Below are 144,179 nucleotides of genomic sequence, written 5' to 3' on the forward strand. Positions count from 1 at the left end.
TGCCAAACTGAGCCTGGAGCACTTGTCTGAGTTGACGATACCTGTAAATGGTGGTTCGGGGCAGTTCATATTTCCTCTGCAAGTCATCAAATGAAGCCAAAATATTGGTATCATAGATGTCATCCAGAGAAACCATCCCCTAATTGATTTGCATTTTAATGAGTGAAATAAGTCTAGCACTGACCCCCGAAGGAAGGGCTGATTTTATGGGCTTACCGTTTACCTTCTCCACCTCGTTGTTCTTGTCTAGGGGTTCCCGAGGTTGATGGCCCAATAACTGCAGAGACGAAAACTTAAATCGCTTTTGAGGAATTGTTTATTTGCATAAAACGTTGAACAAAACACAGTCTCTCAGTTGGGAATAGAGGGTATGGGTAGGAAAACTCAGGTACTTGTTTGGAAACTGCTGACACTTGAAATGTCTTTCAGCCGGTCCGGCGATACCATAAGAATGCGGATTTACTTGGTGTCCTTACAGCTCAGAAAGAAATCCGCCTTCCAGTTACTGCGCCTCGGACTAGCCAGCCCGAGACTCGGAAAATGGATGGATCCGCACCCCAGGCCATGAGGGCCACTGGGGCTGGTCAGGAGGACCAGGACCACAGAGTCAGAACAAACCTCTGGACCGGAACCCAGAACCACGTGACTTCAGCACCTTAAGTACCCTCTCCCGGAATACACAATGAGACAACGCACCCACTGATTAGTTCCGAGAGAGAGATTGGTACCCAATGTGTCCAATCAGACTGCGTTCAAATGCCTGTCATGATACATGCCCCTATATGACCAGGCAGAACATAGTACAGTCCAGCCAAACTGATGCCAGAATCACAATTTAGTGAAATTAACCCCAAGACCAAACTATAGTCTGGGGGAAAAAAATAAATTTACAAACATAGCGCATACTCTTCAAGAGTAGCGGCGCTACATAAGTATTTGACCCCTTTGCAAAACATGACTTGGTACTTGATGGCAAAACCCTCGAAGTTGGCTACCAGGTTTGCACACATCTCAGGGGGGGGATTTTGTCCCACTCCTCTTTTCAGATCCTCTCCAAGCCATTAAAGTGGATGTAAACCAGATTCATGACATTTGAGCTGGGCCCATATATCTGCAGTGTTTGTTATCTCTCATCAATTCACTATGACCCGTAGCTTTGTCCTGCTCCGTTTGCCATCAACCTGATAACTTTTGACAAGCTCTCGGAGAAGGGAAATAGAAGTGTGTGTCGGGGGAGGTTGCTATAAATAGATTAGCACAAAGCTAAACTAGTCACAAGAAACCTCTGTATGTGCAGAGAGGGGGTGTGTGCCTTTCCTCCAATCAGTCTTAGAGTGTCTAGCAATAATCCACTCCTACAGGGGAATGAGGAAGTGAAAGTTCTAACAGGACATGCACTTTCTAAACAGTATATAAAGCTAAAGACAGCAGATATACATGTAAAACTTGTGAGATTTGTTCCATTTCTGTGTATCATCTGAGGCTATTAACTTCACTGGGTATATGTGAGGGTTTACATCCACTTTAAGGTTTCGAGGCTGACGTTTGGCAATTTGAACCGCTCCCTCCACATATTTTCTATGGGATTAATGTCTGGAAACTGGCTAGGCCACTCCAGGACCTTAATGTGCTTCTTATCGAGCCCCTCCTTTGTTGGCTCGGCCGTGTGTTTTGGGTCATTGTCATGCTGGAATACCCATCCACGACCCATTTTCAATGTCCTGGCTGAGGACAGGAGGTTCTCATCCAAGATTTGCCGGTACATGGCCCCCGTCCATCATCCCTTTGATGCAGTGAAGTTGTCCTGTCCCCTTAGCAGAAAAACACCCCTAAAGCATAATGTTTCCACCTTAATGTTTGAGTGGGGATGGTGTTCTTGGGGTCATAGGCAGCATTTCTCCTCCAAACATGACGAGTTGTGTTTATGCCAAAGAGCTCAATTTTGGTCTCATCTGACCACAACACTTTCACCAAGGGTCTCCTCTGAATCATTCAGATGTTCATTAGCAAACTTCAGATGTGCCTGTACATGTGCATTCTTGAGCAGAGGGACCTTGCGGGCGCTGCAAGATTTCAGTTCTTCATGGCGTAGTGCGTTACCAATTGTTTTCTTGGTGACTATGGTCCCAGCTGCCTTGAGATCATTGACAGGATTCTCCCATGTAGTCCTCGGCTGATTCCTCACTATTCTCAGGATCATTGAAACTCCACGATGTGAGATCTTGCATGGAGCCCCAGACCGAGGGAGATTAAGTTGTTTTATGTTTCTTCCATTTGCGAATAATCGCACCAACCGTTGTCACCCTCTCACCAAGCTGCTTGGCGATGATCTTGTAGCCCATTCCAGCCTTGTGTAGATCTACAATGTTGTCCCTGACATCCTTGGATAGCTCTTTGGTCTTGGCCATGGTGGAGAGATTGGAATCCAATTGATTGATTGTTCTGTGGACAGTTGTCTTTTATACAGGTAATAAGCTGTGATTAGGAGCACTCCCTTTAAGAGAGTGCTCCTAATCTCAGCATGTTACCTGCATAGAAGACACCTGGGAGCCAGAAATCATGCTAATTGGTAGGGGATCAAATACTTATTTCACTCATAAAAATGCATTATAACTTTTAAAAATGTGTTTCTCTCACTGTTAAAATAAACCTACCATTAAAATTATACATTGACCATTTCTTTGTCAGTGGGCAAACGTACAAAATCAGCAGGGGTTCAAATACTTTTTTTCCTCACTGTATGACTAACACCTATACTAACTACCCTGTAGAAGAAAGTTGCTTATACTTAACTTTTCTCAGGGAATTTAAGTCCGTTCCCGTGATTTTCTCCCAGCGGTCGGCTTCGGGGGAGAGGAGGAAAAGCCAACAATGAATGCCTCATAATAAGCCAATGGGCGACCTCACCACCCAGGCATTCTGTTGTCCATGTTCACTCATCTGCATACAGGCAATGGATAATGGATTTTTATTGCAGGAAAGACATTGTGTGCAAACAAAACCCCTTGTTTTTAATGTGAACTGTTAGATATAGGTATATTCGATTTGTTGCAGGATGGCTGGTAAGTGAGCTGGGATTTTTTTTGTTTGTTTTTTGACATGTGTTGCCCTTCAATGTTCTTTTTGCTGCAAATGCCAGTTATAGGTTGGGGTGGTTGCCATTTTGTTTGGATGTTCTCTCATCTCCCCTGAAACTGGGAAGATCACATGACCGGACCGGAGGTGCTCTGAGAATAATCAAGTATAAGCATCTTTCTTTTACAGCAGGGGTCTCAAACTGGCAGTCCTCCGGCTGTTGCGAAACTACAAGTCCTATGAGGCATTGCTAGGCTAACAGTTACAAGCATGACTCCCCCAGGCAGAGGCATGATGGGACTTGTAGCTTTGCAACAGCTGGAAGGCCGCCAATTTGAGACCCCTGCTTTACAGGATAGTTAGTACAGGAGTCAGAAGATTAGTTAGTTCTAGGCCAGACTTTAAATTTAGATCTTGTGTATTTTTACATAGTATCTTAGCCTGGAGTTGTACTTTAAAAAAAAAGTGAAACAAAAGCCCACAGTTTTAAGCTATTTTATTAAGAAAAGGTTAATATTCCTTGTACACAAAATAAACTGTAACACACAGAAAACACCAGAAACATCCATGCATGCAGCCACACAATTGACCATACATTCACCCAAATGCTCACACACATCACAGGGGTCTCTTGTCACAAGCCGGAGGTCTCTGTTGTGGGGGGAGGGGAGGGTTGAGGGGTTTTGCTTTCTCCAGCAGTTGGAAGAGACACCACTATATATTTCTGCATTCCGCTGCTGCCACCAGTCGCTGAGCCCCCTACACCGCTGCTTTGCCCACCAGACACAAGTTTCACAATGGGTTGGACCCCAGGGGGACACGGTGTGGATGGGGAAGGGCCGCTTGAAGAGGTGAGAACCTGTAAGGAGGGGCACAGCAAAATCAAAGGTGCTCAGATACAAGATTGGTGTAGAGGATAGAGCAGAAATGTACAGACACAAAAAGGTATGGAATAAATGCAAAATCAGGGGAAGCTGGGAGGAATCAGCAGAGAAAAAGCAGTAGCAGAGGATGGGGGAGAATATTGGGAAATGTAAAATAAAGGAAGCGGTAGAGGTTAAAGCACTTGAAAAAGTGTATATTGTTAAATATAGGAATATCTGGCGATACAGACTGAGGAGCGAATTAACAGCTCTACTGAAGAGAGAGGAAGCACAGAGTAAAGAATCACAAAAGGACAGAAGGGAGAAGGGAGGGCAGTGAAGAGTGAGGGAAGAAAACACAGCACAAAGGAAAGGAGAAAGGGTGGGGTTGTGAGAAGGAAAGGAGAAGGGGAGAGGCACGAGTGAATGAAGGGTGCAACAAGAGCAAAGGCACAAGAGGGGAAAAGGAAGCACAGCAGGAGGGAAGGGAGAGGTAGGCACAGTCCAAGGAAAAGGAGAGCTGGTGCAGTGGGAGAAATGGGAGAAGGAGGGGCAGCATCCAAGAAAAAAAAAAAAAAAGGAAAGTGGATCCAAAGAAAAAAAAAAAAAGGGGGGAGAGGGGGACGCTGCGCGAGGGAAGGGAGTGGATGGGAGAGGGGGAGGAAGGGACAAAGCATGAGGGCAGGGAGAGGGGGGGCACAGCGCCAGGAAAAGGAGGGGGGGCGGCGCCAGGGAAGGGAGAGGGGGGGAAGGCGGCGCCAGGGAAGGGAGAGGGGGGGAAGGCAGCGCCAGGGAAGGGAGAGGGGGGGAAGGCAGCGCCAGGGAAGGGAGAGGGGGGGAAGGCAGCGCCAGGGAAGGGAGAGGGGGGGAAGGCAGCGCCAGGGAAGGGAGAGGGGGGGAAGGCAGCGCCAGGGAAGGGAGAGGGGGGAAGGCAGCGCCAGGGAAGGGAGAGGGGGGAAGGCAGCGCCAGGGAAGGGAGAGGGGGAAGGCCACTTATGGGTTTTGGCAGTGGCCAGTTTTTGGGGAGACAGCGCGAGGGAAGGGACAGGGGCACGCGGTGCGAGGGAAGGAAGTGAACATGAAGGAAAGGGGGTGAACACGAGGGAAAGGGAGGGTACAGAGTAGAAGGGAAGGGAGAGAGTGTACAACGTAAGAGAAGGGACAGGAAGCACAATGCAAGATCTAACATCTAAAAACCTATGGGTGCAACAATTCCAGCACTCAGAAGGGCTCGTCATTTGCATCTAGTTAATACCTACATGGCCCAATCATGATAAGGAATGCTGATTAATTGATTTAATCCTGAGAGGAGAAATTATACAAAAGGTTGAAAAGAGGTGTTATAAAAAACATAGGCAGACTGCTAGCAGAATAGCGAGACAAGGCTCAGCATGAGAGAACACGGTTAGAAGAACACAAAACAGGCAGAGATCTGGAGGAAGAGGATGAGGCGTTAGTGATGAGATAGAGAAATGGCACAGAACAGGCACACAGGACACAATGAGAAGTTACCTGGGTCCCGCTGCTCCCTGCTGAAGACACCACAATGAACTTGGTGGGTGGTGGTGAAGGCTGAGTAGGGGTGGCCGGCCGGGTACTCACTAAGGTCTGTACGGGCAAAGTCAAGGACCCAGGCACCTTAATTATCCCAGGTGGGCGAGGGGATGGCGTGATGGAGCCGGAGTTCGGCTGAGAGAGGGTGAGTGTAGGGCGAGGCTGAGAGAGAGGAGTTACGGAGAAAAAGGACGATGGTAAAGAGAGAAAGAGGTGGGATTAGGAAAGAGACATAAAAATAAGTCATTAGGGGCAAGACACTATATCATGGCTTCCACACAGTAGTCCGGGTCACGTGACTACCGGGGGAGATTATTAGACATCTGATAAATTCTAAAAAATTATGCAAAGTTAGGATATCATGCAGAAGGTTACCTGTGTGACTGTCAGAGTGGTCCGGTTGACCTGGGGCCCCTGCAAAGCGCTCTGGGCCCTAGCCTTCATCACATGAGAGCACAGAGTGGGACCCAGGAAGCCATAATCTGTACGGTATGCATCTGGGACATCTGGAGGGGCGCGCAATTTCACCAGGACTGGAGCTGTGTGTTTCTGAGACACAACATAAAAAAGAAAAACATTGAAACAATAGCATTTCAGTGATATCACAGCTTGTGGGTCTGTATACCATAGGCATTCAGGAACTGAAGCTGTGCCTAAAAACAGCAAGTGGAAGTCAAAAGTCTAGTCCCCGGTATTGCCTGTGGTCTAACTGCAGCTGATCCATTACACATTACTGTCTTTCCACGCCTGTATCTATATGTGGAGGTAGCCATCTTGGTGGAGGCAGGGCTTTGCTTCCTCAAGTCAGAGCCTCCAGCAAGGAAAACAGTGAGCAGTACATTGAGGACATCACTAAATCTCCTGAGACTTATCAGTCACAGGCAACAGTGTCTTAGATCTCGTGCTGCATACATACAGCTATAACACTGTAGACACAGGAATGCCTAGGCACACTCGCATACTAGGGAGTATTTCCAGGGGGAAGTCCAGCTAGATTTTTCAGGGTGCAGCCCAGGCACAACAATATTTCTGTTCTAAATGCTTCTTAGAACATAAAAAAATCTTCACCTGATTTCAGGCCCTCTTTAACCACTTTCAGACCGGACCATTTTGCTGGTAAATGACCAGAGGTCTTTTTACACTTTGGCACTGCGCTGCTTTAACTGGTAATTGCGCGGTCATGCAATGTTGTACCCAAACAAAATTTGCGTCCTTTTCTTCCCACAAATAGAGCTTTCTTTTGATGGTATTTGATTGCCTCTGCGATTTTTATTTTTTGCGATATAAACGTAAAAAGACCGCAAATTTTGAAAAAAAATGATATTTTCTACTTTTTGTTATTAGAAAAATCCAATAAACTCAATTTTAGTCATACATTTAGGCCAAAATGTATTCAGCCACATGTCTTTGGTAAAAAAAAAGTCAATAATTGTATATTTATTGGTTTGCGCAAAAGTTGTCACATCTACAAACTAAGGTACGTTTTCTGGAATTTACGCAGCTTTTAGTTTACGACTGCCTATCTCATTTCTTGAGGTGCTAAAATGGCAGGGCAGTACAAAACCCCCCCAAATGACCCCATTTTGGAAAGTAGACCCCCTAAGGAAATTGATAAGAGGCATGTTGAGCCCATTGAATATTTTATTTTTTTGCCTCAAGCGATTGAATAATGACAAAAAAAAAATTTTTTTTTTTTTTTTTACACAAAGTTGTCACTAAATGATATATTGCTCACACATGCTATGGGCGTATGTGAAATGACACCCCAAAATAAATTCTGCTGCTTCTCCTGAGTATGGGGATACCACATATGTGGGACTTTTTGGGAGCCTAGCCGCGTACGGGGCCCCGAAAACCAAGCACCGCCTTCAGGCTTTCTAAGGGCGTAAATTTTTGAGTTCACTTCTCACTACCTATTACAGTTTTGAAGGCCATAAAATGCCAAGATGGCACAAAACCCCCACAAATGACCCCATTTTAGAAAGTAGACACCCCAAGCTATTTGCTGAGAGGCATGTTGAGTTCATGGAATATTTTATATTTTGCCACAAGTTGCGGGAAAATTACAAACTTTTTTTTTTTTAACAAAGTTGTCACTAAATGATATATTGCTCATGCATGCCATGGGCATATGTGAAATGACACCCCAAAATAAATTCTGCTGCTTCTCCTGAGTACGGGGATACCACATATGTGGGACTTCTTGGGAGCCTAGCCGCGTACGGGGCCCCGAAAACCAAGCACCGCCTTCAGGCTTTCTAAGGGCGTAAATTTTTGAGTTCACTTCTCACTACCTATTACAGTTTTGAAGGCCATAAAATGCCAAGATGGCACAAAACCCCCACAAATGACCCCATTTTAGAAAGTAGACACCCCAAGCTATTTGCTGAGAGGCATGTTGAGTCCATGGAATATTTTATATTTTGCCACAAGTTGCGGGAAAATTACAAACTTTTTTTTTTTTTTTTTTTTTTCACAAAGTTGTCACTAAATGACATATTGCTCACGCATGCCATGGGCATATGTGAAATGACACCCCAAAATAAATTCTGCTGCTTCTCCTGAGTATGGGGATACCACATATGTGGGACTTTTTGGGAGCCTAGCCGCGTACGGGGCCCCGAAAACCAAGCACCGCCTTCAGGCTTTCTAAGGGCGTTACAGTTTTGAAGGCCATAAAATGCCAAGATGGCACAAACCCCCCCCAAATGACCCCATTTTGGAAAGTAGACACCCCTAAATTTAGGGGTACACTAGTGAGACTAGGTAATAAATGGCGGGTGCCCTGAAACTATAAAAAAATAACTAACCAACCAGCGTCACCTGTAACAGTTATATGGTGATCACTGGTGAAAGGGTTAACTAGGGGGCAATTAGGGGGCTTTATGCGGTAGTATATGGGGGTCCCTGGCGCTATAAAAAGCTGCAGCGAACCTAAATACCTACCTGCCTAACTAGCGTCACCTGTGACACTAATACAGCGATCAGAAAAACGATCGCTTATTAGGCTGGGTTCACACTGGAGCGATGCGGGAACGCCACGAATGCGCGGCGGGTTCCCGCATCGCATGCCTCCCGGCGGCAGTTCACACTGCCCTATGCGAACTGCTGGGAGTGTCAGTGAAATGTTACTGACACCCCCAGATCAGTTCGCATATCGCAGTGCGATCTGCAAACTCGGATCGCATGGTGTGAACACCCATGCGATCCGATTCTGCTGCGGGCCAAAAAAAGGGTCCCGTGCGAATTTGCGGCGGGTGCGGCGAATGGCTGAACTCGAATCGCACAGAGATCGGATGTGATTTGCACTGCAGTGCGGTGCGAATCACATCCGTTCTCATAAACCGCTGCAATGTGAACCCAGCCTTAGTGACACTGGCGACGGGGGGTGATCACGGGGTTAAACCTTTATTGGGGGGGTTAGGGGGGTACCTTAGAACTAAAGGGGGCTAACCCTAACTGCCCTAACAGTTATTAGTCACAAATGACACCCGCCGGGTGATCAGGGGGTTAAACCTTTATTAGGTAATAAATGGCGGGTGCCCTGAAACTATAAAAAAATAACTAACCAACCAGCGTCACCTGTAACAGTTATATGGTGATCACTGGTGAAAGGGTTAACTAGGGGGCAATCAGGGGGCTTTATGCGGTAGTATATGGGGGTCCCTGGCGCTATAAAAAGCTGCGGCGAACCTAAATACCTACCTGCCTAACTAGCGTCACCTGTGACACTAATACGGCGATCAGAAAAATGATCGCTTATTAGGCTGGGTTCACACTGGAGCGATGCGGAAACGCCGCGAATCCGCGGCGGGTTCCCGCATCGCATGCCTCCCGGCGGCAGTTCACACTGCCCTATGCGAACTGCTGGGAGTGTCAGTGAAATGTTACTGACACCCCCAGATCAGTTCGCATATCGCAGTGCGATCTGCAAACTCGGATCGCATGGTGTGAACACCCATGCGATCCGATTCTGCTGCGGACCAAAAAAAGGGTCCCGTGCGAATTTGCGGCGGGTGCGGCGAATGGCTGAACTCGAATCGCACAGAGATCGGATGTGATTTGCACTGCAGTGCGGTGCGAATCACATTCGTTCTCATAAACCGCTGCAATGTGAACCCAGCCTTAGTGACACTGGCGACGGGGGGTGATCACGGGGTTAAACCTTTATTGGGGGGGTTAGGGGGGTACATTAGAACTAAAGGGGGCTAACTCTAACTGCCCTAACAGTTATTACAGTCACAAATGACACCAATGCAAAAAAAAAAAATAAAAAAAAAAAAATGACATTGGTGTCACTGTGACTGGGGGGCAGGGGTAATTGGGGGGGTGATCGGGGGGTAAAGGGGGGGTGTGAGTGTGCCTGGCATATTCTACTGTGTGTGTAGAGTGTTGGTGCAATTTACTGATCCGCTCTCCTCCGTGTCGGAACGAAAAATACCGACACGGAGGAGAGAATACATCACTTCCTCTCCTGTGTTTACATTACAGGAGAGGAAGTGATGTCACCGGGGATTTCTATTCGTCGGGAGCGATCGCGAGGGGGTGGCCATGAATGAATGGCCGTCCCCTCGTCCGGGATCGCTCCCGAACGAATACCGACCGCCGCAGGCACCGGGCGGGGGCCCGATCGGGCCCCCGACCCGCGGGAGGCAAGGGACGTACATGTATGTCCTTATGCCTGCCCGTGCCATTGTACCGACGTACATCGGCGTGCGGCGGTCGGCAACTGGTTAAAAAGCAAAAAACTACCCATTAAAAAGTAAAATTCCATCCATTAAAAGTAAACAATTGTTTGCGTTTTTAAATATCATCCAATTTCTGCAGTAAATATTCAGCCACGTAAAAAAAGCAGATGCAAGCACAAATCACCAAAAATCTCATAGAAGCGCATCAGTGTTCATTTAAAAAGGTTCTGAACGCCCAGGAAAAACTGGATTTTTAAACTGCTTACCTGTAAATTCCTTTTCTTTGATGTACATCAGGGGACACAGATCCATAGTACTTACTAAGTGGGTTATAGGGCAACTGATAGGTGATGGACACTGCCACGCCCTAAAGCAAGAAGTGTACGCCCTATATAACCCCTCCCACTACTGGGAGTCCTCAGTTTTGTAGCCAAGCAATACAAGTGTATACCAAGAATGGAGGGACCTCTGTGTCCCCTGATGTACATCAAAGAAAGGGATTTTACAGGTAAGCGGTTTTAAAAATCCTGTCTTTTCTTACATAGCCATAGTACTTACTATGTGGGATGTCCCATAGCAATGGAAACTGAAGGGAGGGAGACACAACAAAAACAGGAGGCCAGAGGACTCATACTGCAGCCTGCAGTACACTGCGCCCAAAGGCAATATCCTCATGACCTTTAATATTGATTTGATAAAATCTGATAAACGTATGAACCAAAGACCAAGTCGCGGCCTTACAGATCTGAGCCTTAGAGGCCCGATGGTGCACCACCCTGGTAAGGAAGAATTTTCTTCTTTAAGCTGAAGCTTGAACAATCACTTGACGAATACATTCGGAAAACAGTCGATTTTGACGCTGCCTGTCCACATTTTGGACCCTCTGGCAGTACAAACAAAACCTGTGTTTTGCGAACCTGAGTGGTCGCCTTTAAATAGACTCTGATCGCTCTTACTACATCAGGAGAATGTAGTGCTTTCTCTTCCCTAGATTGAGGCTCTGGGGAGAAAGAAGGAAGAATAATATCTTGGTTTAAATGAAAACCTGTTACCACTTTTGGTTGGAATTCAGGATGAGAACATAAAACCATCTCATCCTTATGAATGATCAAATATGGCTCTTTACAAGACAGAGCTGCTAGTTCCGATACTCTTCTAGCAGAAGAAATGGCAACCAGAAATCATCTTTCTTGTCAAAAGGACAAAGGGAATTTCTCAAAGGCTCAAATGGCTGATTCAGCAAAGCTGATAAGACCAAATTCAAATCCCAAAGATTTAGAGGTGCCTTGATAGGGGGATTAATTTGTGTTACCCCCTGAATAAGCTATGCACCAAGATTGGGAAGCAAGAGGCCATTGAAAAGAAACACTGACAAGGCCTGGATCTGGCCCTTGATGAAAGTCGAGGCCAACTTAATTTCAGATCCGATTTGCAGGAAATCATGGATTCTGCTTATGACATACTTCCTGGGGTGCCAACCCCTGGATCCACACCAAGAAACATATGCCTTCCAGACTCTATAGTAAATGATTCTGGAAGCCGGCTTCCTGGCATTAATCAAAGCAGACACTACCTGAAGGAGATCACCCACAATCCTTTATAAAGTGGGATTCAACAGTTAAACCTGTTAAATTTTTCGTCCATAAGGTAGGATGAAATACCAGACCTTGTGCGAGAAGATCTGGCTATAATGGCAGAGTCCAAAGGACTCCTACGGCTATCTTTATGATCTCAGTAAATCCAGATCTTCTGGGGCCCGCTGGGGCCACCACAATCACCTCCTTTCATTCCTGCTTTATTCCACGGAGAAGGCGTGGAAGTAGCAGAACTGGAGGAAATGCATAGATCAGTGAAAACTGATTCCATGAGAAGACTAATGTGTCTGTTCCGCCTGCTAGCGGATCCCTTGCTCCCGACACAAAGTTGTCGACTTTGTTGTTGAATCTGGACGTGAATAGGTCCATGTCCGGTACACCCCATCTCTGACATATCGCTAGGAAGATGTCAGAGCGTAGAGACCATTCTACTGGAAATAATTGTTGGCGGCTCAAGTAGTCCGTCTGCCAACTCTCCATTCCTGGAATGAAAGTTGCTGATAGGCAAGGAATGTTGTGTTCTGCCCACGCTAAAACATTTTTCACCTCTTTTAGGGCTGCACTACTTTTCATGCCCCCTTGGAGATTGATGTAAGCCACAGCCGTGGCCTTGTCGGACTGAATGCTGATAGGACAGTCCCGTAGTCTGACCGTCCCTGATTCTAGGGACGGACGTACGGCTCAAATTTTCCAAAATGTTGATAGGCAAAGTTTTCTAACCTGGACAGAATCTTCTTCCCGGGCTGCTCCCCAGCCTAGAAGGCTGGCATCTGTTGTTAACACTTTCCAGGATACAGGCAGAAAAAGATTTTCCCTTTCTTCTGGATAACAACCACCAATTTAGGCTGTGATTTATGTCAGGAGCCAAGCGTATTTGGAAAAAACCAAGGCCTGAATCCTTTTATTCCAGACCGATAGGATGGTGTTTTGAAGCAGTTTTGAGTGAAAACTGTGCGTGAGGCATGGCCTCGGAGGCGGCCACCATTTCCCCCCCAACAATCTCCTGCCAAGCCGAATGGAAGGATTTTTTCTTTGTTTTGATGAGTTGAATTAGTCCTACAATGGAACCGATTCTCATCTGGGGTAAGAATACCTTCTTCTGTACTGTATCCAGAACCAGCCCCAAGTACTGTAATCTCCTTGATGGTTTTAAGGAGGATTTTTCTAGGTTGAGTATCCAACCCAGAGATTCTGCGATCAGACTCTGGTTCAGACCTGAGACTGAATGATCCATTAAAGGTAGATCGTCTAAATAGGCCTTGAGCCCTTAATCTGGCTAAAGGAGGTGCCAGAATCTTTCAGAACACCCGTGGTACTGTGGCTAAACCGAATGGCAAGGCCACAACTGAAGTGATGATTTTATATTTCAAAGAGCAGAAATTTCTGGCGAGTGGGAAAATTTGGCACATGGAGATATGCATCTTTGATATCGATTAAAGCCAAAAACTCCCCTCCTTGCAGGATGGACACAACGGATCGGCTTGTGCAAAAGGATCGGATGTTTAAGTGCTGATTGAGATCTTTGCGATCTAGAATGGGTCTTACCTATCCGTTTGGTTCTGGAACCGTGAAAGGTTTGAATCAAACCCTGTGCCCTGTTCCACTAAGGGAACCTCTGATATCACCGACTGGGATAATAGATGAGCCAGAAAGAGAGACTTCTTTATCTCTGGATCCTTGGGAACATTTTCCCTTAGAAAAAACGAGGAGACTGAAACGCTTGGAACTCTAGTCGTAACCTAGAGAAAAACGGCAGAAGCCACCCGTCTGTCTTGACATTGTTCCTGCCAGATCTTGAGAATTGCAGGAGCCTACCCGCACCCCAGCGAGCGGGGGCGCTCCTTCATGAGGAGGCTTTAGCATTCTGCTTTGTGGGCTTTCTGCCCCAAGAGCTCTTCTGACCCTGGTGCTTCCCTTGGGGACTTCCCCTTGAACCTTATGGTGAGGCCGTCGAGACTGCCTAGAGCAGTGATGGCGAACCTTGGCACCCCATATTTTTTGGAACTACATTTCCCATGATGCTTCACTACACTGAAGAGTGCATGAGCATCATGGGAAATGTAGTTCCAAAACATCTGGGGTGCCAAGGTTCGCCATCACTGGCCTAGAGGCTGATGCCCCCTGGCACAGGAGAGGCAGCACGATTAAAGGAGAAATATTTGAACTCCTTCTTTACCGGTAAAAGAGAGCTTTTCCCATTAGAGATCCTTTGGATGTATTTATCCAGATCGTCTCTAAATAGCCATTCACCATGAAAGGGAAAACTACCTAAGAGCTTTTTAAACGGTGTTTCAGCTGACTAATTTTTCAGCCACAGAAATCTGCAAGAATGCACTAGTCCAAGCATAAGCCATGAGGCTCAAATGATAGAATCTTTCATAGCATCTACTGTGAAACATAGTGTGTCTGATACACCAGCCCATTGCTGGGCCTGCTGATCAGGCAGAATTTTAATTCTCTCCACAAACTGTTCCTTAATGGACTGAGATACCAATTGCAGCAAGAACCGTCTGCGCTACTGAATTTGCTAGAGACATATTGCTTTTAGAAAGAAGTTCCAACTTTTTATCTGCTGGATCCTTTAACATCAGTGCATTATCCACCGGACATGTGAGATTCTTGCTCACTGAGGCGATTGCAGCATCAGTTGCTGGAACCCCCCCCCCCATTTTCTTTCATAGAAATACTCTTCCATAGGATAAAATGTGGAGAATTTCTTAGGAGGATAGTATTGTTTATCCGGATGTTCCCATTCAGAATACATAAGCTTTTTTACTCGTGACCAACACCTTAGACACTGGTGAAAAAACTGAGGACTCCCAGTAGTGGGAGGGGTTATATAGGGAGTATACTTCTTGCCTTAGTGCGTGCCAGTGTCCATCACCTATCAGTGGCCCTATAACCCACATAGCAAGTACTATGGCTCTGTGTCCCCTGATGTAAGAAAATAAACCATTGTGATTGGTTGTCAGAGTGGTCACACAACTGGGAGCTGGTCCTGCCAGCTATTGTTAGTGGGGACCAAATGCTATCTTTGACAGCATATCATTCACCCAGTGACACATGGATGTTAAAGCGGAACTAAACCCATCAATTTAAGAGTCAAAAAAAAAAGGGGGAGTTACATTCCTAGCGTGAATGCCAACTAGGGATACACCAATACCATTTATTTTTTTACTGACAAGTATCGATACTTGTGCTCAGGTACTCACTGATACTTTTGCAGTGCAATTTGAGCCCATACAAAAAGAAAAGGTGTAAATCGCACTGCAAAGATTTGCATGTGAATTGAACAGGAATGTAGTCCGATCTCTGTCCGAACACATGCAGTTTCCCGCACTGCAAAAGAGGAGGAGGAGGGCGAGAGGCACCAAGCTGACAATATTGTAGCAATGTTTATTAAAAGGGTTAAAATGAAATAGTATTGCACTCGCAGACATTGCTGGTGACAGGCATAATACAAGCTCAGTGTGGAGCCCCCAAGTCCAAAGTTAAAGTGATTCTAAGGGCTGAAGATTGCAGGGGGACTTACCCCCTGCAGCTCCAATTACCGGGACTTCTTTTAAACTTCAGCTGTCAATGGGGGAACCCCACTGACAGCTGAATGAGTCATCGGTTGTTAGGTATGTGGCGACCCCGCTTCCTAAATTGCTGGCTTTTTTTTACCCCCTTTACATTTCAGCTGTCGGGGGGGTTGGTCTGGGTCTTGGTCTGGTGTTGGTCTGTTGCTCCTTTCTGTATTTTTATGGTTTGAGCTGCTGTCAGGCGCCATTGAGGAAAGTTTTGCTGTGTTGGGCGCTGCCTCCCTGGATCTATTGATGTTTTTTTTACTTTTTCCTTCAACCAACTCCACGCCACACGCAAGTCCAAAAAATCCCAGCTCCTCAGAGTGTTTTCCTGGAGTCCTACCATAAAAACTGTCACAGTACATTTTGTAATCAGTGTTTTTGGTACTTTTCTAAACAGCTGGTTGGACTTACTGGGATCTATGGTTCCCCAATGGCTGAAGAGGCTTATGTTGGAATACAATATGTACCATTAAGCATATACACAAAAAACACACACTGGAATGCACGCTATTACCAGCATGAGGCTTTGAACATGGTCAGCTCCAATTTTGTCGATGTTGGAAAGAACCTGACCCTCCAGGACGGTGCGTAGTCGCTCTCCTTCCAGCAACAAACGAGGGACAATCAGAGTTTTGATCACCTTATGGAAAGGATAAAGAAAATCAGCCACATTTTAAGACGATAGGTGGCCCAGCTCCTTCTACTGCATAACACTTGCTGTTAGGCTGGCCATACATTATACATTTTTCTTTTACAACTTTGCTTTAGATGCATCAAAACCATATAGTATGAGGTCAAACCTAAACACTTTCAATTTGTATGCAATCTGGCAAGCCCTTGCACTACATAGTTGAAAGTAAATCTAAAGCAAATTTAATAAGAAAATTGTATGGTGTATGGCCAGCTTTACTTACATCGGGTCCCAGTTCTGCAAGACCGGCAATGGAGCCGTATCGGGTCGTCCAGGGAGTGCGTTCGTCAACCAAACTCTGCGATAACGAGAAGAAGAAAAAATTCATCAAGAATACAGGAGGCAAATAAAACCTGGCTGGGGAAATTTACAATGATGGTGTAATCTGACTTCAATTTATTTATAGAGACTAGAAATATTTTCCCTGAGAACAAATCTGCAACATTTTGCCATTAACTTTCTTTAAAGTGGATCAAACAGGTGCAAACAGGATGCATTAAGGTGAAAAAACACAAACCTTTACAGCCCCTTTACAAAAAAGTGCACAATAAAAATAATAAGCACAATTTTTTGCAGGTAAATAGTATGTAAAGCATTGCACCCACGATCACCAGATCATGGGTGTAATGCCACGGTCCTGCAGACTGCCTGTGTAGCTGTCTGCCCGTACCTCTGATATGAGCAGGCAGTTACTGAATGACAAGAAGCTCAATGAACTCCCTAGAGAGCTCGACAGTGCCCAGGTAGTTCATTGAGTACTACAAGCCGACAGCCGCAAAACGATCTGTGAATAAGTTACGCAGCTGTGTGGGTGGAGCCACACACAACCGTGCATTCTTTGAATTTTGACAGAGTGTAGGGGTCAGATGCTTAACATGTTACACCCTAAATATGGATGTAACATGTTCAGAAAGGTGAAAACCTTAATAATGATTGTAGTTGAGCAAGGGGGTCAGTCATTTTTATATATATATATATATATATAAAAAACATGCAATACTTTCCCACCCTGTGCAGTGGATTATCACAGAGCAGCCCTGATCCTCCTCTTCTCAGGTCCCTCTTCTGTGCTCCTGGCACCTCCCTTCTGTTAAGTGCCCCCACAGCAAGTAGCTTGCTATTGGGGAACCCAAGCAGTCACAGCTCCCTGTGTCCATTCAGACATGGAGCTGTCGTTTGGCCCTGCTACTGCAATAGCGCTGCTACTGTGTCTCCGCCAATCAGGAGGAGAGTCCCAGATGGCTGAGACACTCGTGGACATCGCTGGACAGATGTGGGGCTCAGGTAAGTATTAGAGGGGTGCTGGAGAGGCTGCTGCACACAGAAAGCTTTATCATCATGCATAGAATGCATGAAGATAACAAAAAACCTTCTGACTTTACATCAATATGTAAGCTTTTTGGATTTGAGCACAGACACTTGTACATTTCTGGCTTCTGAGGGACACTGAGGAAGCTTTCCTAATCAGATAAAAACAAGCATTTCTGTGTCTGACATAGGACTTGTATTTTGAAAAATATAAACCCACTGACAGGCTCAACTCAAAAAGCAAGAGAAAAGTAGGTGAGAAAGGACCTGAGGGTTAATGTTGTCATATTCTTCTTTGTACCTTGGTAAATGTCTTGGTTATCCTGGATTGGATGTTGTTGGTGGTGGTGCTGAAGTTCTTGCAGATTTGTGCAATGAGACGAGCGGCAAAGTCTCTCAATGCCCAGTGATTGTCCACATCCGGACGCAGACAAAGCTGCCGGCTGACGATACACGTCATCACAGCTGGAATGAGTTCATGGAGCTGGAAGAGATGAGGTCAAGGTTTTAAGCAATAGAGTGGCTAAACAGTTATCCCTGTGCGGCGCTGGACCCAGGGTTCAACATTCAAATAGAGTTTGTGTGATTTTCCTATAATTAGTTAGTGCCCACACTCAAACGGACAAACATTTAGGGCCCAATCGCACCAGAAACTGCGAGTAACTGCACGATTTTTCCTTGTACCCAATGCATGCATTTGACATGCATTTTACATGCAGTTGACATGCGGTTTGCCATTTGCATTTGTCCTGCGAGGTCACTTCCTCCGCCTTTCCTTCCTTGGGCTTCTATGTGCACTGTGATGCGTTGCACTGCATTTGCATGCATTTTTGCGGTGCAGAAAAATGCAGCATGTACTGTACTTTTCTGCACCGTGCCTTACTGCATTGGTGTGAACTACGCCCATAAGATGGGCTGGATTTTGGATGGTCTATGCAGTTGTAGTGCAGTCCAAAATGCATCCAACTGCATCTGGTGTGAAAGGGCCCTTATTCAGATGTGGCCTAAAATTGGCAGTTGTGGTTGCTGTATGACTGCGATAGGGACATCAGATTGCAAGCTTCTTGAATATTTTCCCGTGTTTTGACAGCTGTAGCTCTGCTGTTTGTTTCAATCAAGACCTAGAGGTCTTCACAGTCTTGGCTGTAACTGCGCAGTACAGCCCTATAGACTTCCATGGGGCTGTCTCTGATCGCCTCCGTCCTCCGGACAATGCCCCAGGGAAGTCTATGGGGCTGTAGTAAGCAATGTGTAAGACTTGCACTGGCTGTAGTGAGCAATGTGTAAGACTTGCACTGCGAAACAGCAGTCCTGCAGATGTCAGATCCAGGTAAGCATGCATCTGTACAGAAGGGTGGGTTAGGTTAGGTGAAGGGGGCAAAATGGTTAAATGCACTTTATTTTAAACTGTACTTATCCTTTAAGACAAGTGTAAATCTGTGGCTTGTACCTTCCTTTGACAACCACTCCCCAAGTTTCCTTTACAGGCATCAAGACAGAAAGTGTGAACACGCTTGGGAGATTTTCCCTCAGACATAAAAAAGTTTTAACTCTTCCCGCACAAAACTGTCTAGCCTTCACGTTTCTGATCTTGCGTGTCAGCCAGATTAGGGTTGAACTTTCTCAGCCATAATAAGCAGCAAAGTGAATCTAGTTTGTCTTTTCAGTGTCTTCACACTTACATATTTCTCTAGATACAGAGTGGTGTTGTCCATCAGAGCTTTTACCATTCGCATGAGATAAATAAGCAGTGCCAGGTTATTCTGTACAACATTCACACGCACCTATAAGAAAAAGAAAAAAAGATAGAGGTAATTTTTACTAATCAAAAATGGGCACAGAGCTTTGAAAGTGAAAAATCAGTAACACGAGGGGCTATAATGCCTTATTATAAAGGCTCAAGCTGGACATTATGTAACACTGGACCAAGGGCTAAGACAAGTATACAGTTCAGCCTGTCTTGTGATTCATGCAAAAAAAAAAAAAAAAAAAAAAAAAAAAAAATGCACTTGCCGCCTGTCACAAATCCAGACTGCTGCGACCATTACATTCGACTACTAAACATTTTTTTTGCGAAAAAATGGTGCGCTGTCCAATCAAAAACTATAACCAATATTATATTGTTTCTTTAAAGTGCAAGTTAAACTTTACAGAAAAGGACCCCGCAGCGTGGCGATCTCCCATTCTGAGCCCCGGTATAGCCGTCTCATGGCTCCGGGGCTTAGAAATCCCCTCGGCTTTCTCTCTTCTTCCCTATTGAGAGGACGGGCTATGCGGGTTTTGATTGGCCAGCGCCGGCCATGTGACGCCGCTGACCAATTAGAATGCTCCTACACCTCCCTGCTGAAGGGGTATGTTTAGGAGGTTAAATGGGTTGTAAACCTTCATATTTTTTCACCTTAAAGCGGTTCTCCACCCTAAAGGGGAAGTTCCGCTCATGTGATCCCTCCCCCCCTCCGGTGCCACAATCGGCACCTTTCAGGGGGGAGGGGGGTGCAGTAACCTGGATAATCCAGGTATCTGCACCCACTTCCGGGACAGACCCCGCAGACCCCCCCGCAGATGACCCCCCCCCCCCCCCGTTGTGTTCTGGGAAACACAGTTCCCAGGACACAGCGGGGACCAGAAGAGATGCGCAGCGCGACTCGCACATGCGCAGTAGGGAACCGGGCAGTGAAGCCACAACGCTTCACTTCCCGATTCCCTGACAGAGGATGGCAGCGGGGGCAGCAGAGAGACGAGCGATAGCTCGTCATCTGCCGCCGACAACGCTGGACCCTGGGACAGGTAAGTGTCAATTTATTAAAAGTCAGCAGATGCAATATTAGTAGCTGCTGGCTTTTAATTTTTTTTTTTTTTTTTTAGGTGCAGAACCACTTTAATGCATCCTATGCACTAAGGTGAAAAACACCTGTCAGTCACCGGTCCCCCAGCCCCCCATTTTACTTACCTGAACCCTCAAACTTGACCTGGCGGAGACGCGTTGCCTCACTGCCCGGGGTTCTTGGCTCTTGATTGGATAGATTGATAGCTGCGCAGCCATTGGCTCCCCCTGCTGTCAATCAAATCCAATTTGGGAAGGGGGTCCTGTGTGGTCCTGTGTTCACTTTACAGAATTTTCTGTAAAGGTGAACTTACCCTTTAAGGCTCCGTTCGCATATTTGCAGTTGCCGGTTTCAGCGCAGGTGTCAGGTGCAGAAAAATTTATACTTAAAATCGCACTGGACCGGACCGCAAAAATACACAGGGCTCTTTTTAAAGCCACACCTCGGCCGCCCCACACGTGCGAACCGAAGGCTGCCGGTTCCCATGTTATGCGAAGCTGATGTGCTTCAAAACGCATCAGATTCACATATATGTGAACGGAGCCTAAAAAGTGCTTTGTGCTGTGAAACATATAGTGCTATTCTCTAAACAAAGGGCCGATATAATGTAGCACATCAAAGGCAATAAATAATAATATATGATGTTGTGTTCTCTCTTCAAATAGTACAATGTGTGCTATGAAACAACATCCACCAATGTGTTTTGTGCAGTAATCCATTCAATAAAGTGCAGAATACAGTAATTATCCTAGCCAATGGATGGATGGAGTTTTATATATGAACTATATGGATTTATATTTGAACTGCATGGATAATTTACTGTATAAACTCTGGAATTTATTGAATTGCTTACTGCATGAGAATAGGATCTAGCTACTCTTCACTAAAATCAAGGCACTCTAAACAGAACACATTCTAAACTGCCAACAGAAATAAATCGTGTTAAATTCTTAAAGTATAACTAAAGGCAAACCTTTCCTTTTAGTTATGGATAGAGTGGAGAGGGATTAGAACACCTATTAGGTTTTTTTTATTGCTGTCTGTGTCCCCATTGGGGAGATTCCCCCTCTCTATGTGTCCTGTTTACCATTATCACTGAAAGTGACCGTAAAGAAAATTTGAGTTTTCCCCAAAAAAGTAAGAGGCAAAATCTTCCAATAAGGGCCACTAGTTCTGGCGACCTGGGGGTCCCAAGGGATTCCCTTAATTTGTAGGAATTTCTTCTCACTTCTTGTTTGGGTAAGAGACAGGAAGTGAAGGCCAAATCTCCCCAATGGGACACAGAAGGCAACAAAAATCTGACAGAGGTTATAACCCTCCCTAAATCTATCCAAAAGGTGGGGGAAAAAAAAAGTTTTGCTTTTAGTTCTACTCCAAAGACATATGGTCTATGTGATCAATTATTGTAGGTGAATGCCAGCATCAGTAATATCATGCTTATGGCATTTAACATAGTCAGCCACGGTCTTGGCATAGTGGAACTACTGCATGAATCCGGTGGAATGCGGTACCTGTCAAAGAGAACATGGCCCTTGTGGTAGAGCATTTCCCTGCCAGGCTCCAGGAGGAGGATGTGACCCAGAATTCTCAACCAGACAGGTTGAGGGGCTCCAGGGAGCATGTATCATCAAGGGGAAACACGCCTTTCCGTTTCCTCAGTGTTTTCTGAAGTCCACTTTGGGACCTGGAGCTCAGGAATTTCTAAGAGATCTGGGTGGGATGAAATCCTAGTACTGGGTCCTGTTTTTGAGAACAGCCAGCAAACAATGAATGGTCAGGTGTGTGCTGGGCATTTAGTATTATTTTTATATTTTTTATTTTAGGTACTTATATAGCGCTGTCAATTTACGCAGTGCTTTACATATACGTTGCACATTTTCATCAGTCCCTACCCTCAAGGAGCTTACAATCTAGGCTCCCCAATACACATTCATACATACTAAGGACAATTTAGACAGAAGCCAATTAACCTACCAGCATGTCTTTTTGGAGTGTGGGAGGAAACCGGAGTACCCGGAGGAAACCCACGCAGGTACAGGGAGAACAGGCAAACTCCAGATAGTGTCGTGGTTGGGATTAGAACCAGCAACCCTTCTCGCCAGGTGAGTGCTATCCACTACACCACTGTGCTGCCCATTTAGTAGTAACCTGACCATGGTTCTGGGCTCCACCCCGGCAGATAGGAAGCCTGACTACCAGGAGTCAGGGGGGCTCCACGGGGGAGCCAGTGCAGCAAGAGGCTGCTAGCTGTGTGCACCAAGGTGGTCGGTGAAACAGTCTGTAGGAGACAGACAAGTGCCTGGAGGGCAAGGCCAGAGCTACAGTGCTGCAAGTGAGAGCCAACTAGGCTGAGTGTCGTTTTGTTAATAAAAAGGAATGCTGAAAACCCCTGTGAGGGAATCCTATGTTTGTGTGTTGGACTTTCTTTTAACAAAAATGGGCAAACAAAGCCCTTAAAAAGAAGAACCAGCGAGTGGCGGTGTCCTTAAAGCTCTACATTTGATGCTAGTCCTTTACACCCTATTACAAAGCTTCCAGTCCCTTATCAGCGGTGTTCTTAAAGTGGACCTTCAGTCATTTTGTCAACTTTCCATCTATTAAACCTTCTGCCCTTGTTGTTCTAACTTTGGATAGTAAAACATTTTTTTTCTGCCAGTAAATACCTTATACAGCCCACTTTTTGTTTCTTGTCTGGTCATTAGCCTAGGCTTATGACATCATACACAGCTCTCTCTCTCCTGTGAGTTTGCCAGGAAGGGAAGGGGGATGAGTCATAACAGGGCCAATGAGAGCTGCAGGTGTGCCTCTGTGTAAATCCAGCAAGTGAACAGGTAGCAGCTTCAGCTGCCCACAGATAAAATGGATGAAGCCAAATTCAGTGGAGCATATTTGGCAAGTACAGAATCACAGTATATAGAAAATAATATGCAAAGTGGTTGGCGGGAAGCTTCAGAATGACAAAGGTGTTTTTATTACAAATGATGTGAGCATACCAGACTGCAGTTCCTCTTTAAGAATCAAAATGACGGTTTTCTTATATGATGCAGCTGGACTGCTAAAATAAAAAAGGAGTTACTTGATGCACAATACTCACCCCTTCTGATATGAAAGTGCTGAACCGAGGAAGCATCTGATACAGGCCAGGGTCAGTGGCAATACTCTGTAGTGCTTCCTGCAGAAAATAAAATGGACAGAATACAAGAGTTACAACCCTAAGAGAGCACCAAAGTCTTTGTGCCCTTTTCAACTCTCACATTGAGTGCTAAAATTATATTCCACTGGCAAGACTCCCACCTATATAATTAATCATCAATTATGCAAGAAAGATTTTCTATCCCTCCCATTACTTAAAAGTAAACTTAGCCTTTAAAAGCGGACCGTCAGTCATTTTTTCAACTTCCCATCTATTAAATCTTCTGTCCTTGTTGTTTTAACTTTGGATAATAAAACATTTTTTTTTCTGCCAGTAAATACCTGCAGGAAATACCACTTTCCTGTTTCTTGTCTGATCAGTAGCCTAGGCTTATAACATCATGCACAGCTCTCTCTCGTGAGAGTTTGCCAAGAAGGGAGGGGGGATGAGTCATAAGAGGGCCAATGAGAGCTGCAGAGCTGGAGTTGTGCCTCTGTGTGAATCCAGGAAGTGAACAGGCAGCAGCCTCAGCTGCCCACAGTTAAAATGGATGCAGCTGGACTCAGAGGAGCATATTTGGCAAGCACAGAATCACAGTATATATATAAAATATGCAAAGTGGTTGGAGGGAAGCTTCAGAATGGTAAAGATGTTTTTATTACAAATTATGTGAGCGGACTGCAGTTCCTCTTTAACAGCTTGCTGACCACCGCACACAGATGTACGTCGGCAGAATGGCACAGGCAGGCAAATGGGCGTACCTGTACATCCTTTTGAATTTGCCGCCTATTGGACGCTTGTGTGCCCATGAGTCCCCGGAACTCGATGTTTGCCCGCGGGCCGCGATTGTGGTGAGGAGAGACAGAACTGGGAAATGCAAACAAGGTTCTGCCTAGCAACATGACAGAGGTCCACTGCTCCCTGTCATTGGGAGCAGTGATCTCTGTCATGTTGTAGTGAGCCCACCCCCCCCCCCCCCCCACAGTTAAAACAACTGCCCAGGACACACTTAAACTCTTTATCACCCCCTAGTGTTTAACTGCTTTGCTGCCAGTGTCATTTATACAGTAATCGGTGGCTATTTGTGGCTCTGATCACTGTATAAATGACAATGGTCCCAAAATAGTGTCAAAAGCATCCGATGTATCTGCCATAATGTCGCAGTCCCAATAAAAAAATAAAAAATAAATAAATCGCAGATCGCCGCCATTACTAGTAAAAAAAATAATAATAATAAATAAAAATGGCATAAATCTATCCCCTATTTTGTAGACGCTTACCAAAAATATATGGAAAAAATACATATCGGCCTAAACTGAGAAAGAAATTCGTTTTTTTTTATATATTTTTGGGGGGATATTTATTATAGCAAAAAGTAAAAAAATATTGCTTTTTTTTCCCCAATTGATGGCCTTTTTAGTTTATAGTGCAAAAAATAAAAAACGCAGAGGTGATCAAATACCACCAAAAGAAAGCTCTAATTTGTGAGAAAAAAAAGGACATCAATTTTTCTTTGGGTGCAACGTTGCACAACCGAGCAATGGTCAGCTACAGCGACGCAGTGCCGAATCGCAAAAAAAATGCTCTGGTCAGAAAGGGGGTAAAATCTTCCGGGGCTGAAGTGGTTATACAGTCCCACAACTTTAAATTTCCTATGCCTCCTTCTTTCTCCTACAATCTTTTGTCACCATGTAACCAAACCCCCCGCCCCCCCCCCCCCCAATCACCCACAACATCTCATCTATTTTGCCTATTGTATATTTAGAGTCCTCTTCGCTTTTTTTTTTATTTATTACATCTTTGTATAGGCTTTTATCTAAAGACTTTCCTTTTATACTCTTGCTAATGAGTAGTGCTGTGCAATAATTTGTAGCTTTATTTTTGGTATTTAGGGTAATGTATCTGGAAAGCAGTCAGGTATCTGTCATGCACAGTATTTTGCACAATAAAGGTAGACAAAACAGATGAACAACAATACAATTCAGTTTGGAGTATTACAGGACCTTCCTGTGGGGTTTACAATCTAAAAATGCTCATGTGTCTACATACCGCTCTCTTGGCTTCACAAGAACCAACACACGCCTCTGTAATCTCCTTGTAATACAACTGCTGTTCTACGGACAACTCGTGAATGCTGCGTGGCTTTAGCTTCAGAGGGGCACCTTCTATAATGGTGTTCTTCTTCTCCTTACCTGGGTGGAAGGAGAAAAAAAAAAAAAAAACAGGTAAGTGACCAGCTGATAGACTGAAGGTCCCATACACACAGAGATGACCTTTACCCTCAACAGCATTCGCCCCCTGTCCTTTCCGTCCAGCCTCCTCTTGTCCTGGCTTGGCAGCCTTCAAGGGCTCAGTGGCCTCCATCTTCTGCTGCTCCTTCGGGACTGCAGGGAGGAAAAAAAAAAAAGGAAGGACATAAGTGAATCATCCTGGGATACAAAATATGTAGAGGTAAAAGCAGAAGAGGAGCAATCCAAGGAAGAAAAAAGGAAGAACCACATTATTGAAAAGAGAAAAATTTAATAGAGAGACAGACAAAAGAGAAAGGAAGAGGAAAAGGAGAGTAGGAAGAGAGGGGAAAAGCGAAGGATTAACAAAAGAAAAGGGGTGAAAGAAAAAAGGATGGATAAGGTAAAGAAGAAAAGGAATAGGAAAAAAGGGGAAAGGATGGAAGGAGAAGGACAGAAGGCAGGAAGGATAAGAATACAAGTAGGAGAAGCCCAGAAGAGAAGGAGAATACTGAATAGAGAAATAAAGGAGGACTAAAGTCACCTGGAGGGGGGTTCTCTGGGATGGCGGGCTGAACTCCTTCAATACTTAACCAGTGAGCTGAAAAAAAAAAAAAAAAAAAAAAAAAAAAAGCACATAAATAGAAGATCAGTAATAAAAGGAAAAAAAATAATACCTGTGATGACAGCTGACTTTTTTTTTTTTTTTTAAGAGTAAATACATGTACATACACTATTGATGTGCCAGAAGTATTAGCCCTTGTACACACGGTTGGAGAATCCATCGGAATGTGTCCTATCGGACCGTGTTGTCGGATAATCCGACTGTGTGTGGTATGCATCGGACTGATTCAGTCGGAATCTCCGTCGGACCCAATTTTCCAACTTGTTGGAAATATTTTCCGACCAACTGGTTCGATTGGACATACTCCGATCATGTGTAGAGAATTTTGATCGGACCAAGTGCCACGCATGCTCAGATCAAATTCCTACATCAAAGCTATTGGCTACTAGCCTGAACGTAGTCCCATCGTAAAGAAATTACGTCATCACGTTCTGAATGTAGGGATTTTTCGACAACTTAGTCCGGCCGTGTGTATGCAACAGTTTCGGACAAGATCCGACGGGCAAAATCCGACGGACAAGATCCGACGGATTTGGTTGTCGAAATCTCCGACCGTGTGTACAGGGGCTTATAGTGTGCTCCTACCTTTCCCTTTGGCATGACAACACATGGGGGTTGATTTACTAAAACTGAAGAGAGCTAAATCAATCTGGTGCAGCTCTGCATAAAAACCAATCATCTTCCAGGTGTTTTTTTTTTTTTTGTCAAAAGCTTAAAAGAGGAGTTCTACCCTGCTCAGAGCGGCACAGTGGTGTAGTGGTTAGCACTCTCACCTAGCAGCAATAGGGTCGTTGGTTCTAATCCCAACCATGACACCATCTGCCTGGAGTTTGCATGTTCTCCCTGTGCCTGCGTGGGTATCCTCCAGGTACTCCTGTTTCCTCCCACACTCCAAAGACATGCTGGTAGGTTAATTAGACCCTGTTGAAAAATTGGCCAAATATGTGCACGTTGTATATGTATGTATTTGTAAGTGTGTTGGGACACCATGGGGTAAAGGACCGCGCTATACCGCAGATGGACACCGGTGGTCAAAAGCCCCCTGAGGAGATTCAGTTCGCATAGGTAGTGCTATACAAGTCCTTCATTCATTCATACCCAAAAGTGGAAGCTCCGCTTATCTGACTCTGTGACCCCCCCCCCCCCCACCAGCCCGATGCCACATCTGGCACCTTTTGGAGGGGAGGGGGGGGGGAGCGGGTACCCGTTTTTGACAGATACCTGTCCCCACTTCTGTCGGACCTCACTGCGAGGTATGTCAGAAGTTCAGCCCCCCTCCTCCTCTTTCCTCCGCCGCCGGGCCAGTAAGAGAGAAAAGCAGGCTTCGCGCATGCGCAGTAGTGAATTGGCTGTAAAGCCGCAAGGCTTCACTGTCAGTTTCCCTTACAGTCTATGGCACCAGTGGTGGGAGCTTCCGCGAGCCAAAGAAAACATCGGCTGGGGTACCGACATCTCTGGATTCCAGGACAGGCAAGTCTCCTATTACTAAAAGTCACCAGCTTCAATATGTGTAGCTGCTGACTTAACTTTTTTTGTGCGATGGTGGAACACCGCTTTAATTGAACAAGCTAAAGTTAGAAGCCGATTGGCTACCATTTGCAGCTGTACCAGATTTTGCACTCTCCAGTTTTACTAAATCAGCCCTGTCTACTCTATTTCTGAGGCATTACAAAGAATTCATTCACTTCACCAAATTCTTTTGAAATCACTCCAGGTAGTGGAGCACTCGTATTGCGGTGTTTAAGACCCCTTCCACACTGGGGCTGCCTGTGCGTTTGTAGTACAGTGCCACTCATTTTAGCTGCACTTTATTGCTGTTTAAGCAGCGATTTTCGGCCCATTAGACCCCAAAAAAGTAGTTAAAAACTCCTGTGTTGCGGCATTTCCAAAGCGTTTGGAAGCGGTTCCCATTCATTGCAATGGGCAGCGGCATTTTGAAAGCACTGTATACAGCGATCCCAAATCACCCCAAAGATGCTGCTTGCAGGACGGTTTCTAACAACCCGCAAGTGCACTGCCCGGGTGTGAAAGCACCCAGTGAAATGAATAGGAGGCAGTTTTCAGGCCTTCAGAAAATAATAAATGCTGCACAGAGGGGCGTGGGATGCAGATTAGCTTCTCTAAAGGAAATGTATAAGTCCCGTTGTGTCAACAGGGCAGGCAAAATAATGAGTGACCCGTCCCAGCATGGAAACTATTTTTTTGAACTACTGTCATCTGGCAAAAGGTTCAGAAATATAAAAAGGTGATGGCAAAAAGATTCAAGGAAAGTTTTTTTCCAAGAGCTATCAAGGCCCCAAATAGTAATTTGTAAAAATAGTATTTTACTATAAAGAAAAGGAAATATAAAGTCCCAAATTGTTCTATGAGGCGGTGACCCGGTAAAGTCCAGTCATTTAGACATCCCTGTCTAAATGAGAATGAGGAAAGGGGCGGTGGGACTTTAAAAGAAGTACATAGGTATACAAAATGTATTTATGATAATAATCTGGTACAGAATAGTAATCATGATGCATATTGGAATCAATACAGTATATATATATATATATATATATATATATATATATATATATATACACATACATACACACACACACACAAGTTTACATGTAATAAAAACAAATCATCACATAAAAAAATAGGATAATTGATATTGCATAATGGACATATGAAATGTATAGTAAATAGAGACATGGCATTAAACAGCTCTGCGCGTTTCATGGATGGATCCAAACTTCAGGAGCACGCACGTGACTTGGAATATGTAATAACAAGTCACGTGCGTGCTCCTGAAGATTAGATCAATCCATGAAACGCGTAGAGCTGTTTAATGCAGTGTCTCTACTTTTATGCAATATCAACGATCCAATTTTTTATGTAATGATTTGTTTTTATTACATGTAAACAGGTGTGTGTGTGTATTATATATATATATATATATATATATAAAAAATGTATTGATTCCAATATGCATCATGATTACTATTGTGTACCAGATTATTATCCTAAATAAATAATTTTTGTATACCTATGTGCTTCATTCAAAGTCCCACCACCCATTTCCCCATTCTCAGTATTTTACTATAGATGACTTGGCTTGCTGCTGCAGCGGGGGTTTCTTTTAGATTTTTTATAGGTGGGGGGGGGGGAAGGATTGTCTGCATCAGTGGTCATCAACCCTGTCCTCAGGACCCACTAACAGGCCAGGTTTGCAAGATAACTGAAATACATGACAGGTGCTATCATTTGCTGTTCAGTGATTGCAGTTTTCTAGTCTGCATCTCCCCCATGGTAATACATAAAACCTGGCCTGTTAGTGGGCCCTGAGGACAGGGTTGATGACCACTGGTCTACATGTGTGTATGTTGAGGATGTTACATGTTTACATATGTGTGGAGCTTATAATTTGCCTTGCAATGACAATAATATTTATCTTATCTTATTAAGGTAAAAATGCTTAGGCATCAGTCCCCCCTCACCCCCCCCCCCCCTTTACCTACCTGAACCCTCATTAGATCCAGTGCTGTGCTTGTCTGTAGCTCTTCTCTCCCTTTATTTCTGGGTCTCACTGGCTTTGCTGAGGCAGCGGGAGCCATTGGCTCCCACTGCTGTCAATCAAAGCCAGTGATGAAGGAGTGGGGGGTGGTTCCCACTGTCTGTTTCTATAGATGCAGACAGCGAAGCTTGGGAGCGAGCATGCATGAGTTCCCCTATAGAAAGCAGCTTTTATTTAGGTCAGGAACACAAGAGGGGGCCAGAGAAGAGGATGTTCATGGCCACTCAGAGCAGGTATGTATGAACCAGTTTATTATTTTAAAAAAAAGTCTTTACAATCGTTTTAATGAGTAGGTTGCAGTATTGTATTTCTATGGATCTGGGGTGAATTTGACAGGGTAGAGCGTGGAATAGGTTTTATTCAATGTTTTACAGTATATAAATGTCACGATCTCAAACTCATCCAAACGGAGGAGGCTTTGTGTTCAGAGGATACAAACCTGCCTATAAATGGCCAAGCAGCGCTCAGACCAGCTCAGTTTTATTCTGGGTGTGAGTTCCTATACCACCACCAGAAAACAGAGCTGTATACTAAATGTAAAATAGAGAAGAGACCAGGGCACTGAATCGGTAAGGCTACTTTCACACTGAGGCTCTTTACATGTGTTATAGCGCCTGCAAAGTGTCTCTCCTGTCACTCCAGTGTGAAAGCCACTGGAGCGGTGTGTTTGTGGAACATTAAAAAAAAAAAAGTCCTGCAAGCTGCATCTTTGAGGCGCTTTAAGAAAGGTGTATACACCACTCCTAAAGCGCTCCCTGCCCATTGAAATAAATGGGCAGTGCTACCGAAGCACCTGCAAATAGCTGCAGTGCTTTGCAGGCGAATTTAACCCTTTATTCGGCTGCTAGCGGCCAAAAAGCCCTGCTAAAACAACGGCAAAAGCGCCGCTTTACCGCCGACGTCCCCACGCCTCAATGTGAAAGTGCCCTAAATGTAATGATCATTTATTAAAACAAAACCTAGAGACTTACACTGTAGTCTATGGGTCATGTTTTCAGGCTTCCCATTGTTTTGCACAGGTGATTTGATCAGTTTCACTGCCTTAGCAATTACCACAGCCATTTCATCGGAGTTAAATCCTGAAAACATGACCTGTTGGGGCGCCTTGAGGACTGGAGCTGAGAAACACTGGTCTATGGAATACAGCTTTGGTGTAGTAGGTAGGTGATCTGAAGCATCATTCTGCAGGCTAGTGTAATGTCCCGTACACACGATAGGATTTTCCAACAACAAAATCCATGTTTTTTTTTTTTCCGATGGATGTTGGCGCAAACTTGTCTTGCATACACACAATCACACAAATCTTGACGGAAATTCCAAACGTCAAGAACGTAGTGACGTACAACGAGCCGAGAAAAATTAAGTTCAATAGCCAGTGCGGCTCTTCTGCTTGATTCCGAGCATGCCTTCAACTTTTGTGCGTCGGAATTGTTAACACGTGATCGGAATTTACGACAATGGATTTTGTTGTCGGAAAATTTGAGATCCAGATCTCAAATTTTGTGTGTTGGAAATTCCGATGTAAAATGTCCGATGGAGCCTACACACAGTCGGAATTTCCGACAACAAGCTCCCATCGAACATTTTCCGCCGGAAAATCCTATTGTGTATATGCGGCATAAGTCTCTACATTCGGTTTTAATACATGATCACTACATTTACCGATTCAGCAAACTGGACCCCCCCCCCCAGATCCATTTCACCAGAAGCTGTGGATCATCATCCCTGCTGGGTCCCCTGTGTTGGGATTTGTGTGGTCTGAGCCCAGTCGCTAATTTCGATTTGCGGATTTTTAACCACCTGTTCACTGCTACTTTAATGGATAGATTTCATGAATTAATTATCAATGTCAATGAATTATTATTGTCAATGTACACTGAATGGTAGCTGAGGCTACATGCAGTGCCCCCAGTGGGTGCATATGAAATTAGATTGTTTGGGCCAGCTTGGCCCAAACTAGCTAAAGGGATAGCAAAGTTGGGGATAAACATTAGGAAAGATTGAAAACTCTGCCCAAAAGCGATTAAAAAGGAGAAGTCCAGCCAAAGCTTGTTTGGCTGGACTTCTCCTACGGATCACAGGAATGCAGTTCGTTTTGCACTCCTGTGACCCATTTTCAGTAGAGAGCGGGTTGAAGTCCACTCTCTGCCCGATGTCACTGGAATCGGTCCAGGCTCTGTGTCATCAAGACAGTGGAAGTCGGGATCCGCCAGGTGCCTGGTCTGACACCCGACTCTGCCTCTCAGCGAGCCGCTGAGAGGCTGAGCCGGCCGCCCCAGCCCCTCCACAGCTCAGTGCACCAATGAGCGAGGGGGGAAAAGAGCAGGGAGCTGGGACTGACAGTCTTTACAGCTCTTTGCTCAGGGAGCTCTGAAAACCAAGCGATCAGTGGTGTTCGATCGCTTGGTTCTCCATGCAGAGACACCGGGGGACTGATGCTGAATCCACCGAGGTAAGTATGATTCCAAAAAAAAAAAAAAAAAAAAACATTTACTTCTTTACTTTCTTTACAGTATTAAAGACAGATCCTTTCTTACCTTTCAAGGAGACATCGAGAGGCACTCGAGGAAGCGGGGTGCTGATTATATCGCACAGATCAACCTCTTTCTCTTCATAGAAGTGCAGCTCCCGCCCTCCCCCACTGGCGTAACGGAACGGCAGAAATTCCTTTGCATGGAAACCGTATATAGGCTGCAAGAGAGGAAAACATCACTGAAGCAAAATACTGTATATAGACAAAAGTAATCCAAGTTTTTTCTAGAGCTAAAGCAAACATTTTTTCTTTATTTTTTGATCACAGTTGGATGAAGTGAAAAAGAAACCTTTGTGTATACTTTTATATGGTGTTTGTCCCCATAAGGGAGATCTTATCGCACTTCCTGTTGTGTTAACTGGTGCCAGCAGGGACAAAGGAAATTATCCGCATTAGAGGCACAGTTAAAGCTGAACTGTATTCTGAGCACCAAACTGAAAACGACATTTCTATAAAGTAAAAGTTAGAAAAACATTGGCCCACAGATCATTTTTGACCATTGTTTGATCAGCAGTTGCCATGGTGCTGCACACGTGTAATCAGTTATGATACCAGCTATTTGATGGCTTGACAGCTCAGTTGAGAGCACAAGCAACTGCGACAGTTATCTCATGGCATGCCCACTGTTCCGTGAAACAGTTAAATTGATGTTTTTAGTTCCACTTTTAGGCCCACTGGGGCGTTTTTCGGGTGATACAGCGCTAAAAATAGCGCCTGAAAAAATCTGGCCCCTTTCACTCCAGCGTGAAAGCCGCTAGCAGGACGGTGAAAATAGTCCTGCTAGCCGCATCTTTGGAGCAGTGAAGGAGCGGTGTATACACTGCTCCTAAACCGCTCCTACCCATTCAAATCAATGGGGCAGCGCGGCTATACCGCTGGCAAATCGCCGCTGGCAAAACGCCGCTGCATGTGGCTTTAACGCTTTTTCAGCCGCTAGCAGGGGATAAAACCGCCCTGCTAGCGGCCGCACACCACCGCTGAAATGGTAAAGCGCCGCTAAAAATAGCAGCACTTTACTGCCGATGCCGTTCTCGCCCCAGTGTGAAAGGGGCGTTAGTGTGCATTTTTGACCCTTAACTTGATCCCGATGATAGTGAAAAGGCTGTCAAATAATCCTAACTTTTTAGGCCTGGTTCACACCTATACGGGTTGCAGTTTGCATATTCCAGGTGCATTTTGCATTTTTAAATACACGTTTTGTGATCCATTAAAGTCTATGGAACCAAAAACCCGAAAAAGGTCCCCAGTTCTTTCCATAAAATACACAGACGTGAACGTGACCCATAGGAGACCATGTTAATGGGCTGTAGTGTATTTCTGCAAAACTGAAAACACACAAAAAAAATAAAAATACATAGGTGTAAAGATACTAATTCTTTTCTCTTACAATTTTTCTGTCCCCGGATGCTAGGAGTACTTTCTAGAGGAAGATCTACATTTCCCATCATTCCGTGGGAATGCAGTGATGTGATGGGGTGCGTGCAGGCAGTACTTCCAGCATTGTTTTAACTAAAGAGCAGCTATTATTATATGCATGTACAGTATATAGAGCTGACAATTGACACAGCCCCTTACATACTGCACATTCACTTCAGTCCCTGCCTTCAAGGAGTTTACAATCTAAGGCCCTACCTTACATGCATACACATACAAGGGCCAATTTAGACAGGAGCCATTTTAACACTTGCTTACCGGGCACTTACACCCCCTTCCTGCCCAGGCCAATTTTCAGCTTTAAGCGCTGTCACACTTTGAATGACAAATGGGCGGTCATAAAACACTGTACCCATATGAACTTTTTATCATTTTCTTCACACAAATAGAGCTTTCTTTTGGCGGTATGTAATCACTACTGGGGTTTTTTTTTTTTGCTAAACAAAGAAAAAGACCGACATTTTTGAAAAACAAACATTTTCACAGTTTGTTATAAAATTTTGCAAACCGGTAAATTTTTCTTCTTCATTGATGTGTGCTGATAAGTTGGATGGATAGGCACTGATAAAAGGCAGCACTGATGGGCACTGATAGTGAGGCACTGAATGGTAGCACTGATAGGTGGTACAAGTAGGTGGTACTGCTTAGCAGTACCAATAGACACTGCTAGGTGGCACTGGTGGGCACTGCTTAGCAGTAGTGGCTGTCTGTGTGTGGGACCAATGTCCCTTTTACATGAGCCGATAATCAGCTTGTTTTTTTTCTTCGATTACCAGCCTCAGGTTACATCATGTGGTAAAGGGCCAGGATCGGCCCTTTCTCCTCCGATCTGTGATTATCCAAATCCCAAGCACTCAGTAAACACATATTGTACAGCAGTGGGGTGACGTCCATGTATGCCCTACCGGTAATTTAAGCCCGCGCTGTAGCCGTCTTTCGGACCTGCCATCAGCTCTTTGGAGTGTGGGAGGAAACCAGAGTAGCCGGAGGAAACCTAAGCAATCTCAGAAAGAACACGCAAAGGCCATGCAGGCAGTGTTGAGTTTGGGATTCAAATCACAAGGCAGGAGTGTTAACCACTAAGTGGCAGTGCTGCACCAGTTAGCACAGCTGCCAATCAATGTTTGTGGCCTGGTAGCAACCAGGTGCTGTGGAGATCACACCCACCCACATAAAGAATCATGATATAAGCACATCACCACTCTGCTTGAGGAAATGTGACAGGGAGCATAAAGGACATTTTGGGAAAGAAGAATTCGCAGAAAAATGGACTGTAAAATTAAAGGGTGTGTAATATGGCACAAGGTAAGCTAGTACCTTCCTGATGTGATTCTATTCCTTCTGGTTGATAATCAGCTTTATAGCCTAGGTTCACACTGGATGCGGAGTGATTTTCATGCAGTTTGGAATGGGAATTTGCAGGGTTATTTGTGCTTGACAGCTACGATTGTAATGCGTTTTTAAAATCGCACTGCACTAATCATGCACGGACCCTTTTTTTAAGCGCATCAGAACCTCATCACATAGATGTGAACGACCTCCATAGAAAACAATGCTATTTCACTTAACCATGTGAATCTGTGTGTTCTGGAACGCATCTGAACCAGATCTGTGTGAATCATGGCTTAACCACCTGGCACCAGCCGTACGCCTATATGTGGCCTCTCAGCGGGTGAGCATTGACACAGATCGGCCACATATATATGGCCCTGTGTTTACAACCTACTGTGCTGACAGCATGCTCCCTGCATGGTAGCCAGCGGGGATCGGGAGCTTACGATCATGTGACCGTTGTGACAGTTAATCATAGCAGTCACATGACCTAAATGCCTCCTGGCTTTTAGAACTCTTAAAGGGCCGGCAGGTGGTCCGTGGGAGGAGGTTAAGGAAGGGACTTTCCCTGAAACTTGCTTATAATAAAATTGCCCCAGTACAAATGGCATGCCTGCTCGTTATCCTTACTCGCAACATACATTATATTCACTATTTCTGCACTACAGGGGAATAAACAGTGAGGATTGTCCACAACAGTCAAAACTGTCTGAATCAATCCCACTAAAAACTATGAGTTCTGAACTTTTATGAAGGGGAGCCCCGAGGTGTTACTAAATAGACAGAATTATCTTCGCTGCCTCATTGGAAGTTTCAGTGGGATTGATTTACTAAAACAGGAGAGTGCAAAATCTGGTGCAGCTCTGCATAGGAACCAATCAGCTCCCAGCGTTTTTTTTTTTTTTTTTTGATCAAAGCTTTATTGAACAAGCTGAAGATAGAAGTCGATTGGCTACCATGCTCTGCTCCACCAGATTGTGCAGTCTCTTATATTAGTAAATCAACCCCAATCCTGCTAATCTGAGGAGGTTGTACTGTGTACATCTATAAAGTCTCTTCCTATTGTTTCATTCTGTTACCTCCACATTCTTCAGTTTTAGAGCAGCGTCAATGTCATTGGGGGTGAGTTTCTGCCTCTTACCAACGTGCATGAACTTCATAGCATCCTGCAGGGGGGAAAAGAGTCAGTCAGAAGTTTGATGGGTGAAGAATATCAAGACAGAATTTTAGGCTAAACATACAGATGAAACCGGTCCTGTCCCTCCTCCAGTCTGCGACTTGACAGTGAAAGGAAAAGCAGAAGACAGATTAGCTACTTTTTCTACCACTCTGCTTTCCCCACCTATCAGCATGTCTCCTGATAGCACATAACTACAGCACAAGTAACTGGCCCCTTATGCTGCATACAGGGGGCTGCAATAAGCTGATATCAGGTCACAATTAGGCACTTGCATTTTAAAGTAATACACTTAAATTTGTATTAATGAATACAGAGCTGTTAAAATGATGTCACTATTGGTCAGACCTCCTCCCCCTGTCCCTGCGTGGTGCTCAATGCAGTGTCTGCCGATCTCTGTCTGCGGTGGGCAGCAGAGAGATGACATAATCTCTCACTGCCCGCCTCGTATTACTCCCTTACAGCAGGGCCACGAAAGCCACTCTTGACAAAGCTACAGCCACGGGTGAGCAGAAAGATAGTTGCATCATCTTTCACCGCCCGTCCGCATGTGGAAGTTTACCCGCTCGGACGCCACTAGGGAGAGGCTGCCAGAAGTAATGCAATGAAATAAAGTACTAGTGACAAGTTGTATATGGGTGGCAGGTGACAGTAATGTACAGAATATCGGCACCTAATATCAGCTATCAGCCTGAAATGTGGCCAAAAAATTACTGTTGGTATGGGCTCCGAAAAAATGATATTGGTCGACCCCTATTATGGATATTCAATAACATTTCTGACCAGAGTTTAGCCTTAATGCCCCAAATTCTTGGATATAGTGCCTGCATTAGTTTTCTGGTTACATTGGTGCTCAGAAGAAAAGGGCACCATTACATTGGTGGTCAATGTGAAGAATATACCCTTACATTCATAGTATGAAAAATGCCCCTTACATTGATGATCAATTTGAAGACATGTGGCCTGCAACCTCTTGCTCTGGAATGGAAGGTCAGAAATCACAGATTGTAGGTTGCTGACCCATCATCCTAGAGCATCAGTGTGGACCCCTGGATGGAACTGGCACCAGAGGAGGCAAGCGGCTGTAGGAAGGGGAACCATTTCCCTTTGTCTGAGCAAGTTAGAGGACCCACAGAGTACAGCGGGCTGAGTCCACGTCCACTCTGCATAACCGGAGCAGACATGAAGCCATCATCTGCCTGTTTTGCTCTGCCCGGTCGGGGGGGGAATCAGCAGAGGGATCCCCACTGAGCAAGCAGATTCCGCACTGTGTAAAAGGGGCCTTATAGGGGACTTCAGAACAGTAAGGTCTTGTTTGCGTTTGCAGTTGGGCGGGGGGGGGCGGTAAAAACTCCATAGTTGAGACGTGTCTCCCCCCAAACACTGGTATAGTGTCAGGGGTTGTAATGATGATTCCACCCTATGCTCCAGGGATGAGGGGGAGAGAAGCGGGGCTTTGTACGCCCGCATCATTGGACAGTGGGACAATTGAAAGTCAGCAGGTAGACTTTTTGTAACTGCTGACTTAAAAAAAAAAAAAAAATCTGCAGAACTCTGCTTTATGTGGCTCTTCAACAGGTTGTGCACCCCATGCTCTAGAAGAACGCTGGTTAATAAATGCTAGGCTAGAGGTTCAGATTATCTTAGAAAGTCTATGCTTTCCCCATCTCTCTCCCAATGAGGTGACCTCTGACCTGAGTGACTTCCTTTATCCGGAAGCTGACTTCTTGTGTGAGCATCTGGCAGGTCTCCTCTGACATCTGGGACACCCCTATAGACTCTGCAATCACTTTCATGGACTCGCTGGGGAGGAGAGCATTCCCAATCTTCTTCCCCTCCGCCATGGCAAGGGGGCGTGTCTGGAGAGCCTGGAGGGCAAGGAGAAGCAAACAGCATGAACATGGGAGATATAATAGACAATGTGCTCGTTCTTCATCGACTAAATCACCCCACTAAAATACCAACTAAATACATAATATCTGTTGGTTTAACAAGGTATCATTTAGAGATTTTATTTAAAAAATGATTATAGCAAGCACAGAATCTTCTACAAAAATGAATGCACCATTGTATTCCTCTCCCTCATATATAAAAACCCACCTTTTATTTATTATATGTTTTTATTTACCTTTTTTTCTTCCCATTCAACCCACCCCATCTCGGTTCTCACCCGGGCGAGAACATTTCAGTCTCCTCCTGGAATACTGATGTCATATATGCAAACACACACGGCGCCAGGTCTCTCTGTGCATGTACGAGATCTGATGCAGCGTCACTGAGGGGCCGGCTTCAAAAACCAGGAAGAGACAACCGGCTCCCTATAAGGAAGATGGCACAGGAAGGGACCTGTAGTAGGAGAGCGGTGCAAGAGAGAGGGCAACACAGGACCCCCTAGACTTTAGTATATTAATGCAGCATTAAAATAGCACCAAAGGAAAGGGGAAAAGGAATGTAATTTTCTTTGGGAGGTGGAAGTTCCTCTTTAAAACAAATATGTTGCTTTCCCAAATAATCTAAAGAGTAGTTCCCAAAAACAAAAAACAGTAAATACTTAGCACTCCAGCTGGTGCCAAGGCTTGTAGTGAGTCCCCCTCATCACAAAGCCCCTCCATACACATTCTCCCCCAATCGCACAGTCCCCCAATCACACAGACCCCCCCCCCCAATCGCACAGTCCCCCATTACAGAGTCTTCCAAGTACACAGTGCCCCCTCCCCATCATAGAGTCCCATAGTCAAACAGTCCCTGTGATCACAGAGCCATCCAAACACACAGCCCGCCCCCCCCCCCCCCCCCCCGAAAAAAAAATTCCTTTCAACACAGAGTCACACAGTACCCCATCACGGAGCCCCCTAGTCACACAGTTCCCCCATTACAGAGCCCACCCACCACAGAGTCTTCCAATCACATGAGAGATATACAATTGGCTCCAGCAATTGCCATTGTAGGGGCACGCCAGCCAACAATGAATGATGTGCAATGGATGATGTAATGCATCTTCGTCCTAGAGTATCACTGATTGTTATGGTGCTGGAAGTTCCTCGTTAAAATCACTCACATACTTCCCCCAAATAATCTAAAGAGCCACCCCCCAATAACAGAAAACTGTAAATAATTAGCACTCCAGCTGGTGAATAGTATTAACGTCTCCATCTTCCAGTGCTGCAGCCTTTATCAAAGTGTATAATCCCGGTGTCCCCACTGCACTCAATCTTCCAACGGGCCCCTACTGAGTCCTGTAGTAATTCCCCTTCGGATCACAGAGCCCTCCAATCACATAGTTCCCCCATCACAGAGACCGCCAGTCAAACAGTCCTTCCATCATAGAAAATAAAAAAAATGGCCGCGCTAATCAAAATTAAATTGGAGTGAATAAAAAATGTGTATAAACAATAAGTGAAATATACTCTGCAGTAAAACATGTATACCACAATATTTCATGTGTAAAACTCGAAATTTACCAAAACATACAATTAAGTGCAAAAATACAATGAAAAACAATCTTATAGAAAATCCGGAAATATAAAATGTCTACAAAAATATTAAAGTGGAAAAGTGTAAAGTTCCAGTGTGGTGAACACCAAGTCCAATTCCCAGATGGAAAAAGGGAAGAGCGAAGGAGGAAAAAAAAAGGAAGGAACTTTGGAAAAATTCCCATCGGGGAACTGGACTTTGTGTTCACCACACTGGAACTATACACTTTCTATAAGATTGTTTTTCATTGTATTTTTGCACTTAATTGTGTTTGGTAAATTTCGAGTTTTACACATGAAATATTGTGGTATACGTGTTTAAGGTGATCAGATATATTTCATGTACACTTTTACTGCAGAGTATTTTTCACTTATTGTTTTTACACATTTTTTATTCACTCCAATTTAATTTTGATTAGCGCGGTGATTTTTTATATTTTTTTTTAGTTGTTGCATGAGTATAACGTTTCTTTTTGGTACCACAGCTTTCTCATCATATGAGTATTATATCACTACAGACCTATACCGCGATATATGCCCCCCACATTTAACTTCCATCATAGAACTGCACAGTGCCCCCCAATACAGAACCCAACAATCACACAGTCCATCATAAAAGGGCTCCCCAATAGAGAACCCAACAATCACACAATCCATCATAAAAAGGGTCCCCCAATACAGAACCCAAAAATCATACAGTCCATCATAAAAGGGCTCCCCAATACAGAACCCAACAATCACACAGTCCATCGTAAAAGGGCCCCCCCAATAAAGAACCCAACAATCACACAGTCCATCATAAAAGGGCCCCTCAATACAGAAGCAAAAAAATCACACAGTCCATCATAAAAAGGGCCCCCACTACAGAACCCACAAATCACACAGTCCATCATAAAAGGGCCCCCAATAAAGAACCCAACAATCACGCAGTCCATCATAAAAGGGCTCCCCAATAAAGAACCCAACAATCACACAGTCCATCGTAAAAGGGCCCCCCAATAAAGAACCCAACAATCACACAGTCCATCATAAAAGGGCTCCCCAATACAGAACCCAACAATCACACAGTCCATCGTAAAAGGGCCCCCCAATACAGAACCCAACAATCACACAGTGCATCGTAAAAGGGCCCCCCAATACAGATAACAACAATCACACAATCCATCATAAAAAGGGCCCCCCAATACAGAACCCAACAATCACACAGTGCATTGTAAAAGGGCCCCCCAATACAGAACACAACAATCACACAATCATAAAAAGGGCCCCCCAATACAGAACCCAACAATCACACAGTCCATCATAAAAGGGTCCCTCAATACAGAACCCAACAATCACACAGTCCATCGTAAAAGGGCCCCCCAATACAGAACCCAACAATCACACAGTCCATCGTAAAAGGGCCCCCCAATACAGAACCCAACAATCACACAATCCATCATAAAAGGGCTCCCCAATACAGAACCCAACAATCACACAGTCCATCATAAAAGGGCTCCCCAATACAGAACCCAACAATCACACAGTCCATCGTAAAAGTGCTCCCCAATACAGAACCAAACAATCACGCAGTACATCATAAAAGGGCTCCCCAATACAGAACCCAACAATAACACAGTCCATCGTAAAAGAGCCCCCCAATAAAGAACCCAACAATCACACAGTCCATCGTAAAAGGGCCCCCCAATACAGAACCCAAAAATCACACAGTCCATCATAAAAGGGCCCCCAATACAGAACCCAACAATCACACAGTCCATCGTAAAAGGGCTCCCCAATACAGAACCTAACAATCACACAGTCCATCGTAAAAGGGCCCCCCAATACAGAACCCAACAATCACACAATCCATCATAAAAAGGGCCCCCCAATACAAGACCCAACAATCACACAGTCTATCGTAAAAGGGCCCCCCAATAAAGAACACAACAATCACACAATCCATCATAAAAAGGTCCCCCAATACAGAACCCAACAATCACGCAGTCCATCATAAAAGGGCTCCCCAATACAGAACCCAACAATCACACAGTCCATCGTAAAAGGGCCCCCCAATACAGAACCCAACAATCACACAATCCATCATAAAAAGGGCCCCCCAATACAGAACCCAGCAATCACACAGTCCATCGTAAAAGGGCCCCCCAATAAAGAACCCAACAATCACGCAGTCCATTGTAAAAGGGCCCCCCAATAAAGAACCCAACAATCACACAGTCCATCGTAAAAGGGTCCCCCAATACAGAACCCAACAATCACACAGTCCATCATAAAAAGGGCCCCCACTACAGAACCCAAAAATCACACAGTCCACCATAAAAGGGCCCCCCAATACAGAATCGAACAATCACACAGTCCATCGTAAAAGGGCCCCCAATACAGAACCCAACAATCACACAATCCATCATAAAAGGGCCCCCAATACAGAACCCAAAAATCACACAGTCCACCATAAAAGGGCCCCCCAATACAGAACCCAACAATCACACAGTCCATCATAAAAAGGGCCCCCACTACAGAACCCAAAAATCACACAGTCCACCATAAAAGGGCCCCCCAATACAGAACCCAACAATCACACAGTCCATCATAAAAGTGCCCCCAATAAAGAACCCAACAATCACACAGTCCATCATAAAAGGGCACCCAATACAGAACCAAACAATCACGCAGTACATCATAAAAGGGCTCCCCAATACAGAACCCAACAATAACACAGTCCATCGTAAAAGGGCCCCCCAATAGGAAACCTAACAATCACACAGTCCATCATAAAAGGGCCCACAATACAGAACCCAACAATCACACAGTCCATCATAAAAAGTGCCCCCAATAAAGAACCCAACAATCACACAGTCCATCATAAAAGGGCCCCCAATACAGAACCAAACAATCACGCAGTACATCATAAAAGGGCTCCCCAATACAGAACCCAACAATAACACAGTCCATCGTAAAAGGGCCCCCCAATAAAGAACCTAACAATCACACAATCCATCATAAAAGGGCCCACAATACAGAACCCAACAATCACACAGACCACCATCACAGAGCCCCCCCCCCCCCCCCAGTTACATAATAACCCTATCTTTAAAGCGGTTCTGCACCTAAAAAAAAAAAAAAATATATTAAAAGCCAGCAGCTACTAATATTGCAGCTGCTGACTTTTAATAAAATCACACTTACCTGTCCCAGGGTCCAGCGATGTCGGTGGCAGATGACGAGCGATCGCTCATCTCTCTGCTGCCCCCGCCACCATCCTCTGTCAGGGAATCGGGAAGTGAAGCATGACAGCTTCACTGCCCGGTTCCCTACTGCGCATGCGCGGTCGTAACTGCACCCCCCTCCCCCCTGAAAGGTGCCGATTGTGGCACCGGAGGGGGGGAGGGATCAGATTAGCGGAACTTCCCCTTTAGGGTGAAGAACCACTTTAACTCCAGCAACATGGCAGAAGATGGGTGTGAAGACCCAGCATGCATCTCTCCTGGATTAGAGTCATGCATTGTCATCACCAAAGCACTGAACGATGCCAGGCATCCTAGCCCTGTAAGCGTCACTGGTTGTTGCCAGCCATCCCACACCATGATGCTGATCCAGAGCAAGCTGGGTCCTGTGCATGTAACACCCTGCTTGGAAAACACTGGTATTTGCTTTAAAGGCTAAAAAGAATAATGTATGGATAGGAGACATCACTGGAAAAAAAAAAAAAAAAGCTCTGGAACTGAATTGGATTTAGCAGTAAAAAGTCCAGAGGAGACTCAGGCCAGCCAATATTTGCAGAGTCCTACCTTTTGTCACTCTGAAGAAAAAGCTGTTTGTCTGCAGAGTGTGCATCTAATGGGGGGGGGGGGGGGGGGATTTTTATAATCATCAATCAGCTGATGCAACTGCAGGGCTCTAACGAGGAAAGCTGCTGGGTCTGCATTCCTTTAGACGTGATTTCCTATTGTATATACAAGAATAGTGCAGCGCTAATAAAACACAAATATGTTCTAACACATGAAATGTCCATAAGACAGATATAAACACAGATATCTGTGACAAATATAAACAATCCAAAAGTGTCTTCAGTGTTGGGCTAAAATAATTGATGCATGCAGGTGACTTCATGGAACAATCACACCTCCAACGATAGTATAGATGGCAGCTCACCTCACTGAGTGGACCCTTTAATTACAGGGGGTCTAAAGCACCTCCCCCCCCCACACCCGGGGTAACAAAAATGGTGATTCACATTAGAATCCAACGGAAATCCTTATGGGCAGGTAGATGGAACAAAGAACGCCACACATATCATAAAAACAAAAAGCAGCACATAGTGCTCTCTGCAATTTATTAAGAATAAAACTCACATGTATGGCACTAATGACCGAGCTGATGAAGTCCTGCCCAGAGGGACGTAATGCATACGGACGGATGTGACATCACCCGCAGCCATTTACTGTTTGTTTTATGTGCTGATATACCAGGCACTTGGTCATTAGTGCCATACTTGTGAGTTTTATTCTATTTTTATTCCAAATAAATTGCATGTACATGCAGAGAGCACTATATATTGCTTTTTGTTTTTATGATATGTGCGGCATTTTGAGTGGAGTTTGTTGTTCCATCTACCTGCCCATAAGGATTTCCATTGGATTCTATTATGGATCACCATTTTTGTTACCCCAGGGAGGGTAAGGTGCTTTAGACCCTCTGTGATTAAAGGGTCCACTCAGTGAGGTGAGCTGCCATCTATATGTAGCGCTCTGCTCCTAATGGGCAGACACTATTGTTTTTCAAATTTAGTTGTCTGAAGTTGCAGTTGGGCTCAGGCTAATTTTTCCAAAAAGTTCTGGCTTCTGTGCCAGTCCGGCTGGTTCCCACTTGACCGTAGGTGTCGCTGTCACCGCCGGTAAGTGTGGAAATGCAGCAGGCTGGATGTATTCAATACCACCTCTTGTTCTGAAGTAGCTCAGTGGGAGTGGCTTCCCTGCTGTACATTCTGGGAGAGGGTATTTAAGGTACCGACACCATTTTTGGTCTTTTTCCGGGGTGCGCTATCCCGACCTGATGGCCTGTGTCGCATGGTCCTGCGCCTCTGGGCCGTCTGATCCCAAGCCTCTGCAACTGAGAGGGTAGGCCCAGAAAAGTCTTGGAGCCTTCTGATCCAGGGGTGGTCCTGTGCTGTCTCACCTGCGGGGAGAGGCCAAGAAAACTGGAGGATCCAGGGGAAGAATTTTCTAGTAGAGGAGTGAGAGCAAGGCTGGTGTCCTATGGAGGAGCCTGGAAACTCAGTTAGAGGACCCAACCCGGATCAACATCATCATCCCTCTGTCCCCCGACGTCACCAATCACCAACCGGAACCTGCACCAACCTGGGCGCAGGTTCCTGAACAGAGGTGTGGTTATGGGGTATCTAGAGGGTCCCAGGGTGACACCTGGACCTTTCCTTTTATTATTATTATTCAGGATTTATATAGCGCCAGCAATTTACGCAGCGCTTTACAATATAAAAAGGGAGACAATACAGTTACAATACAAATAACTACAAGAGGATTAAGAGGACCCTGCTCAGAAGAGCTTACAATCTAAAAGGGTGGGGCAGGTGGTACAGAAGGTTATAACTGTTGGGAATGAGTTTATGGAAGTGGTAGGAGATTAGTTTGAGATGTGATAGGCTTCCCTGAATAGATGAGTTTTCAGGGATCGTCTGAAGGTAGCAAGAGTAGGGGATAGCCGGACCGGTGGAGGTAGCGAGTTCCAGAGGATTTGAGAGGCTCTGGAGAAATCCTGGAGACGAGTGTGGGAGGAGGAGACGAGAGAGCTTGAGAGTAGGAGGTCTTGAGAAGAACGGAGGGGACGGTTTGGGTGATATTTGGAGACAAGATTGGTGATGTAGCTCGGGGCAGAGTTGTGAATGGCTTTGTATGTGGTGGTTAGTATTTTGAATTTAATTCGCTGGGTGATTGGGAGCCAGTGTAGGGATTGGAGGAGAGGGTTGGCAGACACTGAGCGGTTGGTAAGGTGGATAAGTCTGGCAGCAGCATTCATGATAGACTGAAGAGGAGATAGCCTATGGAGAGGCAGGCCAATGAGAAGGGAGTTGCAATAGTCAAGGCGAGAGATAACAAGGGAGTAAATGAGGATCTTGGCAGTTTTAATTGTTAAAAAGGGGCGAATTTTAGAGATGTTACGGAGGTGAAATCTACAAACTTTTGACAACGATTGGACTTGGGGCTGAAATGACAAGTCAGAGTCTAGGGTTACACCTAGTACCCTGGCGTGAGGGGAGGGCCTGATGGTTGCATTGTTGATTTTGATGGAAAAGTCATGGAGTGCGGCACGGGTGGGGGGGGATTATTAATAGCTCAGTTTTAGAGAGGTTTAGTTTAAGGAAATGGTGCGACATCCATGCTGATATGTCAGTTAGCAGGTTAGTAATGCGAGAGGAGACTGAAGGAGTGAGGTGAGGAGTAGACAGATAGATTTGGGTGTCATCGGCGTATAAGTGGTATTGGAAGCCATGGGCGGTTATCAAGTGACCAAGGGAGGAGGTATAAATAGAGAAGAGGAGGGGTCCAAGAACAGAGCCTTGGGGGACCCCCACAGAAAGGGGCAATGGAGAGGAGGATACAGAGTTGTAGGTGACACTGAAGGAGCACTGTGATAGATAGGCAGAGAACCAGGAAAGCGCAGAATCTCGGAGGCCAAGGGAATGTAGTTTATTGAGGAGGAGTGGGTGGTCAACAGTATCAAAGGCAGCAGAGAGGTCAAGTAGTAGGAGTATGGAGTACTGGCTGTTGGTTTTAGCAGTTAGTAGATCGTTAGTGAGTTTTAGTAAGGTGTCTATTATATGACACCTGTGGGGACACTGATACTGAGGAAGAGGCCCAGCAGGCCCAGGACCCAACATAACAGCTTCCCCAGTTTGTGAATAGCTCTTCCCAGACCTGGTCCCTGATTTCTACAGTGTCCTATCTATGCAACCCCCTCCCTGCATGTTACACTCATATCACTGCATACCCACCCTACGCCGACATACATAGACATACCCTTCAGCAATAGACTGGTATTACGATATCAACATGATTATATCAGTACACAGCAGTCCACTACCCCGTACATCACTCACCGCAGCTCTCCTGTACCAACCCCCCGGGTCACTTCCGTTTCACAGGTAAACTTCCGGTTGTGCCTCCAAAGGTCCTGTACCTCCGCGACGAAATAATATTCCGGGCGTGCTGACCAAAAAAAAATATAACCTACACACTTCTCGTACAATTATAAAATATCATATATTTTTCTGTTGTTGTTTTTTTTCTCGTCAGCTCGTCCACATGTAATATTTGCGGGTGTATCATGTATCTTCTAAGACCTGGCGTGGAGCGCGTCTGTGGAACGCAGAGCGCAGAGCCGCGGCACGCATGCGTAAAAGGCGCCTAACCTGACGATGGGTTCCGTCACGGCTCAATTGTAGTGCGCATGCGCGCGCGAGTGCCCGGGGTTTTTTTTTTTTTCTGCAGGTCGGATTGCGACGTAAAAGTCATCAACTACTAACTACACCAACGCCTGCGCGGTCTTCGTCTAATGCACAACAATCGTCCCTGCGGATTCTCCCAACTGCTATGGTAGCAGTGCGCATGCGCAGGAATACTAACGCCCTTGTCAGAATCGGAATGGCGGGTTTTGTAAGGCTGCCCGTGTAGTGTCACAGTTTGATGCCTATCACAGGATGGTGCGGAAGTGACGTTGTTGCGTACTGCGCATGCGCGATGCGCTCCAAACGCTCGCGCCGTGCGTTCCAACATAGTTTCGGCAATACAGTTCAGCGAAACCATCACATAATGTTACGGAAGTGATGTTACACACAACACAAACACGGGGTACGTTGTTGCGTACTGCGCATGCGCGATGCGTTCCAAACACTTGCGCCGTGCGTTCCAACATAGTTTCGGCAATACAGTTCAGCGAAACCATCACATAATGTTACGGAAGTGAAGTTACACACAACACAAACACTGGGCCGTTCGTTACAACACTAATACTTCCCTTGTTACCTAGTAGGTTTTGCATTGCTGGGACTTGTAGTGCCTATCCTGAGCTACATGCTTCAATGTTCAGTGTCCTCATCCCTATCCCCATGCTTCAATGTTCAGTGTCCATCCTTATCCCCGTGCTTCAATGTTCAGTGTCCTCATCCTTATCCCCGAGCTTCAATGTTCAGTGTCCATCCTTATCCCCGTGCTTCAATGTTCAGTGTCCTCATCCCTATCCGCGAGCTTCAATGTTCAGTGTCCTCATCCTTATCCCTGTGCTTCAATGTTCAGTGTCCTCATCCCTATCCCCATGCTTCAATGTTCAGTGTCCTCATCCCTATCCGCGAGCTTCAATGTTCAGTGTCCTCATCCTTATCCCCGAGCTTCAATGTTCAGTGTCCATCCTTATCCCCGTGCTTCAATGTTCAGTGTCCTCATCCCTATCCGCGAGCTTCAATGTTCAGTGTCCTCATCCTTATCCCTGTGCTTCAATGTTCAGTGTCCTCATCCCTATCCCCATGCTTCAATGTTCAGTGTCCTCATCCCTATCCGCGAGCTTCAATGTTCAGTGTCCTCATCCTTATCCCCGAGCTTCAATGTTCAGTGTCCTCATCCCTATCCCCCTGCTTCAATGTTCAGTGTCCTCATCCTTATCCCCGAGCTTCAATGTTCAGTGTCCTCATCCCTATCCCCATGCTTCAATGTTCAGTGTCCTCATCCCTATCCCCGAGCTTCAATGTTCAGTGTCCTCATCCTTATCCCCGAGCTTCAATGTTCAGTGTCCTCATCCCTATCCCCCTGCTTCAATGTTCAGTGTCCTCATCCTTATCCCCGAGCTTCAATGTTCAGTGTCCTCATCCCTATCCCCCTGCTTCAATGTTCAGTGTCCTCATCCCTATCCCCGAGCTTCAATGTTCAGTGTCCATCCTTATCCCTGTGCTTCAATGTTCAGTGTCCTCATCCCTATCCGCAAGCTTCAATGTTCAGTGTCCTCATCCTTATCCCCATGCTTCGATGTTCAGTGTCCTCATCGAAGCAGGGGGATAAGGATGAGGACACTGAACATTGAAGCTCGCGGATAGGGATGAGGACACTGAACATTGAAGCAGGGGGATAGGGATGAGGACACTGAACATTGAAGCTCGGGGATAAGGATGAGGACCCTGAACATTGAAGCAGGGGGATAAGGATGAGGACACTGAACATTGAAGCTCGCGGATAGGGATGAGGACACTGAACATTGAAGCAGGGGGATAGGGATGAGGACACTGAACATTGAAGCTCAGGGATAAGGATGAGGACACTGAACATTGAAGCACAGGGATAAGGATGAGGACACTGAACATTTAAAGCTTGCGGATAGGGATGAGGACACTGAACATTGAAGCACAGGGATAAGGATGAGGACACTGAACATTGAAGCTTGCGGATCGGGATGAGGACACTGAACATTGAAGCATGGGGATAGGGATGAGGACACTGAACATTGAAGCTCAGGGATAAGGATGAGGACACTGAACATTGAAGCACAGGGATAAGGATGAGGACACTGAACATTTAAAGCTTGCGGATAGGGATGAGGACACTGAACATTGAAGCACAGGGATAAGGATGAGGACACTGAACATTGAAGCTTGCGGATCGGGATGAGGACACTGAACATTGAAGCATGGGGATAGGGATGAGGACACTGAACATTGAAGCACAGGGATAAGGATGAGGACACTGAACATTGAAGCTCGCGGATAGGGATGAGGACACTGAACATTGAAGCATGGGGATAGGGATGAGGACACTGAACATTGAAGCACAGGGATAAGGATGAGGACACTGAACATTTAAAGCTTGCGGATAGGGATGAGGACACTGAACATTGAAGCACAGGGATAAGGATGAGGACACTGAACATTGAAGCTTGCGGATCGGGATGAGGACACTGAACATTGAAGCATGGGGATAGGGATGAGGACACTGAACATTGAAGCACAGGGATAAGGATGAGGACACTGAACATTGAAGCACGGGGATAAGGATGGACACTGAACATTGAAGCTCGGGGATAAGGATGAGGACACTGAACATTGAAGCACGGGGATAAGGATGGACACTGAACATTGAAGCATGGGGATAGGGATGAGGACACTGAACATTGAAGCACAGGGATAAGGATGAGGACACTGAACATTGAAGCTTGCGGATCGGGATGAGGACACTGAACATTGAAGCATGGGGATAGGGATGAGGACACTGAACATTGAAGCACAGGGATAAGGATGAGGACACTGAACATTGAAGCTCGCGGATAGGGATGAGGACACTGAACATTGAAGCATGGGGATAGGGATGAGGACACTGAACATTGAAGCACAGGGATAAGGATGAGGACACTGAACATTTAAAGCTTGCGGATAGGGATGAGGACACTGAACATTGAAGCACAGGGATAAGGATGAGGACACTGAACATTGAAGCTTGCGGATCGGGATGAGGACACTGAACATTGAAGCATGGGGATAGGGATGAGGACACTGAACATTGAAGCACAGGGATAAGGATGAGGACACTGAACATTGAAGCACGGGGATAAGGATGGACACTGAACATTGAAGCTCGGGGATAAGGATGAGGACACTGAACATTGAAGCACGGGGATAAGGATGGACACTGAACATTGAAGCATGGGGATAGGGATGAGGACACTGAACATTGAAGCATGTAGCTCAGGATAGGCACTACAAGTCCCAGCAATGCAAAAGCTACTAGGTGACAAGGGAAGTATTAGTGTTGTAACGAACGGTGTAGTGTCACAGTTTGATGCCTATCACAGGATGGTGCGGAAGTGACGTTGTTGCGTACTGCGCATGCGCGATGCGCTCCAAACGCTCGCGCCGTGCGTTCCAACATAGTTTCGGCAATACAGTTCAGCGAAACCATCACATAATGTTACGGAAGTGATGTTACACACAACACAAACACGGGCCACGTTGTTGCGTACTGCGCATGCGCGATGCGCTCCAAACGCTCGCGCCGTGCGTTCCAACATAGTTTCGGCAATACAGTTCAGCGAAACCATCACATAATGTTACGGAAGTGAAGTTACACACAACACAAACACTGGGCCGTTCGTTACAACACTAATACTTCCCTTGTTACCTAGTAGGTTTTGCATTGCTGGGACTTGTAGTGCCTATCCTGAGCTACATGCTTCAATGTTCAGTGTCCTCATCCCTATCCCCATGCTTCAATGTTCAGTGTCCATCCTTATCCCCGTGCTTCAATGTTCAGTGTCCTCATCCTTATCCCCGAGCTTCAATGTTCAGTGTCCATCCTTATCCCCGTGCTTCAATGTTCAGTGTCCTCATCCCTATCCGCGAGCTTCAATGTTCAGTGTCCTCATCCTTATCCCTGTGCTTCAATGTTCAGTGTCCTCATCCCTATCCCCATGCTTCAATGTTCAGTGTCCTCATCCCTATCCGCGAGCTTCAATGTTCAGTGTCCTCATCCTTATCCCTGTGCTTCAATGTTCAGTGTCCTCATCCCTATCCCCATGCTTCAATGTTCAGTGTCCTCATCCCTATCCGCGAGCTTCAATGTTCAGTGTCCTCATCCTTATCCCTGTGCTTCAATGTTCAGTGTCCTCATCCCTATCCCCATGCTTCAATGTTCAGTGTCCTCATCCCGATCCGCAAGCTTCAATGTTCAGTGTCCTCATCCTTATCCCTGTGCTTCAATGTTCAGTGTCCTCATCCCTATCCGCAAGCTTTAAATGTTCAGTGTCCTCATCCTTATCCCTGTGCTTCAATGTTCAGTGTCCTCATCCTTATCCCTGAGCTTCAATGTTCAGTGTCCTCATCCCTATCCGCGAGCTTCAATGTTCAGTGTCCTCATCCTTATCCCCCTGCTTCAATGTTCAGGGTCCTCATCCTTATCCCCGAGCTTCAATGTTCAGTGTCCTCATCCCTATCCCCCTGCTTCAATGTTCAGTGTCCTCATCCCTATCCGCGAGCTTCAATGTTCAGTGTCCTCATCCTTATCCCCCTGCTTCAATGTTCAGGGTCCTCATCCTTATCCCCGAGCTTCAATGTTCAGTGTCCTCATCCCTATCCCCCTGCTTCAATGTTCAGTGTCCTCATCCCTATCCGCGAGCTTCAATGTTCAGTGTCCTCATCCTTATCCCCCTGCTTCAATGTTCAGGGTCCTCATCCTTATCCCCGAGCTTCAATGTTAAGTGTCCTCATCCCTATCCCCCTGCTTCAATGTTCAGTGTCCTCATCCCTATCCGCGAGCTTCAATGTTCAGTGTCCTCATCCTTATCCCCCTGCTTCGATGAGGACACTGAACATCGAAGCATGGGGATAAGGATGAGGACACTGAACATTGAAGCTTGCGGATAGGGATGAGGACACTGAACATTGAAGCACAGGGATAAGGATGGACACTGAACATTGAAGCTCGGGGATAGGGATGAGGACACTGAACATTGAAGCAGGGGGATAGGGATGAGGACACTGAACATTGAAGCTCGGGGATAAGGATGAGGACACTGAACATTGAAGCAGGGGGATAGGGATGAGGACACTGAACATTGAAGCTCGGGGATAAGGATGAGGACACTGAACATTGAAGCTCGGGGATAGGGATGAGGACACTGAACATTGAAGCTCGGGGATAGGGATGAGGACACTGAACATTGAAGCATGGGGATAGGGATGAGGACACTGAACATTGAAGCTCGGGGATAAGGATGAGGACACTGAACATTGAAGCAGGGGGATAGGGATGAGGACACTGAACATTGAAGCAGGGGGATAGGGATGAGGACACTGAACATTGAAGCTCGGGGATAAGGATGAGGACACTGAACATTGAAGCTCGGGGATAGGGATGAGGACACTGAACATTGAAGCTCGGGGATAGGGATGAGGACACTGAACATTGAAGCATGGGGATAGGGATGAGGACACTGAACATTGAAGCTCGGGGATAAGGATGAGGACACTGAACATTGAAGCAGGGGGATAGGGATGAGGACACTGAACATTGAAGCAGGGGGATAGGGATGAGGACACTGAACATTGAAGCTCGGGGATAAGGATGAGGACACTGAACATTGAAGCTCGCGGATAGGGATGAGGACACTGAACATTGAAGCAGGGGGATAGGGATGAGGACACTGAACATTGAAGCTCAGGGATAAGGATGAGGACACTGAACATTGAAGCACAGGGATAAGGATGAGGACACTGAACATTTAAAGCTTGCGGATAGGGATGAGGACACTGAACATTGAAGCACAGGGATAAGGATGAGGACACTGAACATTGAAGCTTGCGGATCGGGATGAGGACACTGAACATTGAAGCATGGGGATAGGGATGAGGACACTGAACATTGAAGCACAGGGATAAGGATGAGGACACTGAACATTGAAGCTCGCGGATAGGGATGAGGACACTGAACATTGAAGCATGGGGATAGGGATGAGGACACTGAACATTGAAGCACAGGGATAAGGATGAGGACACTGAACATTGAAGCTCGCGGATAGGGATGAGGACACTGAACATTGAAGCATGGGGATAGGGATGAGGACACTGAACATTGAAGCACAGGGATAAGGATGAGGACACTGAACATTGAAGCTCGCGGATAGGGATGAGGACACTGAACATTGAAGCACGGGGATAAGGATGGACACTGAACATTGAAGCTCGGGGATAAGGATGAGGACACTGAACATTGAAGCACGGGGATAAGGATGGACGCTGAACATTGAAGCATGGGGATAGGGATGAGGACACTGAACATTGAAGCATGTAGCTCAGGATAGGCACTACAAGTCCCAGCAATGCAAAACCTACTAGGTAACAAGGGAAGTATTAGTGTTGTAACGAACGGCCCAGTGTTTGTGTTGTGTGTAACTTCACTTCCGTAACATTATGTGATGGTTTCGCTGAACTGTATTGCCGAAACTATGTTGGAACGCACGGCGCAAGTGTTTGGAACGCATCGCGCATGCGCAGTACGCAACAACGTGGCCCGTGTTTGTGTTGTGTGTAACATCACTTCCGTAACATTATGTGATGGTTTCGCTGAACTGTATTGCCGAAACTATGTTGGAACGCACGGCGCGAGCGTTTGGAGCGCATCGCGCATGCGCAGTACGCAACAACGTCACTTCCGCACCATCCTGTGATAGGCATCAAACTGTGACACTACAACGGCCCAGTGTTTGTGTTGTGTGTAACTTCACTTCCGTAACATTATGTGATGGTTTCGCTGAACTGTATTGCCGAAACTATGTTGGAACGCACGGCGCAAGTGTTTGGAACGCATCGCGCATGCGCAGTACGCAACAACGTGGCCCGTGTTTGTGTTGTGTGTAACATCACTTCCGTAACATTATGTGATGGTTTCGCTGAACTGTATTGCCGAAACTATGTTGGAACGCACGGCGCGAGCGTTTGGAGCGCATCGCGCATGCGCAGTACGCAACAACGTCACTTCCGCACCATCCTGTGATAGGCATCAAACTGTGACACTACACCCGCAGCCCGTCTTCTGATTGGACAAGAGACTCGTTCTCTAGAAGGCGCGTCTAGGAATGAGTCTATTGGCCAATCAGAAGGCGGTTAGCTGCTGGAAGTTGGGTCACGTGGTGAGCTGTGAGTGTCCAGCCGCAGGATGGAGGTGAGATGATGAATGGATACAATGTAATTGGGAGATGTCACCACAAGGACATAACACCCTCCATTCACCGGGATGGATTTATTATTTGGTCACATGATCCATTTTCTCATTACCATCACATTGGTGGTGGAGCTGAGGAAGGGTTACAACCTCTGGCAATGCTGTCTGTGCCCCAGCGACAACCGACCTTCCTGTTTCTTGTGCGGGTGTCACGGAGACAGGAAGGGAGCAAAAATATTGGCAATGGGGTCGCAGACAAATACACGTTTTAATTTTAAAGCCGCTTTATAAATGACATCTTTTACCTTTTTTTTAAATGATTTTATTTTGTGTTCAAGTTCTCCAGCTGCTGCGACACCAGCCTGACGTGTTAGGAGCTCAGTGCCCCTTATTTCCTGTTTGCAAGATTGGTGGCCCCTGTTTCTGCTCCTTCCTGGGGGCCACTGGTCATCCAATTTCCCCTCCCCCCCCGTAATTCATATTGTACTTAATGATGTCATCGCTGGTGGGAGGACCCAGGCATCTCAGAATCCCAGTCTGTCCCACCCACCATGACATCATACTTTCACAAGCTGGGAGACCCCTGATCTGTCACTCCCACCATGACATCACTCCATGCCTGACAGGCCCAGAGACATTTGATCTGTCCCCCCTCACCATGACATCATACCTTGATTGAAAGGCCAGGAGACCCCTGATCTGTCCTGCCCACCATGACATCATACCTTGATTGAAAGGCCGGGAGACCCCTTATCTGTCCCGCCCACCATCACATCATATCTTGATTGAAAGGCCAGGAGACCCCTGATCTGTCCCTCCCACCATGACATCATATCTTGATTGAAAGGCCAGGAGACCCCTGATCTGTCTTGCCTACCATGACATCATACCTAGATTAAAAGGCCAGGAGACCCCTGATCTGTCCCTCCCACCATGACATCATATCTTGATTGAAAGGCCAGGAGACCCCCCCCTGATCTGTCCCGCCCACCATGACATCATATCTTGATTGAAAGGCCAGGAGACCCCCCTGATCTGTCCCGCCCACCATGATATCATATCTTGATTGAAAGGCCAGGAGACCCCTGATCCGTCCCGCCCACCATGACATCATATCTTGATTGAAAGGCCAAGGGACCCCTGATCTGTCCCTCCCACCATGACATCATATTTTAACAGGCTGGGAGACTCCCTATCTGTCCCGCCCACCATGACATCACACCATGCCTGACAGGCCAAGAGAACCCTGATCTGTCCTGCCCACCATGACATCATACCTTGACTGAAAGGCCGGAAGACCCCCTGATCTGTACCGCCCACCATGACATCATATCTTGACTGAAAGGCCAGGAGACCCCCTGATCCGTCCTGCCCACCATGACATCATACCGTGACTAAACACCCCCTGCAAATGTAGCCTTAAGGGGCTAGGGGAGAGGGATGTTTCCAAGGACAGGGGGTTATGATAGGAGGCCAGATGGATGTTTCATTCATCTTTTACCAAGCTGCTTAGTTGTTATGAGATCCAATGTCACAGGTCCACTCCGGCTGGCTCTTTAGATTTTGCCTGTGATCTGCATGGATCTGATGACAGTGCACATGCAGGACATACAAAAACATTTCTAAAGCATCCCCATAGAAGAACAGGTCCTGTGACCAGCTGTTTAACTACAATGGCCAGTCATGGGGGGGGTTATATAAGAGGTGTGCTGTGGTACACACTCAGGACCTGGGAGCAAACATATGTAACTAGCATGAGGCCATCTAGTCAACATGTCAGGTTCTCGTGGACCTTTCGGCTCCAGAGTTAGGCGCAGTAAGTAAATCCACATAAGCAGCCAATTATCAATATTTCCTAAAGCTGAACTGTTATAATAACTTTGGGCTGTCCTGACCTATGTTGTTTTTTTCTTTCTTTTATCTCCTCTTGCAGTATGTGACGTCACCTCTTTCCACCCATGACATTCCCGGCTCCCCCCATTCGGTCCATATCCTACTGGAAGGGTACTGCAGAGATGTTGGGTCCAATCGTTTCGAGGCTGATGGCTCGGTCACTCTCGTCAGTGGCCCACTGACCGTCCTGGTGGATACTGGTGGCCCATGGTCCCGTGATATTATCCTGGAGGCTCTCCAGGGCCACAGCGTGACTCCCAGTGATGTCACCCACGTAATCTGCACCCACGGACACTCAGATCATGCCGGCAACCTCAACCTCTTCCCAAAGGCAGAGATTCTGGTGTCGTACGACCTGTGGCGGGATGGCTCTTATGTCTATCACAACTTCCGTGGAGGGGAACCCTACTTGCTGCCCGGTGGGGAAGGGCTGAAGGTGGTGGCAACGCCAGGTCACACAGGCAGCGATATAACCCTCCTCGTTCCTGGCACCAGTCTCGGCTTGGTGGCTGTGGCCGGAGATGTCTTTGAGCGGGAGGGAGATGAGGACTCTTGGAGGGAACTTAGCGAAAACACAGAGGTTCAAGAGAAGAGCCGGAGGACTTTGTTGAATTTGGCAGATGTGATAGTTCCTGGACATGGACCTCCTTTCAGGGTCATTCGGGCTGGGCAGGACCCACAACCTCAATAAAGCCAATTGACTCATACTCACAAATGTTCCTCACTGTGCATTAAGAGCTCTGGTTCCACAAATCCAATCAGAGTGGTTCCCGATCATGTGATCACATGCAGGTGGAGCTCTTCATTTACAAAATTCAGAATGAGCCCTTTGCCTGTAAATGGTATTATGCCTCTGTTTAATACTGTAATTGTTAAAGACATCAGTGCAGGTAGCAGTATTTTGCAGTGTAAGCTTCCTGATCCTGTGATCACTATGTCAGCTATGACACATTGGGGTCTATTTACGAAAGGCATATCCACTTTACACTGAAAGTGCAGTGAAGTCGCTGTAGACCCGAGGGGGACGTGCAAGGAAAATAAAAAACAGCATTTTAGCTTGCAAATTGTTGGATGATAAAATCAGCAGAGCTTCCCCTCATTTCAGATCTACCTCTCAGATTTAAAGGGAACTGCACTTCCAAGTGCACTTATAATGCAAAGTGGATTTGCCTTTCGTAAATAACCCCCAGTGATCATATGCAGGGTGAAGCTTCATTAACAAATTAAGCCCTTTCGTCTGAAAATGTCATTGCCCCTCTTTTTAATACTGTAATTGTTAGACACATTGATGCAGGTAGCAGTCTCACGCAGTGTCGGCTTCCTGATTGTGTGATCACTATGTCAGCTATAACACAGTGATCATATGCAGGATTAAGGCTTCATTCACAAATTAAGCCTCTGAAATGATTTCCTCTGAAAATGTCATTGTCCAATTTTTTTTTTTATACTGTATTTGTTAGACACATCATTGCAGGTAGCCGCCTCGTGCAGTTTCAGCTTCCTGGTCATGTGATCACTATGTCGGCTATGACACAGGGTTAAGGTTTCATTCACAAGATAAACTTTTTCCTTTAAAAATGGCACTGCCCATATTTTTTTTTTAATACTGTAATTGTTAGGAACATCATGTGCAGTGTTGGCAACTAACTGTCAAAGGGGGAACATAAAGTAACAACAATATTCCTTCAACACAGGGCATTGTGCAGGGGAATATTTAGCCACAAATTTTTGAGTGGGAAGGATTATTGCTTTGCACTGCACACCGACTCGGGAACTGTTTATGCCAGCAGTAGAGAAGTGCCATCCACCATTGCCTATATTGTGGACATTTGTATTGCACCCTGGACTGCTACATATACAAGCAATAGAAGGACAGTCGTGGGTGGTGACTCTTAAGAGCTCCGTATGAGTTGGTTAAAAATGAATATTTTACATATCAATGTTCAGCAAAAGGACAACGTTGTTTGGGCCAATCTTTAAAACTAATAACACCCACTATTTTATTTTTTTCATTTTGGATAGAGCAAGGAAGGGTTATAACCCCTGTAGTGTTTATTTTTGCCATCTTTGTCCCATTAAGGAGCTTTCCCTTCACTTCCTGTCCCATAACCAAAGAGGAAGTGAAAGGAAATCCCTGCAAGTTAAGGGAATTCTTTGGGGACTTAAACGTCACCAGAACTAGTGTCCCCATTGGAAGATTTACCCTCTATTACTTTTCTGGGGACAACCCAAAATTTCTGATTTACTTTCACTTTCAATGATAATGGTAAACAGGACAAATCGAGAGGGGGAATCTCCTTAATGGGTGCACAGGCAGCAGTAGAACCTGACAGGGGGTCTAATCCCTCTCCACACTATCCAAAACTAATAAAAAAAAGTTTTGCTTTTAGTTACACTACCGTTCAAAAGTTTGGGGTCACATTGAAATGTCCTTATTTTTGAAGGAAAAGCACTGTACTTTTCAATGAAGCTAACTTTAAACTAGTCCTAACTTTAAACAAATATACTCTATACATTGCTAATGTGGTAAATGACTATTCTAACTGCAAATGTCTAGTTTTTGGTGCAATATCTACATAGGTGTATAGAGGCCCATTTCCAGCAACTATCACTCCAGTGGTCTAATGGTACAATGTGTTTGCTCATTGGCTCAGAAGGCTAATTGATGATTAGCAAACCCTTGTGCAATCATGTTCACACATCTAAAAACAGTCCAGCTCCTTCCAGAAGCTACAAAACTGACCTTCCTGTGAGCAGATTGAGTTTCTGGAGCATCACATTTGTGGGGTCAATTAAACGCTCAAAATGGCCAGAAAAAGAGAACTTTCATCTGAAACTCGACAGTCTATTCTTGTTCTTAGAAATGAAGGCTAACCAGAGTAGAAAAAGAAGTGGGAGGCCGCGTTGCACAACTAAGCAAGAAGATAAGCACATTAGAGTCTCTAGTTTGAGAAACAGACGCCTCACAGGCCCCAAACTGGCATCTTCATTAAATAGTACCCGCAAAACACCAGTGTCAACATCTACAGTGAAGAGGCGGCTGCGGGATTTTGGGCTTCAGGGCAGAGTGGCAAAGAAAAAGCCATATCTGAGACTGGCCAATAAAAGAAAAAGATTAAGATGGGCAAAAGAACACAGACATTGGACAGAGGAAGACTGGAAAAAAGTGTTGTGGACGGATGAATCCAAGTTTGAGGTGTTTGGATCACAAAGAAGAACGTTTGTGAGACGCAGAACAAATGAAAAGATGCTGGAAGAATGCCTGACGCCATCTGTTAAGCATGGTGGAAGTATTGTGATGGTCTGGGGTTGCTTTGGTGCTGGTAAGGTGGGAGCTTTGTACAGGGTAAAAGGGATTCTGAATAAGGAAGGCTATCACTCCATTTTGCAACGCCATGCCATACCCAGTGGACAGTGCTTGATTGGAGCCAATTTCATCCTACAACAGGACAATGACCCTAAACACACCTCCAAATTGTGCAAGAACTATTTACAGCAGAAGCAGGCAGCTGGTATTCTATCGGTAATGGAGTGGCCAGCACAGTCACCAGATCTGAACCCCATTGAGCTGTTGTGGGAGCAGCTTGACCGTATGGTACGCCAGAAGTGCCCATCCAACTTGTGGGAGCTGCTTCTAGAAGCGTGGGGTGCAATTTCTCCAGCTTACCTCAATAAATTAACAGCTAGAATGCCAAAGGTGTGCAATGCTGTAATTGCTGCAAAAGGAGGATTCTTTGACGAAAGCAAAGTTTGATGTAAAACCAATGTTATTTCAAATACAAATCATTATTTCTAACCTTGTCAATGTCTTTACTCTATTTTCTATTCATTTCACAACGTATGGTGGTGAATAAGTGTGACTTTTCATGGAAAACACAAAATTGTTTGGGTGACCCCAAACTTTTGAACGGTAGTGTATACTTCAATGAATACCTGTCAAGGGAGAAATACATATGTTGACTTCCCCTTCTAAAATACTAACTGCCTGGCTGTCATTGCCCTTTTGATTTATTACTGACTTACTGTGACTAAAGGCCCATACACACGATCTGACTTTTTGACAACAAACATGTAAATTAGCTGTTTTAAGGCAACATCCGCTCGCGTTTACGCTCCATCGGATAAACTTTATCGCTTTTCATCTGACTTTTGTTGGCTCTTTGAACGGACAAACTTTCCGGCAACAAAAGTCCGATGGAGCAAAGTCCGATCGTGTGTACAGAAAACCATAGGACTTTTGTACAAAGTACAAACACGCATGCTCAGAACCAATGCAAAAGATCAGACAACAATACAAAAGTTGACCAAAGGTGGCAGTAAAGAGCAGAAAAACCACGTAAATTGGTGAAAGTTGGCTGAAAAAGTCCTGCCGTGTGTATGCAATACAAGTTCACGGCCAACACCCTTTGTACAAAAATCCACAGGAAAGTTTGTACAAAGTCCTATCATGTGTATGGGGCTTTAGAACAAGTGCCCAGAGAGGGATTATTTTCCCTAACTTACCTTTTTCTGAGTCAGTGACTGAGAAAGTTTAGAAGCAGAACTCTAGGATTTCTCCTTACGTTTTTTTTTCCCCCACACGTTTTAAAAAATAATTTTAAAGGGGTTGTAAAGGTTCATTTTTTATTTTCTAACTAGGTTCCTTTAAGCTAGTGCATTGTTGGTTCACTTAATTTTCCTTCGATTTCCCTTCTAAATGTTTTTTTTTCTTTGTCTGAATTTCTCACTTCCTGTTCCTCCTCAGTAAGCTGTTCTGGCTGACTAAACACTGCTCGGATGATGGTGTGAAGTTTACTGAGGAGAAACAGGAAGTGAGAAATTCAGACAAAGGAAAAAAAAACAATTAGAAGGCAAATCGAAGGAAAAGGTAAGTGAACCAGCAATGCACTAGCTTAAAGGAACCTATTTAGAAAATAAAAAACAAAGCTTTACAACCCCTTTAAAGTGGTTGTAAACCCTTACAAATCACTTTGACCTACAAGTAAGCCTAGATTAAGGCTTACCTGTAGGTCCAAGAAATATCTCCTAATCCTATACTGTTTAGGAGATATTTGCCCGAAGACAGGCACTGCTGTCTACGGCGCATGCACACTGAGCGCGGCATCGTCGATGACGAAGATGCTGTGCGTCTCGGCTCCCGTGCGCATCCGCAGGAGTGACGTCGTCGCGGCTTCACCGAATGACAGCGGTGGAGCTGCGAGACCCACCGAGAAGATAGATGCGCCAGATTACAGGGGACAGCGGTGACTTCGCTGGCTCCTGTGTCAGGTAAGTGACACATAATGGGCTACTATGCAATGCATAGTAGTCCATTATGCTTTGCCTTTGCAGGGAATGAAAGAGGAAGTAAACCCATTAGGGTTTACTTCCTCTTTAAGCCTTGAGATTAGTTGAAACCCCCAAAAAATATATTTTCTGAAGGCAGACATCCTGGACAATAAAATAGTGGTGTTGTAGTTAATTTTTTTTATGTCAGACAATGTTATATGCTAAAGTTAATTTTATGGCACGTAAATGCAATATATTACATTTTTTGATAAAATATAAAAAATTAGGTTGCGCCGAGCAAATCAATACCAAACATATCGGGGGTTAATATTTCATGTGCCTAATGAAACAGCATAAGTAAATAAGTAAAGTCGCGCTACGGACTACCCACCCTATGAGTGCTAAAGCCCAACTAAAGTAAAACAAAGGTGGTGATAGATTTTCTGTTTCCGGGGTTGGAGCTGCATTTACCTGGAACCTCCACCTCCTAGTGTGGGAGGGGGAGTTTTAAATTAAAGCGGGAGTCCGCCGGGACTCCGCGTTTTTTTTTTTTTTTTTAAAAGCCAGCAGCTACAAATACTGCAGCTGCTGACTTTTAAAATAGTGAGACTTACCTGTCCAGCGCGCCCGCGATGTCGGCACCCGAAGCCGATCTCTAGATCGTCTCTCGGGTGCTGCCGCCGCCATCTTGGGTATGGGAATCAGGAAATGGAGCCTTTCGGCTTAATTTCCCGGTTCCCTACTGCGCATGCGCGAGTCGCGCTGTGCAATAAGGACGGTCCCCGCTGCCTCTGGGATCTGTGTGTTTCCCAGCAGGCAGCGGGGCACTTGCGGAAAGGGGCGTAATCTACGCCCCTTTCCGCAGAGAGCTAGCCCGGAAGTGGGTGCAGATACCTGTACTGTACAGGTATCTGCACCCCCCTCCCCCCTGAAAGGTGCCAATTGTGGCGCTGGAGGGGGGAAGGTTCCGATGAGCGGAAGGTCCACTTTAGGATGGACCTCCGCTTTAAGGGTAAGAGTGATAGGTTATGGCGCTAAACCCAAAATTATGTACTTAACGTATGTGTATAGGTATACTCTTAGTGACCTGTCTACAAACTCAGTAACAATATAAGTACTGGTTGAACCATATAAAATTGAAGTGAATTAAAGTGCAAATGCGTACTGACTTTGCTGCGTCAAGTTAATATAAGTGCCGTATGGTGATAACCTCAAAGCAAACAAAAGAAGAAACACAATCAAAAAATTCACATAAGTGCCATATAACAGTAAATTAAACTACTATCAAAAATCGATCAAAAATTCATACAAAAATAATAATAATTAATACAAAGTCCTTGTGCATAAAGAAAACTTTCAAAGCACCATAAGATCATTGATAATGTCCCTTCATGGTATCCTGGCTAGCCGTGACACAAAATAAAGTGACCAGTGCAAAAAGGTGCCAATCTTCAATGCAAAAAAAGTCACATGAAAACGCTACACATGTCCCATTTTGGTGTCATAGGTGGTAATGGTACCAGATAAAGTGACTAGTGCAAACAGTGCAGATCTTCAATGGAGAGAAAAACATTGGTCCCCGGTGCGCCACTCAGTGCTATGATAATGTGAATGCTCTCACCAGTTCTTGTACCCCTGTGGGGTTGGATGGGCTTTCACAGTGTGAGCCACTGTGCTGCTATCTGGATGCTGCTACTGGTGCGCTAAGGAGATGTTCACTATTCCGTTCACATAGACTCCGTTATTATATGCATATAAGGGAAAACACATCCATGGTGTAGTATGTTTTAAACAGACTTTTCGTTTATTTAAGTAAAAACCTACTCACATTTAGCTGTAAAAACAATACACATAAAAACTCTGCCGGCCGCCTCTAGCTATGGGAAGGGTGCGCGTAACGTAGCCACGCCCTACGAGTTTCGTCAGAGTGACGTCTTCTGGAGCTTTATTTTGTGTCACGGCTAGCCAGGATACCACGAAGGGACATTGTCAATGATCTTATGTGGCTTTGAAAGTTTTCTTTATGCACAAGGACTTGGTATTAATTATTATTATTTTTGTATGAATTTTTGATAGTAGTTTAATTTACTGTTATATGGCACTTATGTAAATTTTTTGATTGTGTTTCTTCTTTTTTTGCTTTGAGGTTATCACCATACGGCACTTATGTTAACTTGACGCAGCAGAGTCAGCACGCATTTGCACTTTAATTCACTTCAATTTTATATGGTTCAATCAGTACTTATATTGTTACTAAGTTTGTAGACAGGTCACTAAGAGTATATCTATACACATACGTTAAGTACATAATTTTGGGTTTAGCACCATAACCTATCACCCTTACCCTAATGAAACAGCGACAAACTTCAATACCTCATATTTTCTATAGATGATGCTTTAAAAGCCGCTACAGGTTATCAGTTTAGAGCTAACCATGAATAAGGGGCCTATAATTATTACTCTCACTCTGGGTTGTGCAGTGATATCTAACACGTGTATCGCAATCAACACTTTCATGCATAGGTACCCCTGATGCGTGTATTTATGTTCATGTGTTTTTTTGTTTTTTTATTATGAGACATCAGGGGTCTTCTAGACCCCTGATGTCTCACCTGTCCCCCAGTAAAGCTATTGGAGCACAGATGGCACTTTTATTAGCTTCTTTCCCCAGACATACTAGTTGGGTATATGTGGACACTAAAGGTTGACACCAGGACCCAGAAGTGACATTTTATACATCACTTGCGTGTCATTACCTGGAAGGGGAGATCGGTGAACGGATGTTCGCCAATCTCCCTCCAACATAACGCTGCACAACATAAGCCTTTATATACTTTTTTTTTCTGTTCTTTTTGCTGGTCATGTGTCATCCCCAACTCGTCTCCTTCTGCAGTGACGTGTGTGCTGCTCAGTCCTGGAGTGTGTGTTTGTGGGGGGGGGGGGCATATAAGTGGCAGACTGGGCTCACAGTTAATGGGCAGAATGAGTATCCTATCCTGAAAAGGACCACTGGAGGAGGAAGCTGGGGGCATTGCTGAAGCATAGAAAGGGTAAGGGAAGAATGGCACTATGGAGCAGCACCGTGACTTAGCACTTCTGCCTTGCAGCACTGGGGTCCTCAGTACAAATTTCAATCATGACACTACCTATGTGGAGTTTGCATGTTCTTCCTGCTCTTGTGTGGTTATTTTCCAGGTACACCACTTTCCTCCCCCACTCCAAAGACATGCAGGTAGCTTCATTGGCGCCTGTCTAAATTGGCCCTAATATGTGTATATTTAGGATAGGGACCTTAGATTGTAAGTTCTTTGAGGGCAGGGGCCAATGTGAACATAAAATCTGTAAAGTCCTGAGAAAATTGTTGATACTAATTAAAAAGCTGTAGTGATAATAATAATTAGGGGGACCTAATAAGAAAAATTAAATCCTTCAGTTCCACTTTAAAGCGAACGGGTCACCAAGACAACCGGGCAGCTTGCATTTTCAAAAGGAGGCAACTTAAAGTGGTTGTAAACCCTTACAAACCACTTTGCCCTACAGGTAAACCTAGATTAAGGCTTACCTGTAGGTCCAAGAAATATCTCCTAAACCTATATGGTTTAGGAGATATTTACAAAAAGACAGCCACCGCTGTCTACGGCGCATGTGTCGTAGACAGCGGCGCACTGGGCAGGCCGCAGATCGCGACGATATGCCGCGAATGTCGGCTCCCATGCGCATGCGCGGGAGTGACATCATCGCTGCTCCGGCGAATCACAGCGCCGGAGCAGCGAGACCCGGAAGTCACTCCGGGATCCATGGTAGCGGTGGACATGAAGATGGAGGTCCGCTTCGGGGGCTTCGTTCTCAGGTAAGTTATTCATAATGAGCTAGTATGCTATGCATACTAGCTCATTATGCCTTTGCCTTGCAGGTTGCTTGTATCTGTCACAGCCCCTTAGTTCTGTTAACCTCAACCACAATGGTGGGGGGGGGGGGCATCAGAGAAAGATTTTGGTGATAGGACACCAAAGCACAAGGGACCAAGCGTACACGCATTTGGAAAACATTTTCAAAGGCTTTTTTTTTTCTAGTGATATCAAGAATAATATTATTATGTTTTTTTTTATTTGTGCAAGTTACCACAACACCATTATCCTGTAGTTTTTAAGATCAAGGATACAACTAATGTTGGTGTCCCTTGTCAATTTTACATTGGGAGTGGGCAGTTATATTTAAAAAAAATACACACTGTCACTTTAAGTAAAACACGTAGCCAAGTATTATTCTCCACAATTTTTTTTATTGTGCATTAAAAAAAGAAAACAAATAACATTAGACATGCTATCTGCTAATAGAACTTAACCAAAAAGTGCATTCTATACATCCTAAAATATAGTAGAATGACACCAGTGATCTTTTTAGTTATTATCTGTAAAGGTGGAATTCTGACCACCACTGTATGGAAGGCAATCCTACCACTGACCACCAATGTGAAGAGCATTTCCCCAATGGACTAATCCTAGAAGGGGTTCCCTGAGACCTAAATAATAATTCAAGGGCCCCTCCTTGTAACTAACTGCCCTTCCACCTGACAGTGCTTGCATAGTTCCAGGGCCAACATCACTTGGCAGAGCCAGCAGAATGACAGCAATAATCTTTTTAGCTGTCTATAAGGTGACCACCACTGTAAGGAGCATTCTTCCCACTGACCACCAATGTGAGCGGTATTTTCCCAATGACCCCAGATGGACTAATCTTAGAAGGGGGTGCCCAAGACCTAAAAAGTATTTCAAGTGTTCCTTGATAAGTTGAGAAAGGATGGAATAGACTGTGATATACATATTTTGTAAACGCTGTTCTACTAGGTTCTGAATGCACACCTGCTGTAAATCCACTAGAGGACAACCTACACATTTTGTATATGAGTGCGAGCATGCAAAAATGTGTTGCATCCAAAATGACTTTGTTAGAATAATAACTGAAAATGTGTGCTGATGATACAAAAATCAACAATCTCTCCTTCAAAGTTTATAAGACAAGAATTCCAAAGTAAAGATTACAAAGTAGAGAAATTAGCACACCTGGAGATCTATAGACTGGCATTACCCAAGACCTGACCTTCTGGTCAACCTGGAGACCTTTAACCACTTTCAGACCAGCGCACAACGATGTACATCGGCAGAATGGCATGGGCAGGCAAATTGGCGTACAGGTACGTCCATTTTAAACTGCCGATGTGCCATAGTGTGCGCGCCGGTCGGGACCCCCGTGAGTCCGGTCGCCGGTCCCGCGGACTCTATCGCCGCGGGGATACCCGCGATCGTCTCACGGGGAGATGAAGAAGTAAACAGCATCTCCCCGTTCTGCCTAGCAACAAGTGACACTGAACTCTGCTCCCTGTGATTGGAGCAGCGATCGAGGTTCGCTAACACACAGCCACACCCCCCACAGTTAGTAACACGCCCCTAGGACACACTTAACCCCTACACTGCCACCCCCTGCTTAACCCCTACGCTACCAGTGTCATTTACACAGGAATCGGTGCATTTGTAAAGCACTGATTGCTGTATAAATGACAATGGTCCCAAAAATGTCCGATGTGTCTGCCATAATGTCGCAGTCACAATAAAAATCGCTAATTGCCGCCATTACTAGTAAAAAAAAAAACGCTATAAATTTTGCGCAAACTAATCGTTAATCGCTTATTGTGATTTTTTTTTTTACCAAAAATATGTAGAAGAATATGTATCGGCCTAAACTGAGGAAAAAAAATATTTTTTTATATATTTTTGGGCGATATTTATTATAGCAAAAAGTAAAAAAGAATGCATTTTTTTTCCAAATTGTTGCTCTTTTTTTGTTTATAGCGCAAAAAATTAAACCCGCAGGGGTGATCAAATACCACCAAAAGAAAGCTCTATTTGTGGGAAAAAAAGGACGTCAATTTTGTTTGGGAGCCACGTCGCACGACCACGCAATTGTTAGTTAAAGCATCGCTGTGCCGAATCGCAAAAAGTGCTCTGGTCTTTGGCCAGCAAAATGGTCCTGTCTGAAAGTGGTTAAGCACCAACCCTGAACAGTCTCCTAGTAGAACCTTCCCAAACATAAACATTTCATATATTTAAATCATTTACTGAAGGATTAGCACAAGCAACCTATTACAAAAGCTTTCATTTCTGCTATCTCAGCTCCTAGACTCCCAAATACCTTACTGTAACACAAAGGTGCTAACTTTTCCATAACAATGCATTCCAAGAAAAAGAAAAGGACAACAATTTGTTCCAATCACATTTTCCCCGAAAGTAAGGCAGGCCATAGATGATACGATCACTTGATTCCCCCTTCAATACAGTCAATGTTGATGTGGCAATCCCTCCTGCAGAGTTATTGTGTTCTCTGGGGGCGGGAGGCACGGGGAGCTGTCCCTCCCGGGGGAACACAGTGATTCTTGCTAGCAGCTAAAGCCTCTGGCAATAATCGCATTGTACAAATCCGACATGCTGGTTGTACCCAAGGCGATCAATGAATTGACTTGGGAACAATCTGCCTGCCCATAGATGGTTTGAATTTCGGCTGATTCCTGCTGCACCAGCCAAGATTCGAACCATCTATGGCAGGCTTAATTCTAGCAGCGAATCTATTCTTATATAAAGGACCTAACAGCACTTCGTAATGACATTTAACCATTGGTAAAATGCATGATAATTATTTTTCTTTATCACTGATGATAAAAACAGCCAACCGATGTACTCTAGTATGTCTGTATATGTTCAAAAGCAAAGCTGTGAACACCTGATAAAGGAACAATCATTGATCCCTGCCCCACGTATACAAGGATAATGGTGTTCCTATCACTCTTGTTATGCTGGAAAGGTGGAAATTGTCTTTCAGTAATAAACATGGTTGTAAATATTAGGGAAAACATTCTGTTTTGGCATACAAGGAAGTTTTGTGGTAGTGAACATGTGGTTGGGGTAACTAACATCAATATTTTTTCCATAGTGGAATCTGGTGGACTGTGCCACCGACTGACTCAGTCGGGCCCATTCCCCTCTGGCCTACCAGATTCCAAACAAAAAACACCCATTCTTTGTATCAAAAAAGCTTTATTGCTGTAAGTATATAGCACATTACTCCTACTATTCTCAAACGTAATAAAAACTAACTATATACAGCGAGTAAAATAAGTATTGAACGCATCACCATTTTTCTAGATAAATATATTTCTAAAGGTGCTATTGACATAAAGTGTTCACCACATGTCAATAACAACCCATGCAATTCATACATACAAATAAACCAAAACAAATAAATGTATGTGAAATAAAATGGAATAGCACAGGGAAAAAAGTGTTAAACACATGAAGAAAGGGAGATGCAAAAAGCCATAGAAAGCCAAGACACCAGCTGAAATCTATCAGTAATTAGAAAGCAATCCTGCCCCTTGTCAGTGCAAATTATTATCAGCTGGTTCAGTCTCAACTGGCCTATAAAAAGGTGTCTCATTACCAAGGTGTCACACAAGAACAATCTCATGATGGGTAAAAGCAAAGAGCTCCCTCAAGATCTTCATAACTTTTTTGTTGCAAAACATACTGATGGCATTGGTTACAGAAAGATTTCTAAACTTCTGAATGTTCCAGTGAGTACTGTTGGGGCCCTCATTCTGAAGTGGAAAGAACATAATTTCACCATAAACCGGCCACAACCAGGTACGCCTCACACGACTTATGACAGAGGAGTAAAAAGAATTATCAGAAGAATTGTCCAAGGACCACTTGTGGAGAGCTTCAGAAAGACCTGGAATTAGCAGGTACAATTATTTCAAAGAAAATAAGTAATGCACTCAACCGCCATGGCCTGTATGCACGCTCCCTACGCAAGACTCCATTTCAGAAGATAAATCATGTTGAAGCTCCTTTAAAGTTTGCTGCACAACATTTAGACAAGCCTGTGAAATACCTGGAGAATATAGTCTGGTCAGATGAGACCAAAATTTAACTCTTTAGATGCCATAATACACACCGTGTTTGGAGGTCAAATGGCACATCACCCCCAAAACACCCCCCATACCAACAGTGAAGTTTGGAGGTGGGAATATTATGGTGTGGGGCTGTTTTTCAGCATACGGTATGGGCACACTTTATACCATTGAAGGATGAATGAAAAAACGTACCAAGACATTCTTGATAAAAATCTGCTGCCATCTACCAGGATGATGAAGATGAAATGAGGGCGGACATTTCAACAAGACAATGATCCCAAACACAAAGCCAAGGAATCTCTCAGTTGGTTTCAAAGAAAGAAAATAAAGCTGCTAGAATGGCCCAGCCAATCACCTGACTTGAATCCAATAGAAAATCTATGGAAAGAACTAAAGATTTCAGAGTTCATAAAAGAAGCCCAGGGAACCTTTAAGATTTGAAGACTGTGTGGAAGAATGGGCCAAAATCACACCTGAGCAACACATGTGACTAGTTTCTCCATACAAGAAGCGTCTTGAAGCTGTCATTACCAACAAAGGATTTTGTACCAAGTACTAAATACATTTCAGTTAGCGTGTTCAATACTTTTTCCCTGTGTCATTCCATTTTATTACACATAACTTCATTTCTGAACTTATTTGTTTTGGTATCTTTGTATGTATGGATTGCATGGGTTGTTATCGACATGTGTCAATGGCACCTTCAGAAATAGATTTACCTAGAAAAATGGTGACGTGTTCAATACTTGTTTTACCCGCTATATATATTCAGTATCTCACAAATGTGAGTACACCCCTCACGTTTTTGTAAATATTTTATTATAACATATAACTTTTCATGTGACAAGACTGAAGAAATGACACTTTGCTACAATGTAAAGTAGTGAGTGTACAGCTTGTATAACAGTGTACATTTGCTGTCCCCTCAAAATAACTCAACACACAGCCATTAATGTCTAAACCACTAGCAACAAAAGTGAGTACACCCCTAAGTGAACATTTTCAAATTGGGCCCAATTAGCTATTTCCCCTCCCTGGCGTCATGTGACTCGTTAGTGTTAAGCCCCATACACACTATCAGTTTTTCTGCTGAGTTTTTCCTTCAGGTTTACCAAAACCATGTAGTGGAAGGGCCTGCCTGACTGCATACAAACTGAAACTCCTAAGGTTTGACCTCCTATTATATGGTTTTGGTAAATCTGAAGGAAAAACTCAGCAGAAAAACTGATAGTGTGTATGAGGCTTTACAAGATCTCAGGTATGAATGGGGAGCAGGTGTGTTAAATTTGGTATCGCTCTTACTCTCTTTTTTTCCTCGTTACTAGAAGTTCAACATGGCACCTCATGGCAAAGAACTCTGAGGATCTATAAAAAAGAATTGTTGCTCTACATAAATATGGCCTAGGCTATAAGAAGGTTTCCAAGACCCTAAAACTGAGCTGCAGCATTGTGGTCAAGACCATACAACGGTTTAACAGGACAGGTTCTACTCAGAACAGGTCTTACCATGGTTGACCAAAGAAGTTGAATACATGTGCTCAGCGTCATATCCAGAGGTTGTCTTTGGGAAATAGAAGTATGAGTGCTGCCAGCATTGCTGCAGAGGTTGAAGGGGTGGGGGTCAGCCTGTCAGTGCTCAGACCATACGCTGCGCACTGCATCAAATTGGTCTGCATGGCTGTCATCCCAGAATGAACAAGTTGGTGATATATTGCAACATCTATCTTTTTCCATTCTTCAAGAACAACCTCACTTAGAGCCTGGAAGCTGGATGGAGAGTGATGCTCAACTTGTCTCTTCAGAATTCCCCATAGGTGTTGGGTTCAGATCAGGAGACATACTTGGCCACTGAACCACTCTCATACTGTTCTTCTTTAGAAATGCCTTAATTGTGTGTTTTGTATTATGTTGGAAAAATGTACGATTACCAAGGGCACGGAGTGATGGTAGCATTTTATCTTTCAATGTAGAGCAGTACATCTGTGAATTCATGATACCATGAATGACACCAGCAGCACTCATGCAGCCCCACAGAAGGACACTGCCAGCAACATGTTTCACTGTAGGCAGCATGCATTTTTGTACTTCTCACCTTTACAACTCCATACAGTTTTGAAGCCATCAGTTCCAAAAATATTTATCTTATCACTCTAGGGTACAGAGTAGCAGTAGTCTTCTTTTTCAGCATGAGCCCTGGCACATTCTAGGCAAGCTTTTTTGTGCATGGGCTTTAGGAGAGGCCTCCTTCGCAGATTACATAATTGCATGCCATTCCTCTTCAGTGTACACCGTATTGTGTCAAGGTAAACGATCACCCCAGCTTGGCTTTCTGCATTTTTAGCTAACTGCAGTGAACTTGCATGGCGACTTTTTTCAACCCTTCTCATCAGAAGACGCTCCTGTCGAATTGTTTATGTCCGTGGACGGCCTGCACGTCTCTGTGAGATGGTTACAGTTCCATCTTTGTTTAATTTTTGTATCACTTTTGCTCCAGTATTGTGACTGATAAGTAAAGCTTCGCTGATCTTCTTGTGGCTTTCACCCTTCTTGTGTAAAGAAATTATTTTCTTTCTCGGGCCTTGTGACATTTGTCTTCTATATGGTGGGACAGCATGAAATGGAAAGGGGTTTTCTTTGTTAAAGTGGATGTAAACCTGATTCATGAGATTTGACCTAGGCACATATATCTGCGGTGTTTTCTTATCTCTCTCCAAAACCCTAATTCCCGTGTCTTTCTCCTGCTCTGTTCTTCTATTATCAGCATGATAACTTCTGATAAGGTCTCCGACAACCCAGATAAAACCAGCCAGAAATTTGTGTCGGGTGGGTGCTATAAATAGATTAGCAGAGAGCTAGTCTATTCAAAGCACATTCCTTCCTTCATCTGCCTACGTGGGGGGGTGCCTTGCCTCAAATCAGCTGTCACAGAGTGTACTACACTCCCACTGTTGAACAGGAAAAGAAAATTCTAACACAATTTGCACTTTCTAAAGAATATAGCAAGCTGAAGACCGCTAATATACATGTAAAACGAATGTAGGGAGATTTGTTTTATCTCGTGTATCATCTGAGGCTGTTCACTTCACCGGGTATATGAATTACATCCACTTTAAGTAATGCCCTTTTATAATCAGCTGTCTGCTAGAAACCTGTTTAATTAGACTCACCTGTACTTGAATTCTTGTTCAATAGGGTTTTGATGTGTAAAATTTAGCTTTGCTTCTAAAGCTAGCCATACACCTATATATTATCTGCAGATTTTCTATGGTTAGAGGGAAAAAGTGGGAGATTCCTCCATCCACACAGTTTAGTGAACATGGAGAAATCTGTTGCACTTTTTTCCAGATAATCTATAGGTGTATGGCCAGCTTTAAGCTGTCCAGCCCAAAGGATCTCTGCCTTCGCCTTGGTCAACATCACAGAGCATATCTCCTGCGTTCCTGTTTAAGACCTTCTTTGCTACATCCGTTCTGGCTCCAGATCCTGCTTGTTGTTTTACTACGCTCATCTCCGGCTCCCTGACGTTTGGCTTGTCTGTCCGTTCCGGTTCATGAACTCTGCCTATGTTTTGACTATGTTTGTTCTATTTACTTTTATTAACCACTTTCAGACCGGACCATTTTGCTGGCTTAAGACCAGACCACTTTTTGAGATTCGGAACAGCGTCCCTTTGCGCTGTTTTTGCGGTGTTTTTTTTCCCACAAATAGACCTTCCTTTGGTGGTATTTGATCACCCCTGCGGTTTTTATTTTTTGTGCTATAAACAAAAATAGAGCGACAATTTTGAAAAAAACGCATTATTTTTAACTTTTTGCAATAATAAATATCCCCCAAAAATATTTAAAAAAAACATTTTTTCCCTAATCGTCTTTCAGGACAGCCACTATGAGAGATAGACTCCTCCTCTTCCTCTGGAAACACTGCGCCAGCCCATAAATTCTTACTTCCCCTGCCGGACCTCAGTTATTAGTGTTTCCTCCGGCGGGGAGACACTGTGCAAGGAACCAGGCCGATCAGCTGGGGAGGCTGTGGCCGTTTTTTCGTTAATAGAACCCGGTTGAAAGAAGCAGGGGCTTCGTTTGGAAAAAGCTGGGTTCAAACCGTTCGAAACCAACGTACGCGTGTCGGACGGGTCGAACGGTTTACTTACCTCACCAGGTACTGCCACCCCTTCCGAGTCGAGCGCGGCTTCAGGTCGTGGGGGACTCCTATCGCGTCTACAGGGACGCAGCTGGCAAGCCGTTCGGAAGATTTCCCTGTACAGGGGTACAGTCCGCCCCTTTTTTTCTCTGAACCGAGCGGGCCGAACGACGGGCGACGTCGTATCCGGCGGAAACGAAGGCTTGACCTCGAAATACGACCGACTTCCGGTTCCGGGTCGTGAAGCTGATAGGAGGTCCGGGCACAAGCTGGAGATGAGTTCAGAACGTGCACAGGCAACGTGGAACTCTGTAGTAAGCAGCCACCTGCAGTCATGTCGGAAGCTGAGGCTCAAACGACAGACTCTATCTCCAGCATTCCTAAGGTAAGAGCGCCCTGGGGAGGGGTTCTCTCTATCTAGGATCCCCCCACCCCAATGTATGGTTCTATCATGGGTGGGGGGGCAGACCCCCTGGGTGGCCAGGGGGGAAGGGAGGCTCAGATCCCTTCGTTTTAAAAAAGGGTCTAGTGCACTCCCAGGGTTGTATCCCGAGCTTTTGTTTGACTTTGTCTTTTTCTGTTTTTTTCTTTTTTCCTTTTTTTTTGAAAGCTACGGAAAAAACTAGGTCTATGCATAGCTCTAAAAAGAAGTGTGCCTCCTGTAGGGACATTTTAGGGGAATCTTGGACCAAAGTGTTGTTCCCACGGGTCCATCTCCCCAGGATACAACCCCACCTCTAGCACAGAGTTCTGCTCCAGTCCAACCTGCTAGTACAGGGGGGACAGAGGTTGCAGGCCCTTCAGGGACAGGTAGGGAACTTCCAGATAGTTCCTCTTCCGATTCCCAGGAGGGCTCCGAGGGGGAGGACCAGGACGGGTCCAGGAAAGCCTCCAGATATAAGTTATCCCTTATGAGGTAGGGACCTCTTAAAGGCAATTTATACAACCCTCAGTATCCAGACGGATAAAAAGCCCCTAACCCTGCATGACCAAATGTATTCAGGTTTAGGGGAGCCAAAAAGAAGGGTGTTTCCAGTACACAAAGTTTTAATGGAAACAGTTTAAAAAGGGATCCGGGAAAACCCTTTTTATCTAGATCCCTCAAAAGAAGGTTCCCATTTTCAGAGGACCCGGCATGCCTTTGGAATAAAAGTCCCAAATTGGATGCCGCGTTCTCCCAGGTCTCCAGACACACAGATTTGGTGTTTGAAGACATGGGGGCCTTGGCAGATGTCATGGACAAAGGGATTGACTCTCTGCTTAAAAAGACGTGGGACTCGGCTATCGGCAATTTAAAGCCTGAAATGGCTGTTACAGTTGTGGCTCGCAGTTTAGAGCACTGGCTCTCACAGATCCAACAACATATTGAAACCATTCTGTCATCCTTCCCTGCTATGCTGCGAAGGATCACTTACATAGCTGATGCCTCTGCTGAGTCCGTCCGCATGTCGGGCAGAACGGCGGCTCTAGCCAATTCGGCCAGAAGGGCCCTCTGGTTAAAAACATGGCCAGGGGATAATGCCTCCAAGATAAAGCTATGTGGGATACCCCTGACGGGGGACCTCCTGTTTGGCCCAGGGCTAGAGACGGTTCTAGACCGGACAGCGGACAGGAAAAAGTCCTTTCCGCTCAAACGGAAAACCCCCGTACCAACAAAAAAGAGGTTTCCTCCGCAGGGGCGTAGGGAAACCTCTAAACCAGGGGGGGGAAAAAAAGAGAACCTGGCCCCAAAAAGGCAGGGGCAGAGGAGGGGCGATTTTTCGCCCTCCTATCCAGCCCCGTAAAACCCAGTGACTTTCCAGCTACAGGGGGAGGAAGACTGGGGGCTTTTTCTTCCACAGTGGGAGACAATATCCCCCAATCAATTTATTTTAGGGGTAGTAAGAAGGGGGTACCTCTTGGAATGCCTAAGACCACCCCCTCAAAGGCTCCTTGTCACGCATCTACCCAGGTGCATGAAGGCCGAGGCCTTGCTAGAAGCTCTGAGGGAATTGGAGAATCAGGATGTTATTCTCAGGGTCCCAAAAGCAGAGGGAAGGGGGTTTTTTTCTCACATCTTCATAGTGAAAAAACCCTCGGAAGTTCAGGTTGTTTCTGAACTTAAAGCCCCTGAACGCTTCAGTGACATACAAAAGATCCCGCATGGAATCGATCTTTTCAGTAAAGGCGCTTCTGCCCCACAACTGTTTCATGGTATCCCTGGACCTAAGGGACGCGTATTTACACATCCCTATAGCGGAAGCCTCGCAGAGGTTTCTACGCCTTGCCATAGATCTGGGCGGAGAAACAATACACTTTCAGTTTCAGGCCCTGCAATTTCGGGCTATCCTCTGCATCCCGCATATTTACCAAAGTCCTGGCAGAAGCCATGGCCTTTCTTCGGCTCCAGGGGATATGTATAATTGCCTACCTGGATGACCTGCTTTTATTTTGCAGCATCCCCAACACAGTTGGTCAGGGATCTCGATCTAACCAAAGGGGTCCTTACAGACCTAGGGTGGCTTCTGAACTTGGAAAGTCCAGCCTGATCCCCTCACAACAGATCTCCTATCTAGGTTTCCTGTTGGACTCAACACTGTTGAGAGTTTTTTCTACCAAGAGAAAAGGTACAAAAACTGGACAGTGCGGTGGCCTCTCTTCAGAGCAGCCAGCTGGTTTCCATAAGGGTTCTGATGTCAGTACTGGATCTCCTTACATCCACCCTTCCAGCAGTGCAGTGGGCAGGGCCACACTTTCGTCCCCTACAGTCCTTCATCCTAGGGGTGTGGGACCACAGTCAGGAGGCCCTAGACACCCTAGTTCATATTCCACACCAGGTAAGGAGATCCCCCCCATTGGTGGAGGAAAGTGACAAATCTGTCGCAAGGTCGTCTGTGGCTCATCCCGATTTCTCGGATAGTAACCACAGACGCAAATGGAAAAGGTTGGGGGGCACATTTGGGTTCCCTTCTAGCCCAGGGCACCGGGGGGGACGGCGAGTTGACTCGATCGTCCAACTAGAAAGAATTAAGGGCAGTGGGACTAGCCCTCAAATTCTTCAAAAAAGAGCTCCGGGGTCACCACATTCAGGTGCGGTCGGACAACTCTTCCGTAGTGGCCTATTTGAACAAACGGTGGCACGAGAAGCGGAACCCTGTTGTTTTTAGCGACAGAGATCCTGTCCTGGGCCGAAACCTACCCCCTTTCGCTCTCAGCAGTTTTTCTGAGGGGAGAGAAAAACGTGGTAGCAGACTTTTCTCAGCCGAAAAAGGCAGAGGGAGGACGATTGGGTTCTCAACCAGGAGGTCTTCAATCTCATAATAAGGAGATGGGGGTCTCCGGAGGTGGACCTGTTCGCGTCCAGAAACAATGCAAAAACCCCCTGTTTTTTCTCCCTAAAAAAGGGAGAAGGAGCCTTAGGGGTGGACGTTTTGAGCCAGAATTGGCACTTCAGAACTTGCTATGCCTTTCCACCTCCAGCGTTGTTGCCAGCAGTTCTGAGAAAGTTTCAGATGGAAAGCACATCTCTGATTCTGGTGGCTCCACATTGGCCCAAGAGAGCATGGTTCTCAATGCTAAAGCAGTTGGCGGTAGAACCTCCCTTACTCTTGCCCCCTCATGGACGATCTTCTCTCTCAGGGGCCAGTCCTCTGCCCACAGGTACGCCAGTGGAAGTTAGCGGCCTGGCTACTGAGGAGGGTTAATTAAAATCTAAGGGATTTTCACAGAAATTAGTTTCTACCCTCCTGGACAGTAGAAAAAAAAAAAAAAAAAAAAAAGGAAACTCGCCAGATCTATGAAAAGGTCTGCTTACGTTTCAACTAGTGGTGCGCAGAGAACTCTTTCCCAGTACGGAGCTCCTCCGCGGTGTGGGAATTTTTAGTGTGGGGCAGATAAGGGCTTATCCATTAGTACCCTTAGGGGTCAAGTATCAGCCCTCAGTGTTTATTTAGAGGATCATTTGGCTGCCAACCCATGGGTAGTCAGGTCCTTTAGGGCCCCGTCCAGACAGAGAAGGGCCTGTCCTTTCCCAGATGGGATTGATCTTTAGTTTTGCAGAGCTTAACTGGACCCCCCTTTGAGCCTTTAAAGGAGTGTCTTCTGAGAGGGCTTACTCTGAAGACAGTGTTTCTGGTAGCAGTGACAACTGCTAGGAGGGTCAGTGAGATGGAGGCCTTATCACTCAGGGCTCCCTTTGGCGTTATTTTTCCGGATCGGATAGTCTTAAACCGATCCAGCCTTTTTGCCGAAGGTGGTATCCAGCTTTCATAGAAGCCAGGAAATTGTTTTTGCCCTCTTTTGGTCCCAATCCCTCCGGTGAGAAGGAACTAAAATTCCATTATTGGATGTTAGGAGATGTATCCTACACTATCTGGAACTGACCAAGTCATTTAGAAGGTCAGTTTCCTTATTTATTTTGTTTTCCGGGGCCAGGGAAGGTTGTAAGGCGTCCCGGCGCACTATTGCTAGGTGGCTCAGAGTAGCCATCGAGCAGGCTTATTTAGTTACAGGGAAAGAAATCCCAGTGGGTATTAAAGCACACTCCACTAGAGCTATGGCAGCCTCCCAGGCAGAAAGAGCGGGAGCAACGCCAGAGCAGATTTGCAGAGCAGCAACATGGTTCAGCTATTCCACTTTTGTAAAGCACTACAGAGTGGATTTGGTGTCGGCAGGTGAGCAAACCTTTGGGCGGAAGGTTTTGCAAGCTGTAGTCCCACCCTAACTGTTAAGTGCTCGCTTATCCTCTCATAGTGGCTGTCCTGAAAGACGATTAGGGAAAATTAGAGTTACGCTTACCGGTAACGTCTTTTCCAGTAGTCTTTCAGGACAGCCCTAGTTCCCACCCGAAAATTGGGGGGTGTCTTACAAAAGACCAGAGCGCAGCAAGATAATGGTATTTGATAAATATGTTATTAATGTGTTCTTGTGTCTCCCCAGCTGGCCGGAGGTATTCTCGATATAAACTGAGGTCCGGCAGGGGAAGTAAGAATTTATGGGCTGGCGCAGTGTTTCCAGAGGAAGAGGAGGAGTCTATCTCTCATAGTGGCTGTCCTGAAAGACTACTGGAAAAGACGTTACCGGTAAGCGTAACTCTAATTTTTCCTCATTTTAGGCCGATACATATTCTACATATTTTTGGTAAAAAAAATTGCAATAAGCGATTAGCGCAAAATTTATAGGGAATAGATTTATGGCATTTTTAGATATATATTTTTTTACTAGTAATGGCAGCGATCAGCGATTTTTATTGTGTCTGCGACATTATGGCGGACACATCGGACAATTTTTGACACATTTTTGGGACCATTGTCATTTATACAGCAATCATTGCTATATAAATACACTGATTCCTGTGTAAATGACACTGGCAGTGAAGGGGTGAACCAGGGCGTGGCAGTGTAGGGTTTAAGTGTGTCCTAGGGGCGTGTTACTAACTGTGGGGGGCTGAGCTATGTCTTAGTGAACACTGATCTCTGCTCCAATCACATGAAGCACAGATCAGTGTCAGTTGTTGCTAGGCAGAACGGGGAGATGCTGTTTACATCAGCATCTCCCCGTTCAGCCTCCACGTGAGACGATCACGGGTATCCCCACGGCAATTGAGTCTGCGGGACCCACGACCGACACGCGCGTGCACCGCCAGCGGCAAATACAAATGGATGTACCTGTACACCAATTTGCCTGCCCGTGCCATTCTGCCAACGTACATCGTTGTGCGCCGGTCAGGAAGTGGTTAAACAAATGTGATTTAACTGTACTTCTGTCTCGGTCTGATTTCATGGTTTCTGACAGTAGGCGAAGGCCATGAATTCAGAAGATGCAGTCAATCTACTTATTGGTAATTTTTTCCAGATGAACTGGATCACCGCATTGGATCAGTTTGCCATGGCGTTACAAAAGCTCCTGAGTTGCACAGCTCACCTGGAATCTCCCACTGTGGCCACCCTGGTAGAACCTATGTTGCAGGCCGTCCCTGCTGATGTTCCAGTCTCTGTGCAGGCACCCACCTCGAGTATTACCTCAATAAGAGGTTTGTCTGGTTCCGCTCCGCTTCCCCAGCGATTTGGGGGCGATCCAGTCCAATGCAGAGGGTTTCTCAACCAGGTTGAGATATACTTTTAGATGCTGCCCAGGTGTTTCCCACAGACAGAAGCAAAGTAGGTTTTCGTGATATCTTTGCTTTCTGAGAGAGTCTTGGCCTGGGGAAACCCTCTATGGGAGACGCAAAAACCTGTTGTCTTGAGTTATCCTGAGTTTGTGGCTTAGTTTAAAAGGGTATTTGATGTTCCTGCATGCTCCGCTTCTGCTGCCAAGTGCCTCATGTCCATCGAACAGAGTACGAGAACTGTTTCCGACTACGCCATTGAATTCCGTACTCTGGCAGCAGAGGTTGTGTGGAACAATGAAGCCCTTGTGGCTGCTTTTTCTCATGATCTCTCGGATACCATCAAGGATGAGATAGCAGCCCCATATATACCCACTGAGCTGGAGAAGTTGATCATGTTTGCCATCCTCATTGACTCCAGACTCAGAGAAACTCTCTTTTAAGGAGCGCTTGCGGAAGCCTCCTGTACGTTTGTCTCTGAGCTTTGCAATCCACCCATACCTCCCTCACCTCCCATGCCTCCTGGTACCGAGTCAGTCAGTGAAGGTGAACCCATGCACTTGGGTTTCACGTGTCTCTCTGTGGATGAGAGAACCTTTAGGAGGAGGGAGAGATTGTGCCTTTATTGTGGCCAGGCAGGTCACTTTTTGAAGTCTTGTCCTACCTGTCCAGGGAACGCCCGAACCTTGAGGTTCTGTCACGGACAGACCTTAGGTGGCGTTTTATCCCCAGTCATCCAGAAGGATAAGCCCCTGATTTTCGGTCACCCTTTCTTGGGCTGAGTCGTCCATCGAGATACAGGCTCTAATCGACTCTGGGGCTGTGCAGGCCTGTTCATTGATGCTGCCTTTGTATCGAAGCACTCAATTCCACTGCAGTTGCGTGAGACTCCACTTGCCATTGAGGCTCTTGATGAGAGACCTCTACAGCCTGCCCATGTGACTCATGAGACTGTTCCATTGTCCATGGCCATAGGGGCTCTTCACCATGAGATAATCCAATTCCAAGTTATTTCCTCACCTAAGTTTCCGCTGGTTATTGGTTATCCTTAGTTACAGAGGCATAACCCCTCTTTTGATTGGCTCCGTGCTGAGGTTCTCTCCTGGTCGCCACAATGCAGTAACACATGCTTCCAGAAGGTAGCCAGGGTCCTGTGCAACTCTTCACTCTCCTTCCTGCTGGAGGACTACTGCGATTTTAGCGATGTCTTTGACAAAAGTCAAGCTGGCAGTTTGCCTCCACACTGGCCATATGATTGCACAATTGACCTTCAACCTTGTGTCATACCCTTGTGGCCAGGTTTACCCTTTGTCAGTCTTGAGGTCATGGAGGAATATGTTGCAGATGCACTTTCTCGAGGTTTCATCCGCAAATCCTCATCTCCTGCTGGTGCTGGTTTCTTCTTTGTGAAGAAGAAGATTGGTGAACTGAAACCTTGTATTGATTATAGGGGTCTCAATCGTTTCACGATTAAGAATGCCTATCCGATTCCGTTGATAGCAAAGTTATTTGACTGCCTCAAGGGAGCAACATTTTTCACAAAGCTTGATTTGAGAGGGGCATACAATCTCGTGAGGTTTAAGGAGGGCGACGAGTATAAAACTGCATTTAATACCAGAACAGGCCATTATGAGTACCTTGTGATGCCTTTTGGCCTTTGTAACGCCTCAGTAGTTATCCAGGCGTTTATTAACGATGTCCTCCGAGATTTCTTGCAGTTATGTGTAGTGGTTTATCTCGATGATATACTCATATTTTCCAAGTCCCTGGAGAGCCACTACACAGATGTCTGTCACGTGCTTCAGAAACTAAGAGAGAACAATCTCTATTGTAAACTGTAGAAGTCCAATTGCCATTGTGAACAGGTATAATTCATGGGTTATGTCATTTCCACTGCTGGTTTTTTGATGGACCCAGAGAAACTTTCAGCTGTCATACAGTGGCCCTGACCCGTCGGTTTACATCCTCTGCAGCTTTTCCTGGGCTTTGCCAACTATTATCGGAAATGTATTTGTAACTTCTCGTAGAATCTCACATTCTTGTCTGAGGCTAAACGCCTCTCTCCCAGAAGGGCGCAATGGGCTCTTTTCTTGTCAAGTTTCAATTATATTGTCTCATTCTTACCTGGTACTAAGAATGTAAGGGCTGACGCTTTGTCACAACAATTTTCCTCCACTTCCAAGATGGAGTCGGTTCTGGTTCCTGTGATCCCTCCTGATTATATTCTGGCTATGGTTCTCACCAGTCTCACTTCTCCTTTGGGTGACAAAATTCTTGCTGCTCAGGTCCATCCTCCTCCTGAGAAACCCTGGGACCGCTGCTTTGTCCCAGAGAGTCTCTGTACTGCCGTGCTCCAGACTTATCATTTTCCCCAGGATGCTGGTCACACTGGAGAACAATTCTGGTGGCCTAGTCTACACGCTGATGTAACCGCCTTCTTAGCTGCCTGTTCCATGTGTGCTCAGAGTAAGACTCCACGGCATCTTCCAGTGGGCCTCCTACAACCCATACCCAATGGAGAGAGGCCCTGGACCCACCTGTTTATGGATTTCATTGTGGAGTTACCCAACTTCCAGGGCAACAGAGTTATCCTTATGGTGGTTGACCGGTTCTGAAAAATGTCTCATTGTATTCCACTTAAGAAGTTGCCCACCTCTAAGGAACTGGCTTCCATTGTTGCTCGGGAGATCTTTCGCTTACATTGGCTACCCAAAGTGATTGTCTCGGACAGGGGTAGTCAGTTTGTGTCCTGGTTCTGGTGAGCCTTTTGTGCACAGTTGGGAATTCAGCTTGCTTTTTCCACTGCGTATCACCCGCAGTCTAATAGAGACGCAGAATGAGCCAATCAGTCCTTGGAGCAATTCCTACATTGCTATATTTCTGACCTTTATAACAACTGGTCAGACCTATTACCGTGGGCAGAGTTTGCTCACAATAGTGCCTTGAATTCTGCTTCCCAATTGTCCCCCTTTATTGCAAACTATGGTTTACAACCTTCCATGTTGCCTGACTCATTTGTTCCACAGAGTATTCCTGCGTTAGAGGAGCATCCCTGTGGTCTTCGTTCCACTTGGGCGCAAGTCCAGGAGGCTTTGCAACAAGCTAATGATAGGTACAGACTCCATGCTGACCGCAGACGCCTGCCTGCGCCTTCCTACCAGGTTGGGGACAGGGTCTGGCTGTCATCTCACAACCTCCGACTTTGTGTTCCCTCACTGAAGTTCTCACCTCGGTTTATTGGGCCTTTCCGTATTCTTTGCAGGATTAACTCAGTGGCTTACGCATTAGACCTTCCTTCTAACATGTGTATTTCACGTCTCTTTATTAAAACCTTTGGCCTGCAACCGCTTTACCACCTCGGTGCCACGTCCTCACCCTGTACAGATTTTGAACCACGAGGAGGATGAAGTACAGTCCATTGTTGACTCCTGTAGGTCCCGTGTGCACATACAGTACCTGGTGCATTGGAAGGTGTACGGCCCGGAGAAACACTTTGGGTCTCATCCTCAGACGTACATGCCCCTGTCCTCCTCCGTGATTTCCATAGACGTTTTCCCCTCAAGCCTGGTGGTCCTCCGAGGGGGCGGGAGGAACACTTTGGGTCTCATCCTCAGACGTACATGCCCCTGTCCTCCTCCGTGATTTCCATAGACGTTTTCCCCTCAAGCCTGGTGGTCCTCTGAGGGGGCGGGGTTGTTGAGGAGGTGGTACTGTTGGGGCTGGGCTCAGCCCTTCCTTCTCAGACCTGGACGCTCACCTGTCGGCTAATTGCCAGCTCCAATCTCTCCACAGTTACTCAGCTGTTGATGATATTCTGCTTGTCAGGCTTGCCTACTTAAGCTGCCCAGCCCAAAGGATCTCTTGCCTTCACCTTGGTCAACATCACAGAGGCTATCTCCTACGTTCCTGTTTAAAGACTTGCTTTGCTACATCCCTTCTGGCTCCAGATCCTGCTTGCTGTTTTACTACGCTCTGGCTCCCTGACGTTTGGCTTGTCTGACTATCCGTTCCATTATACTATATCCCTCGTATATACCAAGATATAAAGGTGTGATGTGTGTACTCTCTATACATACTATATATATCCACTGTCCTATATATCTCTATTTACTATATCCACCGTATATACCCAGATATAGAGGTGTGTATGGGTGTAATATTCCTGATGGCGGGGGTATGGGTGTAATATTCCTGTTGGGGGGAGTATGGGTGTAATATTCCTGATGGGGGGTATGGGTGTAATATTCCTGCTGGGGGCAGTGTGGGTGTAATATTCCTGCTGGGTGGGAGTATGGTTGTTATATTCCTGCTGGGGGGGGACATCTGTGCAGGAAGTTCTTGTTGTATAATGGACACGGCGAGGCTCTGTTCACACCTAGGTGTTCCGGATTCCTGAATCGCTGCAAAAGGCGGCACTGCTTTAAATCCCTTTACTTTCAATATCACCCCAATCGAGGCATGTTTTTTCCACGATTGTCACCTGACAAATTGCAGGACTGCTTTTGGGAAACAAAGCATTTTTTTTTTTTGCGTGATTTCTCAGGTGATAATATTGTTCCGTGATTTGGGTGCCATTAAAAATAATGGGATCACAAACATGTCACTTGTTTTGCAGCAATTTGGGAATCACATGAAATTCTACCCAAGATCCGGAACACATAGGTGTGATCACAGCCTTAGCATCTTCTGTTGCTGGCTTCACCTTCTATAGATTCTGGGTGAATATTTGCTTCATTCTTTATTCCAACGCTAATATATACTCCGCATTGATCTTGTATAGAGATTTTCTCTCTGAGGACTCCAAGTTTTGGAGATGGCGTTGGCCGGGAATAAAACCCAGGTCAGCTGCTTGAAAGGCAGCTATGCTTACCACTGCATCACCAACGCCAGGTAGCATGTCTTTGTAGTGTGGAGGGAAACCAGGTTACCCGGAGGAATCCCACGCAAGCACAGGGAGAACATGCAAACTCCATGCAGATAGTGTCCTTGTCAGGATTTGAATCATGGACCCCAGTGCTGCAAGTCTAACCCCTAAGCCTCTGTGCTGCCCATATGCGGACTCTGTTCTCTAAGGCCTGCCCCCACTTAGCAGAGTAGATCAGTTATGTCCACTCAAAGTGCCTCTGGAAGAAATCCAAACTTAACCTAAACCACAATATATATATATATATATATATATATATATATATATATAGATATATGACACTCCAAAACACACCTAAAGAATAACACACACCTCCACAACATATACAAACTTATCCTAATCTACAATATATAACACTCCTATAATAAAATGAACCCAAATAACAATAAAGAGGGGTACAGTTATCCCCAAATTAGCAACACAATGGAGCTAATTATTCCTTTCACACTTCGGTCTTATTCACATGGAGGGTATGAATCTATACCCCATGGGAGGGCCATGTTTACCGGAATGGGGATGCATAGGTGTTCCCAGCATCCCGTGTAGGCAGTCCTATTGCTGTCAACTGGGGTGCAGCGGCTATACCCAATGTGACATCTGTATGGGTCCCGGTGCACGGCCCCAAAATTACCCAGGGTGCATCTGCGCAACTGCACCCGCATGGATGTCCTTTTTCGGGTAAACACAGCCCCCACACGAGGTACAGATTCATACACCCCATGTGAGTGAGTCCTTGGACTTCTCCATAAAGGACCTCACTGGCGGGAAGAGTTCTCATTTCTCCAGCAGAGAAAGCCTAAAGAAAGCTGGAAAGACCCCCCACCTCTGAAGACAAAAAGAAATCCAACCTTCCCTCATAGCCGGTCCAACACACGCCTTTAAAAACATACCGGCCTCCAACCTCCCCTTAGAGCTGGTCCAACACACGCCTCAAAAATCTTACCGGCCTTCAACCTCCCCTCATTGGTTGTCCAGCACATGCCTCAAAAGCCTACCAGTCTCCAAACTTAGGAAAGGTATAACAAGGGGGACGGGGTGTATGGAAGAGGGAGGAAAGGAGGGGGGAGGGGAGGTTCCCCCCAACCCTCACCCCCTTCTTCTTCCAACCTTCCCTCCCCCCTTTTCCTCCCTCTCTCCCTCTTCCATACTTCCCTTGTTCTACCTTTCCCTTTTTAGAATGTGATATTTTTGATTAACCTTAAAGCTTAATGTCTACATTTACACTCTTGGCAACTTTTGGATGAGGCAGATTTTGGAGGACTTGGTTCGGTTACCCCCCATGCTTAGCAGGCTGTTTACTACCAACATCTCAGGTACTTGTCTTGTTTTTTATCTTTAAGCTTCAAAAACAAAAATGGAGGCCTGATGGGAGGACCCTCCGGTTACTGGAGTGGCAGCCGCCACTAGTGTAGGGACCTGTGTTGGTACAGCCGTACCTGGTCCTTGGGAGTGTTCCTCAAACTTTTTGTTGAGTCTTCTTCTAGGAACAGCCAATTGTCTTGTTTGTCCAGCTACATCGATGGTGATTCAGAAGCTCCAAAAACAAAAATGGAGGGTTGATGGGAAGACCCTCTGGTTACTGAAGTGGCAGCTGCCACCAGTGTAAGGACCTGTGTTGGTACATCCATACCTGGTCCCTGGGAGGGTTCCTCAGACCTTTTTATGAGTCTTCTTCTGGGAACAGCAAATTGCCTTGTTTGTCCAGCCACATTGATAGTTGGGGATTCAGAAGCTGCAGAAAGGGAAATAGAGGGCTGATGGGAAGACCTTCCGGTTACTGGCAGCCGCAACCATTGTAGAGATCTGTGTTGGTACAGCCGTACCTGGTGCCTGGGAGGGTTCCTAAAGCTTTCTAATGAGTCTTATAACACTCTATCCCCACGCACAAAACTTGGACTATGCAGAAAAGATAATGTGCCACTCCTGTTGGTGAAGATAGCTGGAGGTATTTCTCCCTTGAAGAAAGGTGCTGGTGCTGATGAGAAACTTTCAAGAGAGTGATGACCTAGTATGGGACTCTGAGTCTCAGTTTGCACCATATCACAATCACACTCCGTTCATGCAAACTGCTGCTGGTGTCAATGTTAAGTTAACAACTCCCCAAAAAACAGGTTATAAAACACAGTGGAATTTGTGAAATTGGATTGATTCCAGTGTGGTAAAAACAGGTGCATGCCCCTTTTTTCATGCGGGTGCAGTGTGATTTGAGCAATACAAAATGAATAGGCAATACAAAATGAATGTGGTAGCATTCCTGTGTGAATCACATGCGGTTTCCTGCAACGCATCAGTGTGGACAAGCACTCAGTGGCAAGAACAAGCCTGCGGGGTTCAGATAGGAATATGGGGATCCCAAGTCTCACCATTATAAATACTCAAAGGTGAGGGAACACATCTCTCTCTGCACCCACTGGCATCACACCAACAGATCCCCAGAGGCACTGCACACATGGAGACAAGATACGCCCCTCAATAGTTAAAACTAGCAACCGATAGGTAGAATCCACACACAACTCCCCTCAGGAGCAGCCACATCCCTGGTACACTAGAATGACAACTGTTCATTAAAATCTAGACAGGACAACCGTTCATTAAAGTGTGTAGGGAAGTGTTCTTTCTTTTGTACACTGTCTGTGAGGTTTTTATGTAGCGGTGTAGTTGCCACTAGTAACAAACATCCACCATATCACCCCGCTGCCAGACTCACATACATCACTTGCAGAGACAATGAAAAGCCATTTGCTGTGTTTTGTTATTGCTTATTGAGGGTATAACTTGGTTGGGGAAAAGGGTATACGGAATGCCCATAGAATAGATCACTTTGCCATCATATTTAGAAATTTCATAGATTAGCACATAATTTGAGCCTGAAGGAATGATGCGCATGTGTAACAGCTACAGTCTTTTTTCCCTGAATCACCATGCAGACTATTCCTCCTCTGCGTAACTCCTGCAGACTATTGTTTACAGAACTTCTTCATCAATGACTGTGTAAAGATGAGGACACTACCCTTGATCGTGTAAGGGTGATGTTCCCAGAGCTCCTCTCCTACTGCACAAACTTGTACTGTAGCATATTAATTTCCTGTCACATCCTCTTCTTTAAAGCGGTTCTTCACCCTAAAGGGGAAGTTCCGCTAATCTGATCCCTCCCCCCCTCCGGTGTCACAATCTGCACCTTTCAGGGGGGAGGGGGGTGCAGTTACCTGGATAATCCAGGTAACTGCACCCACTTCCGGCCAGACCGCCGCAGACCCCCGCAGACGCCCCCCCCCCCCCCCCCCCGTTGTGTTCTGGGAAACACACAGTTCCCAGAGACACAGCGGGGGACCATAAGAGACGCGCAGCGCAACTCGCGCATTCGCAGTAGGGAACCGGGCAGTGAAGCCATCATGCTTCACTTCCCGATTCCCTGACAGAGGATGGCGGCGGTGGCAGCAGCGAGACGAGCGATCGCTCGTCATCTGCCGCCGACATCGCTGGAACCTGGGACAGGTAAGTGTGATTTTATTAAAAGTCAGCAGCTGCAATATTAGTAGCTGCTGGCTTTTAATATTTTTTTTTTAGGTGCAGCTCCTCTTTAAGCAAAAGAACCCACTCTGAATAGTTTCTAGTGCTGACTCCGGTTGCTCTCTGCTATTAGGCAAGAGGCTTGCAGTACCTCTCCCCGGAGGCCTAGTAGTTTAAAAGCATGTGTTGCACGGTGGACTACTGTTCCCAGCCAGCCCAGCTTGCAAATCCTGTGTCTTCGGGCCATATCGATTTGACACAATTCCCCACAGTCTCTCCTCTGATCCAGGACTCCTTATCAATGATCTTGTAATGATAAGGACTTCGCCATTGACCGTGTAAAGGCAAAGTTCCCTCCCAGGCTTCCTGACATGTCTCCGAATCCAGCCCTCCACTGTGGTACACTCACTGACCTTTCTCTGCCCCGAGTCTATGATGGAGACTGTATGTTCCGACAGCTTCTCCTGCCCCTCTGCTCCAGGAATTCCTCATCAATGACCGTGTAATGATGCAGACTTCACCAGGTAAAGGTGAAGTTCCCTATTGGTAGAGGGTGCTACATTTACATTCATGCCTGGAACTTACCATAGAGTTTGTGAACAAACAGATTATTCCTGTTAATAGGTTGTTTCCTATCCTTGCTTAAAGCGGAGGTCCGCCTACAAAAAATAAAAATAAAAACCAACGGCCACACATACTGCAGCTACTGGCTATTAAAAATAGGACACTTACCTATCAGCGATGTCGGCACGGCAGCTGATGTTCCCATCAGCTGTCGAATGCTGCCGCCACCATTGTGGGTAAGGGTAACCTTCAGTGTAGCCTTTCGGCTTTAAGGGTCAGGAAACCCCTCAAGGCTATATATATATATATATATATATATATATATATATATATATAAATGTCTTACAAGAAGTGAGATGAGAGAGTAGCCAGCCACATGCTCTGCAAGCCGGGAGGGGCTGCAGGTTGATTTTGTGCTGTATCCATCCATCCGTCCTTCATGGCTGAAAAGGAACAATAGGCAAGTGTTACTGCACTGTGTAACTTACCATTTGTTATATTACTGTGACTCCTATGTGGGAATCAGCAATAGCTGTCAGAGGCTTCTCTAATTCACTGAAACTTTCTATTTGCATACTGCTAATTTTATTATAAGCTATTAAGTGACTGGTTTGTGTTGAAGCTAGGGCTGAAACAATTAATCGATATTATCGATAATAATCGATAATGAAAATCGTTGTCAACGATTTTCATTATCGATTAGTTGGTCCGCACCATGTGATCCGCGGAGCGGGCCGCGGCCTTAAGAAAGGCCGTGGCTTCGGCCTAGCTCCGGAGCTGGCGGCCATCTTGGTACACCCGGCGGCGGCGAGCTGCGCACTGACGTCATCCCCAGCGCGGTGTTTAGCCTGTGTCTGCCCAAGTGAAGGAATTCTGGAGGGGTCACGCTGGATGCCTTGCCTGCCCTCATTCAAAACTTCTTTTATGCAGGTACCACTACGTTAATTATTACCTAATCTAACCTGAAAACTAACTACTATCTATTAGATAGTAGTTAGTTATTATCTAATCCTATCTAAGCCTTTCCACTTGCTTGGCACAGCCACAGTTGATTTAAATAAAAGATACAACACTATCTCTCCCCCCCAATAAAATGCAGCTTATTACAAGCATAAAAACATAGCATATCACTGACGATTTGCGCCAATAGGCATCCCGGGACTCATCACGGCGGTCTGTTTGGAGGAACTTTAATCGGTGGTGAGCTCGGCGCAAATCATCAGTGATATGCTGACTATGTTTTTATGCTTGTAATAAGCTGCATTTTATTGGGGGGGAGATAGTGTTATATATTTTATTTAAATAAACAATGTGGCTGTGGGGGGCGGGGATAGTGTTATTTTTTTTGCTGATCCGAAAATTGATCTGATCCGAGGAACGATCCGATCCGTGAGTTTTTTGATCCGTTGCACCCCTAGTCTGCACCTTCCCCCCACTGCCGGTCCGTTAGAATCCTGTGTATCCTCCCGTGTCCTACGCATGCACCACGCAGCTACGCCTGCTTGCATTCTCCACCCAACTGACGTCCCGCCAGCAACGCGCCTGCACTGCTTTCGGCTCCTCCTCCCCCCTCTACCCAGCAGCCTTCTGATAGACCCGCCGCAGAGCGCAGGAGCGTTAAGCCCTCGCCGGGCTGCTTTCCAGTGCTGCCGTCATTGGAGGTTGTTCTCTGCACATGCGTGCATCCATCTCCCGGCTTCGGGGTGCCCTTCGCTCCATTTTGAGGAGTCGGCCGAGTCACGTGTGGCGGGTCCGGATTGAGACTCCGCCCCACACCACCCCGGCACACCGAGGAGGAGCTGCTGTCACCATGAAGGGGTGAGAAAACCCAAGACACCGGAGGGGGGGAGGGGAGCACTGAGAGGAGGTGGGGCATTGACACCATGTGAGAGGGGAGGAATGTGTCATCTATACTGGGGGGACACGTGTGTGTGTGTGTGTGTGTGTGTATATTTCTCCCCTTTTTCAGTTTTTTTTTAATCCGATTAATCGAAAAAATAATCGGCCGATTAATCGATTATGAAAATAATCGTTAGTTGCAGCCCTAGTTGAAGCGTATATCTGCCACTTCATTATTTAACCGCTTGCCGCCCATCATATGATGGCCAGGTGGCATGGCTCTTTTTCTGGGCGGGTATCATATGACGTCTGTCCATTTAAACAGGGCATGCACGCGATCGTGTGTGCGAAGCCCTGTGCCTTCAGTGGCGGCGTGTCGCGAAGACACCGCTCGTCACCGAGGGGGGTGAATAGCTATTGGGCATGGCTGTTTACCACGTATCAGTTTAATTATGACAGTTTTGTTGCTGGTATTATATATGTCCAGGATAGCTGGTCATCCAATTCTTTCATTGAATATAAGTCCCTCTATAGATCGCAGAAGGCATAGGGTTAATATAAAATTTGGGCCGTGTTTTTTACCGCCCATATTGTTTTATATGATACTATGCGCGTCCAGGACAGCTGGCCAATCAATTTATCCATTTATTAAATATGAGTCTCTCCTATAGATTGCAGAAGGCATAGGGACAATCTAAAATTTGGCCCGTGTTTTTTACAGGTTTAATGGAGTATAGCAAACATATTTTCATCTTTAACTATTGGATATAAATAGGTTATAATGTTTTTACATTTGGATGTTTCCTCTTTTCTATATACACATCTATATTTTTATACATATTTCATATGTACACACTTTTTCCTGTTTTCTCATAGCACATAAAATGTTCATATTGGTATATCCTCATCATTACCATTCATTTTATTTATGAATGGATATCCAAATATGTGCAAGTTTATATGTCTATAGCTGGCCATACACCTATAGATTATCTGCAGATTTTCTATGGTTAGATGGAAAAAGTGGGAGATTCCTCCATCCACACAGTTTAGCGAACATGGAGAAATCTGAATCTTGAATGAATTTGTTAGGAAAAATACATTTTTGTGTGTGCAAATTAACAAATCTTGGTTGCAATCAATGGCCTGCATTTGCGGGAGTATTTTGTAGTATATTGTTCCATAGAAAATGTTGATGGACCTTGCTTTGTGCACTGGTGTGTAGTCATGTTGGAATAGGAAGGGGCCATCCCCAAACTGTTCCCACAAAGCTGGGAGCATGAAATTGTCAAAAATATCTTGGTATGCTGACAACTTAAGAGTTCCCTTCACTGGAACTAAGGGGCCAAGCCCAACCCCTGGAAAACATCCCCACACCATAATCCCTCCTCCACCAAATTATTTGGACCAGTGCACAAAGCAAGGTCCATAATGACAAGGATGATTAAGTTTGGGGTGGAGGGACTTGACTGGCCTGTACAGAGTCCTGACCTCAACCCGATAGAACACCTTTGGGATAAATTAGAGCAGAAACTGCGAGCCAGGCCTTCTTGTCCACATCAGTGCCCGACCTCGCGAATGCGCTTCTGGAAGAATGGTCAAACATTCCCATAGACACACTCCTAAACCTTGTGGTCAGCCTTCCCAGAAGAGTTAAAGCTGTTATAGCTGCAATGGGTGGACCAACTCAGTATTGAACCCTACGGGTTAAGACTGGAATACCATTAAAGTTCATGTGCCTGTAAAGGCAGGTGTCCCAATACTTTTGACAATATAGTGTGTATATATACAGTATCTCACAAAAGAGAGTACACCCCTCACATTTTGTAAATATTTTATTTTATCTTTTTATGTGACATCACTGAAGAAATTACACTTTGCTACAATGTAAAGTAGTGAGTGTACAGCTTGTATAACAGTGTCAATTTGCTGCCCCCTCAAAATAACTCAACACACAGCCATTAATGTCTAAACCGCTGGCAACAAAAGTGAGTACACCCCTAAGTGAAAATGTCTACATTGGGCCCAAAGTGTCAATATTTTGTGTGACCGCCATTATTTTGCAGCACTGAATTAACCCTTGGGAATGGAGTTCACAAGAGTTTCACAGGTTGCCACTGGAGTCCTTTTCCACTATCCATGACTTCATTATGGAGCTGGTGGATGTTCGAGACCTTGTGTTCCTCCACCTTCTGTTTGAGGATGCCCCACAGATGCTCAATAGGGTTTAGGTCTGGAGACATGCTTGGCCAATCCATCACCTTTACTCTTATCACCTTTACACCATCTGAACCAAATAAGTTTATCTTGGTCTCATCAGACCACAGGACATGGTTCCAGTAATCCATGTCTTTAGTCTGCTTGTCTTCAGCAAACTACGGGCTTTCTTTGCATCATTTTTGAAGAGGCTTCCTTCTGGGACAACAGCCTTGCAGACCAATTTCATGCAGTGTGCGGTGTATGGTCTGAGCACCCCTTCAACCTCTGCAGCAATGTTAGCAGCACTTATACGTCTATTTCCCAAAGACAACCTCTACATATGATGCTGAGCACATGCATTCAACTTCTGTGATCAACCATGACGAGGCCTGTTTTGATTGGATCCTATCCTGTTAAACCTCTGTATGGTCTTGGCCACCGTGCTGCAGCTCACTTTCAGGGTCTTGGCAATCTTCTTATAGCCTAGGGCTAGGCTATGATTGCGTAGAGCAACAATTCTTTTTTCAGATCTTTAGAGAGTTCTTTCCCCTGAGGTGCCATGTTGAACTTCCAGTGACCAGTATGAGAGAGTGAGAGTCATAGTTACATAGTAGGTGAGGTTGAAAAAAGACACAAGTCCATCAAGTCCAACCTATGTGTGTGATTATATGTCAGTATTACATTGTATATACCTGTATGTTGTGGTCGTTCAGGTGCTTATCTAATAGTTTCTTGAAACTATCAATGCCCCCCTGCTGAGTCCACCTCCTGTGGAAGGGAATTCTACATACTTGCCGCTATTACAGTAAAGAACCCTCTACATCAGCCTTTCTCAACCTTTTCAATGCAGAGGAACCCTTTAAATAGTTCTCGGGCCTCGAGGAACCCCTGCTAAAAATTAGAAACTCATGATACATTAGTGTGATGGTCAGTGAGAAGAATGGTCCTTACACTTGTGGTCATTGGGAAGACTTACCTCCTTACAGATAGCTAAAAAGATCAATGGTGTCAGTGGGAACTTATCTGAGAGGCAGAAAGTGCCCGATTCTGAAGGAACCCCTAGAAATCTCTGGAGGAACCTTAGGGTTTCACGGAACCCTGGTTGAGAATCACTGCTCTACATAGTTTAAGGTTAAATCTATTTTCTTCTAATTTTAATGAGTGGCCACGAGTCTTGTTAAACTCCCTTCTGCAAAAAAGTTTTATCCCTATTGTGGGGTCACCAGTACGGTATTTGTATATTGAAGTTATATGCCCTCTCAAGCACCTCTTCTCCAGAGAGAATAAGTTCAGTGCTCACAACCTTTCCTCATAACTAATATCCTCCAGACCCTTTATTAGCTTTGTTGCCCTTCTTTGTACTCGCGCCATTTCCAGTACATCCTTCCTGAGGACTGGTGCCCAGAATTGGACAGCATACTCTAGGTGCGGCCGGACCAGAGTCTTGTAGAACGGGAGAATTATCATTTTATCTCTGGAATGAATCCCCTTTTTTAATGCCAATATTCTGTTTGCTTTGTTAGCAGCAGCTTGGATGCCATTGCTGAGCCTATCATATACTAGGACCCCCAGGTCCTAGATTCCCCACATGTTCTCCCCCTAGTGTATAGATTACATTCATATTTTTTGCCACCCAGCTGCATTATTTAAAATTTTTCTACATTGAACTTAATTTGCTATGTAGTTGCTCACCCCATTAATTTGTTCAAATCTTTTTGCAAGGTTTCCACATCCTGCGGAGAAGTTATTGCCCTGCTTAGCTTAGTATTGTCCGCAAATACAGAGATTGAACTGTTTACCCCATCCTCCAGGTTGTTTATGACCAAATTAAACCACCCCTGACCATTCCGAGTACTCCCCATTTATCACCACCCTCTTGTAGCCAGTTTTCAATCCATGGACTCACCCTATGGTACATGCCAACATACCTTATTTTGTACAGTAAACGCTTATCTGGAACCGTGTCAAATGCTTTTGAAAAATCCAGATACACCACATCTATGGGCCTTCCTTTATCTAGATGGCAACTCACCTCCTCATAGATGGTTAATAGATTGGTTTGGCAAGAACGATTCTCATCAAGAGTCCACATACTATTGATATTAGGCTAACTGGTCTGTAATTCCCAGGAATGTATTCTGGGCCCTTTTTAAATATTGGTGCTACATTGGCTTTTCTCCAATCAGCTGGTAGACTGTCAGCAAAAATTAGGAACAATGGTCTGGCAATTACTTGACTGAGTTCCCTAAGTACCCTCGGGTGCAAGCCATCTGGTCCCGGTGATTTATTAATGTTAAGTTTCCCAAGTCTAATTTTAATTCTGTCCTATGTTAACCATGGAGGTGCTTCCTGTGATGTGTCATGAGTAGGGTTGAGCGAACCCGAACTGTAAAGTTCGGTTTGGTACTGGACTTTTGGGTTTTTGGGTCCCGGACCCGAACCCGAACAATTTACTTTAATGTTCGGGTTCGAGTTCGGTGTTCAGTAATGTAAGCTCAGTGCACCAGCACTGCATATGTTACTGAGATACACCCTTTAGATACTGTTGCTCTATTCTGCTATTCTAAAAACACAAATTTAGGGCAAAAAAAATATTTTACAGTGTTTCCTGCATATCTGTACATGTGAGATACACACTTTAGATACTGTTCTTCTATTCTGCTATTCAAAAAAATAATAATTTAGGGCAAAACAATTTTTTTTGAAGAGCATTTTCTGCATAGCTGTACATGTGAGATACACCGTTTAGATACTGTTGCTCTATTCTGCTATTCTACAAACACCCATTTAGGGCCAACAAAAATATTTTACAGTGTTTCCTGCATATCTGTAGGTGTGAGATACACACTTTAGATACTGTTCTTCTATTATGCCATTCAAAAAAATAATAATTTAGGGCAAAAAATTTTTTTGGAATAGCATTTTCTGCATATCTGTACGTGTGAGATACACCCTTTTGATACTGTTGCTCTATTCTGCTATTCTAAAAACACCCATTTAGGACCCAAAACATTTTTTTTACACTGTTTCCTGCATATTTGTACGTGTGAGATACACACTTTAGATACTGTTCTTCTATTGTGCTATTCAAAAAAAAGAATAATTTTGGGCAAAAAAAATGTTTTTGAATAGCATTTTCTGTACGTGTGAGATACACCCTTTCGATACTGTTGCTCTATTCTGTTATTCTAAAAACACCCATTTAGGGCCCAAAAAAATATTTTACAGTGTTTCCTGCATATCTGTACATGTGAGATACACACTTTAGATACTGTTCTTCTATTCTGTTATGCAAAAAACACCCATTTAAGGCATGATCCTAAATTTGAGAAATATGAGGAGAACGTCAAAGAAGGGACGTGGCCCCGGTCGTGGTGCTGCTGGTAGAGCTCCTGTTGCAGGGAGAGGACGTGGTCGATCTGTGCCGGCTACACGCACAAGTGAAACCCCTTCCTCAGGTGCAAGTAGGCGAGAGAGCCTGCAGCGGTATTTGGTCGGGCCTAATGCGGCTGTACGAATGTTGAGGCCAGGACAAGTACATGCGATAGTAGATTGGGTAGCTGACAGAGCCTCCAGTTCCTTCACATTGTCTCCCAACCAGTCTCCTGCTGAAAGATCAGAGTTGGCACCTGCAGCCGATTTCCATCAGTCTTTCACCTCACCCCCTTGTAAATCAACCAAGCAGTCTGAGCCCCAAATCATGCAGCAGTCTCTTCTGCTTTTTGATGACTCTGTTAGCAGGGTTTCTCAGGGCCATCCACCTAGCCCTGCACCAGAAGTGGAAGAGATTGAGTGCACTGATGCCCAACCACTTATGTTTCAAGATGAGTACATGGGAGGACCATCGCAGCACGTCTCGGATGATGACGAAACACAGGTGCTGCTGCTTTCGCAATTGTGCAGACTGACAAGGAGGGCGGGGGTGAAGACTGGATGGAAGATGATGTGGAAGACGATGAGGTCCTCGACCCCACATGGAATCAATGTCATGCAGGTAACCTGTGTAGTTCGGAGGAAGAGGCAGTGGCCGCACAGAGCCACCAGCACAGCAGAAGAGGGAGCAGGGTGCAAAAGCGGAGCGTCCGTCCCCTAGACAGTACGCCTGCTACTGCCCAATGCAGCAAGGGACTGAGCACACCAAAGCCAGGTCCAAGGAGTTCCCTAGCGTGGCAGTTCTTCAGACAATGTGCTGATGACAAGACACGAGTGGTTTGCACGCTGTGCAATCAGAGCCTGAAGCGAGGCATAAACGTTCTCAACCTAAGCACAACCTGCATGACCAGGCATCTAAGTGCAAAGCACGAGCTGCAGTGGAGTAGACACCTCAAAACCCAAGAAAGGTCTCTGGCTCCTCCTGCTTCCTCTTCTGCTGCAGTCTCGGCCTCTTCATTCACCTCTGTAGTGACAGTGGCACCTGCCAAACTGCAAACAGAGGATGTGCCAGCAACACTACCACCTGGGTTACCAACCATCTCCACAATGTCCCATGGAAGCATTCAGCTCTCTATCTCCCAAACACTGGAGCGGAAGAGGAAGTACCCCCCTACCGACCCGCGATCCCTGGCCCTTAATGCCAGCATTTCAAAATTCCTGGCCTTTGAAATGCTATCATTCCGTCTGGTGGAGATGCAGAGTTTTAAAAGCCTGATGTCATTGGCTTTCCCCCAGTACGTCATGCCCAACCGCCACTACTTTTACAGGCGAGCCACCCCTTCCCTGCACAAGCAAGTGGGGGACAAAATCAGGTGTGCACTGCGCAACGCCATCTGTGGCAAGGTCCAGGGGTCAAGTCCTGGGGAAAAAGTGTGGGAACTCCCACCCAAGATCCACTCCCCCACCAAAAAAAAAAAAAAAATGATACGCTCATATGCACGAACGCTTCAAAAGTAGTATTTTTCATCCAATTTTCGTATTGTGTGTATGAAGTGTAACTGTTAGTACAATCCTCAATAAACATAAATACGGTAATTCTCTGAATAATCAGCATTCATTCAATTGTGCTTCCATGCAAATGTGAACATCATGTTCTGATCTTTATTGGGGAATTTTATTTTGTATATAGAGTGTTTATGTGGTGAGTTTACACTTTTCATTGAACAGAGTTTGGATAACACAGGGTTAAACAGAAAGGTCATAAATGAACTGCACATTATCTGGACAGAATGCTTAGGGAGATAGTGATGTGTTCCTGCTTAGGAGATGTATGTTAGCTTGGGGGGGCTGCAAACTCTGCAGGGCTCCAACACACACTCGCTGCTATTCCAACCCTTCACATATTTCCACATAAACTTCACTCCTGGCATTAAACTTTGCCAGGTATTGTGCTCAGCTTACCACCCCAAACTGATGTTCCTCCCTCAGCTCACCTCTCTCCCTGCATGTCCTGTGAGCAGAATAGCTGATCTACCCATCAGCTAGACCTAGACCTGATCTACCCGTCAGATAGCTGTGATTGATAGGTAGATCGAAGAGGAAGCTGTCATGGGGCCCCCTACTGTCAATGCCTGAATGGTCAGGTGTGTAGCACTTACTATTGTGAGCTGTGTCGGCAGCTGTTGATGTAGCACCTGCCACACAGCTCGCATACTTCAAAGTCTTGCAGTACACAGCTGCTAATGCTAACTGAGTTCCTGTTGTGGAAAAAGTACAGGAACTCCGTTTCCATGCGTTCCCGCAGGACTTGAGCCCTGGCAAGGTCCACCTAACTACGTATACGTGGACCAGTAAGCACAGTCAGGGACGTTATATCTCCCTAACAGCACACTGGGTAAATGCAGTGGCAGCTGGGCCTGAGGCAGATAGCAGTTTGGTGCATGTCCTTCCACCACGGAGGATTGCCGGGCGCTTCAGTTTGCCTCCTGTTGCTAACTCCTCCTACTCCGCTTCCTCATCCGGTCAGCGTAACACCTTCACCACCAACTTCAGCACAGCCAGGGGTAAACGACAGCAGGCAGTTTTAAAACTTTCCTGTTTGGGGGAAAAAACCACACACCACGCAGGAGTTGTGGAGGGACATGGAACAACAGACCGATGAGTGGTTGGTGGCAGTGAGCCTCAAGCCCGGCCTGGTGGTGTGCGATAATGGGCAAAATCTCGTAGCAGCTCTGGGCCTATCCGGTTTGATGCACATCCTTTGCCTGGCGCATGTGCTGAACTTGGTGGTCCAGAGGTTCCTTAAAAATGACACCCATATGCCAGAGCTTCTGCAGAAAGTGCAGGCTGTTTGTGCGCACTTTCGGCGTTCTCACCCTGCTGCTGCTCGCCTGTCAGCGCTGCAGCGTAACTTCGGCCTTCCCACTCACCACCTCATATGTGACGTGCCCACAAGGTGGAACTCCACCTTGCACATTCTGGCCAGACTGTGCGAGCAGCAGCAGGCGATAGTGGAGTTTCAGCTGCAGCACGCACGTGTGAGTTGCTCTGCGGAACAGCACCACTTCACCAATAACTGGGCCTCCATGCGAGACCTGTGTGCCTTGTTGCGCTGTTTCGAGTACTCCACCAACATGGCCAGTGCCGATGATGCCGTTCTCAGCTTTACTATCCCAGTTCTATGCCTCCTTGAAAAAACACTCCGGGTGATGATGGAAGAGGATGTGGCACAGGAGGAGGAGGAGGAAGAGGGATCATTTCCAAGGCTTTCAGGGCAGTCATTCACAAGTGGCTCCGAGGGTGGGTTCCTGCACCACCAAACACCAGGTACACAATTGTCCAACAAGGGCACAGTTCTGGAGGATGATGAGGTGGAGGATGAGGAGGAGATGGAGGAGGAGGAACCATGTTCACAGCAGGGTGGCACCCATACCAGCTCATGGCCATCACTGGTGCGTGGCTGGGAGGATACAGAGTACACAGACGATACACCTCCCACAGAGGACAACTTTTCGTTACCTCTGGGCAGCCTGGCACACATGAGCGATTACATGCTGCAGTGTCTCCACAACGACCGCCGAGTTTCCCGCATTTTAACTGGTGCATATTTCTGGGTGGCCACGCTGCTGGATCCCCATTACAAGGACAATGTACCATCCTTAAATTCCTCACTGGAGCGCGATCGTAAGATGCGCAAGTACAAGTGCGCGCTGATAGACGCACTGCTGGTGGCATTCCCACCTGACAGCGGGGGCATGGTGGAAGCACAAGGTGAAGGCAGAGGAGGAGGAAGAGGTCGCCAATGCAGCCGGGGCACCGCCAGCATCTCAGAAGGCAGGGTTAGCATGGCCAGAATGTGGAAAAGCTTTGCCAGCACGCCACAACAACCAGCACCACCAGCTAAGATGGAATATCTTAGCAGGAGGCAGCATTTCACCAACATGGTGGAGCAGTATGTGTGCACACACCTACGCATACTGAATGACGGGTCTGCCCCCTTCAACTTCTGGGTCTCCAAATTGGGCGTTACGCCTTGGAAGTGCTGACCTGCCCTGTAGCCAGTGCATTATCTGAACGTGTATTTAGCGCGGCAGGGGGCTTTATCACAGACAAGCACAGCCGCCTGTCCAGAGACAATGTGGACAAGCTCACGTTCATTAAAATGAACCAGGCATGGATCCCACAGGACTTGTCTGTACCTTGTGCAGAATAGACATGTATACCGGTGTTCTGACTAAAACTGTCCGGTCATCGGATAGTGTCCGCTTCATACTGTGCAGGCGCAGTGCTTGTGCAGTACAGAGGACAAGGAGATTCCATAAATCTCAGAAGATGAACGACGCCTGCGCAGTGAGTGCAGGTTCAAGCCCCACCATCCAAGTGGACATACAGGCGCCATTTGTCTTCGGATATTTTCGTAATCCCCTTGTCCTCCGTACTGCGCAAGCGTAGTACAGGGCGGCCACTATCCGATGGGGGACAGAATTCGACACATCACCGGCCTTACCCAACCATTGTTGTATTTTTGATCTTTCTCACTCTTTTGGGATGTACCCTAATTTAAAAATAAATAAAATTAAAAACAAAAACCAGTGTTGGCTACCTCGTCCTCCTCCACCGCCGCTTCCACCTACACCGCCACATCCACGGCCACCTCAACCTCCTACTCCATATGGACCTTGTCCTCCTAGGTCAAGATTATTATTTTTTTTTTTTTTCATTTCAAATGTATTTTATTTTGTATCACAAGAATAATACATTTGAAAGTGACATTCAGAATATCGATTCAGTCAAAACAGAAAGGTTACAGGCAGCGCAACAAGATGAATCAAGTGTAACATGTCAGAGATATAAAATGTGAAATCCTTTTAGAGAGCCATGGTAGTGTTAGAGTGAAGGGTTAGTATTCCTGTTAATGGTCGGAGGTGTACCTCCTCCCTGGACACCCCCAATGGGAGCTAGCTGGGCCTGAGAGGAGGAACTTAACCACCGACCCCTAGGAGTGAATGTAAGAAGAGGGACGGAAATGACCATGTGTCTTTTTCCCTAAGATAGGAATCCGTGACTAGCCATCAGTGTTTGTCATCTGCAAACAGGCCACATTTGTGAACCTGAGAGCCACATTGAACTCTTGTATGTTGGGGTCCCGGCGAATGGAGATGGCGAGTGTCTCAATTGCTATTGCAAAAAATAGCCAAAATAAAGGACAGCCTTGTCTGGTGCCTTTGGCTATATGTATTGGTTTGGAGTAGTGGCCTTGAAGCCTAATATAGGCTTTAGGATTTGAATAAAGAGCTCGGATCAGGCCCATAAACTTGTCGCCAAAACCCCAAAGTTCAAGGATTGTAAAGATGTGTGGCCAGGAGACCGAATCAAAGGCCTTTTGAAGGTCCTATGATAAAACCATGATTGTTTTGGACCTCCTGGCCAGTTTGTCTGGAGGATGGAGACTATGTCTATGGCTCTTCTGATCTGATCAGGGCCCTGTCTGCCTGGGATTAACCCCACTTGATCCTTATGAACATATCGGTTAATAAAGGAAGCTAGACAATTTTCAAGGAGTTTTGTAAGGATTTTTAAGTCGCTATTGATGAGGGAGGTCTATAATTACTAACTTCTTCCGGGTTTTTATCTGGTTTCGGTATTACTGCAATGTAGGCTGTGTTTAGGTGAGGATCAAGTGGGGTTCCCTGTGTCTTTGCGTTAAAATTTTTTGTGAAATGTGGAGTCAGGGTGGTGGTAAATGTCTTGTAATAGGGGTTAGGGAGACCATCGCGGCCTGGAGCAGAACCTGATTTGAGGTTCTTAATGACTTCCTGTACCACTTCTTCTGAGAAGGGGGCCTCCAGCATATTATTTTTAATTTTTATGTATTTTATGTTATTTTAAGTTATTTCCCTATCCACAATTGTTTGCAGAGCACTTGCTATGCTCTTAACAACATGTTGCTGTCATTTGCAGCCCTCTAGCCCTTTCCATGACTTTTTTAGAGCCATTTTAGTCCTCAAAAGTTTGGGTCCCCATTGACTTCAAGTTCAGGTCCCGAACTCTAACTTTTTTGCGCAGTTCGGCCGAATCCGTCGAACCCGAACATCCAGGTGTCCGCTCAACTCTAGTCATGAGGATAAACACTGCAGTTTTGGTTACTGAAGCCCCCTGATTCCCTCGTGAAGACTGAGGAAAAGAATAAATTCAATACCTTCACCATCTCCCCATCCTTTGTAACCAGATGTCCTTCCTCACTCTTTATGGGGCCAATATGGTCTGTCCTCCCTTTTTTACTGTTTCCATACTGTTTCCCGCTATGTGTCTTTCATGTTCATCTTAGCCGTCCTTATTGCACCCTTACTTTTCTTGTTGCTTTCTTTATAAAGTCTGAATGCTGATGATGATCCCTCAAACGTGTATTTTTTTGAAAACCTTCACCTTCTTCTTTTTTTTTTTTATGCATTTTTACATTGGCGTTAAGCCATCCAGGATTTTTGTTCGCTCTTTTAAATTTGTTACCCAATGGGATGCATTGGCTAATGCCCTTATTAAATATGCTCTTAAAGCAAACCCATCTCTCCTCCTTGTTCTTTGTTCCTAAGATTTTATCCCAATTTCTTCAGCAAAGATTGTAGTTTAGGGAAGTTAGCTCTTTTGAAATTGAGTGTCTTTGTATTCCCCTTATGTTTCCTTTTTGTGTGATTTATACTGAAGCCAATTGACCTGTGACTTGTGATAACACTAAATTTAACACACCTGCTCCCCATTCACACCTGAAACCTTGTAACACTAACGAGTTACATGAACCCGGAGAGGAAAAAGGGCTGCTTGGGCCCAATTTGAACATTTTCACTTAGGGGTGTACTCATTTTTGTTGCCAGCGGTTTAGACATTAATGGCTGTGTGTTGAGTTATTTTAAGGGGACAGCAAATTTACACTGTTAGGGTCGGTTCACACTGGGACGACTTGTCTGGCGACTTAGCCTCCTGACAAGTCGCGTCCTGTTCTGTACAATGGAACCGTTCTAATCGGAGCGACACAAGTTGCTCCGACTTAGAAAAAGGTTCCTGTACGACTTTGGGGGTGACTTGAGGTGACTTACATTGACTTCTATAGAGAAGTCGTTGTGCAAGTCGCCGCAGTGGTCGTGTCCAGGTCGCCTGAGGCAGTCGCGCTGCAGGTCGTGATGCCTCAGTGTGAACCGACACTTATTCAAGCTGTACTCACTACTTTACATTGTAGTAAAGTATTATTTCTTCAGTGTTTTCACATGAAAAGATATAATAAAATATTTACAAAAATCTGAGGGGTGTAATCATTTTTTTGAGATACTGTATAATGTATATAAAAAAAATGTTTTATATATATATAAAAATGTTGCCGTGATCTACACTGTAACATTTGCATTTAGGTCAACATTGGGTGGTTCTTATTATCTAGGCTGTAATGCAATAATTAAAGCAATAAAGACATTAATATACGCAATGTCTGGTTGTCGATAATAGATCATTCATTATTAGAATAGAGATGGCACATGAAACAGCTTTTATCATCTCGCATAACAGATGGACTTGATCACCACCCATAAAATGGGGCAAAAGGCAAACACACTGAGATATGCACAACACTGCTGCTCAGAAGGCAACTAGTACACAATTTAAAGGTTTCAGTTCAGCTTGCTGCTAACTTCTTCTGTTGTTGCCGGCATTGAAGTCAGTTGTGTTAGCGATCCAGGGGCGTCATGGTGTCATACCTCAGTTATGTGACAATGCCCAGGCATTGGATGCCATTTTGGCAAATTGTGCTAACAGTGGGAGCGACTTAAAACTTAAGTGCATATTGCACAGAGAGCTGGGGTCAGGAGTGCATACGGCACACAGTGCATATATCAGGAGCGCGTAGTGCACTGAGAGCAGTGGTCAGGAGTATGTAATGCACAGAGAGCAAGGGGTCAAGATTACGTAATACTTTGTCATGAGTGCATAGCGTACAAAGATCAGGAGTGTGTAACACACACAAAGTAGTGGTCAGGATTGAGCAAGACACAAAGCACAGGGGGTCAGGAGTGAGGAAGACACAAAGCGCAGGGGTCAGGAGTGCATAATGTACAGTGTACAGGGGCCTGGAGCAAATCATTCAAAGAGTGCAAGATGTAGATGTATAGCATGCAACAAAAAGTTATCCCCCAGCCCCCAATTACCAAAATCCCCATCCAGTGCAGATCGCCCCTCTCCCACTAGTACAGATTTCCTCTCACAGTACTGATTTTTCTCCTCCATAAAACACACATACCTGGTAGGCCAAACTCTACCCATATTAGTACCGTGTTTCCCCGAAAATAAGACCTACCCCGAAAATAAGACCTAGCGTTATTTTCCAGGAGAAAACAAATGGGAAAGTGGTGCTGTTGCTCGATTAATAGTGTTTAGGATCTTATTGTCCATTCAGAGAGATGCAGTTCTGATTTTGAGATGAAATAATAATGATTAAAAAGCAAGTAGGAGAAAAAACCTTTTTGTGTTTTCTTAGCAACAAGTCCATATTCCAGGGCAAGCCTTCAGAAGGGAGTTGAAAGCAGACTCCAAGTTACATGCAAAGAGAGAGACAAGAAAGGCGCCACCGGATTAAAAACAGTTGCATTTATTTGAAACACACAGGTGCATACAGTGAAACGCAGGCGTCGAGCGTGGTGACGTCGCTATTTGCAGTGACGTCACCATGCTCGATCATGGTGCGTTTCACTGTGGACCTGAGCAAAGCCTCGATCTCGTTGTACGCCGTCAGACAAGGAAGTTCTGCGGGTCGGGATCCTCTATCTGATGGGAAAAACATCTACAGGCTCTCCAATGCGTGCTGACGCTGCTCAGGACTTGGAAATTCTCTGTACTATATGTAAGTGGATGTATGCACCTGTGTGTTTCAAATAAATGCAACTGTTTTTAATCTGGTGGCACCTTTCTTGTCTCTTTCTTTGCATGTTATTTTCCAGGAGGGCTGCAATATAAGCACTATCCCGAAAATAAGCCCTAGTTTAAAATGCTTGTAAAATCCTATAATCCACTCTATTACAGTAGTATATAATGTACAATGTGTGTGTATGCGGGGAAGAGAGCTCCGGCGCTTCACAGAAGCGCAGAGTGTCGCTATAACTGAAGGTATTTGGCACAATTATGTTACAGAAACAAACACATTGTACATTATATAATATTGTATTAGAGTGGATTATAGGATTTTAAGCATTTTAACTCAGTTTACACTGGGGATTCCTGTCAGGCAGGGAGAGAGAGGGGGAGAGAAGACAGCACATTACATGGTAAGACCTACCCCAAAAATAAGCCCTACTGTGTCTTTTGCCAAAATTAATATAAGGCCTGGGCTTATTTTCGAGGAAACGTGGTACTACTGATCCACTCCAGCATATTTTATCTTTTTAGTGTCTACATGCACTCAATCCAGCGCCAACTGCACATCATTCATCTGGACCAGTGTGACATTCAAATATAGAAGTAAGATGATATTAAAGATATTTTCTTGATTTAGTGGTCAGTAGTTAAATGTTCCCAATTTGGAACTTGAATAGTTATCTTAGGGCCAGGGCATTCGAGGAAACTAACAACTGCCTGCCACCGAATCCTTGATAGGACCTTGTAGGCTTATGGCTGTAGATAAGAGCAAACTATCACCCCAGAAGCCTTTAAAGGATAAGTTCACCTTTTTTACACATGTAGCACCCTCTACCTAGTGTGAGATTTTTCTGTAGTACAGTTAAATTTAAGCAGGCCTAGCCAGAAGCTAGGCCTGTTTGTTTTGATCTGTGGGAAGGGAGTCACTCAGAGTTCAGCTTCTGGATGCTTCTAGAAGGAAGGAGGGGAAGAAAGGTGGACCTGCCTGGGTTGTTCTAAGGAGCCCTGACCAATCCCCAATCTGAATTAGCAGGGGCCAGGCCTCCTTAACCACTTAAGGACCAAAAATCTCCTTTTGAGATTTGTTGTTTACAAGTTAAAAACTGTTTTTTTGCTAGAAATTTACTTAGAACCCCCAAATATTATACATTTTTATTTTCTAACACCCTAGAGAATAAAAAGGCAGTCATTGCAATACTTTCTGTCACACCGTATTTAGGTAGCGGTCTTACAAGCGCACTTTTTTTGGAAAAAATACACATTTTAATAAAAAAATAAGACAATGTAAAGTTAGCCCAATTCTTTTTTTTTATATTGTGAAAGATAATGTTACGCCGAGAAAATTGATACTCAACATGCAACATGTCACGCTTCAAAATTGAGCCCGCTCATCTAATGGCAACAAACTATTAGCCTTAAAAATCTCCATATGCGACGTTTAAAAAATTCTGCAGGTTGCATGTTTTGAGTTACAGAGGAAGTCTAGGGCAAGAATTATTGCTCTCGCTCTACCGATCATGGCAATACCTCACATGTGTGGTTTGGACACCGTTTTCATATGCTGGCACTACTTGCGTTTGCGTTTGCTTCTGCACCCAAGCTTGGCGGGGCGGGGCGCGTTTGAAAATTTAGTTTTTTTCTTATTTATTTTACCTTTTATTTTTACACTGTTCTTTATGTAGCGGGGTCTCTTTAAGGACTATAAAACGACTGTTCCCAGAACCCCGCTGGTTCCCAGGATTTTTGGAGTTATGCCCCAGAGACTCATGGGGGAGGGCATATAAGGAGGGGGAGAGGCCTAGTTCGCTCTTTTTTTTTGGACACCCCCCCCCCTCTCCTAGCAAGAGGAGGTCTGTGCTGAACTGCTGGAGGCACAAGGCCTGAAGCCTGGGCCTTGTGCTCTTTTTCAAAGAGCCCTCTGCCAGCCTAGCTGCACCTGAGAGACATTTTCTCATCCTTGCTGCAGTACACCAGAAGGATTGAAGACTCGGAGGTCGGTGGATTCCTGTTCCTAGACGAATCGGCGGAGGAAACGGACTTGGACTTGTCCGGGTGGTGAGAGCTGTTTAAAGACATATACTTTATCTTTATTATTCGTTTGGATTACAAAGTTGTTCTTCAAGTGCACCACCGAAAGATTGCTAGCGAATATTGTTTCACTGGACTTCCATCTAGATCAGTCAGGCCTGACTGCATAGGTAGATAGTGCTGGGTGTTAGTTTACCCATGCGGGGAAGTAGCTGAAAAAGGGCAGCGCTAGAGTTGCATAGCAATACTTTATTATGCTGATTACTCTGTTTATCTTTATTACTGGTTACTGCAGGGACCTGCTTATGTGTTGCAAACCAAATGTTCGATTCATGTTATTCCTTTTATAAAAACAACAAGTAAAGTCAGTTATATACTTTCAAAGATTGTCTATGAGCTTGAGTTATCCACCCACGCACACACACATATTTAGAGTATAAGCGATTTAATGTGTATTGCTAGATACTAACTGTGCCAGAGTGGGTAGAGCAGATTGCCTGGGGGGTTGGCGGAGCTGTGCTCAGGGCCCAAACCAAACTTGCGGCCCTCTTAAGTGAGGGTATCGCTATATTTAAAAAAATTGTGTCACTTTTATTCCTATTACAAGGAATGTAAACATGCCTTGTAATAGAAAAAAAGCATGACGGACCTCTTAAATATGAGATCTGGGGTCAAAAAGACCTCACATCTCATATTTACACTAAAATGCAATAAAAAATAAATAAAGCGTTGCAGGAGGGGACCAGTGATAAAAGCAATCTTGCAGCGAATCCGCCACAGAGACCACTTTTATCAGAAACCTGACCTAGGGTTGCCACCTTTTCTTCGAGCCAAACCCAAACACTTCAGCGGGGCTTGGCATTTTTTTTTAGCATACACTATGAGATTGTACAATACCTGCGACACCTCTGTGTGCCATAGGGGAGTAGTAATGCGGCACGCGCAGCGGTGAACAGTGGGTGTAGTCAATTGCATATAGTGTAGGCATGTGTAATGTACAATATAGTGTATATAGTGCAGATGTGTGTAATGTACAATATAGTGTATATAGTGCAGGCATGTGTAAAGCACAATATAGTGTATATAGTGCAGGTATGTGTAAAGTACAATATAGTGTATATAGTGCAGGCGTGTGTAATGTACAATATAATGCATATAGTGCATGCGTGTGTAATGTACAATATAGTGTATATGTAGTGTGTAATGTTTGGTGGGGAGCCCCCCCAGTGTAATTTTGGGGGGTGGGGGGTCTCCTGGTGTAGTAGGACAGGGGAGAGGAGGGGGGCTGACAGAGATGAGGGGTGTTGGCAGAGGAGGGGGGGCTGACAGAGAGGAAGGGGGCTGACAGAGAAGAAGGGGGATGACAGAGATGGGGGGCTGATAGAGAGGAGGGGGGCTGACAGATGGACACAGACAGCTGTTGGATGGATATATATTGTGCCTGGGTTTCCAGGGGACAGAAACCCGGACACAAGTTGCCAAACCTGTACTGTCCGGGTCAATCCCGTACGGATGGCAACCCTAAACGGACCGCCAGCTGAAGAAGAGGATACCGGGGTTTATGGCAGCTAGCTGCTACCATAACAACAATATTCCTCTTCAAAGTTAGGACATATATCGGTGTGCGGTGGTCCGGAAGTGGTTAAATAAGTAGAGTCAGCCCAGCTGGGAGGAGTTGTTCGGGTGGAAGAAATGGAGAGTGAGTATTAGGCTATAGGGGCCTTGGAGGGAGCACCCAGTCTAGCGGGGGTGACCTTGAGCCAGGGGCTCAGAGCTGTACAGGAACCCCATACAACCCAAGGGGTGTCCTGAACAGGAGCAGGAGAGAACAGCTGGGTATACTGCCGGGCAAGTCTCCAGGAGGGATCCATCAGGTGTCGGTGAGTGACGGGCACAGTCGGGAGAGCTGGGAGAGGCATGTCGGAGCAGACTGGGAGTGTGCAGTCAGGGATGGATGTAGAGCCAGCGGGAGAGACTGTGATGTTACTGGCAATAAAGTGGGGCTGCTGCAGTCAGGAGGGCTGTCAGGGTCTGTAAAGGGCTTACAGGGATCAGTAGTCCACCAAAGAGGGCAGCTAGTACTAAAGACTTTCCTATTTTGTTGCTACACTTAAGGGTCCCTGCCTGCAAATGGCGGTTGCTAAGGCCTGGCTGGAATCCGAGTTAGGCCTAACCATGTGCTAGCTGTGCCTGAAGAACTGTGCTGAAGGAAGAAGGAGAGATAGTCTGCAGTAAGTGTTGTGCAGGAGGAAAGTATCTAAATTGTCCCAAGCCATGCAAGAATCTTTTCTGGGCATCCTATGAATTCCTTAGCCCATCCAAGGTCTAACCCCTCAATAAAAATACAAAAACAAAGCAGATGGACTTGTTTGTTGTCTTGAAGTGTCTGGAAGTAAATGCGGGGCTGGGCAGGGTGACAGGTGGGCCACAATCACTCAGCAGCCCCTATGGGGGTACCGCTACACATAAGTTATTAAATATACATTTTTTTTTGCAGGTAAAAATATGTGCATTTATTATTTTTTGTTGTAGGAGCCTGTAAAGCATTGCACCATTGATTAGCAAATCACTGATGCCATGCAGGACTCCTGCAGTGCAGAACTGTATCTGCTTGCTTGATATATGCCGATAGGAAGAAACAATGCACTACCACGGTGCTGTAGTTCATTGAGAACTAGAAGGCCACTAATGCCGCATACTCACGGTCTTAATTTTTGGCCAGCAAAAGACTGATGAGAGCTTTTCGTCAGAAAATGCGACCATATGTATGCTCCATCGGAATTTTGCTGGCCGAATTTCCGCCAGCAAAAGATTGAGAGCAGGTTCTCAATTTTTCCGATGAAAAAAGTTTCTATCGGAAATTCCGATCGTGTGTATGCAATTCCGGCATGCAAAAACTCACACAAACTCAGATTCACCTACGAAACGGAAGCTATTGGCTACTGGCTATTGAACTTCCTTTTTCTAGTCCCGTCATATGTGTTGTACATCACCAGGTGGTCGGAATTTGTTGTGACCGTGTGTATGCAAGACAGCTTGAGCGAAATCCCATCGGAATTCCGTCAGGAAAACCATCAGAGCTTTTTCTGACCAATCGTGTGTACGGGGATTAAGGCTGTCAAGACTTGTAGTTTTCCATTCACAGAACATTGTGAATGAGTGACATGGCCAGGTGGTCAGAGCCCTGCACGGGTGCATTATTTTTACACTTTGACAGCTAGTATGGGGAGAAGATTCCCAGACAGCTGTCAAAATTAGGGAGTGGGGGAGGGGGCATGGTTGTCAGTCCTTTTGTAAGATGTTACACCCTGAATATGGGTGTAACATGTAACATGTTATAAAAGGTGAACTTATCCTTTAAGAGTGCTTCACACCAAGTGACTGCAAAATTAGAAGGGGTGGGTTGGGGGAAAGTCATCCTATATTGGAAGCACCAGACTGTCAGCTTGCACCCCCTATTTTTCCTCTTGAAATCCATGAAATTAGTTTTGAGGAGATTAGAAAATATTAGTTTGCACTATGAGCTACATGCAGATGCAAAATGGTATATCATGTAGGTCCCATTGCAGCAGCCATGCTGTAATTGAGCTTGCTGCCATTGGAATGATGCACTGGTGTTCTAATCCTAACTCCAACCCAGCCATCAAAACTCATTGGTTCATACAACATTCAACCATTTCAAGAGGCATGAACTCTCCTCATGCCGATTGTGCTGTTGGGATGATGTGCTGGTGTCACAGTCCTAACTCCAACCCAGCCATCAGAACCACCTGGTCCATAAAACCTACAGCAATTTCAAGAGGCGAGAAGTCCCCTCACATCAGGCGTACCATTGGAATGATGCACTGGTGTTGTAATCCTAACTCCAACCCAGCCATAAGAACCGGCTGGTGCACATGTTCCCGATACACAGTAGTGTGAACCTAGCCTAAAAAGCTGTCCTTGCTCTGCAGTCAGTTGCATTTCCAAAGCTTAGGTGATGTCATAAATCCACTGCAGGCAGGAGTGAGCATTTCCCCAGTCTGCTCTCCCCCAATGATCAGACAAAGCCACAAAGCAAGTAACAAAATGAGAGCCTAAAGCAGGGGTCGATCTCTTCCCTGGCCGGCATCTCAGTCCAGGAGGCGGAAGACGACTTTGGATGTTACCTGAACAAAGATGGAGGTGTTTTTCTGAAGACAACATTAGATGAAGGCATTGTCCAGGGGAGCACTGTGATCCCTATGAGAGGTGATAAATACCTGAAAGTGTTACACTTATGCCCCATACACGTAATCGGAGATTCCGCCAGCGAAAGTCAGATGAGAGCTCTTGGTTGGAAAATACAATCCTGTGTTTGCTCCATCGGACTTTTGCTGGCCGAATTCCCGCCAGCAAAAGATTGAGGGCATGTTTTCAATTTTTCAGAAAAAGTTCAGATCGGAAATTCCAATCTTCAGTCCCAATTCCGACGTATGCTCGGAGCATTGAACTTAATTTTCTCGGCTGGTTGTAGTGTTGTACGTCACCGTGTTCTTGACGGTCGAAAGTTCAGAGAACTTTTGTGTGACCGTGTGTATGCATGCCAAGCTTGTGCGGAATTCTATCGGAAAAACCATCCATGATTTTTCCGACGGAAATTCCGCTCGTGTGTACATGGCATTACACATTACTTGCTAAAACAAATCCAATCAATAAATGTGTCAAACTTTTAACATGTGCCAATATAAGTGCCATTATGAAATGCAGTAATATGCAATGATATGCATTAATAATGAACAATGTTCTTATGACAGTCCAAATATATATAGCCAGTGTTTCAGTGCAATCAGGTGATGTATAAAGAGTTATCAAATAAATGTAAAAAAAAACCCCTGGACTAACAGATCATTATTTTCCTCCTTTCTGCTCTGTCAATGTTCCACCATTATGGTTTGATATATGTGGAAAGAGAGCTCCAAATAGTGCTTACCGGTATATTGTTTTAAAACATATTATGCTTTTTAACCACTTGCTTACTGGGCACTTAAACCCCCCTCCTGCCCACACCAATTTTCAGCTTTCAGCGCTGATGCACTTTGAATGACAATTGCGTGGCCATACAACACTGTACCCAAATGAAATTGTTATCATTTTTTTCATAGAGCTTTCTTTCGGTAGTATTTAATTACAGCTGGGAGTTTTATTTTTTGCTAAACAAACAAAAAAAGATGCAAAAAAAAAAAAATCATGTTTAATAGTTTGTTATAAAATTTTGCAAACAGGTCATTTTTCTCCTTCATTGAAATGCGCTGATGAGGCACTGGTGGGCACTGATAGGCTGCACTGGTGGGCACTGATAGGCACAGTTAAGGCGACACTAATAGGCACAGATAAGGCAGTACTGATGGGCACAGATAAGGCGGCACTGATGGGCAAAGATGGGCACAGATAAGATGGCACGGATGGGTGTCACTTTTTCCTACACATAGATGGCACTGGCAGGGGGCAGATGGGCACTGATGAGCTGACTCCAGCTCGCCATGATCGGGACTGAAGTCCCTCTCACGGCCGCCGGTGATTGGCGATTACCGGCTCTGTTGTGATCACATGATCAGCTGTCATTGGCTGACAGCTGATCACGTGGTAAGGGGTTGGGATCGACCCCTTGCTCCGATCTGTGATCAGGCAATTCTCATAGACTCGCTGATCACATGGCACACAGGGTGCTTGTGCACGGGGCGACGTCAAAAGACTTCGTCCCGGCAAAGCAGGTCTGCGCTGTAGCCGTCATTCGGCTATAGCGCGGATCTCTAGTGGCTAAAATATGTGCATAAAACTCGCATTCAATAGGTGCTCCAGTGCACACACTATATACAGCATATACAGTGGTGTGAAAAAGTGTTTGCCCCCTTCCTCATTTCCTGTTCCTTTGCATGTTTGTCACACTTAAGTGTTTTGGAACATCAAACCAATTTAAACAATAGTCAAGGACAACACAAGTAAACACAAAATGCAATTTGTAAATGAAGGTGTTTATTATTAAAGGTGAAAAAAAATCCAAACTATCATGGCCCTGTGTGAAAAAGTGATTGCCCTCTAAACCTAATAACTGGTTGGGCCACCCTTAGCAGCAACAACTGCAACCAAGCGTTTGCGATAATGTGCAATGAGGCTTTTACAGCATCCTGGAGGAATTTTGGCCCATTCATCTTTGCAGAATTGTCCTAATTCAGTTACATTAGAGGGTTTTCGAGCATGAACGGCCTTTTTAAGGTCATACCACAACATCTCAATAGGATTCAGGTCAGGACTTTGGCTAGGCCACTCCAAAGTCTTCATTTTGTTTTTCTTCAGCCATTCGGTGGTGGACTTGCTGGTGTGTTTAGGATCATTGTCCTGCTGCAGAACCCAAGTTCGTTTCAGCTTGAGTACACGAACAGATGGTCGGACATTCTCCTTCAGGATCTCTTGGTAGACAGCAGAATTCATAGTTCCTTTTATCACGGCAAGTCTTCCAGGTCCTGAAGCAGCAAAACAGCCCCAGACCATCACACTACCACCACCATATTTTACGGTTGGTATAATGTTCTTTTTATGAAATGCAGTGTTCCTTCTACGCCAGATATACTTGGACACACACCTTCCAAAGAGTTCCACTTTGGTGTGGTGTGTTAATACATACACTGAAAGTGGTGTTCGGTCGCAATTTTTTTTTTTTAAGTCAGCAGCTACAAACACTGCTGACTTTTAATAAGGACACTTACCTGTCCAGCGAGCCTGCGATTTCGGCCACCTGAGGCCAATCTGTCCATCGGATCAGCTACCGGCGCCTTCATCTTAACGAAGGGAAACAGGCAGTGGAGCCTTGCGGCTTCACTGCCCATTTCCTACTGCACATGCGTGAGGCGCTTTGTGAATTGCCCCATTGTTTTCTGGGACACACACATGTCTCAGAAGGTAACCCGGGCCGATCGCCGAAGAGGAGGAAGCGCCGCGGAATAGGAAGAGGCAGATTAGGAAGACTGCCTAGCAACATCCTTTTCAGGTAAGTTAAAAGAAATATATTTTTTAAAATTTTTTTGGAAAATATTAATGTCATTTTTTATTTTAGGGTGGCCCTCCACTTGACGTTGGCACGAGGGCCTTGCCTCTTCTATCCACCATCTCCCCTGGATTCTACCTTTTCATGCATACCTCTTCAGCACTGCATATGATCTAGTATATATATTCGAAAATTATTATCAAAAATGTTATTTATCTCTAGAAACAGGCCATGACCTGTGATTGGAGGAACACCTTTACTGTAATCATGGAAAGTCATGTATTTATTTTTCTTCATGGAAAGTGGAAAAAAAACCAAATCAATCTTATCTTCATGTAAAGGAATTTGTGATGCAATGACCATTGATCTGGACTGGGTTTCCTACCAGGTATCATCTTCTGGAGGCAAAGTTCAGAAGGGGGGGGCGTTATCGGAGAAACAAAGGGCGCACTGACTGTATAAATTACCCTCGATATCAGACCATCTTATCAGTTCTGCTAAATATAGCTCATACTTCCTGTTCTCGTGACAGGTGTCCGACCTTGGCTTTTCATATTCTTCAGGAAGGCCCTATTGATTTTCCATTAAATTAAAGTAGAACAATGGCCTCCCATTAAAATAATATGTGCTGTGGCACCTAATTGTAAGTGCATTTGCATTTACAGTTTTCTGTTTGTCCTGTAAAGTCCTGCTAATACTTGTTGATCCTGCCAGTGAAGTCCACTTAATGCAGCTTTCTTTTATGGTCTGGTAACCATGCTGCACTGCTCCTGAATTCAGAGCGTAGTTGCCACTCTCATGTAGGCTGTCCCTGCTTGCACTACAGTGGGAGGAGAAGATTTTGTGGGACGGATGGCTGTTGTCACTGTTGATTAACAGGTGTCAGAGCCCATTTAATGTGCTTGGCTACACCTAGCATAAAGGGGTTAAATGATAAGTTCATGTTTATTTCAAAAGATAAATACCCCCCCCCCCCCCCACCCTCTTTATCTCTCTTCATTTTCTATCACAGAAGCCACACCTCGCCCAGCTAGCCAGTAATTAAATTTCCATAAAACACTGAGACATTCCCATCTACAAACCCTCATGATGCTTTTCTAGTTTTTTACTTCATGGGTACATGGGTTTGCTAGGTTTTTACCCTATAGGTTCCCAATTCTTTGCTACAGTTTTTTACCCTGATGCTCAATAATGTTTTTACCCTATGGGTACCTGGTACTTTGCTAGGTTTTAACTTTAAGGGTAAGTGAGGCTCTGTTAAGTTTTTACCCTATGGGTACCTGATGCTTAGTTAGGTTTTTAAACTATGGGTATCTGATGCTTTGCTAAGTTTTTACTTAATGAGTACATAATGGTTTACAGTGTTTTTACCCTATTGGTACCCAATTTTTTTGCTTAGATGTTTACTCTACGGGTACCTGATGTTTTCCTTGGTTTTCATGCTATGGGTGCATGATGTTCTACCATGTTTTTACCCTACGGGTACCTGATGTTTTCCTTGGTTTTCATGCTATGGGTGCATGATGTTCTACCATGTTTTTACCCTACGGGTACCTGATGTTCTACCAGGTCTTTACCCTGTGGGTACATAGTATTTTACGAGTTTTTTACTTTATGGGTACCTGAGGGTCTGGTAGGTTTTTACACTATGGGTACTTTATGCTTGGTTAGGTTTTTAGACTATGGGCATCTGGTGCTTTGCTAAATTTTTACCCTATGGGCACATTATGGTTTGCTAGCTTTTTAAACTATGGGCACCTGATGTTTTATCAGGTTTTTACTCTATGGGTACACAATGCTTTGCTAGGTTTTTACCCTATGAGTCTGTGAGGCTCCATTAGGGTTTTACCACGAATTGATGATTTTTTTTCAAAATATTTATGCGCCCCCCTCCCCCAAAAAAAAAAAATTGAGCACCAGCTGCCACTGATTAAAGGGTATTTATTCTCACTTTAAAGGGATTTTCTTTTAATTAATTTTATATCTCCAGGAAAGGAAGTGAAGAAAAATATCCCCAATGGGGGCACAGGCAACAAGAAAACAGGCTATGAAGGTCCTTGTCAGACACTTTCTGGTATACAGTGACAGCTGTCTCCTGTGCAAATGGGTTGTTATCCTGTCACATGGGCCCCTAATGGAGACTTTTAAAGGCAGAAATGGACAGGGGTGTACTTTTGCCTCGGCAAGAACTAAAGTAGTACGGTCTATGAAACGTGACTCATTGAAGTCAATGGGTCTGCGCCACATCCGATTGTAATGCACGTGTTTGTGCAGTATTTTAAGGGTTAAAACCTTAGGGAGGAGGCAACGTATTGTCTCCTCACTACCTGTCCACCGCAAATACCTCTTCAGAGGACTACTGTTGTGTAACCTAGCACTTACCTAGTCCTCTGCAATTGACTGGCCCATACAGTGTATATATACATATATATATAAGCTTCTTGTCATATAGGGAACGAAGACTTTCTCCAGAGCAGCTGTAAAGCACTGTATATTGGGTTTACACAGCAGCGTGTTTGTATAGAGCTATAAAATAGAACAATGTGTGTGTTAGTGGCAGCATTTATTGGGTATTTGCAGAGTTTATGACCGTTTATGGATTGAGATAAGAAGGGAACTGCTTGTTGACTGTGGACAGCCTGTGACAGGTACCAGCTTCATGTGACTCATTTACAGTATATAAATTTACCAATAAAGCTTAGTAGAGGGCCTGTGCTCTACACACCAGCTTTCAATGGCCCATTGATAGCCCAGAACTGCGGCATTCAAGATACTTAGCTACTGGTGCCTTGGCTTGTTTTGAGGACTTTCACCTATTAGCAGGCACATTTCAATGGCCAGTTGACAAGCAGAGTTTCTTTATGCCTACACAAGTAGGATTTGTATTATCAATTTATCTTGGATGATCCAAGGTCCCTAATACAAGGCTATTGCTCTACACTACAGCCTTCAATGAGATGACCCAAAAATGCAAGGTTAAGGATACCCTGCTGCTGGTACTTTGGATTGTTTTGAGGACTTTCACCTATCACCAGACACGTTTCAATGGCCAGTTGACTTGCAGAGTTGCTTTATGCCAATAAGTATGGTTTATATTAGCAATTTATCATTGGATGATATAAGGTCCCTAATGCGAGGTGATTACTCTACACCAGGGCTCAAAATTTCAAGTCCTGAGCTACTAGCCAGGCCTTAAGTGTTACTCGCCACCAGTTGCCCCACCCAACCCCTACCCTGCCCGCCCCAATTCTGCCCCTAAACACGTCCTCGTAAATTATCTCATGACATGACACTGTGAAATGTTTTATTCAGAATTAGGTTACAAAAATAAATATTAACAACAAAAACTTTAACAATATTAACATAAAGCATATTAGTGCCCATCAGCGCAGCCTCATCAGTTCCCATCAGAGCAGCCTCATCAGTTCCCATCAGCACAGCCTCATCAGTTCAAATCAGCACAGCCTTATCAGTGCCCATCAGTGCAGCATATCAGTACCCATCAGTGCAGCATATTGGTACTCATCAGTGCAGCCTATCAGTGACCATCAGTGCAGCCTCTTCAGTGCCCATCAGTACAGCCCCAACAGTGCCCATTAGTGCAGCATATCAGTGCCACCTCATCAATGGCCACCAGTGTTGCTTCATCAGTGGCCATCAGTGACCATCAGTGCAGCCTTATCAGTGCACATGAATGCAGCCTTATCTGTGCCCATCGGTGAAGCCTATCAGTGCCCATCAGTGCAGCCTCATCAGTGCTTATCAGTGTCCATCAATGTAGCCTATCAATACCCATAAGTGCAGCCTCATCAGTGCCCATCAATGCAACATATCAGTGCAGCCTCATCAGTGCCCATAAGTGCAGCCTCATCAGTACCCATCAATGCAACCTATGAGTGCACCTCATCAGTGCCCATAAGTGTAGCCTCATCAGTGCCCATCAATGCATCAGGGATCACAGGGAAGAATCAGGAGGATTGCCAGCTGGATCACACTGCGTAGCACAACTTGGAGATGAAATGCCAGCTGCTGTCAAACAAAGTCCCTCCTCCTGGAGCTCGTGTGTGGGCTTCAGCGGACTTTTTCAGCGGACAGTCTGGCGGACTAAGTCTTTCGGAATTTCCATAATATTGTCCGTCCAAACTTGGTTTCAGCGGACAGTCTGCTCGTGAGTAGGCTAGTTCGACGGACTAAGTATGGCGCATGCTCAGAAAGGATTTACACGGCCGAAGGTTGCATTGCAGTGTATTGGACGTCGTATTTCTAGTCCCGTTGTACGTGCCGTACACGTCATCGCGCAAGCTTTCAGCGGACTGTCTGTTCGTCGTGTGTGGTCAAGTCCGTTCATTCAAAAGTAGGACGGACTGTCTGTCGGATTGTCTGACGGACTTAGTTGGACAGATAGTCCGCCCGTGTGTACACAGCCTAATAGTTTCCTGGCTGATTGCTTCTGGCAGAAGCAGTTCAGCCTTTTTTTCAGGGCATTAGAGCGGCCCGAGGGACAGGGAGGTAATTGCACTGTACAAAAGGCCGCACCACTTCTGCCAGAAGCATAGGCGTCCGCAGCAGGGGGCAAGGGGGGTCAAGTGCCCCCCCCTGGAATCCCCAAGGTGTTGCCACTGCCGCCGCCGCCGCCATGCTGCACTATTTTTTTTTCTGAGTCCGCTCTCTCCTGTGTATCACAGCGCTGGATGGCTGTGTTCGGCGGCCGCTCTGTAACACAGTCCCGCCCCCCCCAGACCATCTCGTGTGATAGTAGAGAGAATCAACGCTCCGCCTATCACATGAGCCGGTCTGGGGGGGGCGGGACTGTGTTACAGAGCGGCCGCCGAACACAGCCATCCAGCGCTGTGATACACAGGAGTAGATGCCTATCCATGCTACAGTGCCTGGATAGGAGGATCGAGGGGGGAGGGGGGCTGCAGTGCTCTCCTCCACCACCGCACTCTCCTGCCCCCCCCCCTGCTCTTCTCTTCCACCACCGCACTCTCCTGACCCCCATGCTCTCCTCCACTACCACACTCTCCTGACCCCCCCCCCAGTGCTCTCCTCCACCACCGCACTCTCCTGCCCCCCCCAGTGCTCTCCTCCACCACTGCACTCTCCTGCCCCCCCAGTGCTCTCCTCCACCACCGCACTCTCCTGACCCCCCCCAGTGCTCTCTTCCACCACTGCACTCTCCTGCCCCCCCAGTGCTCTCCTCCACCACTGCACTCTCCTGCCCCCCCAGTGCTCTCCTCCACCACCGCACTCTCCTGCCCCCCCCAGTGCTCTCCTCCACCACCGCACTCTCCTGCCCCCCCCAGTGCTCTCCTCCACCACCGCACTCTCCTGCCCCCCTCAGTGCTCTCCTCCACCACCGCACTCTCCTGCCCCCCCCAGTGCTCTCCTCCACCACCGCACTCTCCTGCCCCCCGTGCTCTACTCCACCAACGCACTCTCCTGCCCCCGTGCTCTCCTCCACCACCACACTCTCCTGCCCCCCCCCCGTGCTCTCCTCCACCACCGCACTCTCCTGCCCCCCCCGTGCTCTCTTCCACCACCGCACTCTCCTGCCCCCCCCAGTGCTCTCCTCCACCACCACACTCTCCTGCCCCCCCCCCACAGTGCTCTCCTCCACCACCACACTCTCCTGCCCCCCCCCCAGTTTTCTCCTCCCCTGTTCTTGCTGCTCTCCAGCTCTCCCCATCCTTCTCTAGCCACCATCCCAGTGCTTTCCCCCCCCAGTGCTCTCCGCCCCTGTTCCCCCCAGTGCCCCCCCCCCGTGCCCTCCACTCCCCCCAGTGCTCTCCCCCAGTGCTCTCCTCTCTCCCCCTGTTCTTTCCCCTCCAGTGCTCTCCCCTCAGTGCTCTCCCCTCCCCCCAATGCTCCCCCCCTGTTCTTCCCCCCCCCAGTGCTCTTCAGCTCTCCCCATCACTCTCTAGCCCCCACCCCAGTGCTCTCCAGCCCTCCTTACTACCCACCCCTGTTCTATCTGCCCCCCTGGTGCTCTCCAGCCCCCCCCCCAGTGCTCTCTACCCTCCGTGCTCTCCACCCCTGTTCTTTTTGGCTCCCCCTTAGCACCCTCCACTCCCCACCCCTGTACTCTCCTCTCCCCCTGCATTTTGCGCCCACCCATGTGCTCTCCACCCCCCATAGTGCTCTCCAGTCCCCCGTGCTTTCCACCCCTGTTCTTTCTGGCCCCCACTGGTGCTCTCAAGCTCCCCCCCATTGCTCTCCACTCACCCCTGCTCTTTGTGCCCCCCCCAGTGCTCTTCACCACCCCACACTCTTAGCCCCCCCCAGTGCTCTCAGCCTACCGTGCTCTCTACCCCTGTTCTTGTTGGCCCCCCCAGTGCTCTCAAGTTCCCCCCAAGTGCTCTCCGCTCCCCACCCCTGTGATCTCCACTCCCCCTCACTCTTTGCCCCCACCCATGTGTTCTCCAACCCCGCTAGTACTCTTTGCCCCCCCTTCTCTCCAACTCCCACTCAGTGCTCTCCACTTCCCCAGGACCAGAGGGCAGGCTGACTGGGGCCAGAAAATGAGGACGGCTGAAGGTGCAGGTGGCCAGGGACCACTCCATCTCACAGCAGACAAATCCTCTGGAAGGAGCACCGTCCCCATCCAAAACGAGAACAGACCCTGCCTGCTGCTGGCCGTCATGGATATCCTGCTGGCATGCAAGGTACTGTACCGAGCATAAACAACACACCTTCCCACAGACAGGGACTGCAGACTGGGACATGGGGCACAGGAGGGGCTGCAATGATGTGCACAGTGAGACTGCATTCACAGCACAGTAAAGCTGCATTTGATGGACACAGTGAGGCTGCATTTGGTGGGCACAGTGAGGCTGCATTTGGTGGGCACAGTGAGGCTGCATTTGGTGGGCACAGTGAGGCTGCATTTGATGGGCACAGTGAGGCTGCATTTGGTTGGCACAGTGAGGCTGCATTGGTGGGCACAGTGAGGCTAAATTTGATGGGCACTGGTGAGGCTGCATTGAGCTCTTGCATCAAGTCTGCAGTCTCTGTCCATCTCCTGTAGCATGTCTGAAGTCTCTGAGGGAGTCTGGAGAGGAGTCAAAAGTGGGAGCACCGCCGGGATGGGGGTCATGGGAGAAGTCAGACTTGTGTGGACTGTGGATAGGAGACTATAGGATAAAACCTCCAAGCTGGAGCCGACTGACTGAGCCCTGCACAGTGCACCTGAGAGGAGGTCAGTGAAAGCACCGCCAGGCCAGTCGGGGGTCACTGATGTAAGGGGGGAGTGAATACGATAATGTAAGGGGCACTGACATAAAGGGTTTCCTCCTTATATTAGTAACCCACCCCCCTTACCTTAGAGTATTCTTTCTGAAGAAGGTGGTTCCCCCCACGTTCTGAGTTTCTGGGGTCCCCCTTGATGATTGATCACTTACCACTATTAACTGGAATTTGAATATATATATATATATATATATATATAAGCCCTATGTGATTTCATATCTATATCTAATACTCTCTTCATCAAAGGTGCTTTAAAATGTATGGTTTTTCCCTTTCATGAACCAGAAAATAATGACGTTATGCTGTTGGGCTGGTATAATAATGCTGTGAGGCTGGTGTGAAATTTTTTCCAGGGCTGGTTTTTGAAAGCATGGGCGTCCGCAAGGTTACTCAGGTGGCTGCGTATCATGCCCATATAGCCTAGAGAATGTACATCTTTTTACATTGCAATACATCTGTTGTTGCCATATTTTTATCTTGATGAAAACAGTCTATACAGTCAGAGTATGAGATCAAAATATGGCCACAACAGATGTATTGCAATGTAAAAAGATGTACATTCTCTAGGCTATATGGGCATGGAACACAGTCAGAGTAACTTCCAATACAAAGTGAAGATGAATTATCTGTTATATAACACATATGTATTTCCAGTGTAAAGATTTTCATGAGATTGTCGAAAAGGGGCGGAGCATGAGTGGCCTTGAAATGATGCCCCCCCTTGGAAAAAGTTCTGCGGACGCCCATGGCCAGAAGTGATCAGCCAGGAAACTGTCGACCCAGTCTGTACCTGCTCCACACTCACCCTCAGCCAATTCCCATTTGCCAAATTTGAGCAGGCGAGCATGTGAGTGGGAATTTTGAGGGCTGCTCTTAACTACAGCCTTAAATGAGATGACCCAAAAATGCAAGGCTCAGGATACTCTGCTGCTGGTACTTTAGCTTGTTTTGTTTCACCTATTACCAAAAGCATTTCACTTTTCTTTTATTTATTTTTTAATAGTTTATATCAATATATTACAGAGTAAAAGAACCAATACTTAAAGTGGAACTTCACTCTCCCAATCAACATTGATTATTTTTAATCCTCATGCTGCTAGCATTAGTAAATAGATAGGAAGCGATATTATATTTAGCTGTTTCAAAATTTTCTTTTGTTTCTTTCATTTTTTCCTTGTTTCCATGCCAAGGCAAATTATGTCATATATCCCAGAAGTCTTCAGGAAGGGAGGAGGGGCTTTCTCAGCTAAGTATACCTGATCCTGCTTGCTTGTGTGAACTAAGGGCAGATAGAATCCAGGAAGTAAATGCCACATAAATTGTTTGCCCTTACTCAAGATGGCCCTGACCAAAAATGCTAGGTTGGTGTTTTTAAAGTGATTTATCAACAAAATAAGTCATGAAGACTTGGATCGATTGGGGGGGGGGGGGGGGGGTTTGTGCTCTGAATATTAAAAAAGGACTAAACACTAAATAGTGTTTTTAGTTTGTGATGTCCGGACAAAGTGTAGTTCCAGTTTAAGAAAAGATCCAGCAGACAAGCAGGAAACTCATCTCCCCACATTTTAGTAAAATTACCAATCCAGTGCATATCTCGAAATTGATAATTATATAAATAGTGAACATAGCTTCTTTCAACATATATGAAAAGAAATTTGTTTAGACTATGATACCCTTATCGAAGATGATAGTAGTCTTTTTAATCAAATAGAGAAGACATTGGCAATAACCAATAGGTTTTATGTTGTACATGCTAGAGTGTATCAATGCTCAAAATTTTGTTTAATTAAATAGAAAAATAATAGAAAAAGAAAAAGGGAAAAAATTAAAAAAGAGAGAGAAAAAAGCGTTGTTATCAATGCTTCCCAAATCTATCTCGAGTTAACAAAGGAATTTAGATTTTTTTCTTAGTAGCTACTAGGGCAGTTATATCCAGGCATTGCAGATTCCAATTATCTCCTTCTATGATAGAGATGGACGATTGAGCTGAATGAATGAATAATTTGTATAGCGCTGCAATGCGAACTGAATCGCCTCAAGGCACTGGATTCGTCCTGTGTTGTCCAGCTTCTAGGTCTTGAGTTTTTTCCTGAAGGCCTGACAGTTTTCTTCCATGCGGATGTAAGTCGGTAGAGCGTTCCATAGCTGTGGTCCTTGGACTGCGAATCTTCGTTCTCCCTTTGATTTGTAGTGGGATTTGGGAATGAGGAGGAGGTTTTACTTAGACGATCCAAGACTGCAATTGAGTGTGTAGTGTTTTATTTTCTTGCGTAGGTATTGAGGAGCGTTTCCTTGTATGCATTTGTGGGTGAGGCAGAGGATCTTGAATGTGATCCGATTCCCATCTGAATAACTCTTTGAGAATGGAAGAACAATTGCAGTGACCGACATCCCCAATTTAGGGAATTGTGGTTTCCCTGGATGCATTTTTTTGAAAACCTAAACTTCTCCACCTTTTTAACCTAGAAATGTGTCTAGGTATGCTTTTAGACTGCAGAAATCCTTCCCCCCTCCATTTTATTTGTACCAACAACTGGATGACGAGTCCCACTTCAAAACATCTTTTTTGAGGGGTCTGGGGAACTGTATCTGAGGCAAAAGTATTATACATTTTAAAGACGTTATTTCAAAATGGGTGCATGATGGGACAGTCCCAGGGGAATGGTGTACTGCTGCAGCTCCTTTGTCCAATAGCAAACTGAGCAAAGGTAGTTGACCTAGCTGTGTTGCTTTCCTGCCAAGTTTTCTCTGTGGATTACAGAACACCTCCACTTATGTTATAGAGACATACAGTAGATAGTGGAAAAGGTTCTGTAGTCCTAATACACTTCCTGTTCTAAGATGGCAGTAAGCATTGTCTCCTTTGGACAGCAAGTGTGTTACTGGTCTGAAGGCAGGTGCCTATTTGGTGGGTTGCCAGTAGTTAGTCAGCAAAGACTACCCAGGAGAAGTGTGGGAAATAAAAAAAATGAACATATACAGTATACTCACCTATATGACTACAGCATCGGCCTAATGCTACAGCTGTCCCCCCCCCCGATCGCATGACTGCTGATTGCTAATTTCTCGGTCCGCACCAATCAAAGGCCTCTACTTACATGTAAACAGGCTTATCCCCAGTTATCATACCAGGGGTGCCCTAGCTATAAGGAAAATAGAATAAAAGTTGGAAAAGACTGTGAAAAAGAGTAGTAGTAGTCAAGAAAAGAGGAAAACAAGTGGAAGAGAACCATGTCATTCCTAACGAGCCTCACAGGGAGGGAGGGAGGCATTTCCTTATTGAATTTAAGAAATAAAGCAGGTTTCTGTAGTTTGAGAAGATTCCTTCTAGTTATAGAATAGAATAAAGTAAAAATCCCGATCCAAAACGTTATTTATTTTGGGGTATTGCCACCAAATATGGAGCATGGTGCCCATCTGGCCTCAACTTCTGAAACACTTATGCCATTTACACATGACTAGACTTTTCGACAGACTAGGTCCAACAGTCTTCCCGACGGACTTTCAGCTCAGTTCCGGCGGACTTTCGAATGAACGGACTTGGCCACACACAATCACACCAAAGTCCGATGGATTCTAATGTGATAAAGTACGACCGGACTAGAATAAGGAAGTTCATAGCCAGTAGCCAATAGCTGCCCTAGTGTCAGTTTTTGTCCGTCGGACTAGCATACAGACAAACGGATTTCTCGATAGGAACTGGGTCCGGCAGAGTTCCGACCGAAAAATTTGAAACATGTTCTATTTCTAAAGTCCGTCAGATTTTTGGACAGCAAAGGTCCGATGGAGCCCACACACGATCAAATTGTCTGACAGATTAGTTCCGTCGGACCTTTGCTGTCGAAAAGTCTGGTCGTTTGTACGCAGCATTATAGGTTTCCTAACCAATTCCTCCATCAATGCTAACAGCATTGATGGACGAATCTCCCACTTGGGCTATAGTATTTTGACTAACAATATTTTGCCAACAGTGGCTGCATCTGATTGGATATAGTCACTGTTTGGCTGACAATTTTTGGCCAACAGATCCACCCACTGAGTGAATTTCCTGAGGAATTCAAACAGTATATGGTTGTAAGTGTAAATTCCAGTTGACATTTTTCGTTGAAGGTTTAATGAATCCCTGACCTTCCACACAGATCAAAGTTAGAGATATACTGAATCTTTATTAAATCGGAAGCACCATGTGATGTCATCTGTAGCATACAATGCTATAAAGCCAACTCTTTACCATGACCTTAGAAGAAGAACTGATAAACTACCCAGATAACACCCACAGAATGCTGATCCTGAGATGTACAATAGATTATCTTCACCTTTGTAGTTGTATTTTTCATCATCCTGTAGCCATGCCCCTATAGGGGTTTCTGAATGTTGTGGTTCACCTATCACCCTGCCCAGCCTGGCATCCATTTCTCAGTTACTCAGAGACACAGACCAGTCCATAGCTTTGTTTTGTTTTGTTATTTGAGGGGATTAAACTTAGATGGGTATTTGTGAATTATGGGATGCCCAGGAATTTCCAGTGCAAACCTGCTTGGGACTCCTATATATACCCTAGTATATACACCTCAATCTTCTCTTCAGTGCAAACACTTGCTGCACATTGTTCCTCCTCCAGCACTTCCCTTGCTGCAGACTGTTACTCCTCCAGGCTAGCTAGCACCGCATGGGTAGGCCTGACACTGCTTCAGTCAGGCCTTAATGAACTGCCTTTTGCAGGCAGGGCCCCTGTGGTGTAGGAAAAGTTCAGGCGCTAGCTATCCTCTATTAAGCTACCACTCACAGATAGCTGTCTTCAGGCCCTGCCAGCCAGCCTGGAATGACCTCTTTCCACTGCCCTTTTCCACAGTCCTCTCTCCACTGGTTCTGCACCCATCTCTCAAACTGCAATCTCCAGGTTCTCTCAGGCGTGCCTCCCCGGTCCTCCCCAATGCGCTCACTCACCAAAAATCCCGGCTACGACCAGTAGTCTTTCTGGAGACTCTTAAAGTGTTCTCTACTTGCTCTGTCATGTGCCATTCCCTCCAGGATCTTGTCATCCCTCTTGGATGCACCCAACCCCCTGGCCTAAGGTCACCCCCCCCAGACTGGGGAGCTCCCTGTGGGCCCCGGCAGCCTCCACACTCTCTCACTCCAGCTCTTCCACCTGACGACTCCTCCCCAGCTGGGCTGAACCCAGGTATTTGAGGAGGCCTGCCCCCTACCAATCCAAGTTGCTGGTCAGGGCTCCTCAAGATACCCCAGGCAGCTCCACTTCTCTCTCCCTCCTCTCCTTCCAGCACATTTTAGAAGGAAAAGGGAGGTGAAAGAGAAGTGATGCTGCCTGTGAGTCATCAGCTGCTACCCTGAGCCACTCCCAGCCCAGAAAGAAAACAAGCAGGCCTACCTAAACTGGCAGAGAAAAACATCACTTACTAACCTTACTAACTAGAGGGTGCTACAATCCAATTCTTGAACCTCGCAGTGAAAAGTAAAAAGGCAGAGACTTTATTTATCAATATCACTAAGTAGCACCCTACTTATGTTATGGATAGGGTTCCACCTTTTCTTCAAGCCAAACCGAACACTTTCACGGCACATGGCAATTTTTTTGAAGTACATGCTATAGGATTGTAAAATACCTGGGACACCTTTTGGGTTAGCTAAACGTATATGGGTAGTAATGAGGTGTGCTACCGTGAACAGTGGCTGTGGCCAAATTGCATTAAGAGTGTTAAATAAAACAAAAGCATTCATGTACCCATAAGGGCCGGTTCACACTGCGAGGCGAGGCGAGGCGACACGGCTCGCCTCGCCTCGCTCCCGCAAGTCGCCCCCATTCAGTACTATGGAACTGTTCTGAGAGGAGCGACTCGAGTCGCTCCGACTCAGAAAAAAGGTTCCTGTACTACTTCGGGGCGACTTCGGGGGCGACTTGCATTGACTTCTATGCAGAAGTCCTCTGCAAGTCGCCGCTGACCCCCCCTGCAAGTCGCGGCGAGGAAGTCGGAGACGCCTCGCCGCGGCTCGCTGTGTGAACCGGCCCTAAAATATAATTTGATTAATAAAAGAAATGTAATAAAAGTATGTATATGTATGTATGTATGTAATAAAGTTAAAATATTAAAGTATCCTACCTTAAAAGTGGACACTGGCAGCCAGGAGGGCAGTGGATAGTGTCAGTAGGGCAGAGGAAGATGTGAGTAGAGCAGTGGATGGCGTTAGTAGGGCAGAGGATGGTGTCAGTAGAGCAGTGTACAGTGTCAGTAGAGCAGTGGACGGTGTCAGTAGAGCAGTGGACGGTGTCAGTAGGGCAGACAATGATGTCAGTAGAGCAGTGGACAGTGTCAGTAGAGCAGTGGACAGTGTCAGTAGAGCAGTGGACGGTGTCAGTAGGGCAGACAATGATGTCAGTAGAGCAGTGGACAGTGTTAGTATGGCAGTGGTCACTGTCAGTAGAGCAGTGGACAGTGTCAGTAGAGCAGTGGATGGCGTCAGTAGGGCAGTGGACGGTGTCAGTAGAGCAGTGGACGGTGTCAGTAGGGCAGTGGACAGTGTCAGTAGGGCAGTGGACGGTGTCAGTAGGGCAGTGGACAGTGTCAGTAGAGCAGTGGACGGTGTCAGTAGAGCAGTGGATGGCGTCAGTAGGGCAGAGGACAATGTCAGCAGAGCAGAGGATGATGTCAGTAGGGCAGTGGATGGTGTCAGTAGATCAGTGGAAAGTAACAGATTAAATATCAGACAGTGCCTGCGACCTCCATTACAGCAAGACAAAAAAGACCCTTACCTTCCAGGAGCTGCTGCAAAGATGTGTTTGTGTGGACCTGTTAGGGGCAGAGTCTGTAATACCATGCTTTCTCCTGCAAAAGCGCCCCTGGTGTTTGGGAGTAGCTGACAGAGGAGGGGGGGGCTGACAGAGAGGAGGGGGGCTGACAGAGAGGAGGGGGGGTGATAGAGGAGGAAGAGTGGGGCTGACAGTGGAGGGGGGCTGACAGAGAGCAGGGGGGCTGACAGAGAGCAGGGGGGCTGACAAGGGGAGGGAGCTGACAGAGGAGGTGGGCTAACAGAGGAGGGGGGGGCTGACAGAGGAGGGGGGCTGACAGAGGAGGCGGGCTGACAGAGAGGAGGGTAGCTGGCAGAGAGGAGGGGGCTGACAGAGAAGAGGGGGGCTGATAGAAGAGGGGGGCTGGCAGAGAGGAGGGGGGCTGACAGAGAGGAGGGGGCTAACAGAGAGGAGGGGGCTGACAAAGGAGGGGGGCTGACAGAGGAGGGGCTAACAGAGAGGAGGGGGGCTGGCAGAGGAGGGGGAAGACAGAGAGAAGGGGGCTGGCTTGGTGCTGGGGGAAGAGAGTGCACAGTGAGCTGCAGCATTCAGGATTCAGTGACGGTGAGGGGGACTGGACCGGAACTGACTCACCACTGTCACCATTCACCAGTGGTAACAGATTAAATATCAGACAGTGCCTGTGACCCCCCAATTGTGACCTCCATTACAGCGAGACAAAAAAGACCCTTGCCTTCCAGAAGCCGCTGCAAACATGTGTGTGTGTGGACCTGTTAGTGGCGAAGTCTGTAATACCATGCTTTCTCCTGCAAAAGCTTCCCTGGTGTTTGGGGGTAGCTGACAGAGGAGGGGGTGGCTGACAGAGGAGGGGGGATGACAGAGGAGGGGAGATGACAGAGGAGGGGGGCTGACAGAGGAGGAGGAGTGGGGCTGACAGAGGAGGAGGAGTGGGGCTGACAGAGAGGAGGGGTGCTGACAGGGAGGAGGGGGGCTGGCAGAGAGGAGGAGGGGGGCTGACAGAGGGGAGGGAGCTGACAGAGGAGGAGGGCTGACTGTGGAGGGGGAGAGGAGGAGGGGGACTGACAGAAAGGAGTGGGGCTGACTGTGGAGGGGGGCTGGCAGAGGAGGGGGGCTGACAGAGGAGGGGAGCTGGCAGAGAGGAGGGTGCCTGACAGAGAGGAGGGGGGTTGACTAAGGAGGGGGGCTAACAGAGAGGAGGGGGCTGACAGAGGAGGGGGCTGACAGAGGAGGGGGCTGACAAAGGGGGGCTGACAGAGGAGGGGGGCTGACAGAGGAGGGGGAAGACAGAGAGAAGGGGGGCTGGCTTGGTGCTGGGGGAAGAGAGTGCACAGTGAGCTGCAGCATTCAGGATTCAGCGACTGTGAGGGGGACTGGACCGGAACTGACTCACCACTGTCACCACTGTCACCATTCACCAGTGTCAGTGAAACTGCCAAAAATCATTATCCCTACTGGAGCAGGGGAAGGAGGGGGGTGTGCTGCTGGAAGGAGAAAACCCATTCAAGGCAGGCTGCATTTGCCGTTCCAATCGGCATTGACACACTGATGGGGGGAGAGGTGGATGGGGGGAACTCTCCAGTGAAGTGAAGCCACACAGCAGAGGAGCCATATGGGGAGGGGGCAGGTGATGTTGGAGAGTGTGTATCCAGCGACAGGAGGGGATTGCGCTGCTGCCGGGACACAGGATCGAGTGCAGCCAGCTATAAAGGGGAGGGGGGGCTATGCTGCCGGTGGGCTGGAGGTATGATGAACACCCACTTCCCACACTGGCTGGAGCCTATACTACGGTGTCTGGGTTTCAGGAGGAGAGAAACCTAGGCACAGCTGTCAAAACCCGGACTGTCCAGGTCATTCCCGTACAGGTATCAACCCTAGTTATGGAGATATAGAGAAGGAAGAGGTTCTATAGCCTTAATACACATCCTGTTCTAGGGTGACAACACCACCTCCTTATAGATACAGCACAGTGATTAAAGTGGTTGTTAACCCACTGCAATAAAATCATCTTATCCCCTCTGTACCATAATAACAAGTGTCCCTGTGTCTGTGCTATGTAAAAAATCTTCTGATCTGTACCTATATGACCATGGCTCCCGGCGCTCAGCTGATTCCTCAGCTAGCTTCACTCTCGGCTCACAGTGGGCGGGACCGAGCACTCCCGCTGATGTCAACTGGGAAGGAGTGGGAGAGAGGAGAGAGAAAGCCCACAATCAGCTGGGTACCAGGAGGTGTGCTCATATAGGTACAGGAAGATTTTTTACATTTCACAGACACAGTGTCAGGGCTGGGCTCAGCCCTTCCTTCTCAGAGCTGGCCGCTTAGCTGTCGGCTAATTGCCATAATTACTCAGCTGTTGGTGATATCCTGCTTGTCAGTCTTGCCTACTTAAGCTGTTCAGCCCAGTGGATCTCTGCCTTCGCCTTGGTCAACGTCACAGAAACTCAGATCTCCAGCGATCCTGTTCAAGACTTGCTTTGCTGACATCCCTTCTGGCTCCAGATCCTGCTTACTGTTCCACTACATTGATCCCTGACTGTTGGTTTGGCTGACTATCCATTCCGGTTACTGAACTTTGGCTATGTTTTGACTACGTTTGTTCTTTTTACTTTTATTATAAAATAAGTGTGATTTAACTGTACTTCTTACTTGCCCTGATTACATGGTTCCTGACACACAGGGACAATTATTATTATGGTACAGAGGGGATAAGATGATGTTATTGCAGTTATAAGAGCAGCGAGGGGGGGGGGGGGGCACTGGTACAAGCAGACAGGTAGGGAGGGGAGGGGGGAGGAGGACAGGGGAAACACAGACACGGACCACAGTTTCAGGGCTCAGCAGCCCTGATTATCGTGGTTAGTTTGCAGAGTGGAGGGTATAGCCAGGCAGGATCGGGCAGGTGGTTTTTTAGGTGTTACAGGGGGCCAAAATGACACAGCACAAACACTGTGCTGTATAACATGCTTTAAGGGAACAGGATCTTCTTTTTTTTTTTTTTTTAGTTAACAAATGCAAAATTGTTGTCACCGTAGGACAGGAAGTTTGTTACTAAAGGCCTAATAGAAAAAAAATAAACCAGAAGTAATGCAGCCACCATTTATAAGGACTGCTAAGCTACAATATATTTTTTGTTCTTGGGCTGAGACTGTTTTGCTCTGTCTCTAATGCCTCGTGCACGCGATCGGACTTTCCGACAACAAAACCGTCGATTTTTGTTCGAAGGGTGTTGGCTCCAACTTGTCTTGCATACACACAGTCACACAAATGTTGGCCAACAATTATGAACATAGTGACGTGCAAGAAGTACGGCGACCGATGTGATATCTCCATTATGAATGCTAGTTTTACAAGACTGAGCGCTTCCAGCTCAACCTTGATTCTGAGCATGCGTGTCTGTACTTTGGACTTTTGTCCCATGTACACACGATTGGAAAATCCGACAACACACATTTGTTGGCGGAAAATTTGAGAGCATGCTAGCCAACATTTGTTGGCGGGAAGTCCGACAACAAATGTCCAATGGAGCATACACAGGGTCAGATTTTCTGCCAACAAGCTCACATCCAACATATATTGTCGGAAAATCCGATTGCGTGTACGGGGCATAAAGGTTACATTGCGGTGAACCAAGGAAACATAGAAAAACCTCTGTAGTATATATTAATTTGCTTTACTAATCATAATGATGTACACACTTGTAGGAAAAAGCAATTCACAGCATACAAAGCATCACAAACTATACTTACAATATGCGCAAGCTTTCTATTTTTCCTTGCAAATAAGCATGTACAATGTATGTGATAGACATACACTAACTAAACAGTTACTTAACTTAGTTCTTCCTGGTGATGGAGTCTTCTTTCTTTTAACCAAGATATCTCCAGACTGTTCCTTTTCCAAAGTCCCGTAGAACTACCAGTCACTTTGTTGCTCGCCGCATGGCTTGTTCAAGTCCTCTTTCCCCTCCCCCTATTTCTTGTAGCATCAATCCCTTCCTGCCCTAAACTCATGACTGCTGAGGCGCAATGGACCCAGGTAAAAATGAAATGTAACATAAATGTAGAGAAAACCTTTACCCTTGCCCCCACACCCCATTAAATAAACACACTTACAACCATTAGGTTGGAAAGGGCAAGCCACAGCTTTATTAAAATCGAACACATAGCATCTGAACACTTTTAAACCGGTGCCAGTCACAGTTGTACTGTGAGTACACAATTCCAAAAGGGGGCCTGTCCTTACCATAAGTGCTGGACAGGCCACCTACTTCCAATTTCCATCAAGGGCATAGCCTATTACAGCCACATTTATGCTGGCAAGGTCAAGAAACTGCAGCAATCTGTGACATACCATAGAAAAAGCGGTGGAAGGGTGGGCAGCTCTTCCAGCCATGTTCCTCGAAAGACCCAGAATTCCCTGGGGCAATACTTTCCTGAGCTCAGGCCCAGCCCATCCCCCATAGTACAACCAATCTTTGATGACCACTCAGCCACCTTGTCCTCCACCTGGCCATGCACCCATCGGTCAGGTCTTTCTTTCCCTAAGGGGGCTCAAGAGGCCTTCATGAACTAGTCCAACAGATTGCTTAGTATGAATAGGGGAATCTTAGCTTCTAAACCATACAGTGAGGGAAATTTTGATCTGCTGCTGATTTTGTACATTTGCCCACTGACTAAGAATTGTTCACTCTATCATTTTAATGTTTTTTTTTTGTCTTTTTTTTACAGTGTGAGACAGAATAACAACAAAAAAATCCAGAAATAATGCATTTAAAAAAAAGTTATACATTTATTTGCATTTTAATGAGTGAAATAAGTATTTGATCCCCTATCAATCAACAAAATTTCTGTCTCTCATGTGTCTTCTATACAGGTAAATAGCTGAGATTAGACTCTCAAAGGCCGGGTTCACACTGCTGCGGGGGGAGATCCGGATGTGATTCGCACCGCACTGCAGTGCTAATCACATCCGATCTCCGTAGCGATGCGAGTTCAGCCATACAGATAGTATGGCTGAATTCGCATCGCTCCCGCAGCAAACTCGCACGGGACCCTTTTTTTGGTCCGCAACAGAATCGGATCGCATGGGTGTTCACACCATGCGATCCGATTCCTGTGCGAGTCGGCAGATCGCACTGCGATATGCGGACAGATCTGGGGGTGTCATTAACATATCATTGACACTCCCAGCTGTTCGCATAGGGCAGTGTGAACTGCCGGCGGGAGTAATGCGATGCGGGAAAACGCTGCGGATTCGCGGCGTTCCCTCATCGCAGCAGTGTGAACCCGGCCTTAAAGGGAGTGCTCCTTAATCTAAGCTTGTTACCTTTATAAAAGACACCTATCCACAGAAGCAATCAATCAATCAGATTCCAATCTCTCCACCATGGGCAAGACCAAAGAGCTGTCCAAGGATGTCAGGGAGAAGATTGTAGACCTACACAAGGCTACACAAATAATCAAAGCGAGAAATGTCACCAGCACACCATGGATCTCCAAAATGGTTCCAAAGCTTAATTAAGCATTTGCAATGTTTCAGAGCCTTGCAGGACCCCTTCATCAGGCATGTGATGATAAAGGGGCTACATGGCTGATAAAGGGGTCACGTGAGGCTCCGAAATGTTGCTGTTTGCTGTAACGATGTAATCGCTGAATAAAGCTTTGGACCAACTTTGGACATCCATGGTGTTCTGGTGACATTTCTCACCAGTTTCTTCCCACACACCGTAGAAAATGTTGATAGGTTACATAGTTAGCCAGGCTGAAAAAAGACATAAGTCCATCTAATTCAACCAATGGGGAAAAAAAATGAATATGTAGAATAAATAAATAGAAAACTTGGTTGATTCGGAGGAAGGCAAAAAAGTCCTATAAAGCATGGTCCAATTTGCTTCAGCTGGGGAAAGATAAATTCCTTTCCGATCCGACAGAAGACAATCAGTTATCCCTGGATCAACATTTCTTGTGTTATTGCCTTGTTCTTTGTAATGACCCAAAAGTGAATATTTTTTTTTATTAATTTCATTGTTATTAACAGAAAAAGAAAAACAAAAATTAGATTCCACTAGTTCTTGCGGGTTGCAAGTGGTTTACCGGGATTATGGCTAAAGATATCAGCCATAACCCTGGTATTATTTTTTTCAGCCGGCGGCTGGCTTTCCCTTAAAAACATCCTCATGAGCTCGCCGGTGTCTCTTGGGCTTACCGTTTCCACTGGGTTGCCCCAGGAACAATCCGACGGTGCCCCCAGCTGGTCACATCAACTTTGATCGGCTCGATGGCCTTGGAGGACCAGGGCGATGTCATGACATCACTTCCGGTCCAGTGTGGAAGTAAACATTTTTTTAAACCTCTTGCCGACCAGCCACCGACACGGTGGCAGGTTGGCTCGGCTTTGGAAATCGGCGTAGGTGTATGTCGGTTCATGCACGAAGTTCTGTGGGCACTCTGATTGGCTGGGGGGGGGCAATCAGTGGGTCCGGCAGACGCGATGTCTGTCGGTCGCCCACGATCGTTCGCCGCAGAGGCAGAATGGGGATCTGCTAAAGTAAACAAGGCAGATCTCCGTTCTGACGGGATCACGCAGAGATCTTGTCTTCCTGCTATGCAGGAAGACAGATCTTTATGTTGTCCCAGGCAGCCCATCCCCCATACAGTTAGAAACACACCCAGGGCACACAGTTAACCCCTTGATCGCCCCTGATGTTAACCCCTTCCCTGCCAGTGACATTAGTACAATTTCAGTGCATATTTTTAGCACTGATCACTGTAATAATGTCACTGGCTCCCAAAAAAAGTGTAAAAAATGTCAGCTAGGTGCCCGATCTGTCTGCCGCAATGTCGTAGTCCTGCTAAAAACCACTGATCACCGACATTACTAGAAAAAAAATAATAAAAATGCCATAAATCGTTCCCCTATTTTGTAGATGCTTTTGCACAAGATTTTTTTTATTGGATATGTTTTATAGCAGAAAGTAAAAAATATTGTTTTTTATTTCAAAATTGTTGGCCTTTTTCTGTTTATAGCGAAAACAATAAAATCCACAGAGGTGATCAAATATCACCAAAAGAAAGCTCTATTTGAAAAAAAAAAGGACATCGATTTTATTTGGGTACAGCATCGCATGACCGCGCAATTGTCAGTCAAAGTAACACAGTGCCGTATCGCAAAAAATGGTCTGATCAGGAAGGGGGTAAATCCTTCCAGGGCTAAAGTGGTTAAAGCAAAAGTTCAAAAACATTTTTTTTTGATCTTTTGCTTTTAAAGGCAAAGAAGAGATGCGGGGTCTTTTTTGACCCCAGATCTCTCCATAAAGAGGACTTGTCATTCTTATTTCTATTGCAAGGGATGTTTAAAGGGACAGTGTAAAAATTAAAAATTAAATAAATACGATTTTTTTGTTAAAGTGCCCTCATCCGTCTGTGCTCGCACGCAGAAGCGAACACATACCTAAGTTGCACACACATACAGTATGTAAACACATGTGAGGTATCGCCGCAAATGTCAGAGCATAAAATATGATCTGATCTTCATCTAAGTCACAACAATAGACAATAACAGTCTGCTTAAACTAATAACACACAAAGAATTAAATGTTACCATGTTTTTATTGAACACACCATGTAAACATTCACAGTGCAGGTTGAAAAAGTATGTGAACCCCTAAACTAATAAGATCTCCAAGAGCTAATTGGAGTGAGGTGTCAGCCAACTGGAGTCCAATCAATGACATGAGATTAGAGGTGTTGGTTACAGCTGCCCTGCCCTATAAAAAACACACCAATTCTGGGTTTGCTTTTCACAAGAAGCATTGCCTAATGTGAATGATGCCGCACACAAAAGAGCTCTCAGAAGACCTACGATTATGAATTGTTGACTTGTATAAAGCTGGAAAGGGTTATAAAAGTATCTCCAAAAGCCTTGCTGTTCATCAGTCCACGGTAAGACAAATTGTCTATAAATGGAGAAAGTTCAGCACTTCTGCAACTCTCCCTAGGAGTGGGCATCCTGTAAAGATGACTGCAAGAGCACAGCGCAGACTGCTCAATGAGGTCAAGAAGAATCCTAGAGTGTCAGCTAAAGACTTACAAAAGTCTCTGGCATATGCTAACATCCCTGTTAGCAAATCTACGATACGTAAAACACTACACAAGAATGGATTTCATGGGAGGATACCACAGAGGAAGCCACTGCTGTCCCAAAAAAACATTGCTGCACATTTACAGTTTGCATAAGAGCATCTGAATGTTCCACAGCAGAATTGGTAAAATATTCTGTGGACAGATGAAACCAAAGTTGAGTTGTTTGGAAGAAACACACAACATTATGCGGGGAGAAAGAGGCACAGCACACCAACATCAAAACCCCATCCCAACTGTGAAGTATGTTGGTGGCAGCATCATGGTTTGGGGCTGCTTTACTGCGTTAGGGCCTGGACAGATTGCTATCATCGTAGGAAAAATGAATTCCCAAGTTTATAAAGACATTTTGCAGGAGAACTTAAGGCCATCTGTCCACCAGCTGAAGCTCAAGAGAAGATGGGTGTTGTAACAGTGCAATGACACAAAGCATAGAAGTAAATCAACAACAGAATGGCTTAAACAGAAGAAAATACGCCTTCTGGAGTGGCCCAGTCAAGAGTCCTGACCTCAACCCGCTTGAGATGCTGTGGCATGACCTCAAGAAAGCGATTCACACCAGACATCTCAAGAATATGGCTGAACTGAAACAGTTCTGTAAAGATGAATGGTCAAGAATTACCCCTTGACCACTGTGCATGTCTGATCTGCAACTACAGGAAATGTTTGGTTGAAGTAATTGCTGTCAAAAGAGGTTCAACCAGTTATTAAATCCAAGGATTCACATACTTTTTCCACCGGCACTGTGAATGTTTACATGGTGTGTTTAATAAAAACATGGTAACATTTAATTCTTTGTGTGTTATTAGTTTAAGCAGACTGTGGTTGTCATTGTTGTGACTCAGATGAAGATCAGATCACATTTTATAACCAATTTGTACAAAAATACATATCATTCCAAAAGGGTTCACATACTTTTTTTGCAACTGTAAACAGGTAATCTGTAAAGGTGTTTAAAACGTCGCTTATGTCGATTTTTAAGTACTGTAATATGAGCATACAATTTTAAAGTGTGACATATTAGGTATCTATTTACCCAACGTAACATCTTTCATTATATAGAACAAAAAAAATGGGGTATATATTGTGTTTTAGTTTTTTTTAAATTCATTAAAATGTATTTTTTCCAAAATAATTGTGTTTGAAAAACCACTGCCAAAATACCGTGTGACATAACAAATTGCATTAATCACCATTTTATTCCCTAGGGTCTCTGCTAAGAAAACAAGATATTATATATTATGAAAGAAATTGTAAAAAAAAAAATAAAGGAGACAAGGAAGAAGAAACAATTCCCCTAACCCAGACATCATTTATGAAACACTAGTTATATCTGTTCTGTATGCAAACACAAGATAAGAGAACATTTCTATCCCATGGGTCATTAACCAGTAAAATATTCTACTGAGCACGTTCAAAATGGCTGCCTCATCTAACATTTTCCTCAACACCATTTTGATGAGTCCCCAGGGAGAAAAGCGCTATAGAAATACAATAATAATAATAAATTATATTGACTTACATTGGGGTTGAGGCTTGTGAAAGCTTTGACAAAGTTGTTATTTTCATAGCTGGCTTTGCAGGACTCTTGGGCGAACAGAACCAAACAGATCCTGTATGAGTTGGCAGTTTGCCCCCATTTACTAATGTTGTGACTTTAGTCATTTCTTTGAGCCCAGGTAGGTAAAAGCAACAAGTTTACTTTGATAGCAATCACACTGAATACTTATACACATCTTCCCATTACTCCATTCAACTGCTGAAAGAAAAGAAAACTTTGAGGTATAAGACTGACCCCCCCTTCCTCCCACATGACAGAACTGGTGCTTGGTGACTGGTAGACCATGGGAGCATGGGGAAAGTTGTCAACACCGTGTGAGCTCCAAGTCATGCCCTGAGCATACACAGGGCTTCCTATTGTCAGAAACCATGAATCAGACCGAGACAGAAGTACAATTAAATCACACTTGTTTATTAAATAAAAATAAAAAGGTAAATAGAGAAAGCGTAGTCAAAGCATAGCCAGAATCCAGTAACCGGATCGAGCAGTCAGCCATTCCAGAGTTCAATAACCAGATCAGGTAATCAGCCAGGCCAGAAGTCAGGGATCCAAGTAGAGCAACAGCAAGCAGGATAAGGAGCCAGAAGTGATATTAGCAATCCAGTCTTTGAACAGAACCACAGGAGATGGTTTCTTGTGATGTGACCAAGGCGAAGGCAGATATGAAGTGAGCTGGACAGCTTTAAGTAGGCAGGTCAGACGAGCTGGATAAGGAACAGCTGATAACTGTGGAGAGAGATGGGAGCTGGCAATTAGCTGACAGCTGAGCAGCCAGCCCAGAGAAGGAAGGGCTAAGCCAGCCCTGACAGTACCTCCTCCTCAATGACCCCTCTCCCTCGGAGGACCACCGGGCTTGAGGGGAAAACGTCTATGGAACTTGCAGAGGAGGACAGGGGCATGTACGTCCGAGGATGAAACCCAGGAGCGTTCCTCCGGACCGTACCCCTTCCAATGCACCAGGTACTGTATACGCCCACGGAACCTATGGGAGTCAACAATGGATTGTGCCTCATACTCCTCATGGTTCTCAACCTGAATAGGGTGAGGACGTGGCACCGAGGTGGTAAATCGGTTGTAGACCAACGGTTTCAATAAGGAGACATGAAACACATTTGAGATGCACATACTAGGAGGAAAGTCCAACGCGTAAGCCACTCGGTTAATCCTGCGAAGGATACGGAAAGGCCCAATAAACCGAGGTGCAAACTTCAGTGAGGGAACACAAAGCCGGAGGTTGCGAGATGACAGCCAAACCCTCCTGGACTTGTACCCAAGTGGAATGAAGACCATGGAGATGCTCCTCTAATGCAGGAATACTCTGCGGAACAAACGAGTCAGACAACATGGAAGGTTGGAAACCATAATTCGCCATAAATGGAGACGATCGGGAGGCAGAATTCAAGGCACTGTCATGAGCAAACTCTGCCCATGGTAATAGGTCTGATCAGTTATGGTGGTCAGAAATATAGCAACGTAGGAATTGCTCCAAGGACTGATTGGCTCGCTCTGCAGCCCCATTAGACTGTGGGTGATACGCAGAATAGAACGCAAGCTAGATTCCCAACTTTGCACAAAAGGCTCGCCAGAACCGGGAGACAAACTGACTGCCCCTGTCCGAGACAATCCCCTTGGGTAGCCCATTTAAGTGAAAGATCTCCCAAGCAAAAATGGAAGTCAGTTCCTTAGAGGTAGGCAACTTCTTAAGTGGAATACAATGACACATCTTTAAGAACCGGTCAACCACCATAAGGATAACAGTGTTGCCTTGGGAGTTGGGCAACTCCACAATGAAATCCATTGACAGGTGAGTCCAGGGCCTCTCTCCACTGGGTATGGGTTATAGGAGTCCCACTGGAAGGTGTCGTGGAGTCTTACTCTTTATAAATTCTTTATTTTTTCATCTTTTCTTTCCATAGATTTCACATTACATTTCGTTTTACATCTACAACTTCTTTAACAGCTATAACAGTCTTATAATATTTCAATCCGTACCTCAATTCCATGTCATCCTCCCCCCTCCCTCACCCTTCCCTCCCAGAAAAATAAATAAATAAATATACAAACAAGAGAAAAAAAAAAAAAAAAAAAAAAGTTTGAATTTTCACTATAATCCCCCCCCTCACTCCCCCCCCCCCACCACCACCCGCCTGCTCTATCATATTTCGAAATGTTTCACATCATACTTTCTCTATAATTTAGATATGGAGCCCAGATCTTCTGATATTTCTCGTCTTGATCTCTCATTGTCATTGTTAAATTTTCCATTTGTTGGATTTCTGCAATTCTCTGAAACCACTGTGCTCTAGCTGGAGGGTTGCTTTTTTTCCACAGAACCGGGATACATGCCCTTGCTGCTATCAATAAATGTCTCAGCAAAGAATTTTTGAATCTTTCTATTGCCATTGGGATGTCCAGCAGCAGAAAAGTTGCCGGTTTATCTCCCAGGTCAATTCCTGTAATCCTTACAATAGTATCGGCTACCATCTCCCAGAACACTCTAATTTTTGGACATTCCCAAAATATATGTAATAATGTTCCTTCTGCTCCATGACATCTCCAACATGTCTCTGATATCTGGGGGTAAATTTGATGTAACACTTTTGGTGTTCTATACCACCTAGTAAGGATCTTATATCCCCCTTCTTGATATCTGCTTGCCATCGAGGCCTTTTGATTAAACAACAGCATCTTATCCTTTTGTTCTGGGGAAAACGTAGTCCCTAAATCTCTTTCCCAAGCCTGTAAAAAGGGCAAATCTTGTGAAGTCTCCTGTTCTATTAACATACTATAAAAATAAGACATCAGATGTCTCAGTTCCTCTCCTTTCAAACAGATCTCTTCAAACTCAGTCAATGCCCTTATTTCTACGTATACCTTTGATTTAGATCTAATAAAGGCTTCTAATTGCCTCATTCTGAAAGGGTCTAATCCTAATGTCATTCCTTTTTCAATATCTTTTTTAGTCATTAACCGGTTGCCTACCGAGAAATGACAAATTCTACTCATACCTCTATCTTGTATTGTTTTAAACTTTGGATCTGTCATTCCCGGTAGAAATGCTGGGGTACCAAGGATAGGAAGGAGCGGACTGGGAATTCTTGAAATAGATGTTTTCCTGAATACTCTTTTAGTTATTCGTAATGTCTCCCCTAGTATTGGATGTTTTCTCAATCCCATTGGTATTTCTGTATCTGGAATCCACACTAATCCTTCCAATGGGATATCTGTCGCTGCTTGTTCTGTCTGTATCCACGGTTTTTCGTTTTTAAGCCTACACCATTCCACTACTCTAGTTAAGTGTGAGGCCTCCTGGTATTTTATTGGATCTGGAAGTCCTATCCCTCCTTTTCCTTTGGGGAGTACTAAAATATCTCGGCGTACTCTTGCTGGTTTCCCAGCCCAGATGAACTTCATAAATCTTGATCTAAGATCCTTAAACAAACTTGAAGGGATCTTAATTGGTATAGTTTGAATTATGTATAACAGTCTGGGCATCACATTCATCTTAATAATATTGGTTCTCCCGAACCATGTAAAAATCTCTTTGTCCCATTTTTGAAGATCACTTTTGATCTGTCTTACCAGTGGGATATAGTTAAGTTCAAACAGTTCATTTAGATTTTTTGACATTTTTGTTCCTAAGTAACTTATATATGAATTCGTCCATCTAAAATCAAATTGCGTGGACACTGCTTGCAACTGAGGCGAATCCATCTCTACTCCCATTGCCTCCGATTTTCCATAGTTTATTCTAAAGTTGGATATTTTCCCATATTCTCGTAGCTCCATTAGTAAAGATGGGAGAGATGTAATTGGGGACGTTACAAAAAAGATCAAATCATCTGCATAAGCTGCCAACTTCTGATCCTCATTTTTTATTTTTACCCCCCTGATATCCACATTGGCACGTATTTTCCTTAAAAAAGGTTCTATTGTCAAAATGAATATCAGGGGTGAGAGGGGACATCCCTGGCGTGTTCCATTTAAAATGGAGAATGGCTCTGATAATCTGTCATTCACTTTCACCCTAGCACTTGGTTTTGAATATAAGTTTAGGATCCATCTCAGCATCCCCTCCCCCAGGCCTATATGTTGTAGTACTGCTTTTAAGAATATCCAATCCACCCGATCAAACGCTTTTTCTGCATCCGCAGATACTATCACCATTGACTTATGCAATTTTTGTACCAGGTAAATTGTGTTCACCACTCGTTGCGTATTTTCTCTTCCTTCTCTCCCTGGGACGAATCCCACTTGATCTGGGTGTATTAGTTCCGGTATCAAATTTATCAATCTCATGGCTAATATTTTTGTGAACAATTTAAGGTCCACATTCAACAACGAAATAGGTCGGTAGCTGGGACACTGAGAGGGATCCTTTCCTTCTTTCGGTATTACTGTTATATGCGCCAGTAACGTTTCTGTTGGAATTTGCTTCCCTTCCCGTATTGAATTATAAGCTTCCACCAATCTCGGAGCCAATTTCTCCGCGAACATTCTATAATATGACAAAGTAAATCCATCTGGACCTGGTGATTTACCTAATTTCAATATTTTTAATGCTTTTGCAACTTCCTCTAGAGTGATTGGTACATCTATTTCTCTGGCCATTTCCTCTGTTATTTTTGGCATTTCTGTCCTTTCAATAATTTCTCTAGCGATCTCTCCTTTTTTTAACTCCTCTGCCAACGTAGGCTTCTTTTCCAACTGATATAGCTTCTCATAGTATTCTTTGAATACCTGAGCAATTTTCTCCGATGTATTAACCATTTCATCTCTCTGTGTCTTAATTTGTGTAATTGAATTCCTAGTTGTGCTTTCTCTGAGGGCGTTTGCCAACAGTCTCCCTGGTTTATTCCCAAATTCATAGAATCTCCGTTTCCCTCGAGTTAGCTTTGCTTTCGCTTTATCTATTAATTGGAGATTTAATTTTTCACGCAGACCCTCTAATTTCTGTTCTACTAATTGTGCTTGTGATTTTTTATGTACTGTTTCTAGTTCCCTAATCTCTTTAAGCAAGTTATCAATCGTTTCATTCATTCTGCGTTTTCTATGTGCTCCCATGGATATAAATATTCCTCTCATGACACATTTATGTGCTTCCCATATACAAAAAGGTGTTGTTTCTCCTACTTTATTTGTTGCAAAAAAAACATCCAGTTCTTGTTCTAATTTTACCTTATATTCACTATCCTTTAGTAATGTTTCATTTAACTTCCATTGCCATTCCCTTGGTTCAGCTTCCCCTAATTCAATCACACAACTCGTCGGGGCGTGGTCTGATAGTGTAAATAGGCCAATTGAGGCTTCCACTAGGGATGTAATCACATTCTGGGAGATTAAAATATAGTCAATTCTAGAGTAAGATTTATATTTTGCCGAGAAAAAAGTATAATCTCTGCTCTGTGTGTGAACAGCCCTCCAGCTGTCGATCAGCTGCAGTTCTTGCATCATTCTCTTTACTTTCCTTAATTTGACATAAGATAGATGAGACGAGCCTTTTGATGTGTCTATTATTGGATCCAAAGCCATATTTAGGTCGCCTCCTAACACTAGTATTCCCTCTTTATGTTGTTGAATAATCTGTAAATAGATTTCTAGAGAGGTTACTTGGTTTTCATTTGGCAGATATATATTTACCAATGTCACTTTTTGGCAGCCCAATGTACCTTTTACTATCAGGAGGCGACCTTCCTCATCCATGTATACCCCTTGTTCCTTCCATGGTGTCTGTCTTGCTATTAAAATAGATACCCCACAGGATTTCGAGTTCTGTGAGGTGCTATGATATACCCAGGGGAAATAGTGACCTTTACTCCAAGGGATCCTATCCTTTTTAAAATGAGTTTCCTGTAAGAAGACTATTTGAGATTTAAATCTTTTCAACTCCATTATTAATCGTGTACGTTTCTCTGGGGTGTTTAGTCCCTTAACATTGTATGATGTGAAACTTATTTTAGTCATTTTTATTGTCAGTTCGGGGGGGGGGGGGAGGGAAAAAGAGAGGAGACGAAAAATAAATAAATATATAAAAATAAAACCCAATCCACGCCCCAAAACTACCCCTTCTTTCAGATAAATGAGAGACAGATACTATATCCGGAGCTGTCCCCCAAGAATAAAAAAAAAAAAAAAAAAAAAAAAAAAAAAAACCCAACGCCTCCGACTTTTCCTCCACCTGGAGGAGAGGCGTTTAAAGACAATCCCCTTGGGTAGCCCATTTAAGTGAAAGATCTCCCAAGCAAAAATGGAAGTCAGTTCCTTAGAGGTAGGCAACTTCTTAAGTGGAATACAATGACACATCTTTAAGAACCGGTCAACCACCATAAGGATAACAGTGTTGCCTTGGGAGTTGGGCAACTCCACAATGAAATCCATTGACAGGTGAGTCCAGG

At 45.4% G+C, this 144,179-nt stretch overlaps 2 protein-coding genes and 1 long non-coding RNA gene across 5 annotated transcripts; 2 read left to right on the plus strand and 1 right to left on the minus strand.

Annotated features, from left to right (window-relative positions):
- Positions 1–3,556: 3,556 nt before the first annotated feature.
- On the minus strand, positions 3,557–46,913 carry TAF6 (TATA-box binding protein associated factor 6). Of its 3 annotated transcripts, none has more exons than XM_077470557.1 (15): positions 46,774–46,912; positions 37,881–38,054; positions 36,089–36,175; positions 32,248–32,401; positions 26,074–26,130; positions 25,581–25,685; positions 25,351–25,493; positions 23,263–23,340; positions 19,026–19,127; positions 17,645–17,827; positions 16,259–16,333; positions 15,859–15,984; positions 5,868–6,041; positions 5,451–5,654; positions 3,557–3,934 (listed from the first exon to the last, which is right to left on the minus strand). In XM_077470557.1, exons 2-15 carry the CDS (start codon positions 38,028–38,030, stop codon positions 3,710–3,712), a joined length of 1,863 nt encoding a protein of 620 aa, XP_077326683.1. In that variant the 5' UTR covers positions 38,031–38,054; positions 46,774–46,912; the 3' UTR covers positions 3,557–3,709. The 3 variants fall into 3 exon arrangements, with proteins under 3 accessions (XP_077326683.1, XP_077326684.1, XP_077326685.1); XM_077470558.1 differs by having other exon boundaries at positions 37,881–38,045; positions 46,774–46,792; XM_077470559.1 differs by lacking the exon at positions 5,451–5,654 and having other exon boundaries at positions 46,774–46,913.
- Positions 46,914–54,229: 7,316 nt separating this feature from the next.
- On the plus strand, positions 54,230–57,840 carry MBLAC1 (metallo-beta-lactamase domain containing 1). Its single transcript, XM_077470560.1, has 2 exons — positions 54,230–54,367; positions 56,301–57,840. The coding sequence occupies exons 1-2, from the start codon at positions 54,362–54,364 to the stop codon at positions 56,949–56,951; spliced, it is 657 nt and encodes a 218-aa protein (XP_077326686.1). The 5' UTR covers positions 54,230–54,361; the 3' UTR covers positions 56,952–57,840.
- A 3,278-nt stretch (positions 57,841–61,118) lies between these two features.
- On the plus strand, positions 61,119–61,721 carry LOC143963788 (uncharacterized). The gene is made up of 2 exons (XR_013271041.1): positions 61,119–61,204; positions 61,639–61,721. It is a non-coding gene; the product is annotated as an uncharacterized LOC143963788 (long non-coding RNA).
- Positions 61,722–144,179: the final 82,458 nt, after the last annotated feature.

Source organism: Lithobates pipiens, unplaced genomic scaffold, assembly GCF_037356315.1.
Source record: "Lithobates pipiens isolate NorthernLeopardFrog02 unplaced genomic scaffold, aLitPip1_a1.2 Scaffold_8, whole genome shotgun sequence".
Lineage (NCBI taxonomy): Eukaryota > Metazoa > Chordata > Amphibia > Anura > Ranidae > Lithobates > Lithobates pipiens.

Excerpts from the sequence above, each read along its gene's own strand:
- TAF6 (XM_077470557.1), bottom strand. The coding sequence starts at position 38,030 with ATGGCGGAGGGGAAGAAGATTGGGAATGCTCTCCTCCCCAGCGAGTCC. Across the intron at positions 26,131-32,247 it reads TCTCGATGTCTCCTTGAAAG|CTCACTGGTTAAGTATTGAA; the intron begins GTAAGAAAGGAT and ends TTTTTTTTTCAG. Across the intron at positions 23,341-25,350 it reads CTTGTGAAGCCAAGAGAGCG|GAAGCACTACAGAGTATTGC; the intron begins GTATGTAGACAC and ends TATTTTCTGCAG.